General features: G+C 40.6%; 1 protein-coding gene across 2 annotated transcripts; it reads left to right on the top strand.

The window, feature by feature from the left end:
* Positions 1-32,270: 32,270 nt before the first annotated feature.
* ZMYM2 (zinc finger MYM-type containing 2) lies at positions 32,271-107,894 on the top strand. Of its 2 annotated transcripts, XM_075728080.1 has the most exons (23): positions 32,271-32,344; positions 33,614-34,473; positions 43,158-43,443; positions 47,361-47,526; positions 48,432-48,644; positions 61,280-61,430; positions 62,206-62,321; positions 67,384-67,500; positions 68,123-68,273; positions 82,218-82,390; positions 88,240-88,405; positions 89,354-89,388; positions 91,177-91,306; positions 91,474-91,589; positions 92,433-92,604; positions 94,313-94,420; positions 96,373-96,467; positions 97,603-97,771; positions 98,683-98,834; positions 103,468-103,582; positions 104,669-104,920; positions 105,304-105,424; positions 107,702-107,894. In XM_075728080.1, exons 2-23 carry the CDS (start codon positions 33,624-33,626, stop codon positions 107,892-107,894), a joined length of 4,047 nt encoding a protein of 1,348 aa, XP_075584195.1. In that variant the 5' UTR covers positions 32,271-32,344; positions 33,614-33,623. The 2 variants fall into 2 exon arrangements, with proteins under 2 accessions (XP_075584195.1, XP_075584196.1); XM_075728081.1 differs by lacking the exons at positions 61,280-61,430; positions 62,206-62,321; positions 67,384-67,500; ... (13 more) ...; positions 105,304-105,424; positions 107,702-107,894 and adding an exon at positions 49,863-50,735 and having other exon boundaries at positions 33,614-34,115; positions 34,380-34,473.
* Positions 107,895-144,179: the final 36,285 nt, after the last annotated feature.

Below are 144,179 nucleotides of genomic sequence, written 5' to 3'. Positions count from 1 at the left end.
AAGTTAAAGCAAGAGTTCCTCTAAATTATGCCATCATAAGTTGTGCTGCTATTATCAGTGACCCATCAGGTATAGTGTAAGAAAACTCTGATACTCATTTCTTTCCCCTTCCCAAATTGCATGAATTACATGATTACAGGAATTCCCACTCTCTGATTTCCTAGTCGTCTGCTGATGGAGAGCTCTTCATAATGGGGATTTTCCACTAATTATCTCTAGCCATCTTAAATTGTGTGTGTTGAAAAGTGATTTTGTAGAGCAAAGTTTGCAGCCTAGGGTCTTTCCTCACAGGTGTCTTCATAGCTTTACTTCTATTCCATCATTTTACTTCTGTCAAAGACACTATTTTTTCAATCAGTAAAATGTATCTGTTGACACTTTCCCATTAAATTAAAGGTCTATAAACTGCAGAGGGTTAAAATTTATAGCATTTGGCTTTGTTGTAAAGGGATTTATAATAAAGTATTTTTTAATTTCAGATTAAGCTTTCTCCTGTAGGTTATCTGGTTGTAAGCTTCCTCTCTCATGTATTACATCAAAGTTCTATCTCTTCCTTGTCTAGCAATTAATGGGTTTCTCACTTCTATCTGAGTCGAGAAACAAGCCACCTACCTCAATGGGTCATCTGTTTTCTAGCAGAACAATGACTGTGGGCTGGTTGGGGTTGTTTTGATAATATGGTCAATGTTAAGTATCTTGAAATCCTGAATCTTTAAAATGTGACACATGGGTAACTACACTGTCCAAAAGCCATGGGGCAGAGCCCATAGAAATCCATAAATATCTCCTGTTTGTTCCAAAAGAAAACTTGAAACCTTGAAACCTCGAAACCTCGAAACCTCTGTATTTAACAACTATGATCCATGGTAATATATGCAACCTGTTGTTTCCCGCATCTCTCCTTCCTGATTTCTATCCACTAACCTACATTTGCAAAAGTTGTAAGCTGGAGGCTGAAAGAATATTTGGGGAGGTATCACTCTATTGCTGTCTTCTGCTGTTCTCTACACGTCCACCATTGGCCACTGCAAGAGATGGAATACTGGGCTAAACATACCTTTGGCTTGACTGCTTTTATGTTTCTACGCTCCTGTAAGCCTGAAAATTCTCTGTTGGCACAAGTTAGCTTGTGATTGATAAATTCTTAGGTTCCATCCATATTGATATGCTCCAGTCTGAGGTGCAAACTCTGTAATTGTTCCTGAACAGCTTGCTATAATACCAAGAACTGAGACCAGGGAAGCAGTGCTGGAATACGGAAATGTGAGAAGATACACTTGAGGGGGTGGAATGATTACTGAGATAAGGAAAGGATGGGAGCTGGAACAAGGTTTCAAAGAGATATGGGACTAGGATGTAAGCCTCAGATGTGCCAGGATGTGCATCTTCAGACTGGAAGTTAGGACATATGTAAGAAAATGGAAGACTGAGACATAGGCCGCAGGGCAGGTAGTGATGGAGAAGAAAAGGGTATGCATGGTCCTTTTGAATGCAGATTAGGATCCAGGATTCCTCAGTTAGCTGGTAAAGAGACAACATAAAATATTAATTTTTCTCTCCCTAATGATCGAGCTGCACAGAATTCACAGATGATAGTTTTCTCCTGCTTTTATTTGCTATTAGCTCATGTCACCAGAATTTGTTCTATAAACTCCTGAGTTTTGAACTTTTTGGATGAGCCCCAGGGATGTAAATTTGCTTCAACAAGATAGAATTTCTGATAGTTGTTCTTCTAGATTGCCTTTTAGGAAGTTACCTTCTAAAAGTATTTTGGAGAGTGTTAAGATTACAGAGACTAAAACATTCAAAAAGTAGAGAGCACTCAATCTCAAGCTGCTTGTGAAAACTTAATTCAAACTCCTGGAATATATGTACTATGATACGGTCTTTTATTTATGAGATCACATACTATTTTTACCACAGGCCATTCCTTCCTTCAGTATACAGGATACCTAGTGTTCGGAGTATGAAGTCATGAAGTAGCCTGTTGTTTGCATGACCCTTTCCTCATCTAGTACCAAAGCTGCACAGTGCAGTGACTGAGGCAGAAGATTTCAAGAAGAAAAAGTTGGTCGTGTGTTTTGGACAGAAGAGTACCTCCTGAACAACTGGATTCTCTCCTCGTCTCATTTCAATGAATCATGTGTGAGTCTGAAACTCATGTAATTCAGGTTTGGGATAGGCAATGAGAGAGATGTTTTTTTCACTTCCTAGGTACCCAGCCTCATGCTCTGGAGACTTCTCAACTGCAAGCAAAATTGATGTCAGATGTGATTGCCAAATCAAGTGTAAAAATAAATGCTATATCCTTGACAAATGTAGCCATCCAAAACCGGCAGACAAAACAACATGTGTTTTTGTCACTAATGTAATTATACCTTAGTTCTCTGTGTATAAAATGGGGATAAATGCACTGATGTTTGTGAAGCTGTCATCTGCCGGTGACAGGTGTCAAAAGAACCATAGAATATCCTGAGTTGGAAGGGACCGACGAGGATCATCAAGCCCAACTCCAGACTCCACACAGGGCAACCTAAAAGTTAAACCATATATCTAAGAGAGTTATCCAAATGCTTCTTGAACACCAACAGGCTTGGGGCCATGAGCACTTCCCTGGGGAGCTTGTTCCAGTGCTTGACCACCCTCTCAGTGAAGAACTTTTTCCTAATATCCAGTCTGAACCTACCCCGATGCAGCTTTAAGCCATTCCTTTAAGTCCTGTCACCAGACACCAGAGAGATCATCACCTTGCTCTCCACTCCCCCTCATGAGGAAGTTTTAGACAGCAGTGAGGTCACTCCTCAGTCTCCTCTTCTCTAAGCTGAACAAACCTAGTACCCTCAGCTGTTCCTCATAAGTCACGCCCTCTAGTCCCTTCACCATCTTTGTTGCCCTCCTTTGGACACATTCTAATATTTTTATATCCTTCTTACGTTGTGGAGCCCCAAACTGCACACAGTACTCAGGGTGAGGCCCCACCAATGCTGAGTATAGTGGGACAATCACTTCTTTTGACTAGTTAGCTATACTGTACCTAATGTACCCCAGGATACGGCTGGCCCTTTTGGCTGCCAGGGCACATTACTGACTCACCTTGAGCTTACCATCAACCAAAACCCCCAGATCCCTTTCTGCAGGGCTGTTTTTGCCCTCTTGTCCCCTAGTATATACATACATCCAGGATTACACCATCCCAAGGAAAATTATTTAGAACACAGAATGGTGTTTCTTAAAAAAAGCACAAACTAAACACCCTAACACGGGGATAAAACAAAATGTTGAAGGGTATTCATTAATGTCATTCACCTTATATGCTGAATGAGACAGAGGTGATATGAAAAAGGAGCATTAGTGCAGTTTGGGAATATGACATAATGCATACACTCAACGTGCATTGCCAATCAATAACTAGTTCAAGGGGTGGAAAGTATAGGAGCAGGTTTGAAGGTGAGATCAGAGGGTGGGGATTTTTGAGTCTGACTCAGCATAAGCTGAGGAGTGGGAGGAGGAGCTGCCTGTTGAGCTGAACCTAGACAATGAGACTCAAGGATAGGAGACAGCAGCTCCAGGGAGAGTATGGGAGGCATTTCTCAAAAGCCGTGTCATGAATTGGCTGTGATTTTCACAGCTGGCTTTTTAGAACTGAACTGAAGTTGCATGGGCATTTGACTTTGCAAACTTACCATTGTTTCAATTACTTTTTTGTGTATAACATGCTTATTTATAACAGAGAGCATAAGAATGGGTTAGAACGAAATGAAGAAATGTTTGTGAAAGAATATAGTTTTAGAGTAAGAGCAAGAGATTGAAGGGAAGGTACCTTAAGAGACACCAGAAAGTTAAAAAGGAAGGACGGACCTTTGGAGGACCACAGAAGTAAAGAGAAGACCACAACAGATTCAGCATTGGGGGTGGGGGTGCACCAGTGGGGAGACTGAACTTGAGGATCGAGCACTGGGTAATGCAACAAAGAAGGAAGAAAAATTTGTGGTATGTGGAAAAGAGGCTGCAATATGATGACAGGTGTTTAAAGAACAAGAATTTTAGTTTTCTGGACACAAATGAAACTCTCATTTTGCAGTCATTCTAAAGGAAGAAATGGTAAGGTCAGTAAGGAATCTTATGAGAGTCTCATCACACAACCTTGTCTTTGTGGAAAGTAGGGTTGGATCCTTCCCACTTGCAAGGCTCTGTGCGGCACATATTTTGAGTCTCATGGCAAGGGAGGGACTGTGCTGTTTAGCATACTCTCCCATCCACCTTATAGTTCAGTGAAGCCCTAGTGGAAAGACCCTGTAGTAAATTTCCTGACTGTGTCCTGTCCTAACTCATTTTTCCAAATGGCTTGTTAGCATATAAAACAGCAATGCATTAATCCAATCTGAAGGTACTGATGATCATGACACAGTCCTCATCCAACAGGAAAGGACAAGTTGCCTAAAAAAGCAACTTTGTTCATTGCTAGAACAGGCTCAGACACTTTGAATGAAACTGAAGAAAAATGGTTTTGCTTTGAAAAGGTTTGCAAAAAATAACAATTTTTTCAAGTTTTTTTCTATGAAGTATGTGTCAAAATATTGTCAAAACTATCATCACAGTGATTTGCAGTAAGACAATCTTACTATGATTTTTAACAATTTTATTTTAAAATTAAATTTCCTATAAGAAATTTCGTAAAGAATGTTTTAAAAACTGACCAATTTTAAGCCTTATGAAATAGAATTCACTTCACAATTTCGTATTTTGCAGGCTTTTTTTCTCTCAGCCAGCTCTAAAGAATGCTAATAACCAATTAAAAACTACATTGCGGATCTTACTGAGATAAAGCAGAAGCCAGATCACCAGTCAAAAACTACTCATTCCTTTTCATACATGTAGCATCGCGTTGATTTATGCAGGCGAGCCGTGCAGTTTCACAAATGGCATATACATTGTTCCCCTGTGCTTCCCACTGCACCCCCTTATCTGGCACTATCACTCATCTGATTGCACATGCAGTGAGATCAACATGTTGATCCAACTGAAAACTGGACAGTTTTTAGCCACATGTCAGCATAGAAAGGTGACAAAAATTTATAGCCAGTCATTGAGAAGAGGACAGGACCACTACTTTTGGCAGCAGCTTTATCATGCAGCAACTTGCCTGTGGTGAAACCACTCACTAAACCTCATGGAGCCTGATCTTATTCAAGCTCCTCAGTATGAGAAATACCAGGAAAATAAAGGAATACCGTATGCTAGATTTAATGGAAACCGAGTTGAAGGTTCCTGTATACTGAAGCCCTTTCTTTCAACACTGTTCTTACAGACGCCACAGGAGGAGATCTTCAACCTGTACATAGAAAGATCTTGTTTAGGAGGAGACTAGAAAAGGTTTGATTTACCAAATCCAGTACTTGATTAATATTTGTGATCAAATAGTTTTTGTGATCCACTAATGGAAACCTAGAAAGAAATGGGATTTTGAAAGAACAAAGAATTTTCTTGACATATATGAATACATACACAGATGCCACTCCAAAGATAGGTTATGGTAAGATGAGAAGCTAGGTTCATGCAACAACTCCCTCCTGCTGAAATGGAGTCATTCCGTCCTCCTTCAGGCTGCATGCTCTTCTGTGCTGCCTTTGTGGGGGCTTCAGTACCTGTCTGACATATAAGTCACTTCAACTCACTAAGGTGGCAAAAAGGTATTTGCTTTTTTTTTCCCTTAATTGGTTTAGTAGGTTGGAGAACAAATGTTATTAATGGTGGCAGGGCCCCAAATATAGCTGAATGTCATAGCTGACAGCTTTTCTCGGCAAAATGTCACTAAACCAACATGAAATGATGCTATTTTAGACTTGGACTTACAGTTTGAGGACAGTGTAGAAAAGCTAGTTGTAGAAAATGATCCTGAAGTTGATTTGGTGTAAATTGCATGGAAAGAAAACAAAAGCAGGTTTGTATCTAAGCCTCTTGATGTCATAAGGCAAATTTTGGCAAACTAAGGGACCTAGTTAACCAAGTCAACTGAACTGAAGAGGTCAGGAGTTTGAAATGGAAATGATTTGCTGTTTCTTCAAGGGGCAGGTGCTAACACAGTGCATAAAAAGGATAATTGAGAATAAGTAGAGAGCTTTCAGGGAAAGAGGGACTGACTAGCAAAAAAGCTTTGCTACACATCAAGAAGCACAGATGTAAGATGATATTTTCCAGAGCAGAATGTTGGAAATGGCAGCAGGTAATACCGGAGTGTCAAATTGGAGAGTGTCTGCTAGTAGATTTCTTTGGGAGTTATTCTTGGGATTGATCTTATTGCTTGGCAAAGAAGAGAAAATAAGCTTATTGCATTGGCTGGTTTCATAAAGTTAGGCAGCATCATCAACACAGCTGCAGTGGGATGTCATATGGAAAAACAATGAATGACCTTGATGATTTAACTAATGGAAATAAAACAAACTGCCATAATACAAAATGCAAGGTCATATACTTGGAGGCTAATAAAAAATGTGCTGTTAACGGTGAACTGTCCCAGTAAATGAGTGGTGTAGAAAGGAACATAGGTACTTCAATAGATGGTGGTTATCTGGTGTAGTTGTGCAAAAAGGCAACTTCACACCCAAGGCTGCAATAGTTCATGGAGATATGGAAATATTAATGTACTGTACAATGTAGAAATCCAATTTAAAATGGAATATTATGGGAATTTCAACCCCCATTCAAGACAGATGAGTTCAGACTGGGACAAGTGGCAGTAAAGGCTAGTAGAATGACCAGTGGAATGAAGATCTGTTGAGCAAGAAGAGACTAGAAGATTTTTGTTTAGTCTAGCAAAGGAAGGCTGAGAGGGAATATGATGACTGTCTATAAATATATCAGGGGTAAACACCAGGGAGGGAGAAGAGCTATTTAAGCCAGTGGACGAATACTGGCACAAAAGCAAATGGATAATGGATTCTTGAGTAAATTTAGTCTGGAAATTAGAAGAAGGTTTCTAACCACCAGAACAATGAAGCTCTGGAACAGATTTGCAACAGGAGTAGGGGGTAAACATATCAAACTACCATTAAGATGGAGCTTGAAAAGTTTCTGGAAGGGATTATATAACACAGTTTCCTGTAATAGCAAGAAACTGGACTCACTGACCTAGGGAGTCTCTTCCAGTCTTAAGGTCCTATATTCTGTTTTGCACTTTGCACTGTCATTTCTCCTCCATGAAGACAAGAGATTTATCCAACTAAACATCTCAAATGTTTAAAAACTAACAAAAATTATTTTGCAAGTAAAAATTATGTTGATTATTGTAAACTCACTGCAAGTGATTTCAGAATAACGCTTTATTGGGTATTACATTCTTAGTCTTTAATGTATTGCCATGTCTTCTGCAGGGAAGTTGCCGAGTTTGGAACGTAAGTTATTCTTTACTTTTTCAAAACTGAAATATGGGATGTGGCATAAAGGTCATTTGAAGACATATTATATCATGCAATGAATAATAATCTTATACGATAGTGTATATTGTCTCATTATTTGACCTTTTGAAAGATCACTTTTGGTTAAATAAGCTGCAAATTAAACAGCTGAATGCAATTTATTTATAGATACATATTGATTTGTTTATAAATATTATGAAAAGTATATGCAGTTCAACAACCATAATGAAAACCACAGGTAATGTTTTGTGGAAGGAAATTTTTTTCAATTTTTTTATAGTATGGGTTGTTATATACAGTACAAACATATACACACATATGGTATCTTTTCATTAAGAGCTTTAGTCCATAAAGAATAGCAATGCCTAATGAAACTCAAAAATCAGAACACCAACAGAGGGAATATTACATAATAAAACCAAAATTATCAAGGTGTTACTGATCATAGGTGTTTTAAGATTCTACTTTTTTGTTTGGTTTTCTTTTTTAATCTTCTTCCTTTCACTACTATTTCTTGAAGTTGTGTTGGGCAACCAACTAGTAGACCAGAATTCCATTATGCCATGACCATGAAAACACGACATGTTCTATCAACCAATACAGTTTGTCCCCATCTTTCTTCTTTGTGATGGCCAAGGGGGATTGAGGCTAAACAGACAAAGAAGTGAGATTAAGAACAGAAAAGAAAGAGAAATATTGGCAGAAATGGTAGGGGAAGAAAGCAGAGAAAATAATTAAAGATAAAGAGGACAAATAAAACTGTGTAAGGCAGAGATTACAAGGTTTGTAATCGGGGCAGTATAGAAGCCAACAATGACATGAAAGAAATATTGAGGTCACATACTTTACAAAGGATTACACTCCATTTTCACTTCCACAGGTGGTGGAAACACACAGACATTTCTATAAACATAAGTTTTATCTGCATTCCAAACAGTTTTTTTCCAAGCCAATCTTCAAATCAGTTGTAATAAACTGTGTTCTAAAGGGTTTAATGAACTTCTACTTTCCAAAGGGTTACATATATGGAGCAGTGAAAGACATCTTGTTCAAGTATTTCCTCTTAATTCCTCAGAACTCTGTTCTAGACACCTGGACAATTAGATTGATGTTTAGTTAAAACAGTGTTCAGGCTGAAGAAGTCCTTCAGTCAAAGGAATATGTTTCCTTCTAAATCTGGAACAAATGCCACTATTCTTTATCATAGATAAATATTGCTGATAGCAGGAGGTAGCTTTAAACTGTGTTCATTCTGTTCCTACAATATACTATGCATCACTCGAAGGTTGGCTTGGTAGTGTTCTTAAGATTCCTGCTCAAACACAAACTCTTCAAAATGTATCAGATGACTCCTTCTCAGTTCAAACACAGTTGACTGCTTTTTGAGACAATTTTACTCCATGACAGATAGAAGGATGTCACTCTTCTTGCAAGTCATTGAGCATCCTGTTGGTTCAGCTTTGTTGAATTTATCTACTACCAGTCAATACCTTTGACATTTTTTCGTGAAGTTGCTGACATCAGGCCTGTCCATGAAAGCAGTGTTATGGAGCCTATAAATACATCCATTTCAGATCTCTGGTGCTCATGAAGAAATTTTACTGCTTAGTGTTTGAGCTAATGCTAACTCTTTCAAACCATAAAAAAGAATTACTCAATCTGGATTATTCTTAAAAATAATCTGAATTATACATGGTTTTACAGATGAAAAGGAATTTACATCTTAGCATTTTCCTCCTTTCTCCTGATGTCACTTGAAAAAATAATGGAAAAATCATGGTGTATCTCATTATTTTTGTCTACATTTGAACATACAAATTAAAAAATAGGGTTACATGCCTACAGGGGGACAAGGGTTCTCTGGAGTTACAGACTTTTATATATAAATACATTTCAGTACAGTTCCAAAATTGCAAGTAAACCCATTAAAATTTCTGTTTGAACTGTATAACCTAAAACATTAATGAAAATGGTCTATTGCTATGTTGCTACATAGAAGTCCTAGATAACACTGTTAGGTAATGTCTATTGCTAGAGCAGTGGTAAGAAGAAGGTGCTCGCTAGTTACTTTATTAATGACTAATAAGAGTGATAGAACACTTAACGTGTTCTGAATTAGAAAACCACTTGTTTTCTGCCATCCATTTCCAGATGCATCAAAGCTCTCAAAAACGTGTGCTTAAGTCCTTTCGAATTTCTTTCTGAACTTCATCAGAACTTAAATGTTTATGGATAACCACTGTTGTAGAACAAAAGACGTTTTCCTGAGATGTGCAACTGGAAAGGTTGGAAAATATGCAACGTGGAGGATGACTTAACGTGGTTTTGACTTTTACCAACCTAGAAGATATCCAAGGCTAATAATGGAAATGGTCAGGAGCCAGCTGACCTGATGGAGCATATGAAATTCAATGTTGAAATTTCAACAGCTGTCTGGTTACTATCAACATAATTAGCTGGATGGCGTGATGCTGTAGAACAAAGTATATGAATTCACAGGGCAATTTTGAGGAGACCTTCAAAATGGGTGGTGATTCATCTCCATGGCACTTCCCTTTTTGGCAGTGGTTGTGTTAAAGCTGCTTTGCCATCAGCTCACCTCTTTCTTTCAGGCATGAGCGATGGCAGTGCAAGCTGCCACCAGCCCTGAGGTAACTCTATCCCCCCCCCACCAAGTAGCCCTTACAAGCTTCATGTGATGGCTAGGATGGCGTGGAAAAAAACCCATTAATTCCCATCGACAACATAGATTAAGTGTTGGAGAAGCTTTTGGCTTGAGTTGTTGACTGAAGCCTGCGTCTCTGGGTGGGACTGTTAGGAAGAAATTAGATGTATTGTTGTGACAATAGAAGATAGAAAATTTCTGGTCTCTCCCACACATGAAAATTATTAACCAAACACATCAAGGGGTGGTGGAGGAAGGAGCCAGCCCTTCAGTGACTTCTGCACTGCCCGAGAGCAAGGCTGCTCCGCGGGCTCCCCAGGCTGATCCCGCGGGAGGCTCCCACCTCCGGGCTGGAAATGGCGCTAGCGGCTTGAACCCGGCTCCTTGCGCATGCAAGAGGCTCTCTCCAGGGGACACTGCTCCGCGTGGTTGACACGAATTGATACCGGCTAGAGGAGGCAGGGCGGGTATTTGCTCGCTCTCCCTCCCTCTTCTGGGCAGAGGAGGTTGAGTAAATGGGGCAGAGCGGGACCAGTGCGCTAGACGGGAGGCTGAGACGCCCAAGTCCTCGAAAGAGCGGGCGTGAGTGCCATGGCCAGCGCGGGGGGAAGGAGCCGCGCAAGGGAAGTGCGCATCCTCCATTTTGGCGGAGGGCGGGCGGAGAGCTTGGCTCCCGGCGCCTGGCCGCCGTCGCCGCCCGGAGCACTCCTCCCCACCCCGCGGCACTGCCGGGGGCACTCGCCGCCTCTTCCTGCGGGGAGCCGGGCAGAGGCGCCTCAAATGGACGCCCCGCTGCGCCTCACGTTGGTTCGAATTGGTCCCAAGCTCCTCGCAGCAGCTTCCGACAAAATGGAGGACGCCACCACTGCTACCACCACCACCACCACCACCACCAGCAGCTCCTCCAGGAGCCATGTCGGCGGCTGACATGGCGCCCTCCCCCGCAAGCGGGCGGGGGCAGGAGGGCGTCCTCGGGCGAGGGCGGCGAGCAGGCGCTGCTCGGCGGGGCAGGCTGCGGGGGCGCGGGGGAGGCGCCCTCCCTGGGATACGTGCGCTCTCTCCCTTTCCCCTGTGGGAGCGCGTCCATTATCCACGGGGCTGTCCCTCATGGAAATGGCCCCAGGTTCAAAGCCCTGCTGGGGGGAAGGCGCAGGGCGAGACCTCTCGGAGGAGTCCTGCCAGCCCTGTCGCTCGGCAGCGGGGGGGGAAGGGGGCACAGACGGGGAGAGGCGAGCCCGCTCCCCACGGTCGGGGCTGTGGCGTCCACAGGGACCGAGCGCAAGGCTGGGATGGGCAGCGCAACCTCCCCGCCGGCGGAGCGCGGCCGGCCCGGCGGCAGCGCAAACTTCAGCAAGTTGCTGCTGCCAAGGAACTGCGCGGGGAGCGGGAGCGCAGCCCTCGGACGCGGCTAACGAGCCGGTGGGCAACGATCCGGGCTCCTCAAACCTGATGGATCGAAGTGGGAAGAACCCCAGGCATGGCCAGGAGGAAGATTGGCAGTTTATAGGGTCAACCGGCTGCGGGCGGCTCTGATGGATGGGCGGCCCACCCACTCCGCTAGCCCAGCGTGAGAGCCCGCCCTCTGGGGGAGCCAATGGCGGGGCAGGGAGGCGGATCTCCCCGAGCTCGCTTGGCCCGGTTCCTCCTCCCCTTCGCTAGCAGCTGCGCTTCGCCCGGGACTGGACCGAGTTAGAGTTGAGACGCCGGAGGAGTAGCGCAGAGTGCGTGCGTCCCCCGCGGGGGGGAGGGGGTGGGGGGGTGTCCGTGCCTGCGAGCGGTGGGGAGCCGGGTAAGGTGGGGGTGCGGGGTGCTGCGCCTCAGGGGCGGGCTGGCGGGCGGTTGGCGGCGCGGAACTGCCCCCAGGGCGGGGATGGGGAGAGCAGCCGCCGTGCCTCCGAGCTACCCGGGCTAACTACCCCACGGTGTCGCCGCCGCCGTGCCGCCACCTCCCGCGGCGGCGGAGGGGGCGCGGGCGGCACCGGGGGCAGCCCCGCGGATCCCCATCGTGGCCTGGAGGTGGGCGGCGGGGGTAAATGGGGGGCGCCCGGGGGCAGCCCCGAGGGGGGGGGCAGGGGCATTTGGGGGAAGGGCCGGGTCTGTTTTAGCGCCTCCTATTTTAACTCCCTCCCTGCCTTCCCCGCCGGGCCCTCGGCTGTTGTTCTGCCCCGGTGCCTCCCCCACCCACCGCCCTCGCCGCCCCCCCGCGGGTGCCTCCCTCCCCTCCCCTGCCCTGCCCGGCGCGGCGCTCCGCGGATCCTGCCGCCGTCGCTGCTCCCCTCCCGTATTGTTTGGCTGGGTCTCTCTAATGGCGGACAGGAGGCGGCAGTGCTGCTGGCCGACTGCAGGGGGGCAAACCCGAGACCGGGGGCAACTGCCGCGGGAGCGTGCGGGGGGCCGAGGCGCTCGCCCGGCGCTGAGGCGGCGCCGCTGAGGCCCTGCGACCCCCCGGGGCGCCGGTTCAGGGCTGCTTAGGCAAGTTAGCAGGTAATATTTGCTCCCCGCCGTGGGCGCCGCCGCTGCCTGTCCCCCCCCCTCCCCCCCCCCCGCGCTGGGGCGGAGAAGCCCCCGGTGCAGCGGCGCCCGGGGCGGCTCCTTGTCCCCCCCCCCGCCTTCAGCGGGGGCAGGCGGCGTGGGTGTGCTTGAGGAGTCCCCCACTGCCCCCGGGGAGGGCAATATTTATTTATTTGTTTGTTTGTTTGTTTAAATGGTTGGGATTAAAGGGAAGTGGTGGGTGATGCAGGCGGTACCTGCCCTGGCCAGGCAGAGGAAGCGCTGCTTGGGGGCGCTGCCTGCGCCTCGCTGCCCCGTGTTAACCCCATGTCTTTCCCTTAGGCTCCAGCCCAGTTTGGTGCAGCCTTGGCAGAGACCAACAAGGAGAGGGAGCTCCATTGTGAGTGTTATTTATATATCTATTTCTGCCTCTGCTAGACCTGCTTAGGGGAGGGCTTGACCCACCCCCACCCCCCCCACCCCCTATATTCTCCGGGGCCTGGGGTAGAAGGAGGGGCCTCCGGGCTTGGGTGGGGAAATTCCTGGGTCCAGCAGCTGCTGCCCTGGGGCGAAGCCCCAGTAATGGCTGTGAGGCGGCTCCTCCTCGGGGTGGGCGCTGCTGCTGCAGACATCGCTCCTGCAATACCAACTCCGGCAAGCAGACGACGGGCTGCTGCCGCTGCTCACGTTACCCGGCTCAGGAGGGAGGGGGAGGGCATATTTCGGGTGCCCTCTAGAGTTCTAGAGCGTGTACTAAAAGCCGTGACGAGACACCTTTGGCCATCTTTAATTTTTTTCCCCTCTTTCTCCAATCCCGTGTCCTGCGTATCTTGAGGCTAAGAAGAGGAATGAGAGGTTTAAAATAACCCAGCAATTTGCGGAGCGTACTCCAGCGTCTCTCCTTTGTGCATTCAGACTCATTCTTCACACCTGCAGATTTGCTTGGGTGATTTTGTTGGGTGCCTTTGGCAGTTTGCAGGCCTTGGTGGGGCTTCTGAGCCATCCGCTTTGCCCCTTCTCCAGAAAGCTGGAGGTCACTGGGGAAACCTGCAGCTTCTTAACAGGGAGCATTTTCGGGGTTTCATCTGTGTGGGATTTTCAAAGCAGATTGTGATCTCTGTTGGGTGTTAGGTCGGCTAAGGAGAGGCTGATTACCAATCCCTGTCCGCAGGATTGGGGTGTAATTTGACTCTGGCTTGCGCCCATTTTTATAACGGGATTCCCCCCTCCCTCCCCGCCCCCCGCACGGGGAATTCTGAAATCGCCAAGTAGTGCAGCGAAGGAGAAAGTAAGGCGGTGTGCGCATGGGGAGAGGTTTTGGGAGCCGAGTTTGGATGCGGCCGCCGTCCGCGGGCTGTCGCCGCTAGAGGCCGCCGCGAAAAGCGCAGCCGGCCCCGGCAGGTCTGGTGGGTAACGTGCAGCCAGAGAACAAAACAAAAAGGCAGCGCCTGTCTTGCGCTCTGGGTTCTTCACTTGGGTACAGGGGGAATTCAGGTGTTGTCGTCTTCCCCACCGCTTGTATCTTGCGATTTTTTTTTTTTCCCCTCCCTTGCCATTCTACATAGTAGATTTCCCGGATTTGCATAGCTTGCAACTTTCTTTGTCACTTTTTGGTGGCTTACACATACAAAGAATAAGTGGTTCTCTGCAAAACCTCACTGCTTAGGAGGAAGGCGTCAGATTTTGATTTATTCTGAGCTTCTAAAATTACCAATCTCATGAAAGATGCTGGCAGTTTGCATGGCCTGTTATCATTAATAAGTGGTCTGTTCTAAACGTTGACTTACTACTGCAATTTTTAAATTTTAATTGTAATTTTTAAACTCTTACTGTGTCTTGGATGTAAGGCTACCATCTAATTTTACTTCTGATTCATTATACATTCCGGTCTAACAGCTGTTCTGCTTTTTCTTGTGCTTCTTCATGTTAAAAAAGTTACTTCTAAGGGTGATCAAGGCAAATAATGCTTTGGAAGAAGGGTGGCTGTTGTGTTGGAAGGGAGTGAAAAAGGATGTTGTGTACTGGAGCTGGTTTGAAAAAAAATTATTGCAGCTTTGTGTGGCTGCCTATGAAAAGATGAGACTACTGCCAAGAACAGCTGTATAGCTAAGATTCAGTAAACCTCAATAAGCAGTTGCCAGCTGGTTTGTGAATTACACTGAAGTCTTGCACAAAAGCATCCTAGTAGATGGCACATTGTCCTCCAACTGCGGTGGTGGTACAGCCTTTTGTCTAGCACATGACTGGAGGTAAAAAGTGTATATCCTGTGGCACGTGATAGGTCGTGCTGTTGCATAAGGGAATGTATTCAGTGCTTACTGCTGCAAGGTCAGCTCTAGGAACCAAACTCCTCAGCCTTAATTTGTGAAATGAAGGTGATGATGGGAGATTATTAGGTAGTCAAACTAAATAACTTCTTTTATTAAAAGACTGTCTTAATTAGAGTATCTAATAAATTTGCTTTATATTATTGTTATTAGTTCTCTTTGACCCCCAAATATATGGTTGCATTCTACTGTTGCTTACCCTTGAAAAATATGCTAGTAGGGATTTGCATCGGCAAGAATGTACAAATGCCAGTGAAAAAGTGAAAGCAAGTTTGTCTTCTGCAGAGCTTGTTCAGGTACACTGAGGGATGTGGGACCAAAACTGGTACAACCTCTTTAAGATTTTTGCTGTCTTTCTTTCCTTTTTTTTTTTTTTTTTTTTTTGTCCAGCAGCATCATGAACAGTCTTGCATTGTTACAGTAGCTTTCATTTTGGTTTTGAGGACTAAATACAGAATTACTGAAGTTCTGTCGTCTTGGGTCAGAGTTTGCAATCAATTGATAGACTCTGCAACAAAAGCAGAATGAGTGGTTCTGTGAAGAATTTTGAAAGCACTTTTTTTGCAACTTCTATTTAACTTTAACTTAGTTTCAGTGACTTAATCTTACTAGGTGAATGCTCCAGGAGGGTAACTGGGTTTCTGAGAGATTAGAGTTCAGAGGAAACTTAGCTTTTCTTCCATGCTTGTAGCCCACTCTACATGCTGCTGGCAAATATGGCTGGCAGTAGATGCTGACTTGGTATATGAATGATCTGCTCAATTTAGATGCTAATATGAAAATTCTTCATAGTGTTTTGTACTTCTAAGAGAAATTTTAGGTAGAAGGGAGCAGTGTGAGATTTCTAGAATGCAGTTGCGTGGTTATGTCCTCTTCAGTTAACGCTTTGAATATATTGATTTTATATCATAGTTTCCTAGCTGCACAATGGCTTCCAACTCCTCCTCTTTGTTGCCCATGCTGCGTGCATTTGTGTAGATGCACTTGAATTGGGCTATCGATCCTTTTGCCTTTTTTGGGGGAGAAGCCCTGATTCCTGTGTGACTGTTCCAAGGTGCTTCTGTGGTTTCTAACACATCAACAAGCCTTGCATCTTTGCCGCTGTGTGGATCTGCATCCCTTACCCCCACTGGGATGGCCAAGGAGCATTCATTGCTGCTCTGGGTGGCTTGGCTGACTAGGAGCTGGCAGCATGCCCAGGTGGCCAAGAAGGCCAGCAGCATCCTGGCTTGTATCAGGAATAGTGTGGCTAGTAGGACTAGGGAAGTGATCGTCCACCTGTACTCAGCACTGGTGAGGCTGCACGTCAAGTACTGTGTTCAGTTTTGGGCCCCTCACTGAAGGACACTGAGGTGCTGGAGCGTGTCCAGAGAAGGGCAACGAAGCTCGTGAAGGGTCTGGAGCACAAGTGTTATGAGGAGCGGCTGAGGGAACTGGGGTTGTTTAGCCTGGAGAAAAGGAGGCTCAAGGGACACCTTATTGCTCTCTACAACTACCTGAAAGGAGGCTGTAGCGAGGTGGATGTCTGTCTCTTCTTCCAAGTAACAAGTGATGGGACAAGAGGAAACACCCTCGAGTTGCACCAGGGGAGGTTTAGATTGGATGTTAGGAAAAATTTCATCATGGAAAGGGTCGTCAAGCATTGGAACAGGCTGTCCAGGGAAGTGGTTGAGTCCCCATCCCTGGAGGTACTTAAAAGATGTGTAGATGTGGCGCTTAGAGGCATGGTTTAGTGGTGGACTTGGTAGTGTTAGGTTAACGGTTGGACTGGGTGATGTTAAGGGTCTTTTCCAACTTAAATGATACTGTGATTTCAAATCCACTTATGTTTAAATTCTTTGGCAATTTAAGGCTTTTGTTTTCTGTGAGCTTCCAGAAATTACCAATTTTAAGACAAAAAACATATTTATTCTGTGAAACTCTGTGCCACTAGAGTTCAGTAGGATTCACACACGCACAGAATTTGATTATATGTATGTGTGGGTGAGAACATCAACCATTGCATTCGATGAGATCAACGACTATAGACAGGTCAGATCATAATTGTCCACTGAGGGATTCTCATGCCTTCATCTGAAGTATCTCGTGGATTGGACATGTCAATGATGAAAGTTGTTTTCTTACTCCAGTTTGGTATCAGAACAATCAATGGTTATACTTCAGATGACAAATTGAGATTTTACTAGTCCAACATAATTAAAATTAACAGAGATTATTCAGTTTTGTGGTCAACTGAGAGTCTCCAGTGATATGATTGCTACCATTTCAAACTGCTCTGGGTTTGGAGGGTATTTACACTTCAAAGTTTGTTGTAATGCTTAAGCACTGCATCTTTCTCTGTGTTTCCCAAGCTTGTTAGAGCTGCCTTCACCATAACTTCCTTCTCTGCCCCTTCTACCATCAGCCACTGGAGAATAATCTGTTGGGGGTGGCAGGGATTCATCGCTGAGGCAGGGGTGCAGAAGCGAGCGTTTAGTGCTCTGAACAGAGTAGCAGCAGTAATGGTTTGAAATGTAGTCGGGCATTACCAGTGCTCTCCCCAACCATACTGAGTGTCAGTAGCGCAAGAGGATTGTGGTGTTTTTTTGTTTGCTTTGTTTAAGTTTGAAATGAGACTACTTAATCATGCATTGCTGTTGTGCAGAAATGATAGTTTTAGATCTCTAAAGTAATTAATGTTACTGCTTTACGTAAAACAAATGAATTAGGCACTCTCTACTTAACTGAACATTAAGGTTCATAAACTTTTTTGCTTGACTCTTACAAGACTATTGGAATCCTTCAGTTTCTGTCACTGTAACTTCCAAAAGCCATAATACCTAAATTTGCATACCTAGTCTATCAAGGCATAGTCCCTACTCATTAGTTTTAATACTTACTGACACACGCTAAGCAGGATGTCATCTTAATTCCACCTTTTCCCCTGATTAATAGATTGTGCAAAGTAGCGATGTACACTTGGTCACACACTCTGTTAACTGATAGGACAGCAACTGCTTAGATACTTGCACCATAGCTCACAAATCTAACTCTTGGGAGGCTGGCAAAGAGGGAGGGGACAGTGGCATTATGGAAGAGTTTGTATTGCTTTCTATGTGCAGTTTCCTCAATTCTTTTGTTGTGAAAGGTGGCATTGGAAGAAGATGGTAAAATTGGGCATAACCCATAGAATAACTATGCACATGATTTTCTAATTTGGGCCTGTTATGGCTCATAGTCACTCTTAGAAACATGGCTCATGGATCTGTTTGTTTTCCTCCTGCAGATATTTCTTGGAAGCATATTGGTACCTTGTGCTCCTTAGGCTCTTCTGTGTAATATAACTGTACTGAACTTTAAACAAAAGCCCACACATGATGCAACTGTTCTTCCCCCCCCCGGCCCTTTCTTTCTTTCTTCCCCCCTCCTTGAAAGTTTAACCTTGGTGAAAACCTGTCTTCTTTCTGGAGTTCCTTTTCTTTAGATCCCTGTAAGACCTCTCCAGTTTGGCATTTACCCCTAGTACTACATGAAATTTCTCTAAAAGTTATTTTGTTAATCTCATTCATAAACTCGGCTATCATCTCTGTATGGATGACCTTCACATCTCTCTCCATTCCAGACTTGCTGCTTTCTGTATCAGCTAAATCTCAGTGTGTGCTTCTGACTTCTCTTTGTGGATGTCTGACCTTTAGCTCGGGCTACTATCGCAAAGGCAATCCTTCCTCCTCAAAAGAAAAAACTCTCCGTGCTGTCTGTTACTTGTGGACAGCGTAGTCATGAGATCTTTGGGTTTAAGCCTATAATCTAGCCCTTGTTTTAGACACAGCACACACTACTCTTCTAACAGACTGTGGATTTCTTCCACACAGTAAGCTGTCTCTTAATTGTTAATAAACAATTAAATGTTTGTTATGTAGTTGTGTTAATAAATCACATCAGTAAATCTCATACCTTGCCTTGGTTGCTGTATCTTGTAACAGTTTTTTCTTAGAGTTGTGGTAAAAATGATCCTGTTCTGTTGATATGGATTTGGAATCCTGAACGAGTGCTTTCCTTGTCTTCTGCTTTGACTGGCTGGTCTTTTTGCATCTTACATTTTATGGTTGTAAAAGTAATGGGTTACTTGCCTTTAATTTAAAGTTGGGGTTTAGCTGTGAAGGGTATTATCTATCTTTTTGTTGTTGTTGTTAATGAGATTTTAAGTGCTGTTTAGAAAGTGACATCATGAGCAGTTAAACACTATTATCGTTCATTCTCCTGTGAGTTCCTCATGCTTGGAGAAGTTCCCTGTGTGCACCCTTTAAAGCCATTGCAACCTGGTAATGCAAGAGAAGCTAACTTTAGGAAGCAAAGCCTACTAAAAACAAAACTAAACCACCACCTTTCCTGTCACTCTGGGACTCAAACACACCATCCTTAGAACAAGAACTGATTCTAACCGTTGTTTATGATGGTGCTGTTTCCTTGTATTCTTTTTGTTTCTCTCCATCTGTTGCCCCCTTATGTTTAGCTTGTTTGCTCTTTGAGTGGTCTTATTCTGTGTTTGTACAGTGGCTAGCATGATGTGGTCTGTAACTTTGGCTCCTAGGAAAGAATTGCAATATATGGGTGTGGTATCAGTGTCTTTTTCTTGTCTTTTCTCTCTTTTTTTTTTTTTTTAAATGTGTGTGGGAGGGGGAGACGACCTAGTGTTCTTTTACCTGAAATCATAATCATTTCATCATTTTGTTTGAGCAAGAATTGGTTAATATACCAACCTATATAGGTTTAAGAACTCTTAACTAAGCTGGAAGAATTTGGCAGACATCTTTTGATTTAATAGCTAGTACTTCTGTGTGTATGGATTGAGGAGGGGTGTTTATTTTGTTTTGCTAGCAGTGGTTGTGTTATTTTTGAAAAATGTTCATTTAGAAGGTGAGGTTTTGTTGTGGTAGGTGGTGCCTCATTAAAGAAGCCAAGCAGTATCTAGAAAGGCCAGGTAAGAAGTTCTCTGTAACCCTTATAACAAAAAAATAATTGTAAGTTAGAACTGACAGAAAATCGAGAGTGCAACAGAGGTTGGTTGGTTGTTTTTTACTGGACACAAATGTTGGATCTATCTTGGAATTGTTGCCATTGTCACTGTGTTTGGCCATCATTATGTATACTTCTGTCCAAAGAATTAACAAATAGAAATACTGAGATGGTCTGACTAATATTGTGTATAGTACAGCAATTATGATCTGAACTAAGTCCAGCATTTTTTAATAATTAAAAAGAACTTGAGAGTTTGGAGAAGACCTACAAGAATGACTTAAGAAGGAGTGGAAAACATGCTTTCTATTAACAGACTTTAGAAATGCAGTCTATTCCTCAATTAAAAGAGGCTAGATTAGGGTGTGACTTAATCCTGGTCTGGGAGAGACTATGTGCCCAGTAACATATTAGATAATAGGGTGCTCGCACCCCCCCGCCCCGCAATGTTAAAGGCTTAATTTCTGAGTGCTGATTATTGCCTAAGCAGTGCAAATTCCGACAGGGAACAGTGTGTAGCCTTTCAGCAGGTAGGCTAACTAAAAATTGGAGTAACTTACTGAGGCATCACTTTCTTCTTTTTAGGCAAAAGTTTAAAAAGGATTTGAAAAGCTCCCTACTAGCAAAGTGGGGTTTTTTTGGGGGGTGGGGGTGGGGGGGTGGATGTGTTTTTTTTTTTAAAGGCTTGGAATACCCTTTATGTTCTGCAGGTCTTTATTCCAGTTGCAGATTTCGGCTCAAAAGACAAAATACTGGCTTAGAACAAATGCTATATAGTGTGTTTTTCATGGGGTTGAATTCAAGTGCGCTTATATGCTTGGTTGCATGACCTTTTAAACCAGACTAACTTAGCGTTGTCATTGTCCTCTCTTCTTGTACCAATGCTGGCCTTTTTTCTGTTTCTTTTTTTGGGAGTCAGTTTAGCTCCATGAATCATCACAATGAAATTTTTTTTCAGGGGAACTGTGTAGGTGTTGGTTGTTTGCTCTGTTTTTTGTATTTCAGCTTTCTACCATGTTAGCTCCCATAGCAGACTGGCTGTTGGGGCCTATGAACAGCTAGTGAGAGAGGGAGAAAGAATTGTGCTGGAGAAAGTGGGAGAGAGGAGTGGGAATTCAAAACCGCAGCAGTCTTATCCTAGGCTAGATGTGGTTTATTGTTGTGGAACTGCAGCCTTAGCAAATACAATATGCATCTAGTTGTTTAAAATTAAAGCTACCTTTTATGTTTTAAAACTAGTTCGATAAACTGGAGTCTTGATTGCACAGTGTAACTTACAGCCAGCCAGCGATTGCAGCTGTGAAAACCTATCATACTTGCCTTGCTGACCATATCCATTCTTGCTTTGGATCCCACTTCCCATCAACCTTACCTCAGCATAGAACTTGGAAATATTTTGTGGTTGTTTTTTCTTTTCTTCCCCTTCCTTTTTTATCTCATTTTGTTTATGATGTTAAGATTTTCTTTCCTTTGTTGTACTGTAGCTTCATTAGCTCTTTACTTGGTCATGGTCTATGTGGGTTTCTCTCCTCTATGTAGCATAGTATTCACGTACTCTCTTAAACTTGTTTTTTGTCATTCTGAATTACTAGATGCATTGAATGCTAATCACTGCAGGTAATTTGTGTTGAAGAAGCTTGTCCATACTGGGCCAAAAATACTAGGTTGTTAGCAGATATTTAGGTATTTCTCAGGGATGAAAAAACTAGTTGAGGCTACTCGCTGATGTTACCGTTAAAGACAAGGAAGAAGGTCTATCTACAAACTTCTTGTTCATTTTTGACCTCTGGCATGACAGTTTTTTCTCTTAAGAAGCACATGCAAAAGTAAAAAGAAAGGATTTTAAAAGCATTAGTAAAAAAGATTTGTGCAATCAGGCACTGAGGAAATGGGTGTGCCATTAGGCATGGCAGTTACCCACGCAGAGTTACTTGTTTCATGGGCTGTATGTATATGAACGTAGACTGCATGCTAGTTTAAAATAAAAATTTAAAAAATCCAACCAAACAAGAGGAAGGACTAATGAAGAATAGCGTTAAAAGTCCTTATTGACAATTAGTAAAGTGTCTTTGTTTCCAAAATTTATGGGAATAGTACAGGCTGGGCACTGATAGGCTAGGAGGCAGCTTTGGGTAGCCCTGGTGTACAGCAAGTTGAACGTGAATAGTGCGCCCTTGCAGGGATGAACGCAGACAGCATACTGGGCTGAACTGAGCAAGACTGTAGCCAGCAGTTTGAGGGAAGCAATTGTTCCCCCCTGTTTGATATTTGGGAGACCGCATCTACAGTGTTTAGTCTGGTTTTAGGTAGACCCTGTTATAATAAAGATACTGATATACTGGAGTGAGCCCAGTGGAGGGCCACCAGCTTAGAAGGCTGGAGCACATAACAAAGAAGGAAAAGCTGAGATGGGTGTGTTCAGCCTAAAGAGAAGGCTGGAGGGGCATGTTACTGCTGTCTTCAACTGATTAATGGGAAAGTGTAGAGAAGACGAAGCCAGGCACTTCTCAGAGATGCATATTGATAGGATGGCAGGTAATGGGCACAAGTTGCAACAAGGGAAATTCTGAATAGCCAAGATAATCAAATGCTGGAAGAGGGTGTCCAGAGAGACTGGGAAATCTGTATCCTTGCAGGTATTCAAAACTCTGTTGGATATGACCCTAACAACCTGACTTAACTCCAGAATGGATCTCATTTCTAATTTGTCACTGCTCTGAGCTGGGATGGGTTTGATGAGGTGATATCCAGAGGTCTCTTCCAACATCAGCTGTTCTATTAAACTTGCAGTGCTTAAGCTAAGTGTGGTACCATTTAGTGACCAAGAAGATGGTCTCCATTGATATGCAATGCTTTGCTGTAAGTTAATTTGAACACCCCCTCCTCCCCCCAATAAGAATTTCTGCTGTTTGGGTAAAATTATTAATAAAATGTAAGTGCATGAAATACTGTTTAAAAATGACTGCTTAAAATAACCTTCTCTGTAAAATACAATTGTTTTTGAAGTCAGTACATTTAAGGTAAACTTAATGGAATCAGCATTACTGTAGTTAATAAATTGGTTTATTTCTGAACATGTAGTTATCCTCTCACACTTGAGATTTCTCTTCCTCTTTCCTGTCTCTGGTTGTTATTTCAGATTTGATTGATTTATACGTGATTTGCTGTACCTCCAATTTCTTGTAACTTCACAAATTTGAAAGACTGCATGCTATTTGTGTATATTAGGTGCTTACAGATTAGTATAGTCACTGTAATGATACAATTGTGTCAAAAGTATAGCCAATGCAACTATACCTCTCTTGAAAGATGGAGAAATAGAGTATTTGCTTAGTTACAGAGCCTTTTCTCATTAGTATCTATACTAAATTTGTAGTATTTGCTGTAATACATCTGTTAATGGAGTACTTCCAACCCTGCTTGCTAGAACCTGTAATAATGAAATTGAGATAGTAATACACAAAATGTATAATCCCTTTAAAACAGCATTTAATTTCTTGAATGCTAGCAAAAGCTAGGGACTTCATAGATTGAATTCTCAATTAATCTTCATTGGTCCCTGTGGAACAAGAGTAGGGCATGTTTTTAAAATGTGTGCTGTCACCCACTGACATTTATCAGTGGCCTGTATTCCATCACCCAGTCCAGACATCTAAATACTTTTACTATTCTCAGGTCTGTTTCTGATCTAGCCATTCAGTATGTTTGGGCTTTTTTTTTTTCCTACTAAGTGTTACATTTTTAAAAATTAAGATATTTCAAATGACAATTTGGCCTCTTTGCATGCTGTATTAAGGCCACTTTCTACTATTTATTTTTAAGCATTTTACTTGCCCTTTTCCTATTTTCATGTCTTTAGCACAGTGTTTCTTTACTGTTACTCTACTGCTCCCTTTCCACTTAGGTCATCTTTCAAGTCTGTTGCTGTGGTCTGGTGTTAACCTTCTTCCCTGCAAATAGGTATGCATTTGGATGTAAGTAATAGTAAAGCATTTAGATACAACTTCTTCTGTGGGTCCTTTGGTTCTTTGTCTTGTTTCACCTTTCTATTGCATTAATAATAAAGGATATCTTTAAGCAGCATGTCGCTGCTTGAGTAGTAGAGAGGGGAAATTTACTGTCTATGGCATTACACATAACGGCTTTTAAGGCTAGAAGTGGTGCTGGGTTCTTGCTGATCAGCACCTTTTCATCATTAAACAGCCGTGAAATACATTGAAAGTATGTGTATAAGGGTGTGATACATGTTAGTATGGCTGCCCTAAAACTTATACGTAGTTAGTCAACATTATGATTTTGATTTGCCATGAGCTGCTATGCCAAGTGCTGCTTATTCCCCTGAGTAGTCTTGAAAATGATAGGTGCTTGGTGTGGATACGCTCTCATTCAAGATTGACCCTGAATAGAATCAAGTTTGAGATTGACACTGAGTTTTGATTCTGTTCACGGATACAGGGGAGCAGTTCTGAGCACTGGTTGAGCAGGAAGACCCAAGGAAGAGGCTGTGTTAAATAAAGGTATCCAGATGTTCCTGGAAACATCAGTTGGAAAACAGATGTCAGCATTCACATGTAACACTGCTGGCTGCAGTGCAGTTAAGATGCTCAGGAGATACTGAAGTTTGCATGTTTTCAGTAAGCTTTAGTTTGTGTGTAAATAGTTTCTCTTTTGAATAAAACCAAAACTTACTGACTCAACTGCTTCAAAATATTTCTTTCACTATGTAGATCTTGCCTTTTTACTGTTCTTAGTTGCCATCTTTGCTGGATTACAGGTCTGAGTGTGTGTGTGCTTTTCTCTTAAATTTCCTGAAATCTGTGTGAAACACATTTTGGGTGTTACATAATGACTTTTAGTAAGCTAATTTCTTCAATCCATAAAACTGCTTTAAAAATATGGGGAAAGAATGAAATTTGAAGCAGCTCCAAACCTACTGGAAAGTAAATTTTGGAGTAGTGTCTCTAGGCTGAAGTAATCAGATCTCAGGCTTTTGTAATAACGGTACTTAGACAATGGATAGATTAGATTTGTGGACCTAAACTTAGTGTCCTGTTCCTGAAAGCTCTGACCTGTGTTCTGAAAAACAGCAATATAAATACATTGATGGTTTAGCATTTAAATGTTATTCAGACTCTTGGTTAATATTTATAATTAACTTGTATAATATTTTAAGACAGACCCTTGTTTTACTTCAGTGCTGTGAATACTTGCACTTGAGTTTAGCCCAAAGTGTGCAAGTATTTGTTGAACTCGGTAGCGTGATTTGTGTGTGAAGCTGGCTGACTGCTTAAACAGTTGTGTCATTGTGGCCTTCATGTAGTATGTTAGGTTTGCTTAAAGTCTTAGTAGTTTCAGATTCCCTACTGATTGTGACCAGTGGATACACATGTGTTATAATGTTCAGTCTCTTGCTGCTTGCTTTGTTGTCAGTTAGCATGTGCATTTTGGAGTGTTTTACACAGTGTTTGCTGTCAGGGTAGTGCAGTTCAGTCTGTGGCTATCGGCTTGTCACTCCTACCCTGTCTGCTAAAACAATCTCTACACTGAAGTTCAGAGCTGTGGCACCAACCTTGTTATGTTCAGGCACAGCTGTTAAGTGTTGCAGACATTCTTGTTTTGGGGAACTGATTTGGCTGGAAAGGACTCCAGCAGGAAAGTCTCTGTCAGCTGGATCTGGTCTGCCTGGTTATGAGTGTGGTTGCAGAAACAGCTGTGCCATGTGATAGCATAACAAAGTAAGTCTGTGGACCTGATAACTAGGTGGACCTTCAGAAGCATTAAAATTTTTGTTGAAGTCAGAGCTGTAAAAGTTGACAGTAAATCAGAGCCACCACATATCTGAGGCATATCTGAGCATAAAATGCTGGGGTTGATGACTAGCTATCCCTCAGGAAGGATATAAGGAGGGGAAAAAAAAACCCAAAACAAACCCCCATCAAACCAAAAATGCTGAATGTTTATAGTAAGAATGTTTAACAAAAATGGTTTTATTGTGTGGTTGCCTGTGGTAAGAGTTTTATATCTGACGACCCAGAAGGGCCCTGCAACCCCTTCACCCCCCCCCCCCCCTTTTTTTTTTTTCTAACATTGAGTTCTACTCATAGGTAGGTGTCTGTCCATACACAGTATATAATACTCACTACCCAAATTGAGACTGGACTGCACTAGCAGTATTCAGATTTAGCTTAAAGCAGGCTGAAATTGCACCCCTTTAAAAATGTTGTATTACTTCTGCTTTTCTAGCATTTTTCAGTCCTTACCAGTGAGTATAGTTGGGCTATTTGACTGCCTCAGTTGCAGTGTAAAACAGCTACTTACAGAGGATTTTAATTGGAGCTGTTTAGTTTGCTTTTGAGGTGAACTGTGGCATACGTTTGGTCTGCTACTGGGGTTCAGTTGATGGTTCGTACCCCAGGAAAGCCATGGTATGTAGGTCACATCTGGTTGCGTAGGGAATAAACATTCCTGAAACTGTGGCAAGACGTTACAGCATACTGTTAAGCTAAGCTTGAGGAAGAGCTGCTTGATAGGTGTGTACAGTCTTTACAATAGACTGAGTTTGTGATCATCAGACATGAAGAGTCAAAAGATAAAAAGTGACTTTCTGTAATAAGGCAGGATAAGAACTCTTGGAAGTAGCTGAATTAAGGAATTAAATGTCAGGGTCAGGAACTGATCATTAGAACAGTATAGCTTCACAGAATGTTGAGATGCATTCAGATTAGTCTCTTACCTGATTATTTTGCCTAAATGTTGATACCCATCCCCCAACTGTAGTCAGTCTGACAACCATAGGCCAAAACTCAGATTTGGGGAAGTGGATAAAGCTTCCATGAGGCTAGTGACATTTCTTCTGCATGCAAGAATATTATTATCCCTCTACTAGGTTAAATTAAGTGCTGTACCAGTTTAGTAGACCGTTCAATAGCCTGTTTGCAACAGTGATGTCTAGGAATAGAAACTTGGCAGTTACAGCATGATTTTTCTGTAGGTGTATTTTGGTTTTCAGCAGCTGGCTGGCTAAGGACTTTTGTAGAGTTGCCTTTGGACCACCATGTTTAACAGTCGTCAGTACATTTATTTTCATGTTTGCCCAACCCCTATTTGCAGTGGTTGCATTTCTGGTCTCTGTAGCTTCTATGGCAGTGACTCTCACAATTAGGAAGCAAATGTTTTCCTGCACAACAGATCATTAAAGTTATTTAATAATTTCACTGGGTGCCTTTTTGTTTGTGTGTTGTAAGACACTGGGCATAGCTCTCCGTTTATCTTTTTTTTTTTTTCTTCTTTGTGTCTCTTGCAGATTAATCACCTTCCTTGAGTTGTCTTTTACTTCCAACGAGAAGACTTCTCCTTTAATATAAATTGTTCATGCAACTCATCTGTTTTTCCCTTTCTCTGTAAAGGGGATGATCTGAATATCTCTTGATAGAAAACATAGTTCACCAGCATCTTGCTTATGTAGTGACAAATGTGTTCTGTGTTGTTCTTGATTCTTCTTCTATATTATTTTACCTCTTTGGTCATTGATGATTGAGTAGATTTGATTTGAGAGAGTGAAAGAGTCGCAACTTGGATCTTGGACTTCTGCTTTAGAGGAATTGCTTTATATGTAGTTAGCCTTTTCTCCCTGTTCACTACCTTGCATTTGTAACTAGTGATTTTGCCTATCGTACTGGCTGAGCATTGAGCATTGTGATACCCATCTGTCTTTCTTTACAACCAGTTTCTGGTTTAAGTTGCTGTGAATAATTTTGTATGATTAGGAAACTGTCACTTTGGTAGTCACCGTCTCTTGTCATTGATTTATATATGTTGACCTATATCGTTTTATTTTGGAACCCCTCTGGTAACTTCTCTTTATTGTGGTAACAGCAAACAGCACATGGTATTTTTCTCTTTAATTACAAATCCCCCAGAAAACCCTTTCCCAGATCTGTTCTATAGATGATTTCCACTGCAGTCTTTAGTGGGGAATGTGTTTGAATGCCTTTTGGAAGTCTTAAGTGCCGTATACCAGTTTAATCAGGGTTGGTCAACAAGTATGTGAACCCTTCAAAATATCTCTGCAGTAGTCCTGTGAGGTGTTACTTTTTCTTTGCAAAATCCATGCTAATTCTTTCCCCATATATTATTTCTTCTTTTGTATACTTATTCAACTGTAGTGCTTATCAGTCTGTTAGTGATGGAGATAGGACTGTAGTCTGTAATTATTATCAGCTTCTGCTGAAGTAATTGGTTACAGATACTGACATACAAAATTGCTGACTGTCTGTAGAAATCTTAAGTGGATACCATGTGGCCCTAGTGATTTGTGCTAAAATACTCCTCTATTAGCACTTTGATACAGCATTTTTTCCTCTGACTTGACCCCTAGGAGGAGAGCTCAGATGTGGTCTTCCCTGATCTTTTCCTTACTGAACATCAATGCAAAGAGTCTATTCCATGTTTTCTGTTGTGGTTCAGGCTTCTTGGGTACTTTTTTTCTTTAGGAAGGTTTTGCTGTTTGTAAAATTGGCAAGAAACGACATTTTCGATAAACCTTTGCTCTGACAGAGCTCAGTAGCCTGTCTTGAACTATGCCTAGCAAAAGGTAAAGAATAGGGCAAATGTATATGAAACTTCCCCCAAGTACAGTTCCAGCCTCTTTTTAGCTTAGAGGCTTCTTGATAGTAGTCTTTATGTTTTTTTGGGGTGTTTGTAGATTGGTTGTATACTTAATATGATGAATTTTTAAATGGCCTTCATGCTCCCAAGCTTTTTGTTCTTTTAGCTGCTCCGTTTTGTTTCCTTTTAACTGGGTTTCTCACACTCACGTTGTTCTCTTTTTTTGAAGTCAAATGTTGAATTAATGAATTCTCTTTTTTTTAAAAAAAAAAAAATTCCCCTGGGAGTTTAAATATGCTCTTCTGGAGTGCTATCTGGATAATTACATCTTGAACTGTGTTGCATGGCTCAGAGTCTGATAAGGAGTTGTTTTTCCTTCTGTTAGTCTTCTAGCTGTTTCCAGTTGGCTGTGTTGTAAGAATTTGTTTCCATCATTCAGTGGTGGGGTTGTTTTTTGGGGTGTGGTGGGTTGGGTTTTTTTTGGGTGGGTGGGGTTTTTTTTGTTTTGGGTTTTTTGGGGGGTTTTTTTGTTTGTTTGTTTTGGTTTGGGTTTTTTTTTTTTTTTTTTTGGTCTGTCCTCTTCCTCTAGTCTGTGCAACAGTAGTTGAAGTCTTCAGTTATTACTTTGCAGTCTCTGTTGTTCCCCTTATCTCACATGCTGTCACTGTTGAGTGAAAGTGATTGATAATATACCATTAATATGCTGTTTCTTCTAGCTTGCATATGGAATTTAAATGTAGCACAGTACCTGTTGAGGTAAATAATTTAGTTAGGATACTGTGCTTTCCTAGCAGAAAGTAGTATTCCTTCACTGGGGCCAATCAATCACTCTTATTGTTCCTATGCTTGTACCTTAGAATAATAGTGGCTCCTGATTTTTGCTCATCCATTCACTTTTGGAGATGTCTCAGTTATGTATTCTCTCAAAAGCAGTCTTTCAGGTTTTCCTTTGTTATTTTCAGGCTTCTAGCCTTTATGTGGAAGCACTTGCACATGCTGGTTCTACTTTGGATGTCTGTTTCAAGTGCCCTGTGTTGGTGGAACTGTGGTTTTGGCTGGATTTCAGTGACTCCTTTTGATTTTTGTGAGTTTGCTCCAAGTGTACATAACCATGATGATGCTCTTCTGTCACCTTCACCCCAGGTGTTATTAATGGCATTTAATAAAGGCTTTCAAATTCCAGTTTCTGTTTTTGTTAAAGTGGAACTGATACTTTTTTTTTTTAAGGTAGACATGCACCCCATCCCAATTTCTGCAATTCATGATACATTTAAAACTATTTTATCATTCAGCTATGGAGTTAAGACTCAGCCTATGAAGCATTACCTAGCTGGCTGTCTTAAAAGCTGTAGTATCTGCCATCCTTCCAGAGAAGTGCCTGCATTTTGCCTTTTATTTCTTCCAGCAATTAAGCCTTGAATGTAGCTATGGGATTGTAATTTATTTCATCATGAAGGCTTTCATAGGTGAGTGATATAGCCTGATTTAAAAGGAGGACACACAAAGCCTGGTTCAGGAAGGACTCTTGTATATTGGTAGTGCCTCTGTTTCCATCCAGCTGCAATTTTGGTACCTGTGTGCTACCACAAAGCCTTGAGCTCTTTCTGCAGCAATATTGAACATGCATTTTCTGCAGACTAGGTAGGTCTCACCAGTTTGTGTTATGTTGCGTATTTTCAAGGTATCAACATTTCATCCAGTGATCAGTCTAATCAATCTTAAGGTGTCTAGTAATTGTATTTCTATTGTTAAGCATCTTTTGCTGTTACCAGTTGTGATTTGTGAGGTTTTTTTCCTAGTTTTGCATTCTAAACCTATTCTTTTCAGTCTCTAGATCATCACTCTGTAGATCATTCCTTTTTTGGTAGTTGTTCATCTAGAGATACCGAGTGTGACATTGCCTATGTAGTTTTTGTGTTTCTCCTTGGTACTGGCATTTTTAGAAAACCAGCTACTTCATTTTGCGAATTTTTGAAACAAAAAATTCTGATTTTGGGGAGTAACTTTGTTGCTGAGTCTTGCAGAGGTAGGAGCTGATATTTCTGAGGAAATACATGCAGTTTTTACTTATGACTATGCACTAACAGTTAAGCACATACACTTATTTTATGTCATACCTAAAAAGGTTTTAATGACCTGTATTATTAAGAGCCTTTGGAAAAAATAAAAAACATTTAGGCAAAAAGATACATGTTTTGGGTCTTACCTTTGCTACATATTATGTGCATGTACTATAATATAGCCCAAGTCTGTCTTTCTACTGAGGATCTGTAAAAATAGGAATAGCAAAGGTTTGAGTCTGGTCTGAGGTATAGTCTTGGCATAGTCTCATTTCTTCTTTGCTCCCATCTGTTCAGGTATATTTAAAACTTTATTAAAAGCTTTATGTGCTTGTGATGCTTTTGTCCTTGTAGAGGAAGACAGTATATGGAATGAACCTGGGAAACTTTAAGAATCAGTTAACTGAATTAATTCTTTTCAGCAAAAGCTGAGATGTAAGGAAATCTAACTTTGAATTATTCAGCCCCAGAGGAAAGAAAAAATAAGATAGGTAAAAGAGAATATTGGATGAAATTAATCTTCAGTGTAATTGACTGATTTCCAGGGAGGTACAAGCCAACTGCATTGATAATACTTTTTTTTTTTTGTAAGAAAACCTCTTTCATTCCTATGGAATGTTACCTTTATTGCCATTCAAGTGCTATTACATAATGGCATTAAGCTGCAAGGCTAACATATGACGGAATTAAAAGGTGGTTGCCTCTCTTCTAGGATTAATCTGTTTCACAGCTTTGCTGTTTGGTCCCCCCCACCCCCACCTCGCTTCCGCTCAGTTGATGGACAAGAGGGCTTGAATAATGTTGTAAATGCATAGAAGAATATTTGAGCTTTATTCCTCTGGGCCTCTTCACTGTCTGAAGATTTTAAGGGCTGTCTTCAAACAGTAGACAACTACACAAGTTGATACTTTCTATTTTAAAAAATGCTGCCAAGTCTGGGAAACCTGACTGTTATAAAACCTGAAGAATAAACACAGACTTGAACTTTGAACATTTTCAGTCTCTTGTGAATGATCACATGTGTTAATACAAGTTATGGATGCCTGAACCTGTGCTAACTATTACTGCAGTGCATATATACAATTTGAAAATTATTAGCGATGTGAGGTTTATATTGCATTGTAAGCCTGATTTAAAATGTATGTTTGGTAATTTTCCTTTTATTATATCTTAATTTTAGCATAGTATATTCTGCTACAAGCATCAAGGAGGTTGATGCGATAAAAAGCAAAGAAATGTAACTGCTAAGGTTTCTCTAGCTCCATTTACTTGAAGTGTTTATTTCCTTAATATTGTATTACAGCTATACTTCTTAATTCTAGTGTTTGATTACTTAATTGCAGTTATGTCTGTCTGTCTCTTACCAAACATTGTATTTTTTCCATCTATCTATAAAGCATCAAGTAAAGGATTCTGGAAGTGTGATGTGACAGAGTGGAAAATCTAGAATAAACAGTACTGTTGCTGCTTTACTTATGACAGTGATTGTATGGACTGATGTTCTCTCTCTAATGTTGTAGGGTGATAGCGCTAAAAGTCAGGTTTGAACTTAACCTGTAAGTTTAGAAGGAAGTCAGTTTAATGAACATAGTTGGTAGAAGAGGTTTGAGATGAAGAAACTGTGTTTCAGCTATCTAATGTTTGTTTTAACCCTGTTTCAGAACACACTGCTTTTGCAGAGGGCAGCAAGTTGATACAAGAAGAGCAGGTTCCCCACAGGAAAGAAAATAAAAGCTCTTGGAGCAACTTATTAAGGTAAACAGATTGCAGTGGATTTCTGGATGGGTAAGTATTGATGAGCAGGATATTTCTGCTTCCTTTATTTACCTTCCTCTGTAAAGGTTTTATAAAAAAGCACAGAAAGCTACTTCTAGCCTTTCACAAAAGCTCACACATTAGTGTATGCTTCAAGACATAGCCAAATTATCATGTAATTATGTCTGTATTTTCCTGTGTATATCAAGATCAATTTAATTTACTGATTTTTGGTAAAGGTGTTAGAGAGATCTTAGGTCTTTTAGCACCAATTATATACTGGTTTGGACGGAATTACAGGCACAGAAATCGTATATCCAGGTTGCCTTCTATGATTTTTTAATTCATGGTAGAATTGACAATTGTAAACAGCAGATTCCCCAAACTGAAGAATTACTAAAAGCAAACAGAAACCCCCAGACAAAGTAGCTTTCAGGAAGGAGCTTGAAGAAGCACTGGTTGCTGTTGAAAAGAAAAGAGATAAAGTTGTTGAAAGCTGCAGTGGAACATGAGGTAGTAAGTCAGGACCTCAAATGAACTGCCTTTGGTAGTAGCTAGAAATGAGAGGTTGCTGTGCACTTTCTGCTGCTCAATAATGTATCTGTTGCAGTCATGTGCAGCAGTTCCATCTCTCTTTTGCTTACTTCTGTGTTCCAGTTATATTGGGGCCACCTAAGGACCTTTGGCAGCGTGGGGTTGGGGGAAAATCAGTCGAATGTCAAAGTTGTTAATATGCAAAATAAAGTTGCCCTTTTTCTTTTTTCTTTTGCTAGGCAGTTGGATATGTCCTTCAGTCTTTTATTGTATAAATTTATTGATACTGAAACTCTTGTAACATTTCTAATAGGAATGAAATTTAATAGGAATTCAAATTTTCTTTCTGCGTGTCTAACTTTTGATCTTGCTTTGCAATCTAGCAAAAGCAGTGTTACAGGATCATTGTGTGTATATGTGGGTGGGAAAGGGACAGAGAAATCAGGATTGTGTAATAAATACCATCAAAAATTATATTTCCTGTGTATGTATGTATGCTAAACATAATGATGTGTAGCTGTTGTGTGGGAAATGTTGGTAATGGCAGTATTCTTTTGCTAGCGTAGGATTAGAAAGTAAAGGAATGTTAAGACATTCAAAGACAAGCATAGAGAAACTTTGTTTTTTCTGTACATGATCTCAGGAAGAAAAAGCAAAAGCTGGAACTATTAATTCTGTAGTTATTTTTAAGAACTGTTTTTGGAAAGTTATATCTTACTCTAAAGTGGGTGTGGTTTTTCTTGCTTTATGTTTTTCTTTAAACAGCAGACCTGGAATGGACACGAGTCCTCTGGGAGGATTAGAACTGTCTGAACATACTCCTGGTCTACTAGGAAATACCACCATGGCAGCAGGTCTTGCAAATGTAGGAAATACATTCGGAGGTCCACCAAGTTCTTTAGTTTCTAGACCTAATAAATTCCAAAACTCACCTATAGAAGATGATGATGATGTAGTTTTTATTGAACCTGTACAACCTCCACAAAATTCTACGTCACTGATAGCAGATCAAAGGAACACTGCATTTACATCATCAAGAAATGAAGAACTTCAAGGGAATGATTGCAAAATGCTTCCTGCTCCAAAAGACTTAAATTCTCAAAAGGGGAGTGTAAGTGAAACTATTATTATTGATGATGAAGAAGACATTGAAACAAATCAAGGACAAGAGAAGAATGCTTCCAGTTTTAATGAACGAAAACTTCCAGAGTGTAAAAATAGAACCAACGATATGGAATTCTCAGCTTCCAGTTTTTCAAGAAGTAAGGTAAATTCAGGAATAGGTAATAGTGGTATAACCACAGAACCAGACTCTGAAATTCAGATTGCTAATGTTACTACATTAGAAACAGGTGCTGTGAGCTCTGTGAGTGATGGTCATTTAGAAAATGCTGAAGGGCGTGACATGAACTTAATGATTACACATGTTACATCACTGCAGAATGCCAACTTGGGAGATGTATCTAACGGACTGCAGTCAAGTAATTTTGGTGTTAATATGCAAACATACACCCCATCTTTGACTTCACAGACCAAGACTGGTGTAGGACCTTTCAATCCTGGTAGAATGAACGTGGCTGGAGATGTATTTCAAAATGGAGAATCTGTGACTCATCATAATCCTGGTAAGTTGCAATTCTGAACATTTCCTTAAAAGCTGAAAATAAATTCTAGAATGTTTAATAAAATATTTTTGACAGTGGCGCTGCTTAGTTTTTTTAGCTTAATTAATATGGAAGATCTTGGTTCCCTTCATCCCCATCACAACCTTATCTGTGACTCTGGAATTGAAATATGCTCAGTGACATAATGTGTTAAGTAGATAAAGTGTCCCAGTTTAGCAGTTAGTGATACCTTCAGATGCTTTGAGATGCAAGTATTTGTATCTAAAGCAAAGCTTTCTTTATGACTTAAGTGTACCCCTTTAATTGACATGAATAAAGATTAGTGTATCTATGTAACTTCTGTACCTTTTTGTGCAGTTCCATGACTACTATATTGCATCAGAGTTACTTAAGTATTATTTTACTGATCCATTGTCTTGCCATCTGAATATAATTTGACATGCAAAAAACCTGAATTTGAAAGTCTGATCTTAAGTTGTAAGTAGCTCGCTGTCATAATTCATTGCATACTGAGCAATTCTCATATTTACAATGCTTAACAAAACGGGGTCCAAGTTACTTGTGGACTCGCATACTCCTGCACTAAGTTAGATACGCTTTATAATTGCTATTTAGTCGCCTGTGATAATATATATTTATATCATACAATACTAATTAGTTTGAATTGGCTGGTTTTGTTCTATATCTCTGTGTAAATAGCAGTATATTGTCTCCTGATTTAGCAAGTAAACAGGTACTGCTAAAAGCCAAATGGAGCAGCCGTGAATAGTCTTCTGGAATTGCTAGTCTACGGAATTTAAGCTATCACATAAACAATTTAAAACCTTCCAAGTTCCAACATATACTGGTATTCTGCTGTCCTGGTGGTCTAGAAGTGGGGGAAAAAGCCAAGTTACCACTTCTGCTACAGGTTTAACTTCAGACTAGTTAGGGTCATTTTAAAAGGAAAATAGAATAGAATGTAGGTGCAGTAGACCCTTGTGAATGCACGATTTCTTAACTTGCTCATATGCTGATGAAAACACGTTTTCTTTTTACTTGTTTTTCAATGAATATTTAAATAGCACAGTTTTTCAATTTGTTCATATGTTACCAAATGTACTTTGCAAAAGTCTTAATACCTTTCATATTGTATTATGGAAACGGCAGTATGAAGCTAAGCTTTAAGTAGGATGTTAGGTTGTGAGTTTTTGTGTTAATCTTGAAACTGATTTCAAAATTTGACTTCTGAAGTTGAAAGCTGGGAAGTTTTTATAGTCTGGATGTCTCACTGAATAGTTTAGAAATTCAATTCCTAATCTTTTAAAACCAACATTCCCCCTATTGCTAGTTGATCCCTCAGACATGGGGTATGATTATTGTGTTACCACAAATGGTCAAATAGTTGTGGATGAGAACTTAAAGCATTTGTTACCTTAAAGTAGTGCCTTTGCTTTCCTTGGGGACAGCGCATCTTAAGAAAATGAGCATGTGCTTTCCCTAAAACTACTGAATTTTTATTTTTGGTGCAATTAACAGAGACACACCAGAATTTTGCCTGTATGAAGTTTGATAGGCTGGGACCATAGCAGTACTGAAATATATTGAGTTCAGAGAGACAGGAGTAGTGGCTTGGAGTCCTTTTAGGGCCTTGATGAAAAAGACTTACTCAGAAGGGAGGGAAAAATAGGTTTACAAGTGGATGTGAGAGATTTATTTCAAGGTGTACGCATACAGGATTTTTTTAATGGCTGTGGTCTTTGTATATGAAAAATAAAGAGCAGTAGCTTCAGAAGGAAGCAGGAAGGGCTGCTGCAGGTAAAAGGGAAGGAGAAAAGTACCAGATGAGAGGAATTAGAAAAATGACAAAGAACATGAGAAGAAGAAACAAGAGAAGGAAAGAGGGAAGACAGCTATAGTGGAAATGGCTTTTACACAAGAAAAAGCCTGAAACACGGTAGGTGCAGATCATTTACAGGTTTTTGTATTTATAAAGATGTAAAGGAAAGGTTTTCAAGATACAAATTTCAATTTTGTTCTTTTTCACTGGAAGTTGCCTCCTTTTCTTCTAGAAGATCTTGTCAGTAGAATTTAACCCTGCCTGTTAGAAACTTTGATAATAATGACAGGAAGCATTTGATCTTAAATATGTTTAATGTATTCTACACAATTCCAGTCTAAGGTTGCTAAGGATAGATTCATCTTTTCTGGATCAGTGGTGTTCCATCTGTTCCGATTTCCAGATTTCCAGAATATTTCCAACAGACGTGGAGACTCCTGCTCAGTTAATTTAAGCCTACAGATGATAAAAATGCTTTGATGTATATAATTTGAAGATCATGGATTGAAAAACACTGCTTATAGTTCAGAAATAGGATGCAAGAAGTCACATAGCAAGCTTATTTTCAGATACCATAACTTTCTTTAGGGATTTGCTAGTTAGCATTTGTTGAATGTCAAAACTTTGTGTAATGGCTTAATACATCAATTTACAGAGCAGTTTTGCAAATCTCTAGAACTAGTCTGTTACCTAAAGATGTTCTAGTTTGCACCTTGGACAAAACCTGTTATTCATGTTTGCTTTGGAGCCTTGAAGATGCAAATATGTATTGTTTCTTGATACTTCCTTTTTTCCCCGTGACAAAGGAATTACGACATGTGACATCTACATGTTGTGAGAAAAATAATAGATCAGAATTGTTGATAGTGAAGCTCTGGCAAATATATGTGTTTAAGTCAGAAATAGTGTGGCTAGCAGAACTAGGGAAGTGATCATCCCCTTGTACTCAGCACTGGTGAGGCTGCACGTCAAGTACTGTGTTCAGTTTTGGGCCCCTCACTGAAGGATACTGAGGTGCTGGAGCGTGTCCAGAGAAGGGCAACGAAGCTCGTGAAGGGTCTGGAGCACAAGTGTTATGAGGAGCGGCTGAGGGAACTGGGGTTGTTTAGCCTGGAGAAAAGGAGGCTCAAGGGACACCTTATTGCTCTCTACAACTACCTGAAAGGAGGTTGTAGCGAGGTGGATGTCTGTCTCTTCTTCCAAGTAACAAGTGATGGGACAAGAGGAAACACCCTCGAGTTGCACCAGGGGAGGTTTAGATTGGATGTTAGGAAAAATTTCATCATGGAAAGGGTCGTCAAGCATTGGAACAGGCTGTCCAGGGAAGTGGTTGAGTCCCCATCCCTGGAGGTATTTAAAAGATGTGTAGATGTGGTGCCTAGGGACATGGTTTAGCGGTGGACTTAGTATTGGACTAGGTGATGTTAAGCGTCTTTTCCAACCTGGATGATTCTATGATTCTGTATGTGGTTTGGAAGATTTCTTCTGTATCAGTGTTAGTCTGTTCCCCTCAGCTAAGTGCCTCTACTATATGGGAAACAGTAGGTGCATAGCAGAGAAACTTCTGTCGAACACACTAATTCAGAACCTAACGTCCCTAGAATCATAGAATAGAATCATAGAATGCTTTGGGTTGGAAGGGACCTTTAGAGGTCATCTAGCCCAACCCCCCTGCAGTGAGTAGGGACAGCTTTTAACTAGATCGGGTTGCTCAGAGCCCCATCCAGCCTGACCTTGAATGTTGCCAGGGATGGGGCCTCTACCACCTCTCTGGGCAACCTGTTCCAGTGCTTGACCACCCTCATTGTAAAAAATTTCTTTCTTATGTCTAGTCTAAATTTATTCTTCTTTAGTTTAAATCCATTATTCCTTGTCCTGTCACAACAGGCCTTGCTAAAAAGATTCTCCCCATCTTTCCTGTAGGCCCCCTTTAAGTACTGAAAGGTCGCAATAAGGTCTCCTTGCAGCCTTCTGTAGGCTGAACAACCCCCCACTCTCTCAGCCTGTCCTCATAGGAGAGGTGCTCCAGCCCTCGGATCATTTTGGTGGCCCTCCTCTGGACCCGCTCCAGCAGGTCCATGTGCTTCTTGTGCTGAGGGCCCCAGAGCTGGACGCAGTACTCCAAATGAGGTCTTAGCAGAGCAGAGAGGCAGAATCACCTCCCTCGACCTGCTGGCCACGCTTCTTTTGATGCATCCCAGGATACGGTTGGCTTTCTGGGCTGCAAGTGCACATTGTTGGCTCATGTCCAGCTTTTCATCTACCAGTACCCCCAAGCCCTTCTCTGCAGGGCTGCTCTCAATCCCTTCATTCCCCAGCCTGTATTGATATTGGGAGTTGCCCCGTCCCAGGTGCAGGACCTTGCACTTGGCCTTGTTGAACCTCATGAGATTCACACAGGCCCACCTCTGGCTTGTCCAGGTCCCTTTGGATGACATCTCATCCTTCGGGCATGTCAACTGCACCACTCAGCTTGGTGTCGTCTGCAAACTTGCTGAGGGTGTAAGCATTGGAGTACATTTGATAGAATGGTTTGGAAGGGACTTTTAAAGATCATCTAGCCCAACTGCCCTGCCATGGTCAGGGACATCTTTCACTAGATCAGGTTGCTCAGAGCCCCATCCAGCCTCACCTTGAACACTTCAGTGATGGGGCATCCACAACTTTTCTGGGCAACCTGTTCCAGTGTCTTGTCACTTTCATCGTAAAATAATTTATTCCTCATGTCTAATCTAAATCTACCTTCTTTCAATTAAAAAAAAAAAATAAAAAAAATTGCCCCTTGACCTGTCACTACAGGTCTTGGTAAAAAGTATCTCTCCACCTTTCTTATAAGCCCCCTTGAAGTACTGAAAGGCCACAATAAGGTCTTCCCACAGCCTTCTCTTCTCCAGGCTGAACAACCCCAACTCCCTGAGCCTGTCGTCGTAGGAGAGGTGTTCAAGCCTTCTTCCAGTCTTTTGTGGCCCTCCTCTGGATGTGCTCTAACAGGCCCATGTCTGTCTTGTACTGGGGACTCCAGAGCTCGACGCAGTACTCCAGGTGGGGTCTCACTGGAGCGGAGAGGCAGAATCACCTCCCTCGACCTGCTGGCCACGCTTCTTTTGATGCAGCCCAGGATATGGTTGGCTTTCTGGGCTGCAAGCACACATTGCCAGCTCATGTCCAGTTTTTCATCTACTGGTATCCCCAAGTCCTCCTCAGCAGGGCTGCTCTCAATCCATTCATCCCTCAGTTTGTATTGATATTGAGGGTTGCCCTGACCCAGGTGCACTTGGCCTTGTTGAGCTTCATGAGGTTCAAGTGGGCCCATTCTGCAAGCCTGTCAAGGTCCCTCTGGATGGCATCCCTTCCTGCCAAATTATCAACTGCACCGCTTGGCTTGTTATTGCCTGCAAACTTGCTGAGGGTGCACTTAATCCCACTATGCTGTTGATGAAGATACTAAATAGTATCAGTCCTAGTATGGGCCCTTGAGGGACACAGCTCATTACTGGTTTCCACTTGGACATTGAGTCATTAACTGTAACTCTTTGGACACAACCACCCAGCCGATTCCTTATCCATCAAATCTGTATGTCTCCAATTTAGCAGCAGGAATGTTGTGGGGGACCATATCAAAGGTCTTGGAGAAGTCCAGGTAGGTGAACAGAAGTTGATGTAGATGAGTTTCAAGTGCTTTTGGACTCAAACTTAGGTTTTGTTTCTCTGAATGGATTCTCGGTTTTTGTGCATCAAAACTGCTCCAAAACCAACACCTAGTAAATTGAGGATGCAGTTCAGAATTGTCCTGATCTGAACCAGGTAATTAATGCTCATTAGTGCAGATGTAGCTGAATATGTTTCAAGAGCTGCATACCTCTGTAAAACTTTGTTACTGTCTTCCTCCCCACCTCTGCCCAAAGTTGTGCTGATACAGTTTTTTCAGCTTTTTTAAAAGACATAATTTCATTGAGCCATTTTTGCAAGATGACTCCACAAATAAATGTATTGGTGTAAATGAGAGTAAGGAATAATTTTATAGCCGTTTAGAGCAGGACTGAGTGCAAAAGAATGGGAACACCCTGAACAGCCATTATAGTAAGAATAAATTGAACATGAAACTGTACAGTCTCATAAACTTGGCCATTAAAGAATTGCAGCTAGGAACCTGAAGGATGAAGATGTAAGGACAGTGAGGCATGGAAACTCATCGGGAATCAACTAAGGAAGCGTGATATACCTTCTCAGTTCAAGGGCATGAAAAACAGATTTTGCAGATTCTTTGTAGAGAATATAAAGTGGAGGAAGTAACATGGTTAAAAAGTGAGATGAGAAGAAAAGTCACAATATAAAAATTAATGTCTATGAAGTTGTGATGTGGAAGAAGTGAAAGCAAAAAAAATGAAAGCAAGAAGATTACATGTTCTCATGGTGTGTTTGTGGAAGGAGAAATGCAACAAAATGTCAATTAAGGGAGGCTGTCTGAAGCCTTAAGATACTATGGAAATATTGAAATAATGAGGTACTAGGAAGTCATGGTAAAAGTTTCAAACCGAAATGAGCCTAGCAAACTTTAGTTTCCGTGAGCAGCAGTTGAGCACTACTGGAATTACAAGCACATGTAGCTTTACTGCACATGCTGTGTATTCGTGAAAAGAGATACAATGTGCTCCCACTTGAAACCTATGAGAAAAGGGGAGAATCTCAAAATATGTTGAGGTGTTAAGGTGCTACCAGGATATAAATATATGTGAGGTAGTAGATCTAATAGTATAGAAAAGTTTGAACAGGACACTCAAGTGAATTTTAACTTTAAGCACTGTGATAATGTATCTTAGTTTGTCAGTATGGATACTCATGCCTTCAAAGGTAAACTTCTCTAATGGTTTAAAGAGGAGTGTGTTTTGTTCTGTTTCCTTTCCCTCTTCCCCTCACCTCTTTGTTCCAGCTCTTCTGTTTACCTTCAAGCATTACAATGGGTAGATTTCCAACTTGTCTTACATGTCTGAGAAATAGGGCATCCTTGACAGCTACAAAGTCACACTGGGAAATGATCTTCTACTTGCTAAGGGATGTATGTTGTTTGTTGCTGTAACAAGGGTTCTTGGAACGTTGTCCCTAAAATTAATTTTAAAACTATGCAGCAGAATATGTTGTTAATAAACCCTCTCGGGGAAAGAGAGGACTTTAGAAAACAGCATGAGGAAAGGGTGCCTTCTATTTAATTAAAGATTATGGGCCAAGATAATGTCCTTTAAGAATAAGGTATGGGCAGTTGCTGAAGTCTATAGATTAAGGTTTTTGTTATCTAAAGTTATAGAACTTAAAATCATCTTTCTTACATTTGGTTGCTAATACTAGTTGTAATAATGCTCCGGGAATACACTGAGTTGCTCCGGGAATACACTGAGTTACTGTAGTAAGACAGTCAAGGCTTAGTATTTTTATATAGTTACATTAAATGCTGTGTTTACTTAAAAGTAGTAGCACAAGTGCTACCCAATACAGTAGTATTTATGCAGGTGTTTACTGTTCAGCAAGTAACATTGAAGTACTGTTCTAGATGCTGGGAATAAAAAGCTTGAAAGGTAAGTCCCAAGTGCTGTGATACTATTAGGGATAGGTGGCACATACTATTGAAAAATGTGTGTGTGAATGTTTTTTATAATGCAAAGAAGTTTCTATTCAGGTTTTAATTCATGCTTAAGTAATATACCATTCTTGGTATTCTTCAGAAGGTCAACATTCCTAAATTCTGGTAGTCACTCAAAATGAAAGCTCAAATTCCAGAGGAAAAGCCTAGAAGTTACATTTTATTCGGGGATCCTTCCCCCGCCCCCCGAACTGTATATTCTGCTCCAAACTAAGATACCGAGCATGTAATTTAACAGAAGCATGTGATCTTTCTAGATGTATTTCTGTTGGATAAAAAGTTTTACTTAAGTTCTTTTTATGCAAGTTATTCTGTAGCATGTTATGCTACAAAAGATTAGGCAAGAATGACTTTGTTCCATAGTAGTCTGTTGTCCAAAAATACAGATGGAAGACTAGTGGAGTCTGGAACACAGGGACATGGATTTGTATACTGCCAGAACTTAATAAAATATTATTTTCTAGGTTCATTGATTTCTACTGAGGAAGACTTGGAACTCTCATGACTTTGCCAATTTGCATGTTAAGTGGTATTCATTGCATTGAAAAGGTTATTGAGAAAAACAGGAGCTCTCTACAGAAATCAGTGACATAGAGCAAAGCATGGTGGCTCCACATCTGGGATCTGCATCTAACTGCAGTATAGTTCTCTGGCTGCAGGCTGGACTAGGAAACTAGTATGGGGAGCCCTAGCTTTGGGGTTTATCATTGAGGCTGGACACATGAACTTTTACAGATGCTTGTTAAAGCTTTACAACAGAATAACTAATGAAAATCTAAGATTGCATGTTCTTAAAATTTGCAGAGTTTATATCTGAAACCTTAGTTTAGAAATTCCATGATATCTGTTGGTCTCCTTTTTTTTTTTTGTTGGGTGGTTTGGTTTTTTTTTTTCCATTGCAGTTGGTAATTGCAGTTTTGTTTGAAGATAAAACTGCCAGTTCGCAAACCCAGCGCGAGTGAATTGAGGTCTGCAGAACTTGTCACTAGATGTAGGATGGGACCATCCTGAAATCTGTTCATGTTCTGAAGCTTTGTAACAATGGAGAATGATACCATCAAACAGCATTTTTACTTCAAACCTGAATTTCTGAAATATCATCTTTCTTCTGTTAATTGTCAGTTCCAACAGAAAAATGATTTTATGATCACATATCTGTGAATATTATTCTATAGATAGGTACATGTCTGTTCACTTACTTTTATGTTTGTTTGTTTTCTTGTCTTGAAGATTCTTGGATATCCCAGTCAGCCTCCTTCCCTAGGAATCAGAAGCAACCAGGTGTGGATTCCTTGTCACCTGTAGCATCACTTCCTAAACAGATTTTCCAGCCTTCTGCCCAGCAGCAGCCTACTAAACAGGTTAAAGTCACATGTGCAAACTGCAAAAAGCCTTTACAAAAGGGACAGACTGCATATCAGCGAAAAGGATCAGCTCACCTTTTTTGTTCTACTACCTGCCTCTCATCATTCTCTCACAAACCCACTCCAAAGAAACTTTGTGTTATGTGCAGAAAGTAAGGGATTTTCATTTTTTTTTTCGTATTAGCAGCTAAATCCAGTAATATTTGATTTTCTGATGCGTGTATGAGAATTGCTCTGTTAATGATATGAAATCTGACTATATAGTGTCACTTTAATGTTGTTTGGAAATGTTGAATTCACTGTGTCTGCTATCACAAAATAAAAAGTCGACCAGCTTTTGAATTTGGAGTATGGCAGATTGTTTCTATGAAAGCCAATACACTAAAAATTACTGATTTTTTTTTTTTTAAAGACAAGGTGTCCAAGTTATAATATATCCTGTGACAAGATACATTGTTTCCATCTGAAGTCCTTTATGAAGAAAGTAGACCTTATGTTGTATAGAAAGCATTCATTTTGATAGATGAAGATAGAAAATCAAGAGGCTTTAAAAAGGAGGAGAAACTGATGTTTGCAAGAAGCTGGAAGGAATTTGGGACCTCTTGCACTGTTGGTGGTGTGGGGAGAGGAGAAGCTTTAGACTTCCCCATAGTTAGGGTCGCTTGTGGCAACTTCTGAAGCTGAAGATTCCTTAAGTGGGCAGTACAGAGGGAGTGACAAGCATACCTAGAAATGGCTTGTTCTAAATTACTGGTTGGGTTTGACTTGTAATTTTTCATTATTTCCCAAACTTAAAATCACCAAAGAGAAGTCTTCTGTAATTGTACTTGTTGTAGTGTTAGTACAGCTATTTTGCACACCTATCTTTTTCTTTCAGTGTCCTGATTACTGAGATACTTGCACTTTTTCATATTTTTTCAGTAAAGTCTCAATCCAGTACAACCTGCAGTGACACTGGTTAAATGATGAATTCTTGCTGAAATAAAGAAGGATTGTAGTAAAGACTTCCTTCACTGATTTATGTTTTGGAGAGGGTGGTCTTTGGTCAGTTGCAGATTTAAACTAGTGAAAAAGTTTTACTTCAGTATGCAGTGTGGTGGATTAATGGCTTGTATTCAGATGTAAGCTAGTGATCTGAGTAGCTCTTTTTTTTCCTTGAGGCTCAGTAAAAATAAACTATAGAAGGTATTGTTATCCTGTGTATTCATACCTTGGTACACTGAAAACCTAGAAGATTTAACATTTTAGCTTTTTTTTAAATACATGTAAAAGCTCAAATTCTCTCAACCCTTGCCTCTACAGAGGTAGTTAAAAGCACTGTGTACCCTTTCTGTTGGCTTGTACGTGTTTATACACTTCTCTTGTTAGAAGTAATCTGGTGACTACTGTACTCAGCTAGCTGTATTGTACATAAAGATGAAAATTAGACTAATCTTTTTATTTCTGACTGAAATCTTGAAAATTCATGGCTAAATCTGTGCTCTCTTGCAACTTTGGAGATACCTGTGTATCGTAAGAGGCCATATATAAAACTGCCCTAAATGAAAAGGCTTTATTTTTGAACGATGAGGAAAATAGCATATTTCTAGCTTTTGGGGTTACTTAAAATAGTTTGTTTAGTGTATTTGATTTCTAGAGAACCTCTGTGAAGTCACCTTTTGACAATTTTTGAGGTGATGTTTGTCTTTGGTCTTCCACTAGTATGCAGTTGCTTGCTCAATCACAGTTAAATAGAAGGCAGTATATGCATGAAATTGTTCCTCTACAACATGACTTTGTTGTGAAGCCCAATCCTATCTAGCCTTTTTTTGCTTTATTGCCAAATTTTTGCTACCTGGTGGTAGCAAACCAGGTACTCTGTGCTCTGTACTTGCTTCTGTGTGCTTTTCCTGCTAGAGCAGGCATCCTATTGTCAGATTGTAGTTCAGTGAAAGGATAAGGGAACTCCAGCAAAATCCAGGAGACCTTGAATGTAGGTTGGATAGATGATAATAGTTGATATGTCATAGGTCAGATTTCAGAGGTAATGGTCAGATTTATCTTTAAGTATGTAGAGTACTTTAAGTGGAAAAAGTGAGGCCTACAATAATTTTTTTTAAAAAATGTGTAACCGCATCTGAAAAGTCAGAACTACGTATTTTATAGTAAACCACTTTTCTAGCACTCTTCTGAACCTTTGTAACTACATAAATAGCATAGGAATTATTATAGGAAGGAAAGTATAGGAAATATCTGTCATTCTCCTTGGTGTTTATAATTTTTATTGACTTGCGTTATTCTTTTTGACTTTGCACTTGCATCCTGTGATAGAAGTTAATAGCCTTTGTAAGTCCTGGTGGAATCCAGCCAGAAACTGCAAGCTCCTCAAGGCAGGAGGAGCTCTGGCTTTGTTTTGCAGAATGGAAGTGCTAACAGTCTCCAACAGAAATCCTTACTAGCTTCCCAAAGGGCAAGCCAAAGTCTGTTGACTCCTTTGATGGAAGAAGGCAGGCTTGCAAGTGTTAACATCCAGGAGCAGTACAAGTTTATTTTCAAGGGAGTCTGTCTAGGGAAGCATACGGCATTTTTCCAGTGTTTTCCACTCATCCTAGTTTTAGGGCTCCTGGGTGCAAGTGCCTGGGGCATGTCTTTTCCAACTGGTGATCCATCGTGATGTCAGTAGAGATCCAGATGTGCCCGGTCTTTTTTTTGTTTGTTTGTTTTAAATTTTCTGCTCAATAGCATTTCCCGTGTTTCAGTAATAGTTTCTTTAACTTAGAGGACAAAGGAGGAGGTTTTTATTTCTTCTCACTTACTGCTTCTAATTTATGGTATGTGATAGTTTGGGATTAAGAGTGGAACTACCTTAGAAATTACCTTAGAAGTTTGGGAGACCTGATTACAAAGGTGCACTGACAAGCATGGCGTTAGCAACTTTGCAGCATGTGCAGTACACAATTGAAGATCAAGGAATTCTAGAATTAACTTCAGTGAAAAACAGTGTAAGTCAGTTTGGTTAGAAGGAGGTTTGTTCTATTTCAAATTAATTTTATTGATGGTTGCTTGTCTGGTTTGATGCTTTAAATTAGTGCAATTTCATGGGCAACTGCATGAACTGTTCAGGCGCTTTGGAACTTTAAAGTAATGATGGAATTAACTTTTTTAGAATTTTAAATGATAAAACTTCTAGGCAAGTTTGTGGTAGAGTTTTAAGCTTTTTGGTTACATTAGATTGGATATTAGGAAAAATTTCTTCAGAAAGAGTAGTCAAGCATTGGAACAGGTTGCCCAGAGAGGTGGTGGAGTCACCATCCCTGGAGGTGGTCAAAAAACGGGTAGACGTGGCACTTGGGGACATGGTTTAGTGGGCATGGTGGTGTTGGGTTGATGGTTGGACTTATGATCTTAGAGATCCTTTCCCACCTTAATGATTCCTAGTTTTTTTACTTTCGTTAAAAAATAATCCAGCTACCAAGCCAGGAAACACAAAATTATTACTCTACCCTTAATTGGCTTAGTGGTAGACTTGGTAGTGTTAGGTTAATGGTTGGACTGGATGATCTTAAAGGTCTTTTCCAACCTAAACGATTCTATGATTTATGAGAAAAGAACCTTCTCTCCCCCCCATCCTATCTTGAGATTAATACTGGAAATGGTGGTGTTATATACAAATAAAAGACCATTTCTTGCCTTTTACTATAAATCTGAATTTTTTGTATGAAACTGAAGTATAGGTTTTGTGTAAAGTTGCAAAAGGGCTAGTTTAAATTTGCTGTGTTAATTTTTGTGTAAGATTGAGTTTGCCACAGCTGGTACCTAATGGTGCATTAAGGTCACGTAGTTCTAGAATAAGGTAATGGTGGAGGGGAGGGAATCGAATCCAAATAAAAATACAGGTTTTTACACTGGAAAGACATTGTACTTGCAGTAGTGTAAAAATGTTATTAAACTTAGGGTTTTACATGTGACTAACAACTGGTTTGAAAAGTAAGCATTAAAAGAATGAATCTTGTAAGATATAATGTGTTCTTGTTTAAATACGTATGTGTATTTATACACAAGCACACTAGAGGTTTGTTTTGTCTTTCAGAGATATAACAACAATGAAAGGTACCATTGTTGCTCAAGTTGATTCAAGCGAGTCTTTCCAGGAGTTTTGCAGTACATCATGTTTATCCTTCTATGAAGATAAACAGAATCCCTCGAAAGGAGTTTTGAATAAATCAAGATGCACTATCTGTGGTAAACTAACTGAGGTCTGGTTGACTGGTTTTTTTTGTTTGTTTGTGTGTGTCCCCGTGTCGTGTGTGTCTCCCCCCCCCATCTTTCTCAGTTGTGACAATATTAGTAACTTACATTCTGAAATAAGAGAACTGAAAATAAGGAAATTTAAAATACAATTCACTATTTTCATATGCAGTGATATATTAAGATATGCAGGCTTAATATTCATGAAGAGCAGTTGAAGGAAGAAAATTCAAGGAGGCTAATATTTGATTTTTGTTTCAAAAACTTGAAGTGCCTTTTGCTGATATCTTGCAGCTACTGTCAACAATTTTATTAGGCGTGGAATCTTGTAATTATAATCCAGATATCCCATGCAGAAGAATTGCTGTTGAAAAAAGCCAATATTTACTGTATTATTTACTTTATTTTTACTGTCTATTGTGAAAGATTATGCAAATGTTTTTAGAGATATGTAGAATATACGTAATTTAAAATTCTCATTAATGTATTAATTTACTCTTGATGCCGTTACTGGGCCCAACATAGTTCAGGCTACTACTTTACATGGCGTATGTGTCTGGCCAGTCTTTATATGCCAATGTTGTTAGCCTGCAAATTGAGTATTTTATAAAATTGCATAGATTGACCTTCTGCTGTAATATAGAACTATTACATCCTTCCCTGTGATCTTTGCTTCTAGGCTACAAGAAAAATGGGTCCAAGGTTTTTTTTCTAGAACTTTGGAGGCAACAGAAACACCAATTTCTCTTTCTATATTTCATGGTCATTTCAAGTGTCTCTTGTTAAAACAGTGAGCTAGTAGAATCTGGTTTTAGTTATTGTACTTGAATGTTAGACTTTGGATTGTCTAGTAGTTTAAGGCAACTTTATGCTTGTGTGGTGATAGAATACGCTTTTTATTTTTATTTTTTAGATTCGTCATGAAGTTAGCTTTAAAAATATGACTCATAAGCTGTGCAGTGACCATTGCTTCAATAGATACAGGATGGCAAATGGTTTAATAATGAATTGCTGTGAGCATTGTGGGGAGTATTTGCCCAGTAAAGGAGCAGGAAACAATATTCTTACTATTGATGGTCAGCAGAAAAGATTCTGTTGTCAGAACTGCGTTGGTGAATACAAGCAGGTAATTACTTCTTTACCTATAAATTAAAATTAAATAAACATTAATATTCCTTAAATTTATCCTGTTATTCATAACATGGTTTTACTTCTTGTTAGTCTCAAGTAACAAAGACTTCTAAAAGTGAAATTAATTCCTGTGAGGGCATACTAGCTGCAATGGACCTTTTGCTACTGGCTTTTTTTGATGTTTCTGTAATAGCAATACCTATTTGTTATTAATGAAAATACCATTAAAATTAAACTTTCTGTTAATAACTTCTATTTCTAATGGTTGTATCACTTACAAGTATATTAATAGCAAGCCTGACACACAAGCTTACTGGTCCTTAAGTGATATTCTTTTTTTGGATATAAAAGCTCTCTTGTATGCAATTGAAACGTTGAAAAATGTGCAGAGTGTACAGATTGGACATTGCTGTGAGAATGCTCTAACAGGTTACACACTGGCTGTGTACCTGTACTATGTCTAGTCTCCTTCACTGTACAGCATAGGATTTCAAAATTTATTGTTACTTTCATCCTTCCACATGTTAAATTTTGTGCTTTTATTTTCTTTACTTGGTTTGGTTTTTATCTATTCTTAAGACTGTTAAGATAGTAATAATTGTTGTGGTTAAAAATAATTCCAAATCAAGAAACCTGATGCTGATGTCTTTTACATATTGCAGAGCCAGCTTAGCTGTCAACCATTGCTAATCCTGGCTGGAAGGTTTAAATATTAATCATAGTATTTATGATATATTTATGGTATAATAGGATAGCTCTGAAATACTAAATATTTTGGGGGAGGATATGGAATTTGGGTTTTTTTTTCCTTTGGGTTCTTTCTGCTTGGTACATTCTGCTCTGAGTTTGTAGGGATAGCGTTATGAAATACAAAAATCCTATTTTACTAGCAAGAAACTTCTTCATCTGATTTTGAAGTTCACACTTGAATATGTGGCCCCAGTGCTGCACATTGCTTTGGGTTCTTTCTTCATCTCTTTCCATTTTTAAGAAACCAATGATCCAAGAGAAAAGGGAATGCAGTGCTGAATGTTTTTAAGTATTTTAATGTTGCATCATGTATGTTTGTATTTTCTCTTTGGACATTCAGTTTTGATACTTTTGGGGATGGCTGTTCTTGTGTATATGCAATGTGCAAACAGCAAATCTGGAAACATGCATATGTAAACAGCGTAACTGAAAACATAACATAAGCATTATTCTTTTGTCACAGCTATACCAAAAGGGACAGGATAGGTTTCCAAGATACTAAAACATAGTCATGCCCAGAAGCCATGGAAAGACTTGAAGAAACGTTGAATACTGTCTCTCGAAGAAACAAAAAGGCATGAGATTAACTTTGAACTTGAGACATTCCCACACAACCAGTATAACATGCAGTGCACATGGAATTATGAAATGAACGTGGAATTTTGAGAGGTCGAATGATAAATCTGTACTTAACTCTCATTACAGACTGTACTCTACTTGTTCAGATATTTTTGTATTTTGTGTTTAGATATGTATTTGAGAATGAGAAGGATATGGGTAGCAAGTTGTATGTTCTGGTTTGATTTGCGGCGGAGGATCAGTTTGCAGTACCAGGAATCTTCACAAGTAGTGTCGGGTATTGTGCATTATTGTGAGGATCCTTAAGAGAACCTTTAAAATTGAGGCACATTGTTTTAGTGCATTCAGTTCTGACAGCAGACTTTATTCAAGCAAGTTCTTAAATCTTTTGTGGAAATATTTGGTACTGGGGAACTGTAATAGGCTGTGAGAAGCTTAATTCTAGTGCTCATGTGCATCTGGTTTGGAGTGGTGATTAAGTGTAATTCTTAACTGGTAGGTTTCAAATGTTCCTGGAGTGTGGGGGTTTTGGGGTATTTTTGATATTAAGAGAAACTCAAACTATAAAATTAGGAGGGTTTTTTTTAGTGTATGTTGTGGTAGGTGCCAAAGTTGCTCAGGACATGATTACTTGAGAATATTTAGTTGTCTAGCAGGATTTATTTAGGCTTGAACTTCCATTTGCATTAAGGTTTTTTGAACTGAATGTATTTAAGGAATTCTGTTTTTATAAAAGGAATTTAGACTTTGGAAGATGTCACTGACAACTCATTGGGCCACAATTGGTAAATTGTAGGTTGCTTTATTCAGTCGTAACAATGTTTTCTTGGAAATTTTTTATTGGATCTTGCTTTTAAAGGAGAACTGGTGAAGGAGAGAATATGAGAGTCACTATTACATACTGAAATAAACTCAATGGAATCAATACTATAGGAAAAGTTGATGTATCATTTGATTACAGCATTGTGTTGTACAACTGATTATCGTGTGTCACGTAACAGTTTTAGCAAATGTTTTCTTACAAACAGTTGTAAAATACAGAGGTCTTACTGGTATGAGCTTTGTACTAAGCAGTTTATATTGTAAATGTCATACACCTATCAATATGCTATACATTTGTAGTAGTAATAAATGAAAACTGATTCTTACTACTTGTACCTATCTATATACTTCATCCCTATTTTTTTGAATAAATATTACACTGATTTGAACAATTAATTTTCAATAACTTATCATGGACATTTTTTCTTCTTGGAATGAAAAAATTAAAATTGTGGGTAATAAAAATTACTGTGGCTCTTGCAATGGCCACTCAGTGCAAATAATCCATCGCCTACAAAGGGTTTCTTTCCTCTGCTTTAGACTGTTGGTGGGAGTAAGAAACAGTGTTATTCCTGGGATGGGGAGTAGGTTTTTCCTGAAGTGCCTAAGTCAACTTCCAGGGTGAAGGATGCACGTAACTTTCTATGTGCCAGTTTCAGAACCTGCTTTAAAACAGACACACAAATATTCTTGAATATTGCATCCTGTGTTTTGCTTTTCCAAGAGGTGATGGCTGTTCTTTCTTACCTAAACCTGAAGTAATTGCAGAGCTTAGGTTTCTTTCATATTAAAAAAGCTATGAAAAATAAATAGATCAACTGTGTAAGAATGTTTTTTAAAAAAATGTAAGTAGACATAGCCTAACTAATGCTTGCTGTGGTTATATGCAAGAGCATGTTAATTTCCTGATGGCACAACAGCCATTCATGAAGACAGCTAAGTGCAAGTCAAGCTTTTTTAAAAAAGAGAAAACAACGATAAAATACTTCCTCCAAAAATGAAATCACTATGACAATTTAGATCAAATGTCAAACCAAAACACTTATTGGAAGTGGTTATTTTTTTTAAACCTGAAGATGACTACTACTTCTAGATCATGAACTCTTTACCTGTGGCACTGAGGTTCAAACTCTTCACATGTAGAGGGGCAAGAGGAACTTAAAGAATGATGCTAAACAAAACAAATAACTATGCTAGAAGAGAATGATATCACATCTGACAAGGAGGTGGCTAAATTGTCTGTGTAATTGGTGAAATATTTTCTTTCTTCAAGTAGGCATGTCTTATAATTAAAATGAGAACTTAACCATTTTAAAAACCTCAGTGATTCATCTAAAAATAAGTATCTGTGCAACAAATTGGAACAGACCCCAGATATGCCTGTGGTGAAGCCATATTAACCAAAAGAACATACATATGCTGTTTCAATATTTCTGTTTCTGATACTATTGCATATTTTCTGTCTCTACAAAATTAGTCGACTTCCTTTTCAAGGCAGTTGCAATGTTGTTTGTGTCCTGGTTTGCTGCATTTGGGTACAAGCTTGACAACCTTCTTCTAAGGAACAAGTGAATTCTGTGGCTTGGCTTGTGCAACCAACCATACCTTTTAATTTTCAGCTGTTCAACTAAGATAAAAGTAGACACAGACTCAGCTTTAAAAATACAGTCTTCAACTGCTTTGCTTACTGGCCTGAACAGTCCATGGTGCTCTTGATTCTGCCATGAAAGCATGTAGTGTTTTACTAGCTTAAAATGTTCCTTTACTTTTTTTTGCTTTGTTTCCTTAACTACAATTTTGGTTGTTAGACTATGACTTGGTATTTGCTTGCTTTAAGTGCTTCTTAAAGGTTATGTCTTCATGTCCTGTCAAAAAATGGGGGAAGGAGCTCTAGCTATTTCTTCATAGGCTTCTTAATAGCTCTGGAATGAAGTCAATAACAGGTGAATGCAAGCCAAATGACTATTTTTCTAGTTGGAGAGGATGCTTGCAGTATCTCTTCATCTAGTGAAAATTTTCCTTCAGTACTGAATGAAAGTGCATTTGATTGACTTCCTTGGTTAAATGGAGACTTATCACTGAACGTGCTTCAAGACTAACCAGGCCATGCCATCCCTTTAAGCTATTCACTCACAAGCAATAGAAAAAGCCCAACCTAGGCGCTTGTGCTTCCTTGTTTCAAATTCTGCTCCTTGCCAAAAAACTGCTTTTGTGAAACTCTTAAAACTCATTTCATCTGCTTTTTCTGTTATGTATGCATATATATGTATGCATATCTGCTATGCCAGAATGTCTTGTCACATGCTGCTTCAGTGGAAGCATCTAGGGTTTTCAACTTTGTCTTGTCCCATGCAGTGTCTGTTCTTTTTCTGTGTTTCTTTGCTATTAAGACAGATCTGTCCTTTTAATTTTGATAGTACAATTAACTACAAAATCTGCTGCTTCCTGCCTTTGTTACTGCTTTTTAAACTCTTGTTTCCAAGCATCTGTTCCAAGAGTAACTACTGTTGAGAAAACCAGTAATTGTGAGAGTCGAACAGCTCCTTTACATTGAAATATTAGAAATACTGACTTTTCAATTTTTTCTTTTTTTTTTTTTTTTTTTAAATTTCTGGTCACTTTAAAAGAGAAGTTCTGTGGTTTCAGCCAGTTCAAACTGTGGTTTAATAGTGGAATCTCTTCCTCGTGGTAAACCACTTCTGTCTCACTTCAGGTACTACTTAGTTTGGTATTGTTATCTCTGATAACACTGAAGTCTGATACTATGTACGCTTCTACAAACGGAGATAGCTAGATGCTTTTTACTCCCTCTACCATGGTTAAATGACAGAAATCTTTATCAGCCAAGAAATACTCAATTCTCCTTCTTTCCTGCTTAGTGGTGTGTGTGGGGGGATTGAGGCCTCTTGGTATTTATCCCTCCAGTGTTGTGTCTCTGATGCAAATCAAGTCCTTCTAGATACTATGCTGTTCTTCTACCTTTTATTTAATCTTGTTTCTGGAAACATTAATTTTGTCATTTCTGCTTCAAATGTGTCTGTCTTCAGCTGTAGAATTTGCTGCTCTTCAATAAAACTATATAATCAGCTTCATTAGGCACCTGAATATCATTCATAGTAAGTGTTCAGGATGTTATTTTGTCGATATTTTAGAAGATAAAGTGAGATAGGTACATCAGAGATGTTAAAACAGCTTTGCAGTTCTGAGGAAAAGTATTTACGGCAGTCAAAATTGTGAGGTGTGATCTGTGTGGGAAGCACATGAAATTCTTAGGAAGAGGAAGCAAGGAGGTGATATGACTAGGTATTGATGGTTAGGATGGATATAACCACATCCATGCACTGCTGTGCCTGGAATAATTGGACAGGATTGAGGGGAAGGGGGAGAAAAGGCAAAACAAACAGCTGAAACATTCAGTTAATGTAGAAGTAACTTGCTTTTTGAGGCAGGGGAAGAAGGGATTTTCGCTCTGCTTTCCTTGAAGGCATGAAGGCAAGTGTTTTGAGAGCGGGAACAAAACCGGCAAAAAGAGGGAGAACTGGCAGAAAGAGGGAGTACTGGCAGTTGGAGATGCCAAAGAAAAGTTACTGATTTGGCTGTTTGCAGAGTTCAGCTGATGGAACGTAAACACAAATCACTTGGTGTTCAAGGGCCACAAAAGTAATTACTTTAGCTTTTGCTCTTAAGACTGGGGCAAATGCTTTTGAGGTGTTACTAATCTTAATCTCCTGTTGGAACAGGGAAGAGTTTACAGTTGTTATTCTTGTGGGAGAGATGATTTGGGTGTGGTATTTCAAAAGACTGCATAAATAAAACAGTTTCTTCCTTTGCTGTTACAGATTCTGCTGACATCTGGTTGTTTTCTTAGACGTGTGTTGCTTCTGGATCAATCTGGACTATCCTTCTTTCAAATAAATCTGAAGTAGTTTAGCTGCTATTTTCTTAATTGCTTTACTAATGGTTCTCTGTTATCATAGAATTCCATGTAGTGAATATCTCTGCTTTTCTACTTACAGAAAATCTTCTTTCTCATTTATCTTTCTATTTGGACCCAGGTTAACTGTGTTTCTGTCCCAGAATATTCTTTTCTAGAAGCTTTCCCAGTATTTATCTTATTTCTAACCCAAAACTGTTACTCTCTAAAGCTAGCAGAGAAGTTTGCCTGGGTTGAGAAGTATGTACCACTCTGGTTTACCATGGACCATATGAGTTTAACTGCAAAGCATTTTCTTCGACTGGAAACAAGTCTTTGGGCTGCTACATGGTGTTGTAGCAATGAGCTGGTATTCTGGTGTTCTCAACTGACTGACCCTTGCATGGGAGAGGCTGTAGTGAGAATGCTCTCTTACAGCGCAGGCACGTTCTTCATGCTGCTCTCTAGCCTTCTGAAGGCATGTGAAGCAGATCATACTACTTTTTTGAGTCAAGAATAAAAGTCTGTAGTGCAGATACCTAGATGGCAAGGCACTAATAGCTTTATTGAAATAACTCTTGCAGCCAGAAAGTTCAAGAACAGAGACTTTTATTAGTTTCAGTTGCAAACAGAAGTGAGGCTTACTTATAAAATACCATGAAATTACGGTATTGGTCTGATACTTATTTTGGGGCTTGATCTTTTTTCTTAGTAGGATGCATGCAAGAAGAGCTCTAGACTTCAGCTTTCATGATCCTTTCAGTAAGATGCAAAGGAAGATCAAGATTCCATCTAAAATGGTTGTTGCTGAGAATGGCAAGAATAAAAATTCCTCAGAAACCCTCCAAGTGAATTTTCTCTTATTTCTAGGAATTCTGTTTTCTGCAACAATACTTGTATTTCTGGAATATATCCCATTCATCCGTTTTGTCTTGCATCTTGATAGCCACTTTTGTAGTTGCCAATTTGAGTTCGGCACTGTCCTAGTGGACAGAATGAAGATTTGAAATGTATGTAGAACTAGTAACTCACAAGAATTTTTGAATCGTATGAAGTGTTTTCTAATATGTCTTTTCTCAGTTACCTATCATGGGATACCTATCACGAAGTAGACCTGATTTCTAGGATTAAGTCTCTAATAGGGTATACAAACAAGTCATGAAAGAATGAGTGAGTTTAGAATCAAATATAATAAGAACAGAAGAATATTCAGGCTTCTGCATTTACCTTAGACTTATGCTTTGGAAGAGGTCAAATATGCAATGGGATCTAGCTAAAATGAGGTCATCTCAATGCAGAATCTAGGTGTAGTAGTGAGGGAGAGGTGTAGTCAGATAGGCTTCTCCTCAGAGGGCACTGGGCTGTTACTCTCTAGAAATTTTGCCTCTGGATTAACTTCATTTTTTTGTACTTAGTAATCTAATTGATAAAATCTTATTTACTAATTTGATAGCGGTGTTTTTAATTAAAACTTTCCTTAAAATAGCAGCCCTTAAACTTGCATAAATGTTATAGGACACCATAGATTTGAGTTTGCCAGAAGTGGTGCATGGAAGCAAAATGCTTGATACTTCCTTTTGTGGATTGGTTCTGAGTTAATTCCATCTTTGAAGGGAACTTGAAACTGAGACTAGTTTGAATGTGCAGGTTTTTGTCTATGATCACTTTTTGCTACCATTGAAATATCATGGGGAGCACAAGATGAAGGCAGTACTTCATCTAGAATGGAAGATAACTGCCAAGAAAGCAGCTTTGGAGAAAAAGATTTGGGTGTCCTGGTGGACAAGAAGTTGAACAGGAGTTAGCAGTGTGCTTTTGCAGCAAAGGTGGCCAGCTGCATCCTGGACTGTATCACAGAATGCTTGAGGTTGGAAGGGACCTCTGAAGGTCATCTTGTCCACACCCCTGCTCAAGCTCAAGCAGGGTCACCTGGAGGAGGTTGTCCAGGACCATGTCTGTTTGAGTTTTGAGTATCTCCAATGATGGGGACTCCACAGACTCTCTGGGCAACCTGTTGCTACATTAACATGAGTGTAGCCAGCAGGTCAAGGGAAGTGATTTCTGTGCCCTGCCCCCCCTCCTATGCTTCTGAGACCACATCTGGAGCACTGTGTCCGGTTTGGGATTCCACAGGATGAAAGGTGTTGACATACTGATGCAAGTTCAGTGGAGAGCTACCAAGATGTTTAGGGGGCTGGAGCACATGACATAGGAGGACAGGCTTGGGAGACCTTAGTTTGTTCAACCTTGAGAATGCTAAAGGGGGATTACGTAACTATCAGGAGGGTATAGAGAGGACAAAGTTGGACTCTTCTAAGAAGTGCGCAGTGGAAGGACAAGAGGCAACAGACACAACTTGAAAACAAGGGGAAACTTGATTGAGACAGAAGGAAAAGCTTTTTTTCTGTGAGGGTGGTGAAATCCTCCAGAGAGGTTTTGGAATGCTCATCCTTGGAGATGCTCAGATTTGACTGGACAAGATCCTGCGCAAGCAGGTCTGGACCTGTGTTGAGCAGGAGGTTGCAGTTGATCTCTGGAGGTTCCCTCCAGTCTACATGATTCTGTGATTTTGTACTTCTGAAACAAAGAAGGAAGCAGTGGTGTTTCAAATAGAGTCATGAAGTTTTGTATTTCTTTGTTCCCTCTTTAGTTAGTAATGAAGATTCTGGTATTCTTTATTCTGTTTTTCTCTCTACCAGTGAAGTTCGTTCTTTTCTCTCCTGACCATGAAATGCCAACAACATTGACACAGCTTTACATTTTTCTTGATTTATTTTCTGAACACCCACTTTTCCTTGAGGATGGTTAAAATATTAAATTAAAAAGAAAAGTCTTCTGTAGTAAGAAGATGAGAACAGCTGTTCTGGTTCAGATCAGGGGTAGAGACTCCTGCAGTGTATGTAAGTGGGTATGCAAGGAAGAGTCAGAACAGAGCAGGTACTTCCGATATTTTCCCCTGAGCATTCTCTTAGTTTCTGACTCTCTAGAGGTCAGGGGATCTCTTGAACTTTTTGCAATGTTCCTGTATGCTATTCTTAGTGACTCTCTTGAGTAAGTGCTTGTCCAGTCTCCTTGTGAACACATATAAGCAGTTTTTCCATCCATTACATTCTTTGGTAAGAAGTTCTGCTAACCTGCGGTTTCTTATGTGAAGAGCTGCCTTCTGTTGTTTGTTTTGAAATTTCTTCTGTTGATATTCATATGATTTCACATAGTTAATATTAGAAGAGACAATGAACAGTTGATCCACAGTGCCCAACTTTATACCATTTTTGTCATTATCCCCTTAAGTTATCTTGTTTCCAGGCCAAAAATCCTTACCTCATAAGAATGCTCTTCAACCCTGTAGTTCTCCTTAGTTTTAGTGAATCTTCTGTTTATTTATTCCAGCTAGAAGGGTAGTTCTAGGGAAAGGATTCTCAAATCTTGCTTTTTCTACAGAATTAAACTAATACTGCAGATTCTTAGAGATGAAAGACAACATGTTGTGATGAATGTGAGAGTAGAAATGTAAACTACCTGAGAACCTTGGGAAGAGAGAATCTCATCTGGAAATTTGACACTTAAGATGTCCCTGCTTACTGCAGGGAGGGTTGGACTAGATGACCTTTAAAGACGCCTTCCAACCCAAACTATTCTGTGATTTCTAAGAACATATTCTTGGTTTGCATTATGGCTATCTGAAAACATACGGGATATATCGCACAGTATGAGGTTCTCTGATGTTGTCAATGGAGGAAGCCTTTGAGTTAGACTATTAAAATAAATGTTTGAGACACCTGTATAATGCTAATTGATGAATACTTTCAGGTATACTTTAATTTTTTTTATAATAATGTTGTACTCCTTGGTTTTTGAATGGTTTTAATATGCAAACTTAAAAGTTTAAGGAGTGCTGACAAAAGTAATAAAAATGCAGGAAAAAGTTGAGCTTGAAGGAGATGATTACGAGGTTTTGGGAGCAATAAATCTGAAGAGGTTTCAGGCCTTTGAATTTTTTTTCTTCACCGGTGTCCTGTCTCCTTTAAACTTCTAATAATGCAGGAATGCTCAAACACTCTTCTTAGTTGCTGTGACAAGAATAAAGTGAGAGCTTTCCTATTACGCTTTTGTTTCTATCCACAGAATCATCTGCATCCTTGCCATGTATTTTGGAAATTCATGTTCTTTGTAGTGTTGATAATTTAGGTCTAGGTTTGCTAGGTTATTACTAGATATTGGTAAAGGTGGTTCTTGTTGCTTTTAGGTCTGAAAGATCTAGGGTGAAATCAGTAAACCACTCCAGTATTGCAAGCATATTTGAAATTCAGGAGTGATGGACATGCTGCTGCACTGTACTTTGTGTGCATGATCCTTTCTTGACATCAGTTAAATGATGAGATACTTGAGATGCTGGTTAGCAAAAGCTATTTCTATTTTCAAGGGATTTTTGTTGAAACATGTATAGTCTGTTGACACAATGAATCTTTTCTGATTATGCTCTGATCAGTTTACTATAAGTTCATTTATTATAATCTGTATTTTCATTTTCCTGTCTCTTGAAGTCATCATGGCCTCAGTTTGATTTCCCCCACCCCCCCCACCCCCTTTTTCTTTCTGACCTAGAACTTGTGAAAGTTTCGCTTACCTGTGCATTGTTTTCTGATCATATTCGTGAACGTTCTTTGTTAAGCTGTTTGTCAGCATATTTGCATCAGTGCTTCCAGATTAACATTTTGGTTTATTCTAGAGGTACAAAGGCTATTTGTGCATGCAGGTTTTTTTGATGGTTGTTGTCCATTAAGCTTGTTCCAAGAAGCCAAGTCCTTTGTGTTCTGACTGGCGATATAACTTGAAGTATTCTTGATGTCCTGCTTTTGTCTATTAGCCTGTCAGAGGAGATAAATGTATATTGGAAGAATAGCTCCAACTCACAGAACAGTGTAATTACTGCATTTTGGTCTTGGTACTCAGTGTGAATTTTGTCAATATTGTGGCTGATTAGGAGATTATTAGGTGCTGGGTAACATTTTAGGCAAACAGAAAAAAAATGAAATAAGATGGGAAGGAATCCTGGAGTGTCTAAAATACCCTCCTTTAGGTAGGAGATTGGTATCTTGACACATACTCCTTTTTGGAGAAATCCACAGCAAAGGTTTCATCAAAGCAACATGCGGAAATTGTGAAGTTGTATGGTATTTTGAAATGTTGCTGGTCTCTGCAAGATGCTACACCCAATTTGTGGTAGACGCATGTGTATTTACGTTTTTATGTACGTGTTTTTAATCTAGGGAAAATGATACATGTTATAAAACTAAGTTTCTTCTCTGGCTGCTTTTAAGACTGGATTTGGCTAGTTTTCAAATGTAAGTAGTTAAAGATAGGAAGAGCAAAGATGCACTGAGGCTTCTGTTACTCTGAATGAGGTGAAACGCGTATGAAATGTGCTTTGCCTTTTCTTCCCCCTTCAGTCCTTGAGAAGAGGGAAAGAGGGAGAGGTAGTGCCAAAATTATCGCTCAACAGAAGGGAAGAAATCTTAAGTGCCTAAGTGTCAGTAGGGTATTTTCTAATACTTAATGAGAGAGTGTGTCTGACAGGAGACTCGTTGCTGTTCAGGTGAGGAATTCTTTGTGATCACTGTCAAAACCATGATACTATTTCTATGGGCAAGGAAGGTGTCTAGACTTTTTTTTCTGAAACTTGCTTTACAGCGCTTAAGATATTTGCCTAACTGAAGTGTGTAATACATGTAAGCAGATCAGAAGTATTGATTTTGTGTGTTGACTGTGTCATTGGTATTTCTGCTTGGTGCGACTTTTCTGTGCTTTTTATAGAACATTTGTTCCCTTCTGTGGAAAACTGTTGATTGACTGACTGCTGCATTTAGAGATGTCAAAATTGAGACTGTTACCAGTTTCACGGAGTCACAGTTCCTCATTGGATCCAATGAGGAGCATAGGAACTCTGCAGTGTGTTTCTTCTGCCTGGAGGACTGGAACTAGGAGAGTTGAGATGTTAGAGGTTCTCCCAACAGTGCTGTTACCAAGAAACTGCTACTCCTAACTCATACTTGATAATATTAAGGATGTTATCATTTGGAGAGTACAGATTTTTTTTGAAGTTTAGCACCATTATTTATCCTTCATCTTTGCCATGCCAGACTCATGTTCCTTTTCTTGCAACCATTGTCCCATCAACAAGGAGAGAGAGACAGTGTTGTTTCAAACTCTCCAACTCAGCAGGACTTGCTGTATACTCTTACTACAGTTCACAGTTTGCAGATGGTGGGGTTTGGGGTTTTTTGTTTGTTTGGGTTTTTTTGAGGGGTGTGTGTTTGGTTTTTGTCTTTACACAGAAGTTTAGTTTTAGCTAGCTTCCCCCCAGAGGTAAGAGACCCAACCATAGCGCTGAATGCTCTTGAGAGGGTGATCATGAGAGTTAGTTAATATAGGAAGGTTCTGATGGGGGAGCAAATTGCAGAAGTAAATAAATAAGTTTTCCTCTGTGTTTGTTACACCATAATTTAAAACCAAAAGCCAAACATAGTCTTAACTAATGCATTGTTTTGCTTTGTTTTATGTTTTAGAAATATGGCAAATTAACATCTTGTACTGGCTGCAGAGCTCAGTGCAGGTTTTTTGACATGACTCAGTGCATAGGACCTAATGGATATATGGAGCCATACTGCTCAACTGCATGCATGAACACACACAAATCAAAATATGCAAAATCACAAAGTAAGTGAAAAGGATGATGGATTTTCATCACTGATAAGAGTAGACTTTTTTTTTAAAGTTTGAACACTGGGGGTGGGTTGTTTTGTTTTATTTTAGGATTAATCTATGCAGATATGACTCTATAGGTTTTTAAACTTATTTAAAAAAATAAAGAAAAATATCATCTTACATTCAACATTACTAAATGGACCCATGAGGGGTCATTTTTCCCCACTGGCCTTTTTGCTTGATGTTGGAAACAGTTTTTAACCGTCTTAATGCTCCTGGGGAAAAAATGTTGAGACATAATGTGCTCTGATGTGTCACAGAATGATAGTGCAATTTTCATGCATGTGAATTAATAATTCTTTTGTCTGTGATCCAACCCCACCCGATTTTATCTCAAGCAACAACTGGAGAAGGATAGAGGTGGCTGTAATGGATATTCTCTAGGTAAAAATCTGGGTGAAAGGAACTGGTAAATAGCTCAAAATGTGTTCTTCAGTATACAGAGCAAGCACAGATCTCAATTCAGCAAACTCAAAGTTCAAAATGCTCTAGTGAATTTTATAGAAGGTGGTGCTATTTCATATTTAATGCTGATCTTTAGTGGAAGAATTCAGCAAAACCTCTGCAATTTCTTTTATGTGACTTGTAGAAGCTGACTGGAAAACAGCCAGATTAGCTTAGCTTTTTACATTGAAATGGTGGGAAGAGCTGACCTGTAATCCAGTATTTTTTTTTTGCGCTACTATTTTGTGTTTATTTTGTTTGTAAACTACGTTTTTCCTTTTAGGTATGGGAATTATTTGCCACTTTTGTAAACGAAACTCTTTACCTCAGTATCAAGCCACAATGCCTGATGGAAAACTGTACAACTTTTGCAGTTCCAGTTGTGTAGCTAAATTTCAGGTTAGCTGTTGTGTTAAATCTTTTCCTCCCTAACTATTTGTGTACCTGTGTTTGTGTTAAGTATTTGCATATTAAGCTAACTTGCTTGTATATACATGTTTATGAGTTATAATTAACATAGCAGGTGCTTCTGGCTCAATAATTTCTTTGAACAAAGTACTCTTTCATAATGATAACATTAGCTGCTGTCTTAAACTTAGAAAATCAGGTAATAACAACCCATTTCTCCTTGGTACTGTAAGGAAAACACAAAGCAATATCACTGCTTATCTTATTTTTACCACCCCAGCCTCTTTATGGAGATAAGCCTTGCTGTTTTGCATTGAGGGTCAACAAATTTAATCTCTCTTATACTAAATACAGTAACAAAACCCTGATGTTGAATATTGTCCTAACGAAGGTGTGTCATAGGGAATAGTGACTGTCTCTGAAATGAAAGGTTAGAGGCTAAGCCATTAGAACATTTATGGATGAAACTAGCTGTTTAAATTATGTCCAGAAACCGGAGTGTTGCAAGCCTAATGATAGGCACACTGGAAGAGGGTGCTACGCTTTTTGAAAATGTCATATTTTTAATATGACTTAAGGTTAAAGCATATGTAAAATCTGTTGTAGTGATTAATCTCTAGATGATCAAAGAACATTTTTAAAGAAAATGTTTCAGTTTTTGCATGTAAAAACAGTTTTCCTAGATGTGCGCTGTGTAATTGACAATTGTCTTCTCATGTGTTGTTGAACAGTTACACCCATACAGGGTTTTCCCATTTGTCATTAAACTTTGCTGTTTTGTGTCAACTGGAAAGGAAATCAATCTCTTAATTGCTTCCTTAATATACCATCTCTTAATTGCTTCCTTAATATACCCTGGATGGGACCTCCATCATGTAGCCCTGTTCTGTGCTTCCATCCTAACCAATGTAGTAGATGTCTGTCAGTGGAACTGGTTAACAGAACAGGTGCAGATTGTTAGTATGTAATGACGAATCTGTAGTACTTCTTGCAAATTCATTCGGCATCTATTTTATTCTACGTGGTCTTATAATTGATTGCAGCCCCAAGAGCTCTCAGAACAAAACCTTTCTGCTATTTGAGTGAGGAAAAATAAAGCTAGTGAATGACAAATACAGCCTGGGCCTTCTTGGATTTGCAGATAAGTCAACATTAAGCAACATTATTAAATATAACTGCTGGATCAGTTGATGCTGGTTGTGAGTTTCTGATCTTACTGAGACCTTACTGATGCTTCTGTTGCAGTTTCAGTGTTACATGTAGATCTGTCTCTTTAATGTTATAGTGGAGTTTGATTAGAGCAGCCATACAGTCCTGAGTTCTCAGTGAAGACCAAGAATGGGTAGGTGGTCACTTGCTTACAGTTAGTGTGCTCAAACATCTCTGTCAGATTCTGAATCTTGATAGTTTTCATATATTCACTGTCTAGAATAAAAAAGTGTATTCACCATTTGATAAGAGTTGATTGTATGATAACAGCTTCTTTGTTCCGTTCATTTGGTAGTGAGATGGAAAGGATGGTATACCACAGTGTGAGCAAGTGTTCCCTTGAGGCTTTTTTTATATCTAAGTGACACATAAGGGATCGAACCTAAATTGAGAAAATGGTTTAATCCATTCAGTCAACTGCAATGTTTTCTGCAATGATCTTTTGAAAAAATGGCTGATTTACTATGGTGCTCCATATTTTTCATTGTTTACTAATGCAGATAACGTGTTTTAATTTTCTGGCATTATATTAATCTCTTTTTCTTACTGTGCCCGTTCTTCCTATATGTTTTTCTTTGTGAGGGTTTACCCTTCTCAGAACAGAATAACTGCTGTTTCAGATCTGTCTCTCTCTCCTGCAAAAAATTTAGTCCTTTTGGTTTACAAATGGGTTGGAATATTTAAATTCCCAATTTGTTTACAGTACTTTAGGGTTGATTGTCATTTTATGTTATGAATAACCTTTTGTTTCTAGCTAACTGTTGCTTTAATGTATTAAAATATTCAAAAGATTCTGGTGAGCTGCTGCTTGTACAACTTATGTCCGTATCTATATTCTTCTTTGTGCACACAGCTTGCAAGAGCATTCATCCTTGTAAGAAAGAGGGTAAAAGAGGGAGAATAGCCTGCTTACTAGGATTTTTGTTTGGGAGTTGGTGGTAGAATAGTGTGACTGTATCTTGTCTTCTTTCATGCTCTGTCTTGGAGGATGTTATTGCAGAGTTAAGGACAGAACTGTTCCAAAGTTGTATTGTTATAAGCCAGTTTTGCTAGAAGTACCTTTACTGGGTCAGTTGAAGTTCTTGCTCTGAACTTGTCTCTTAAGGAAAAATAAACTGCTAATTTATTTATTGTGAATGTGGAGGCTGTAGTACAGGTGTCTTCCTAAAGTTAGCAAATGTGTAAGTGTCTTAAAGTACAAGCTATCTTGCAAAACAGGAGTCTATGCAAAATTTTTCAGAAAATTTATGCTAAAGCTTTGATTGCGTGTGCCCCCCCCCCCCCCCCCCCCAGTTTATGGATGTATGTGGAAAGTTGTAGGACCAGTATGTGTAAGAATGATAAGTACAATGGTTTTTTTAGCAGGTTACTCACTCTGGTTATTCACTAATGCTGTGTTCTCTTTCAGCATCATTATGGTGTCTGTAAGTGTTCTTCGTTATATACCTTGCATCTCTCTCGCACACATACATAGAGATATTTTTAAAAAAGGAGTATGTTGCAGCAGGAACTGTGGAGGAAGCTTGGCATGCTTGTCACAGAAATACTTTTCCAAATTTCATCATAATAAAAATAATGGAGGCTTCCACGCAGAGGCTGGAAGGTCTGTGTGTGCATGAGCATAAGGGGAGTGTTTGGTTCCTTCCCTGTTTAAGTTAGTGCCCCTGATTCTGCTTGTGGAACAGTCCTAGTGGATATCTGTATGTGAAAGATTCCTTCTACATATTTGTTTCTCTCTTTCATGTTAAGAACAACTTGATTCTTTCAACTAGAAAAAAGCCGCAGTCTGGCTGCCTACTAGCCCTTCCACATATAAATTTATGTACAGAAATGTTTCCGCAATTTGATTTTGTGTTGCTGTGAGCAAGGATAACCCCTCTATCGCTTATGCTGTGGTGGCAGGGGCAGGCCAAAAGCTGTGCTACTACACTGGTCTTCTCGGAAGAGTCCTAGGCTGTATCTACCTCAAACTGCTCTGAGCTGCCAAACTACTAATGAACAGTAGGCATGTTTTACTTTCAACTTGTAGCCCTCACAATAGGGTGTTTTAGTCCCATATTTAAAGGTAATTACAGGCATCAAAAAGTACGGTTGCTTTTCATTTGGTGAGCACTTCATGTATTTCATCTTCATTCTTCCCTCTGTCTTCAGGTTTTCTGTACAAATTGTGACATCTGCTAGTTCTTTAACATTTCCTTCATTCTTGAACTGGAGGTGGTGGGTATACTCGCTTCTTGATCTCTTTCTGTTTTCAACCAGAACTTGTAGGACTTTCATTGTGCTTACATAACCCATATGGCAGCACATGTTGAGCATGGTGGTTGTTCTGTGAAGAAACTTGCAAATGCAGAAGTGCACAGATCAGACCTTGAACTTAAAATGCCTTTGTGGCTCCCATGTTAGTACAAGTCTTCAGCTACCTATTTAGAGCAGCCAAAGTCTAGCAAACCTCTCAACCACAGGGACGTTTGCTGGATATAGTGGGGAAAAAAATATGACAGGACTGTATGTGGGCATCAGATTGTGTTAATGGGACAATGGGCCATTGGGATAAAGATGGCATCTTTTCTGCTCTGTATGGCATTTTGTTCTTGGGTCCTGTCCATGATTGGGAAATGTGCATGACTACTTAATGTCTGCAAACTCCTGATACAGAACTAGTGCATCTGCATAAATTGATACTGTTTGCACTGCTAGCTAGCACTCAGCAGTACTGGTCCACTTATGTGAGGGTTTATATCCGTAATCAGTCTCATCACAATTTTTTTTTTTAAGCATAAGTGAATGCTTAGTAACATAAGAATCTGAAGAAAAGTATCCTATACCAGAAATATTTTACATTTTCACTGTACAAGGTGCAGAGGCAGTAACAAATCTGTCTGAAGAGAACTTGTGGTCTTTAAATATATTTGTCATCTTGCAAATGGTGTGGGAAAGTTTGTTGAGAAGACAGATGTAAGAAATTTGTCCTCTGGATTCGTCAAGTGACTGTAATCACTAATGATTCGAATTTTGTCTTGAACATTGCATGTGTAATACACCAATAGTTGTTGCTTGATCTAGGAAATGTGCAAAAGACTATGTTCTGTAGGCATACAAGACTGGAAGACTACAGATACTGTAAAATTGAGTTCTCTACTAATTGTCTGAGAAATGAATTAAGTGAATTACTCAGTTACAGAATTAAATTCTTATACCTAAACATGCAATCTATAGTATTTTTCTCAATCTGAAAACCCTTAATTGTTTAGGAGCTGGCTCTTTGAATGTTTGCATCTTCCTGCCATGGTGATTGAGGCCAGCTAGGACTATTAGCTAGTTTTCCCTTAATCTGAGTAGATGCAGGGTTTCTCACTGAAGGCCTTTTACTTTAGTATTTATATTTTCAAGTGGCATGCTTAGGAAAGGTGTTGATAATCTGCCTTGGTGAGGTTTGGATTTGAAAATACTTGTTTGTAGGTCTTTAAACTTCTGTGACCAAAATAAGGCAAGCTGTGAAATGTATTTATCTGAAAATACATGTTTTGTGATTAACAGGTGTTCAGTTTTGGGAGATTATTTTTTGGCATTTATAATTGTCCTTAAGTAGGAAAGGTAAGGTAAAAGAAATATGACCTAAAGTAATTACGGTGGAAGCAAGGGTAAGGATTAGAGATTGGAAAACCTGAGATGACAAGGGAAAAGGATTAAGGAAGAAGACCAACCTGCTGTGCTTTTGCCAGAAATGCTCCTGAGTTTATTTATAAACTCCCAAATTCTCAAATGCTATAGGCTTAATTGAAAAAATACATTTTAAAAGTAACTTTTTTTTTTAGTGATGTATATATGTATTTTTGTTTTTCAGACTCTCAGTGTGCAGTCTTCAACAAATGGTCAGTTTGTGTCTCCCAGTGATATTCAGTTGAAATGTAATTATTGCAAAAGTTCTTTTTGTTCGAAGCCAGAAGTACTGGAATGGGAGGTAAGGGTGTTTTTGGTGTTAGTTTTAGAATGATGAAGTGTTTAAAAGTTTAAACCTGTAACTCCAAATACAGTTTTTCTAGATAGGTATTTTATAAGGTATTGAAGCTTAAAAAATTAAGTTAATAAAATTTACCTGGTTCTGTAGAATATAATATAATTTAACTTTGATATGGATAAAAGCAGTTGTCTTTGTTCATAAATAACAAATAAAAAAGCATCTGGAATTTAAAGAAAAATGTAATTTCTCAGATCAGCTGTAAGTTTGAAATCTGCTTTTGTCTTCAGTTATTTTATGACTGTAGATATGACAGAGTGTTGTTACACTTCTCTATGATCTGAGAGAAGTATCTGAAGAGGATATGCTAAGATTGATTGGCATATTTTCTGTTTAGCATTTTCATATGAAATGATGAGTATTTGTAGCACTCACTGTCAGCTTGAGTGAGAGTTGTTAATTTTCAGCATTAGAAGTCATATACCAATTGTGTGTTTGCACTTCTGTTTACTTTGCATGTTAATGTTGTGTCTTGATGGCAAACTATTATTTAAAGTTGCACTATCCAGACCTTAAGATTTTATCCATTAACCCTATTTGTGATGCTTTGCAACTTTGCATTTAGAACAAAGTGTATCAGTTCTGCAGCAGAGCATGTTCTGATGATTATAAGAAACTGCACTGCATAGTTACATACTGTGAATACTGTCAAGAAGAGAAAACGCTGCATGAGACGGTGAATTTCTCTGGCATCAAAAGACCCTTTTGTAGTGAAGGTATGTATGTATCTGATTTTTTTCCTAAAGTATTGGTCGTTGTAGTTTTACTGCAGTTGACTTACTATGTTAATATTTAATGCTAAAATTTAAGGTAACGACTCATTCTGTTGTACTTGAGGCTAAACCAGCAGTTTCTTCATTAATAATAATGAAGCGCATGTACCTGCTAATTTATATGAGCTGCTTTTACGGTCTTTTGTTGAGTTTTTCACCACTTAGTCCAGGTTAAGGAAGAGTGGGCAACACTCTTAAGTGTGTGTGTATATATATATATACATACACATGCATATATACATATGTACAAAAAATCATACATAAATTCGTTTTTTGAAATTTATGCAGCAGAGCCTATACCAACACTAACTGCATTGAGGAATACCAAGCTTTCTCTTTGATTAGTATTTTCAAAAGTTAATACAACAGTGGAAATTCTGTGTTGGCTTAGAGTGGTTATTCAATCAATAACTCGAATGATGCCTGTTGATGTATGTTGATTACTGTCATAATTTTCCTGGCTAATGATTTGGATTTTCAAGAAGAAAACAAACTAAAAAGGAGGTATATGGGCATAGGATTCTTTTAAGTTGCATTAAAATATTGTTTTAATACAAACAGCAAAATACAGTCTTAACAAAAACCTATCCTTTCCACTTCTGGTGAGCTGTCCTTCAATACTGGTATTTAATCCTGATCTTAGAAGTTTAACTACAAGTTTGGATGACCTATCTCTATAGAGGATATAGTGAATATTTCTTTTTCTTTAGTTATAATAATAATGCTTTCACTATCATTTGATAAACATTGCTGAAGATCTCTGCTTTCAAGCAGATTAAACAGCAAATGTGCCAATTTACTTGTAGCAGGATCCTGTTAAACTGGAGAGGGCTGGAGTGTGGGGCTGGAGGCAGCCTTCCCTCCATGCCATTCCCTTATAGCTCTGGACTCTGCAGTCTTTTGTTTCTGATGAAAGGAGCATGGTGTCTTAGGTTTCTTTGCTATCATTACTTTATTCTTGTGTTCTGGACTGCAGAGCGATAGCTGGAGAGGAAAAAAGGTCAAAGCAAGGCCCAATTTTACAGTGTATCATTGCAGTGCTCAGCAGCATCTAGCTAGAAATTGTTTCTGTGCATAAAACAATTCCACAGAATATATTCAAAGACAAGAGCATTTTTTTTTTTTTCCTGGAGATCATAGTATATGCTGGTATTACTGTGAATACTTAAAACTTCCTCAGTTTAAAGCCTGGTGGCTGTCATAATGAAATCAGTAAGATTCATAATGCGAGCTATGCCATATTACTTCTTCCATAGATATATTTCTGTATGAGGACACTTGAAATAAGTGAGGAATTGCATTTTCTATTAGAGAGTTTGAGGAAGGAAAGAGATAAGTAAGCATTATCTTGCTTATCGCGGTCAAGCATTGGAACAGGCTGCCTAGAGGGGTGGTGGAGTCACCATCCCTGGAGGTGTTCAAAAAATGTGTAGACGTGGCACTCTGGGACATGGTTTAGTAGGCATGGTGGTGTTGGGTTGACGGTTGGACAAGATGATCTTAGAGGTCCTTTCCAAGCTTAACGATTCTATTCTGTTCTATAAAAACACTCTCTCCTGCATGAAAACAGTTACTAAATGGGGGGGGAATCCATTGCCGCACGTCTTAGTGTGGGTCCGGAGTTTGCATGTGTTGGGACTGCCATCTTGAGAGTAAAGATGATCTTTATGAGCATGAATATGCCAAATGTTACCACTAAAACAAAGTTTATTGGCTTACTGTGATGATCTCAGCCACTGAGTAATAGAGAGAATGTAGTCAAAAGCGCCATTAAGTAGAATGTAACTTGAATAAATATGGCATATATCTGCTAGCTGTAGCTTAGGTCTACTTTGATGCATATGATGCATATGAAAAAAGCTGTTTGTGTTACCCAATGAAAAATAAACTGCTGATCGTGACAGAAGCTCTGTAGAAACAACCTAGGCCCTGTATCTTAAAGGAAAACCGACAGTTGTTATTGATTGCCACAGAAATAGTGGAATCCAAGAGTTAACAGTGTTTAGATCTGATGTGGGGAGGAGTGGGCCAGGTCTTTAGATGGACTGAGTGGAGGTCAACAAATAGAAGTTTCATCATCAGAGGTGATAGATTTCTCTTCCCCTTTTTCCAGGCACTCGAACACCACCAGTTTTTCCCTGATGTCATAGCCTTTTTCCAGAAATATGTCCAACTCTTTGTAAAGTAGAAAAACTAGTAGATGTACCACATAAACTGGTGGATATGGAGGCCATGCTGGTTTTGATATTGCAAAGTGTTCAAGAAACTTCAATACAGATTATTTTTTTGAGTATGCAATTATTCTTCACCAGAAGACAATGTATTATGATTTGAGAAGAAATAACCTAAGGTGCTGAGTCACAAAAGTTATTGGCATTTTTGGAAGAAATTGAACTCTCAAGGGAAAATACTGGAAAATTTCAGGTGTGTGTTTATAAAAGAAGGCTCCTAGATAAAATCAACAGAATTTAAACAGGTGTTGAAATTTCTGCAAGAGTGCTTATTTGTTCGTCTTCAAGCAAACTGATGGGAAAACATATATAAGATCAACTGCGAATACCCCTTGACTGCTTATGCCTGCCTAGCTGGAGTACTGAAGATGTCATCATTCATCTGCTCATGTTCTTCTTCATACCTGAGTTTTTTTTACACATGCACATAACGTATATATTTACACGCAAACCCTGGCACCCACATTAAAGTCTCTGGGAACAGTATTTCTGTGCAGCTTCATTCCAACTCTGTTTCTTTATACGTTTCTCTTGAGAGATTTAAAAAATATGTGCAGTGACCAGCTGAAACTTCCATTGCAGTAAGCTGTAATTAGAACTGACCTGTCATTTGTGCTAAAGATGGTTATTAATTCTTTCATGGAGTGCAGTATGCTTTTTCTGTTTCTGTCCAAAACTCGGATGCTATGTGGAGGATGAACAACCTGAACGGACTAGTTGAAAGAGTTTAATCTGTTCCCCCAGTACTCAGGTTTCAGAAACTAAACTGTCCTGCTGTTTGCCACTAGAATGCTCATTCCAAAATACCAGTATCTGAATTAAATGTGTATTGTATATGCTAAAGAAAGAAGATCAGAGTTGCTTGTGGATTTTTATGTATGCGTAGTTGCATGAGTGACAGTTGAGGATAGGCTGTGCAAGCTTTTAATCCTGAGGAAATCTTCAAGTTTCTGAGTTTTGAGGTTTTTTAATATATATCCCTTCTGAGGGTCTAGGAGAACAAATCAGTCTTTGGCAATCCAGCAATGGAACTATTTTATGATGAGTATCACCATAACTTTTTTTACTTGTAGACTTATTTTGCATTTAATTCATCTTTTCAATAGAACTAAGTGTTACAATTTAAATAACACAGGCTTTGTAATAATTTCATAACGTGAATTTTAATAACACTGATTCATATCCAGTAGTCTCCTCCTTGGAAGGATAAGGTCAGTAAGCTGTGGAGTAACTCAGTTATCTGATGCTTGGGAGTTCTTTTCAAATGGATAATACAGATAAAAGACAGCTATGAAACTAGCAACTGTAGTACTGTCTTGATAGTATGCTAATAAGTTTCTGGGAATTATGGATTCTGCAAATTAAACTCAATGTAGATAATTCTGATGTTTCATCTAAGTAGAGATAACCCCTTTTGAAATACTGTAGAGCTGACAAGTGGAAAAAAGAAATTTAGGAAATTAAGTGATTTCAGAACTGAGTATGTCTAGGAAAGATGTATATTTAGTTAAAACATTGTAGATTTTAGAGTGGCATTTTTCCAACCACTGCTGTGCAGTGGATTGTTCAGTAAAGTATACTATTAAATGTTTAGATGATTAATTTTTAGATTTATATCATAACATTACAGCCATTGGGAATAGCCTAAGTGTGTTAAATTTTATACAGGTGCTTACATATGAAAGTTTCACAACCAATTAAGATATTACTTGGAATTTGTAGCAATTGCTGTTGTTACTAGAAACACTAGCAAACTGGTTTCAAAACTGATGTGTGATATGAAGTGTTGCTAAGACTTACTTAGAGTTGCTGGGCTTCTCCGGTAGGTGGAGAAATGCGCTGGGGAAAGTTGGGATGGGGGCCCCACTGCGCTGGGCTGCTGTGTCCCCCCTAGGCGAAGGGGGTTGCCATCAAGCCTGCTTGAACCTCTTCATTCCTGATTATTGGTTTCGTTACTGTTAAACGTGAGAGCTACTGCAACTGTTTAAACACAGCTTTTTTTTATTGCTTGCATTATCAACTATATTTTTAGAGACACTGATACACCTTTTAGAAATAAAATGTACAGAATTTGGGCTGGCATAAAGAAATTTTTGAAGACAGTAGTGAAGCTCCCATTTTAATGAAAAATTTTATGGCATAATTACAACTTCCTAACTTCATGCTACTTTGCAGTAGGACCTCATAAAGCTATCAAGGATTGGTAAGTAGTATAGAATGTAGTTAGAGGAAGGAAAAAAGGTGATATTTAATATATGTAAAATTTCATATCACAGATAAGTGTTTTGCATAATAAAAATCTTCTGTTACAAGCTCTCAGGTTCGTGCTTCACAGAGCTGTTATCTCCCTCTCTGCAGCTCTGACAGTGGCCTACCATGTTAAAATAACTTCTGCTTGCTATGGTGCCTTTTCACCTTTAGCTTACCATGTTAGACAATTTGATTTTGCTTCTGACCACTTCTTTTGGCAGTGTCCCTCTGAGATAAATTCTAACCTGAAATATCAGCTTCCTTGTGGCTTTCCTTTGAAGGTTTAGTTGGTGCTGAGTTGGAATATCCTGGCAAAAAGGGACAAATGAAAAGCAAAACATGTTTTAAATACTGTAAAATGTATGACCCATAAAAGTGCCCTTTCACAATTGCAAGAGTCCATGTTGTTATTGAGGGAAGGTATTCCTTTTCCACAAATCAGCTTAGTAGAAAAGTGGACGTCTACTTTGGAGGGCTTTTGAAGTGCCTGAGTTATTCTGAGAGAATACGATCTCCTTTGACAGCTATGGACAAAAGTGACAATGGGACACTCCTGACACCCATTTGAGCCATGGCAGAACTCTCATTGTCACAGTGCAGTTGTTAGGCCATGTCTTATTTAGTAGTCTGGTATTAAATCTTTGAACTGCAGATGGCTATTACAAACAAATATTGTTACTGTAAAAGTTCGGAGATACTTTTCTGCTGATAAAAATGTGTTAAGGTAAAAAAGATAGCATATTCAAACTGGAAAAGTCCCTTAAGAAATAAGTCTTAAGAGGCTCCCTTGCTGCAGAGCACCAAGTGAAGGCTCTTGGCTATGCTGAAGGAAAGCAGGTCTATGCTTTCCAGACAAACACACGTGGAGGAACTGGAGAGTTGGTTCTTGTGGTATTCCACTTGTAGAGGAGTCTGATCATGCGGATGTAGTTTCCAATTAGTGCTTGTTGGATGTATATCTTCTGGTATGAATTGAAAATTTTAACTTGTTAACCTGGATTTTGATACTTCTGGCAGCGTGCTTGTAGTTGAAAAAGTCAAAAGATGGAACTATGCTGAGGAAGAGATTATATGTTTATCTTCCCTCTGTCTGTAGAGGGAGAACATTGATATTGTTAAAGTAACATCATTTATATTTTCAGTACAGGTTATGCTGAATCTTGAGGTTTTTTGTTCATGGAGAGCTAATTTCTAATGTGGTAAAGAATATCAAGTGAAATCCTGTGCATTGTTTGGCTACAGTGGTCTTTGTTAGATTGGCGTTCTTCAGTGTCAATTCCACTGTTGTGTCTTTGAAGAGGCTTGAGACAGTTCTTTAAGCGAAGACGGCATTCGCTGTTGCAGATAAGGGGTGAAGACAATTTAAGGTGCTCAGGTTATGAGCACAAGAAGAAGAAAGCTTATAAAGAAGCTTCTTACTAACCTGAAAGAATAATCAACTTGAAAAGACTTAAGAAAAAGCAAAAACTGAGTAACTGGGTGGGAGTAGGACGGAGGAGAAAGGAAGGAGCTAGTATCTAATACCAGAAAATATTAGGATAAACTGAGGATGTATAAAAGTTGAATTGAGTAATAAAATAGTAAAGGGTTCTTAAGCAGAAGACAAGGAAGGAAGTGGGATACACAGCCTTTCTGTTACACAAAGAGGATGGGGTCTATTTTAATGGTAATCCAAGCAGGACCCAAAATTGCATATATTGCATCTGTTTTCCTAAGGGTAGTGATGTTTATGGTGAAGCCACATAGAGCGGATGATAGGAATGTGGGTATGGAAGAGGTGGCTATTGCATTCAAATGGATACAGAGAGAGGCAGCAAAAAGATGTGGATGGAGTATAGCTCCAGAAATCTTGAAGACCTGGCTTGTGAAGCCACAGGCTTGTGATACGACAGGCCTATTGTTATCCTCTAGATGAAGTTGTTAAAGGATAAAAGTTGAAGTTATTACAAGATGAGAGAACAGCAAGTCTTGTATGTAGCTTGAAGGAGGAGAAAGGTAGTCTGGTAAAGTACAGCCTTTCAGAGGTAAAAAACGTAATTACTTTTAGGATGGAACAATTACTTTCTATAAAAGATGTTATTCTCTGTGGTAAAAAGAGACTGGTGTTGAGGACTTAGGAAGTGTTTTTAGTTCAGCAATCCTTTTTCACAGCTGCATGATGTGCGAATGTACTGAACTTCCCGTAATTCAGCTGGGTGCTGCTGGTGGAATAGGATCAGGTTCTTAGTAGCTTGCTTGCAGTGTGTCTGTAGACAGTCAAGTGAAGCATGTTTCCTACTGTGGGTAGCTCTGCAGGGCTAGACCTGGCAGTTCTTGGGTCTGCCAAGAGAAAGGAAGCTCTCTTGACCTGGAACATCCCTTAAGTAAAGGTTTGCAGGAACTGCTTGTATGTTGTCTTGTCAGTAAGCCTCTGTTGCATGTGTTCAGATCCTTATCCTCTCTCTACAGTTTATGAGGGGAACCAAAGTTCAGGGCTGTTGAAAGGGATAGGTTTTGTGTTGGGTTTTGTTTGGAAGCCAGAATTCTCATAGCATAATTAAAGATACGCTACGTTGATACAGAGCAGATACTCAGCTACTTCTTTTTTGCCTGGTTCAGATTTTGAGTTTGAGTTGCTTCAACTGAAAATGTTCCTTAATGGTGTCTCTGAGACAGTTGACATGTGAGGTGGTCTTCTGTTAGAACTTGGCTAAAGAACATAATTGATTACCTGTGTAGCTTGAACCAAATGACCTGCACTTACATTTTCCTTTGAAATTAAGAGCTGTTTTCTCTTAGAGTCATTTTAAAGCACAAGAGATTTCCTTCTGGTCACACTGTAACTTGTGCGTCTGGTGTTATAGCAGAAATCCTGAGGAACTTAGGATTTTAGTCACATCTTTTGTTCAAAATATTGGGGCTGTCAGCTGTTTGTGTTAGGTAGTGCTTATACTCATGAAACCCAAGTCCCCAGAGGAGTTAGGCTGGCCAAACCCTCAGGATTTTAGTGTTGATACTGGAAAGATCAGACAACCAATGCTTTTTGTATTACACATCCACAATGTACGGTCAGTCAAATCCCACTTCTTGGTCACATCTACAAAGCCAGCATAGATGCTACTGCTCTGTTGATTCATGATTTACATTATGCACCGTGAAGACCAAGTTGTTTGAGCTCAGAATCTGTTTTGCCAAAGGCAAATACCTTTTTCCGTACTTCAAAGTAAGTCTTACTATTCCGATCAAAACCATAGTATTATAATAAGAAGTTATATCCTAGGTATGCACAGACTACCAAGGACCTAATTAAAATACATGCTATAAAAAGAAAGGCATTTTGTTTTCCCTTTGTCTGAAGTGACAAGGTCTTGAAGCAACCAAATATTCCCTGGTCAGGTGGATTAAGTTACCTGTTACAAACACATCAAAAAGTATCAGACAAATCTGAAGCATTTTGCTCATGATACTGCACAAAGAAAAGCCTGTACTTCTGTTTTAGAAGTCTTCAAGTTGTAACAATCTTCTATCAACATCTGAAGTTTTATCATGATGGATTTTCTGTCTTCTGTAGAGGCCTCCTTCAGCAAGAAGCTCTTCAGTCAGTGATCTGTAAAAAAAAAAACCCTGTGTTTTTCAGGTGTTTAGTCTTAAGGGCTAGAATTTTGGACTTTTGTTTCCCCATAATCATAGAATCATAGAATGCTTTGGGTTGGAAGGAACCTTTAGAGGTCATCTAGCCCAACCCCCCTGCAGTGAGCAGGGACAGCTTTAACCAGATCAGGTTGCTCAGAGCCCCATCCAGCCTGACCTTGAATGTTGCCAGGGATGGGGCCTCTACCACCTCTCTGGGCAACCTGTTCCAGTGCTTGACCACCCTCGTTGTAAAAAATTTCTTTCTTATGTCTAGTCTAAATCTATTCTTCTTTAGTTTAAATCCATTATTCCTTGTCCTGTCACAACAGGCCTTGCTAAAAAGATTGCCCTCATCGTTCCTATAGGCCCCCTTTAAGTACTGAAAGGCCACAATAAGGTCTCCTTGCAGCCTTCTCTTCTCCAGGCTGAACAACCCCAACTCTTTCAGCCTGTCCTCATAGGAGAGGTGCTCCAGCCCTCGGATCATTTTGTGGCCCTCCTCTGGACCCGCTCCAAGAGGTCCATGTCCTTCTTGTGCTGAGGGCTCCAGAGCTGGATGCAGTACTCCAGATGAGGTCTCACCAGAGCAGAGCAGAGGGGCAGAATCACCTCCCTCGACCTGCTGGCCACGCTTCTTTTGATGCATCCCAGGATACGGTTGGCTTTCTGGGCTGCAAGTGCACATTGCTGGCTCATGTCCAGCTTTTCATCTACCAGTACCCCCAAGCCCTTCTCCACAGGGCTGCTCTCAATCCCTTCATCCCCCAGCCTGTATTGATATCGGGGGTTGCCCCGTCCCAGGTGCAGGACCTTGCACTTGGCCTTGTTGAACCTCATGAGATTCACACAGGCCCACCTCTCTGGCTTGTCCAGGTCCCTTTGGATGACATCTCATCCTTCTGGCTTGTCATCTGCACCACTCAGCTTGGTGTCACCTGCAAACTTGCTGAGGGTGCACTCAATCCCACTGTCTATGTCATTGATGAATATATTAAACAGCACTGGTCCCCGTGTGGACCCCTGAGGGACTCCACTCGTCACCAGTCTCCATGTGGACATCAAGCCATTGACCACGACCCTCTGGATGTGACCATCCAGCCAATTCCTTATTCACCGAACAGTTCACCCATCAAATCCATATCTCCCCAATTTAGAAGGATGTTGTGGGGGACTGTTGAAGGCTTTACAGAAGTCCAAATAGATGACATCCATTGCTTTTCCCTTGTCCACTGATGCAGTCACTCCTTCATAGAAAGCCACTAGGTTAGGCAGGACTTGCCCTTGGTGAATCCGTGCTGGCTGTCTCGAATCACCTCCCTGTCTTCCATGTGCTTGAGCATAGCTTCTAGGAGGATCTGCTCCATGATCTTCCCAGGCACAGAGGTGAGGCTGACAGGTCAGTAGTTCCCAGGGTCCTCCTTTCTTCCCTTTTTAAAAATGGGCACAACATTCCCCTTTTTCCAGTCAGCAGGGACTTCACCTGACTGCCATGACTTTTCAAGTATCATGGAGAGTGGCTTGGCAACTACATCAGCCAACTCCCTCAGGGCTCTGGGATGCATCTCATCAGGTCCCACAGACTTGTGTACACTGAGGTTCTTCAGGTGGTCTCGAACCTGATCTTCCCTTACAGTGGGAGGGGCTTTACCCCCCTGGTCCCTATCTTGTGGTCCATCAACTCAGGAGGGATGAGGAGAGAGGTTGCCAGTGAAGACTGAGGCAAAGAAGTTGATGAGTACCTCAGCCTTCTCCTCATCTGTTGATACTAGGTCGCCTTTCTTGTTCATCGGGGGGGTATGCTTTCTTTAACTTTCCTTTTCTGGTTGATATACCTGTAGAAGTCCTTCTTGTTATTCTTTACATCCCTTGCCAAATTCAGCTCCAGCTGTGCCTTGGCCTTCCTGATGCCCTCCCTACACAACCGGGCAGTTTCCCTGTACTCTTCCCAGGACACCTGTCGCTGCTTCCACTGCCTGTGCAGTTCCCTCTTGCTCTTTAGTTTGACCAGCAGGTCTCAACTCAGCCATGCTGGTCTCTTCCCTTCCTTGCCTGATTTCTTACACTTGGGGACTGAGAGCCCTTGTGCTCAATGGAAGGTGCCCTTAAAGATCTGCAGGTTCTGTTCTGTTCCCCTGTCCCTGAGAACAGTTTCCCAGGGGGTCCTTCTGACTAACTCCTTGAAGAGCTGGAAGTTGGCTTTTCTAAAGTTTAGGGTCCTGACTGTACTCCTCGCTTTTCCCATGTCCCTCAGGAGTGTGAACTCCACCAGTGCATGATCACTGCAGCACAGGCTGCCTCCAGTCTTGACATCACCAATGAGCTCACTTGCATTGGTGACCATCAGGTCCAGTACTGCATCCCCTCAGGTAGGGGTGTCTGTTACCTGGCTTAGGAAGTTGTCATCTATGCATTCTAGGAATCTCCTGTATTGCCTACAGCTTGCCGTGTTGTTGCTTCTCCAGCAAATGTTGGGGTGGTTGAACACGCCCAGTAGGATGAGAGTCTGCAAGCACGAAGCCTCCTGGAGCTGGAGGAAGAAGGCTTTGTCAGTAGGCTCCCCTTGATAAGGCGGCCTGTAGTAGACACCAACCACAACGTTCCCTTTGTTGCCTGCCTCTGATTCTTACCCATAAGCTTTCAACCTGCTCGTGGCTATTCTTCAGGGACAGCTCTTCACACTGTATCAATTTCTTTACGTAGAGGGCAGTGCCTCCGCCCCTCCTTGCTCATCTGTCTCTTCTGAGCAGCCTGTAGCCATCAATAGCCACATTCCAGTCCTGGGATTCATCCCACCAAGTTTCAGTTGTGGCAATCAGGTCATAGCTTTCTAGTAGCACAGTAGCTTCCAACTACTCCTGTTTGTTCCACATGCTGTGTGTGCTCATGTAGAGGCATTTCATCTGGGCTGTTGGCCATGTCGTCTTAGTGGAACATCCCTTGTTTCCCTTGAGGTGTTTCACCGAGGTTTCCTTGTTAGCTCCTACTACCTCAGGAGCCCCCAGCTCATCTCCACAAGACTTCGAGAGTGCTGCAGCATCCCCAGCATGCCTCTTGGCAACAGGTTGAGGGCTCATAGTAGCACCTTGTCCCTCTAACCATTGTGTACCATCGCATAGCTTGTCACAGGCAAGCCTGGTATGTTCCCCCTCCCCCTTCACATCTAGTTTAAAGCCCTGTCAATGAGCCCCACAAGCTCCTGAGCAAAGACCCTCTTTCCCCTTTGAGAAAGGTGGCTCCCATTTGACACCAGCAAGCCTCGTGCCGTGTAGGCCATCGCTTTGTCAAAAAACCCAAAGTTGTGACAGTGGCACCAGCCACGGAGCCATGTATTAATAGATTGTGTCCGCCTGTTCCTTCCAATGTCACACCTCTCACAACTGGAGGGAGGGAGGAAGAAATAACCTGTGCCCCAGATTCCCTCACTAACCATCCCAAGGCCCTAAAGTCTCTTTTAATCACCCTTGGGCTACATGCCGCAACTTCGTCACCACCCATGTGGAAGAGCAGTAATGGGTAGTAGTCCAAGGGCCGTACTAGGCTGGGAAGTCTCCTAGTGGTATCTCTAACCCAGGCTCCTGGGAGGCAGCAGGCTTCCCTATGAGGAGGGTCCACCCGGCATATTGGACCCTCTGTTCCCCTCAGAAGGGAGTCTCCTACACCTGTGACCTGTAATGTTCACTGCTCATTATTTTCCATGAGTCAGAGATGTGGGAGATGTTTGACTGTAGAATGGAAAAGTTCTTACCTGATAACTTTTTTTTAATGTAACAGCAGTATCTTAAATTTTACTCCCTGTAGTTTAGCAGACAGGAAGAATGTCAACTTTGTACATTCCTTTTTGTAGACTATTTATCCAGGTGCACATAGTTTATCTGATTGGTAGTAGAGGAGTACTACTATCTGTAGTCTTTAAAGGTTGATGCAGCATTGAACGGCTCTTTTAAGGCACAGCTGAAGAGGAGGGTACATTGTGGTGCTGAGCTATCTCTGGAATTGTAAAGAAGCGGCAAGAATCTGATGCCCCATAAAATAATGAGAGATACAGCCAGCAGGGAAAAATACTGGCAAAAAATTTTCAGTGCTTTAATGGGTACTTTTAACTAATAGCTTGCACACAGTGGTATCTTCAGGATTATTATTTCCTTCAGAGCAATGTATTTAACATACGAATTAGTTGCACTGTAAGGATGATTGCTTGATTCGGTGCTTTCCATCTGCACTGCCTGTTTTGTGTGTTAGTAATTTTCTTTTTTCTGTTGTTAAAGAATCAGATACATAACTAAAAAAACCCAGTTTAAAACACAGTTATTACCTCCAGTGTCTTATTTGTATGACATTCTATAACTGTCTTGTTTTGACATTGCTAGCAAATTTAATTTGTTAGCAGAACTTACAGTATTGCAAGTTAAAATTCCTCAATAACCTTTTGTTTTTGAAAGATGCTGTCTGCTGCAGTCCGCTTATATTCTTGTGCTTTTAGTGATTTTAAAGTAGTATCTCAGTTTCACACATATTGAATTCTACCCTAATAGGCAGCAGCACAAGTCACTTAATTGAAATTACTGAAAACACTATAATTATAGTGTTTTTATATTCTGTATGCCAGAGGAAGTGCAGCATGTATGTTACCTATTGAGTTTCATAACTTAGCGGAAGTACAGACGTCTGCATGTGTTAGACTATATGCCCTAGCAGAGCGGGCACTTGGAAGACTTGAGTTTTGGTCTTGGTGGTACTGTGGTATTTGGGAGATCATAAAAACAGGTGCAGTACCTTAGATTAAAGGTGTGTGTAGATGCTCTCTCTTTTTAATCTAGACAGTTACTTCATCTTCTCATACTGTTCTCTCCTTTAAAATTAGCACAATTAGAGAGATATATGGTGTATGATTTAGACATCAGCTGAATAGAAACTAGATTTGAGGTAGTTTAAATACATTATATTCTCAAAATAGCCTATGTAATAGCTACAGTATTCCTCTTTTAATGCATTTAATACATTAGAATGTCTTTTCTAATTTGCTTGAGGGAGGATCAGGTTCTTAAAGAATATAGCTCTCATGGCAACCTTGAAATTATGACTGCATAGCAAAAAATGCAAAAAAAAAACCCAACCCATCTGATGTGAAAAGAAAAAACAAAAGATTCATTGCATACAAAACCTACACAAATTTCATATGTAAACTCCTATCACTGCATAATTGGTCTCTGTACTGATCATTGCTTACTTTATGGGTTTTTTTTAAAAAAAAAAACTCAGTTCTTAGGTCATCTTATACCTATTAGTGCTCTTAAAAATTAATGAGTTGTCTTAAGTGGTTTGTTGTATTAATATGAATGAAAGTAGTAATAGAAATAAGTTGATCCTTGAAGATAGGTATTGTTTTAGTGGATAGTGTTGTCTAGCTTAAAATTTCTGCTCGTTATTGTCTGGATATCTAGCGTTCTGAGGATGTGTAACTGAGCAATGTAATTCCAAGTCAATGCTTTTGCATGGGTCTATATGAAAAGAAAATGATGTATTTTTTCTGACTGTTTATTCAGGGATTTGATAAGCACAGATTCAAGCGTAGTGTTTTGAAAAAGATGCAGACATCACATGAAACCATAGAGTTGTGCAGGAAAGGTATTCAGGTAAAAATGTCTTGAAATGTAGTCTATTATGCAACCTGAATTTGTCTGAAGCCCCATTGTTGGCTGTTGTTGTATTCATTTAATTTTCAATATTTAACTCTTAACTGTGATATCTCTCTGTAAAAATTACTTTGTTCCTAATGTTTAAAATCTGTTTCCAGGCTGCAAGCTGCTATATAAACAAGACTTTGCAAGACGGTTAGGACTGAGATGTGTTACTTGTAATTACTGCTCACAGCTGTGCAAAAAGGGAGCAACTAAGGAACTTGATGGTGTAGTGAGAGATTTCTGCAGTGAAGAGTGCTGTAAAAAATTTCAGGACTGGTACTACAAGGCAAGTAACTCAGAATTTTTGACGAGAGCTCCACAGTTAAAAAAACCAAAAATGCACATGTGAGGATATCTCAAGGACTGTGCAGCAAATATGGCTTACTTCAGCAAAGCATTTTGCTACACAATAAGCAAATTAATAAATTTCATCATTTGAGTTTTCTTAGATCTTAGGAGCAGCATTTCTACCATCTGATTTTATTAATTCATTTGGCAAGGAAGTCTTGAGTTACAGAAAAACAAGAAACTACTATGTATATTTGTTACTTTGACAATTCCAATTTTTTCTCCTCAATTGATACCATATTTTTCTTGTCAAAACTTCTTAAATGTGTATTCAGAATGTTGAAAACACTGTTAACAGCAGCTGGATGATACCTTGAGTTCACTGACGATAAACTAGGTTAGCAGATTTTTTCTTGTTCCTGTTTTTGCCTCCTTTTTTGCCTTTTCCCTTCTCCCACAGTTTGAACTGCAGAGGCTTTGATTGTTCAGTATTTCCCAGTGGAAAGGATGCCAAAGGGAAAAGCAAGACCAAATGGATTTCTAATAAAAGTTTAAATCAAACAGATGGCATCTAGTTCTAAATCTCTGGAAGCTTAACTACCTTGTGAAGCACAACCAGCAAAGAGTTCACGTTAAGAGGTTTTTTGTTTCCATTTTTTGAAAGAAAGAAAGAAAGAAAGGTGAAATTGGACTGGGTTTAACCTGCGATTAGTACCATGGATAAAATATTTGATCTCTGGTGTGAACATCCTGGAAAGCTACACTGATAATATCAAAACAAGAACTACACTTGTGGATGCAATTGCAAAAAAGACAGTACAAAATTCATCACCTTACCAAAACTCTGTACACAGCCTGGAAGGCAATAAAAAGCTTGAAATGTTAGAGGGCTAGATACAAGTCCTGTAATTCAAGATGATCTACCTACCATAAAAGAACTGAATCTGAAGACATATCTGATATTTTGGAATGGCTGGTTCCAGAAATGTTACAGCCAAACATTGTAAAGTCTTTATTTTGAATAATGTATGTAGGGTCCTGTTAGACATTCCTGAAAGAAAACTGCTGAAGACCAGAATGTGTTTCTTCTGTCTCATGTGAAAATAGGGTGACAAAGCTTGGCTGCAAAGTTCTTAAACTTACTAAAATGTTAACTTCATACAACAATATTTAATCTATATGCCTTAAAAACTTGGGGTATGGGGTGAAACTTATCCCTGCATAAAAAGTGCCTTCTGATGGAGAACTTAATAAAGCTTTGGTGTGCTTTAGAAATCTCTTGGTGATTCAGCAAAGAATATAGTCTGGGGGTGTGCATACCAAACTAGCTTCATGTACATAAACTTCCATAGAAGCTTGTACTGAGTCAGGTTTGAGAACCACTTGAAAACTCTGACTTCAGGTTGTCCTTCTGATCCATGGGATAAGGCAATAACTTGATTGGCCCATTAAGTCTGCTTAAGAAATGCTGTTGGTACTGTGGTACAGGAAAGTTATACATGATGCCGTGAAAAGGCAATTTAATCTAAACAGACTTGCTGGTAACTAGTGACTTTTGATACTTTTGATGATACTGAAGTGTTAGGTATTTTTACTTCTTGAATCTTACACTTGCTAGTGGAACTAGTGTTACATGATTCTGAATTGTTGATTGTCCTTTTTTTCAAATATTTCTTAAAGCCTTTACCTAATTCAGTTCTGATTATAAAAGTTTGGAATTTATTAAGTGGGGAAGACATGTAATAGGTTTGGGAAATTGTGTGTTTTGCTAAAATTGTCCTTTTTTTTCCTTACATCCTTGCTGGTAACTACTCTCTCTTTTATAGAAGTCACTCCAGATAACTTAGATTTGGTAGTGCATTGTTAGCTAATGTTCTTACCTAGCCATCAATAGATAATGATCAAAATAATAGGAAGATAGAATAGATGCAGACCCCTCCCCAAATTTGTACTTCATTTGCTGTTTTGTCTGTTAGCTTCTTAAAAGCATAGTTACATATGTATGAGCTTTGTCTCATTTATGCAATGTCCAGTGTTATTTTGGAGTTTCAATGAATGTATACATGAAGAGAAATAAGTAGTAACAACCTAGTAATGTTTTAACACCAGCATTGTGTTCATTAAACAAGTGTTTGTCTCCATCTTCTTTGTCTACTTTTTTTTATGGACATATTTTTCTCATGTAGCGTTATTTGGAAAACATCTTAACTTTTAAAAATAATTCAGTATTATGGGAGAGCTTCCCTAAATGCCAAAATTCTCTTCTCAAAAAGCCAGAAGGTAGTGGTGGTAGAAGCACAACAGGCTGTTATCTAGAAGTACTAGATACAGACTTATGTAGAAGTGTTCTTCAAACCTGATATGAGGGATTGAAATGTAAAAGAATAGTTCAGTCCTAATCATCTGTTGGGTGACAGCTACAGTTACCAGTTGGTGCCAAGTTCTGAGGAAATTTCTACTGTGTGGTGTCCATGCACCTCTAAGACGAGAGGTAAAGTTTTTGGTGTCTTGAGGTTAGCTCCCTAAGTTGTTAGAGCTCCTCCTGTAAACTTCAATTGCATGCCATGGTTTGGATGTTAATCTGAAAAATGCCTGGGAAATTTCAATATAAATATTTTAGTAGCCTGATGTTTGATGACAGTTTCAATCATTTGATGTTACTTATACTAGAGCATTGAAAGCACCTTGAAAAAGAGTATACAGTTCTGAGAAAAGCACAGAAATCTGTTTCTTTAAATATACATTATGAAACATTGCTGAAAATACTACAGCTGAAGTGCGCTTACAGGTCATTCAAGGCTACAGTGGAGTATTGATTGGACTGAGCATGTGCGGTGGTGACTAGGTATTCAGTAGAGGTCAGGTGTCTTCAGCAAAGACTAAGTAGGAGGTGGGGAGCTATGGTCTGAGGCATAGAAAAATTATTGTGGGTGGTGAGCTCGGATAGCAATGATTGTCAACAGTGGTAAAATTTGAAACAATGCAGCCAGCATTGATCTAAATGGTAAAGGCAGCAAGACAACCTTGTGGAATTTCTCTTGTCCGAATTTAGCCATTGTATAGTTAGGCATCTCAATTTCAAGTAGGTACTGTTTCAGAACAGTTGATCTCCTTTCTCTTACAATCACTCACTCTCTGGAAACATCTCTTGCTTCCTATTTATTGCACATTTAACTCAGAATAGACAGCTAAGATTAGGTCAAATTAATACCAGTCCAGACCATTGAAGATCATTTAGGAACAGGTCATTGGAGGATTAAAAATGTAAATAAAAGCCCCACATGTGAAAACTTCATTTTTAAACCAAGTTTGGGGCAAACATTAGTGATTTATACTAATCACCATGCCAATTTGAACATGTTGAAGTTGGACCTGGGAAAAGACTTGGACCAAAAAGTGGTCGGGAGTGGCAAAGGGGTTATGTGCAACTGGAGCACAGAGAGCATAGATGGACTTCTTGGAAATGCAGAGAGAGAGCAGACTTGAAGGCAGGTGTTTTGGAGATTCAATTAAGATATACTGCCAGTATCCCAAATGAAAACAAATGGAAGGGGGAGGGAAGGAAAAAGCAGAAAATCACGAATTCACACTTTCACTCTCAGTTACATGGTCAGGGAGGTGGGGAGAGCAAGCAGGTAGTAGGAAACTTCAGTGTGTGGAAGGGTGTATAGTATTGACTGCAAGCATGATCATGGAAATGGTAGAATTACAGTGTAGCAAGTGTAGGGATGAGAAGTGAAGCATCCTTATAAAGGAATCTTGGGCTTGCTAAGGAATAGTAATTTCCATGTGGAAGCAAACCAAAATTTTTTCACCTAAATACCTTAGTAGCAGCCCAGGAGAGACAATAATACGCTTACTCAAAGGCCTAAATGGAAGAGCAGAAGCAGGAGCGGGAGAAAACAGTTGCAGGAAGGCTGTAGTTGCTGCATTTGACAAGATGTGTCACCTTTTTCTTTCTTTGAAGGAGAGAGAAAATTGAGCAGAAAGTGGTGCTTTGATAGTCAAGCAGTGTGCAGCAGGTCAGAATAGGTGGGCTTTTCTGTACGTGGGTCAGCTGTCATTCCTAATCAGTGTTACATGGGCTTGACTTTTAAAATTAGACTGAATTATATATAATTTTTTTTCCTACTGGTATTTCAGCCTTGTGGTGGCTTTGGAAGATGCATTTGCAATAAAGGTGGGAGTTCACAGTTTCCCTGAACTGATAAATCTAGGTTATTTTGGCAACACTCCACACTTCATCTCCTTCCCCACTCCCTTCCAAGAATACAACTTATTTGCTCTTTAGTCCCACTGAGAACATCTCTGCTGCAAAATGAACTATGGATCAGCATCAGCAGAAAGTCAAAGTGACAAATGTAACAAAAATTGAGGGAGTATGGGGGTAATGCAGTGCTGTAAGGTCCCTGACCTTGTGTCCCCCGCAGGTGCATAAGCACTACTGCTGACACCTGCATATAAGGAGGGGAAAAGAAGTGCCTGCCCTTCCAGGAGCACCTGGCACTTAAGAGTGAGGTGATCCTGAAGCCACAGCTTTAATTGCTCCCAATTTAAAGCTGGTTATACTGTTAGAATTGAGTCTCTCGATATACCATCTTAAATATTTGAAAATTACAACTGGGAGCTGAATTTCCTACATTGCCAGAGGATGGTGCCGGACTGTTTAAGTACAGAGGAGGAACTCAACGTTTAATTAATTCTAAAATTTTAACTAATTGGCCTGTTCATACTTTTTTGGAGTTGCGAGAACTACCGTTGGACTTTTTGTTTTTTTGTTTTTTTTTTTTAAAGCCATCAGAGCTTTGTGCATAACTGCAATGTTGTGTATGGTTTTATGTATTGATGTTTTATGTCACATATTATTCTAACTTCCCTCTTCCTCTCCTGGCTATATTATTAGGTTGACTTATTATGGATTCCTGAGCACCCATAAAGCTTTTTTTTTTTTTTTTTTTTTTTTTTTAAGGACTGCTTTAGGATGGAGGTTGCAAGCAATATCGGGGGTAACAGTAGTGCAAACAATTCTTTGCTTACTTGAAGATCTGAAACTGGGGCTACCACTGTTCAGATAATAATTTATAGCATGACTGATTAAACACAGTGGAATCTATTTTGAAGAAAAACAATGTTTTTCTTAGCCATGCCTCATGAAATTATCATATAGGCTGGTGAAAGATTACTTAAATGTTCAGCTAGGGATACAGAAGAACAAAGTTTTGAGTTTCAAGTTACATGCTAACTAGATTTTTGTGGAAGCCTCTTTAGCTTGAGAGCTAATGTTTATAAATCATAGAGAAACTTTGAACTAAATAATTGGAATCTAAAACTACTAAAATAATGAAAATACAAAAGTTAGTTACACTAAAGGGCTCTGATTTGATACCTAGAGGAGTGATTCTGTTTGTGACTTAAAACAAAAAAACCACCAAACTTTGGGGGGAAAAACCAGCTCTACTTGTCCTCAGTTCAAGAGAGCCTTTAAAGAGTCTTAGTCACTTTCTGCTCTTGTTCTGCAGAATGCTTCAGTGGAATTAATTAAAATTGATGCATAAAATTTATTTTTTGATGACCGTCTAGAAGTGAGCAATTTTTAAAGACTTAGTGAAACAAAGCAGATTCATTCTGGGTCTTAACACCCAGCAAACAATTGAAAATAAAGTGACAGATGTGCCTGTATACACAGGTTAGAAGGTAGTGTAACTATCATAGAGCCTACATGAGCGAGACTTAACTGTGTAGCAGTGATGATTCGTCAGTACTCTTAAAAATGTAACCTTTGAAAAATGTAGAAATAATTTTTTCCAAGGCTTGTTTAAAAACGTCAAAATCTTCCTTTGCATTAAGGCTGCACGATGTGACTGTTGTAAGTCTCAAGGAACTCTCAAAGAGAAAGTGCAGTGGCGTGGCGAAATGAAACACTTTTGTGACCAGCACTGTTTGCTCCGTTTCTACTGTCAACAAAACGAACCAAATCTGGCAACCCAAAAAGGACCTGAGAACTTACACTATGGTATGTACTGCTTTATGGCTGCTAAGTGCCAAACAAGATGCTTCCTTTAAATGAAAATTTCAAGCTGCATGAATTATTTATTTGTTGCAATAAACTGTGTTAGAGATTACCCTTTTTTATTTTATCATCAGAGGTATCATTGAGCTGCTTGCTATTTTTTATCTTAGCTCTTTATTTTATTGCTTTTTCAAGACCTGAAATATTGTCAGGTAATCAAACAGTTTTGTAATCACCTTTTAAAAAACAAATCTTAGGTTAAGCATAATTTTAGTGGTGTGTCATCATGGGGACAGAAAATGTTTTCCTCTTTCGTTGTGCTCCGGTTTGTCATTACTTGCTCTGTGGAAACACATATTTTCAAAATGTGTTTTGGTCACAGAGAGCAGATAAATGCACTAGGAATGAAGAAATAAATAAATTAAATGGAATTAAAGGGAAATAAATGAAATGGAAACTAAATTAGAATGGAATGAAAGTACCTAGATGAGAGGAATACATCGGGGTGTTTTGTTTTTTTCTGTTTTCCATAGGTACCATGTAAATTTGCTGATGGGGGCTGAGTGCATGTTTATATGGCTTAAATGGCAAGTCAAGCAAAGTTCAAATAAACCAGCTTTTTAATTATTGTAATTATAGCAGCACAACTTCTTTGTAGGGCCATTTTCATATTTGAACATTTTGGTATTTACTTTTTTGAAACAGGCTATATTCACATTTGGATGGAGCGTTGATTTAGCATTTGCCTTTGTGTAAGGTTCAATGCTGGAGTAGTGAGATGCCTATGGATGAGAAGTCTTGCATGCAGTTCTTGCCTGCAATACAGTACTAATCACTGCTGTTAATTTAATGTTATCCTGACGATAGATGTTGTCTGAGTTGCTTACTGAAATTTGCTTTGATTCTGAAAAAGGGAAAAAAATTTCTAAAAATGTTTTCTTACATTTTTAGATCAGGGCTGTCAAACCCCCCGAACAAAAATAACAGTAAGTACATATATTTAACATATATGTAACAAAATTAGATGTATTTAAAATGTGAGACCCTGGTGGCTTAAAGGGATGCTATTAAGAACCAGAAAATTAGTATCTTTGAATGATACTAAGCTAAATTTAAGGGTTTTTTTTTAGTCTTTTTCACATCAGTAGTTGATGAAATGAAATTTTTAAATGTTCGTATTTTGTCTTTTCAATGTCTTCTGGGAAACCAAATCATCAACTGTGTATTTTACATCTGTAGTGCATGAAAGAGTTGCTTAAAAGTTAATCCACAAACTGTGTGTATCTTACATCTAATCAGTCTAAACGTGTGTATCTATTGAGTGTAGAAAGGGAAAAGAATTTCACTGGTCGATTAGAATATTGAGATTGTATCTCAGCTTTGAAAGGCTGAAAATAAAGCTTCAGATCTTAAATTATAATTCCCACGAGTAGAATAATTGATGCTCAAGGTCTGATTGACTTTGCTGCAGGTGACAGAGTAGGGAAGCGTAACCTTTTGCAGGATCACTGTCTGGGAGGGTGGGGATCATCAGTGGAGCAGCAGCCTTCATTTTGAGTTTCAGTTTTTTCCAGCTTGTCAAAAGTATTATTGTTAATATTTTTTTTCAGTTAGCTTAGTGTATTTTGTTTGAAACTTAGTTTTGTTTTGATTTGTTTGTCACATGGAAGATCTCAGATTTTTTTTTTCGTATTTTTTCATGAAAAAAATTGACTCACCTTTTAAATCCGAATAGGCTTCTGTAAGTTCAGTCTTAGATTTAAGTGAAAGTATTTCGATGGCATTATAAAATATATTAATGAAAACCACAGAAAATAAGATTGCTTAGGTAACGAGACATCAGGCAAGCTAAACTGTAATGTTAAAAACATATAGTATTTAATGTTTAATTTTATGTTAATTCAGTCCATAAATTTTTAAAGATCACATAAAAGCTATGTGTGATACTTTCGGGGTTTTTTTTTAGTATTTTAGAAAGTGTCCATCTTAAATAAAGTCTACTGCTGGTCTTATGACTTGACTTTCCATATTTAAAAGGATATGTGGAGCTAGTCTTACTACACATGGCCAAAAGAAAGTGACAGTCTGTTTCTTAAATCAGGTTCTAAAACAGGTGCTAGGGGACAAAAAACATGTCTGGAACAAAAGGGTTTTTACCTGTTGACTGTAAGGATGCGGTTCGAGCATTATGTGATGTTCCCAAGTATTTGTTGTCACTATTGTAGAGCCAGCAGGGGGAGCACAAAGTTCATGCTTTGGGTATTAAAAAATTGTTTAGAGGTATTTTATTTAGAAATACATTTTTTTTTAAATGTGATCTTTGGATTATAGCATAGTTCAAGAAGGTTAAACCTTGAGCCAAAAGTTTGTTATGCTGCTTACAGTGAATTCTTTTTACAGCTAAAATTATTTTTAAGTTATAGTTTAAATTGCCCTTTCATTTAAACAAGAATGTAAAAAAGAATATCTTAAGAGATATTAAATTAAAAAACAAGAAAAGAAAAGGAAAATGAGCCAGAAGTTGTTAATCAAAGTGCTAGCCCTGACTGAGCAAAATACAACTATGTTACATTCCTGGCAGTGCCAGCTCATTACTAGAAATGTAGAATAGCTTGCAATTAAAGAATAATAGTTGGTGCTGCTGTGTTGTGCTGTTGTGAGCTTCCTCTTCAGTATCATATATGAAAAGTATCAACTGCTACGTTAAATCAAGAACTTTGTGTTGAAATCGAAGTGGTGTAACAGCATGTTCTCTTTTATTTGCTTGTCTCTAGGGCTCAGCACCACCACCTTCTCCAACACCTAACAGAGAAATGAAGAACAAGGCAGTTCTTTGCAAGCCTTTGACAATGACGAAAGCCACATACTGTAAACCTCATATGCAGACGAAATCTTGTCAGACAGGTAACTGTTGAACTGTACTGGAACTATTCAGTTCTTCATTGCAGTTGTTTTAACTGTTACTGTCTTGGAATATATTGCAAATATTCTGATTTTTTTCCCTAAACTGCAGGTGTAAAATATATTTAAGTACCTGGCACTGTTTGCCTTTTTCTTTTTTCTTTTAATAGAAGATGATTGGAAAAAAGAGTATGTCCCAGTGCCTATTCCTGTACCTGTCTATGTTCCGGTGCCTATGAACATGTATAGTCAAAATGTTCCTGTTCCTACAACGGTTCCTGTTCCTGTAAGTGAGACTTCAGTTTCATTTTTAAATTGGCATCCATTCACATGCATGTGTGGGACACTGCATTGTTGACTGTTCTCATTCTGGTCCATCTAAAGGATTGCAGGGTGCTGTGGCACCATGTATGGAAAAAGCATTAGAAATCTGACAGTGGCAGTTAGGTCCTAAACAACAATCAGGAAGTTATCTGCCTGCTTTCAGTGTGAAAATCTTGTGCTGCTGACCTTTTTAGGAACAATTGAGTGATACTTTTGAGTTTGCTGAATAAGCATAAAACAGCAAGATTTGTTCTGGTGATGGGGAAACTGAAAAATTGTGTTGGGGAGGGATGGCAGAGTGGGATAAACAGAAGGAAGAAAAGCCAAAAAAAACCCCAAACCTTGTGCCAGCAAAAGAAAACTCGTAAGTTAAATTTGTTGTCACTTATGTACCATATCTCATCCAAATGGTGGAAAAAACCCGGAATTCCTAAAACTCTGTGTTTCACAAGCAAGCCGCTAAAACAGGATGCTGATTTGTCCAAACTGTTAGTCTGAAGTTATAGTCAGACAGGTTTGAAGCTGCAGAGTCCCTTCTGTTCTCACTTTGACCCACTATATTTTGTCATATTTAATTTTTTTCTGTATCCTTTCCTGCTTTCCCTTCTGTTCTCAATCATTTATATTGAATTTTTTAACATGTCAAGATTTTTTTTTAGCCCACACTGAAGTGATATGTTTCTAATCTGTATTAACTCTGCCTTTTAGAAGATGGATGTAGAGTTTGTTTCTGTGTTGACTGCTGTTGATGCTTTGTTGCAGCATTTTTTCTTTTCTAATTATCTCTTCCTCCCTGTCTGTATAGGTGCCGGTTCCAGTTTTCTTGCCCACTACTCTGGATAGCAGTGAGAAAATCCTTGCAGCAATAGAAGAACTGAGGGGAAAAGTGCCCTCAAATCCTCTGGAAACTGAGCTACTGAACTTGTCAGGGATGGTACCTGAACATGATGGAAAAGTTGAAGTTTCTGATGTGACCGGTGAGTCTCCTGCCAAGTTTTTGCCTCTTTGGGGTGTTGGGGTGTATGTGTGGGTGTGTGTGATTCAAGAGAAGGGTGGTTTGGGGTTTTTTTAATTTTAGGGAAAGATTCTTTGAGTACAGCAGTGCTATTATTGAGTTCTCATATTAAGTTGAAATCTTAATTACTTAAATATTTTAAAAGATCATTTTAGCACATTTGAAATACAGAAAACTTTCTGAAGTCTGCTGTGTGATTTCAGTGTGCTGTACCAGACCTTTGTCTTTAAAAACACCGGCATTCCCTTTGCTTGCACTAGCTCCCTGGCTGATGGCAAGCAGTCATCCAGGATGGCACGCACATGTTTTCTTCTCAGCATAACTCAAAACAAGCCAAAACCAATCCATTCTTCCTCCCAGAAAAACTCACATCAAAAGTTTAGGGAAAGTGATCTCCGTAGCTGTGTCTTACAGGTGTGAACACAGCTTTCTCTGAAGAAGGTGGGATATGACAGGGGTCTGATCTCTTTGTAGTGACATGTTACTAGGCACGTTTTACGTTGGGTGTGGGAAGCTAAAAGTAAGAGAAACATATGTTTTCACAAGTGGAACTGTGATCAGCAAAACCAGGTGACCTAATGATGCTTTTGCTCTTGATTGATCCTGACCTGCAAGTATCATCTCTTTGAAGATAGTAATGCATCAGCTGATAGATCATTGGGGTTGTGTTGCTGAAATGGCTTGTCATCCCACCAGCTCACCTAAAAGGAAAGAACTGTCTGGGACAACTTGACAACTGAAGATCAAAAAATCCCACATATCCTGTAATGATATTTTTGCAGTGTACATACCTCTTTGCCCCTCTTTCCTGGCTCTGCCTGCCAAAATCCTCAAGTCTTTTCTGTATCTTCCCAGGAGAATTTGTCTTCTCTTCCAAAAACTAGGTTTTAAGGCTTTTCCATGACGCGGGTGAAATTTTGGGGTTTTTTTCAAGCTCTTTCAACAAATGTCTCAAAGGATGTTGATAAATGACATGAACTTATGCTTTGGGCCTGGTAATATAGGAGGCCAATGGCACTGCAGTCCCAGGAGGCTTGTTGTTTTCCAAACTGTTGCCATTCCCCCACATTTTTGGTAGTGCTGCAAGGCTGTCATTTGCAGTTCCTTGCTCTCTTTTGCTAAGTACAGCTAGCTGAATGAATAGATGTATGGGATCAGAGCTTGCTCATTTGCAGAGAACTGAATTTGGAGAAATCTGTCTTTGCCAGAAGTTGGAAAGAGGTCAAGCCTTTGTTTCTCTCTGCCTGCCTGCCTTGTTTGCTTTTGTAGGATCTCTTTCACAGACCTGAAAGTCTGTTCTGTTGCAGGCAGAATCATGTAGAAAAATAGATAGGTCTGTCAAGCTTGTTTGAGTTCTGTGATTGGTTGATATGATCCAGATTCACCTGTATTTGATTTTCTATATGCATGCTTTGCTGACTCATCTTAATGAAGACGGACAGATGGGCTAGTAAGTATCTTTTTTGTTTGAAGGAAATCACATTGGAGAAGTAAATCTGAGATCCCCAGAACAACAAAACCTAGGATGGTGATGAGCGGAACAAGCAGGTTTCTAAAAACCACTCAGCTTCCAGTTTCTAAATCTGTCCTCTTTTGACTAATCCATGTGTTGGTTAAAATAATTAGAGTTTTGTTGTTGTTGTTTGTTTGTTTTTTTTTTTAAAAAACAGGTGTGATAGTTGAGTCAAATCTACTAAACTCAGAAACAGAGGCACGGACAAGCTTGCCTGATGTTCCATATGAACCAGACCTTGATATTGAAATAGACTTTCCAAGAGGTATTTTTTTCTGTCATTTTAATAAATACTGTGAAATAGACATTGTGGGCAACCATTGTACTCTGTTTCATCATCCTTTCAGAGGAGCTTTATTTGATTGCAAGATTCACTTGACTTACTGTTAGGTAAAACTTTGCCATGTCTTTACAAGACTGGGAACTTCTAAATTAGTTTCTCCATCTTTCTAAATACAGTATTTGAAACAGAATGCAAAGAAAAGGGGGAATTAACCTTTCACAAATTAACTTGGCTGCATGACTTGGTTTGGACATGGATTTAGGAAAGCTATTTTGAAGGCTCAGACTCAGATGGCATGTGTGGTGGAAAAAAAATAATGAATGCATTCTTCAGTCACCAGGCATTTCCATGGGAAATGGTGGTTTAGAGCAGAAATGACAAAAGGGCAAATTACCCACTCAAGTTTGTTAAAAAACTGCAAGCTGGTATGCTGCATATCACTTGTGTTACCTTTTAGTATCTTGCTAATGTCCATACATGTATTTGAAAAAGGTAGCATTATTTGAATTAGCAGGGAAATCACTACTTTGAGACCTTTCTTGAAAGAAGGTCTTTGTTTTATGTATTAAAATTTCTACCACTCTACAGAATGCAGGCAGCAGGATCTGTTTCCTTACACCATGTCCTAATCAATCCAAGATCCAAGAAAGCTCCTGGCTGTAACTAGTGTCTTCCTTGACATAGCTTCTCTTGGACATACAGCTCTCATACCTCCCCTGGATAGCTTCTGTATCTGATGCTGAAAGCCTGCTTTTGCCATAGATATCCGCACTAGATGCGCAGACTGGGTTTCTCAGTTCGTTGTACATCTAATGTAAAGATAAAGTTTAGGGGTTAGTCTGACCTTAGTCTTAGGAATTTTATTAGGCAGATGCATACTAGAGCTTTAACCCTCTTTATAAGTGAGGCTTGGTACATGAGAAAGAAAAACCATGGAAGAAAAAATAAAGTGGAATAGTAAATAATAGCGGTTTGTAATAGATATTGACTACACTGAAGTGCTTCTGAGATAGGATTGTTTGTGGTAGCAGGAGAAAGACTGGTGTTTAATCTGGTGCAGAGTTCTTAAATCTTTGGATGTGAGTGCTGTTTCATCTGGACCAATTTGAATGGTGTCTTGAGTAGTAAGGTGATGAAATCAGACTAACTATCAGAAGAGCATTCAGTTCTGAATGAAGGCATTGTTTGGTGGCTAAACGAGGGATGAACCATCTTCAGTAAAGTAAATAAAGGTGGAACTTGCAACATTAAATCCATTCATATGTTGTCTCATTCTGCTGTGTTGCCTGAAATGGTCTCCTTCGTGCTATCCCTGAAATGTTAAGTAAACAGTATTTTGACATATTACCGTATATCTGTTTACCAAAATTACTGTAATATCCATCATGAGCTAGACCTACACCACTTGTATAAATATAGACTAAACCTAGTTTCTCTGAAAGAGTTTACATTCTGATTCTTAATGTTTTTAACCAAGTATAATGTGCTATATAAAATACAAAATATGAATAGAAATCATGGAAATAAATGAACAAAAGTGCATGTAGAAAGTTAATTTGTATTTTTCCACTCATAGCTGCTCATTCTCACCATGACTTCAACTTCTTAATACCAAAGACTGCCTAGGCAGAAAAAATTGTATAAGGGTCCATAGTAAGAAATGCTGCCTTAGTGACTTGAGATAGTGCTTGAAAATGTTGAGCATTGTGTCCTTTACAGTTCATTTAGAAATAAACATTTTGATAGCTTTGCCTTACTTTCAAAATAAGAATAGGTTTATTTCCTCTTACCGAAATCCAGTCTTTGGTAATGTTTATATGTGCACTTTTGTGGACAACTTATGGTAATGCACACTGATACAGTTCATCCTTTTTTTTCAAACTAATATTATTCAAGAGTTGTTTAGAAATAAGTTTCTGTTAATGTATTTTCAGCAACTGAGGAACTTGATACAGAAAATGAGTTTTTGTTACCTCCTGTTTTTGGGGAGGAATACGAGGAACAGCCGAGGCCTCGGTCCAAAAAGAAGGTAATTTGTCATGCTATTAAAAAAATAAAACAATCAAAAAAGCACAAAATATAAGTGGGCAAAAATATGCCAGGTTTGGGGTGCTTTTTTTCAGTTCTCATACTTCTCTAAAACATGTTACTGCCTATTCATACCTAATAGCCTGTATTTATGATGTAAATGGATATATTTCAAATAATAGAATTATTTCAGTCCAATGTCACAGTTAACTGTGGGATTTAATAGAGTGATTTCTAAATTCTGATCCCAGTTTTGCTTCACATTGGTAGAACTGTTGAGGTAATGTGCTAGTTTGTATATACTTACTATACTCTTAGTAATGCTTTTCTGCTGTCTCCTTTGAATAAAGCTGTCTTGGTTTAATTTGGTAGTAAGATGGAAGAATGTTGGCATTACCATGGCTTGTAATGGGAGCTATAGCATCTCCTATATAAAATAGTTAAAAGAGACATTTTTATTTGCTTGTAATTTTCCCAGATTTTATTTTCAGTCAAAAATCTTAGTTTAGACATTGCAAGTAAATTAGCCGTATTCTTTTATTTAGAAGGAAGCTAACAGGATGTAGAGTTTCTGGTGCCTGGCACAAAGCTGAAATGGTTTTGTTGCAATAACTGCAGTAGATATTACAGCTTTAAAAAAACCCAGCCAGGTTCTAATAAAGCTTTCTAAGAATGAATGTCATTTTCTGGTTTTAAATTTGTAGTCTTAACTGTTGGTATTATCTGCTGGACATGCTCTAATTTGGGAGCAATGCTGGCTTTTCCATTGATGGGTTTGATTGAGCCTAGAAGTTGACCTTCTGACATAAATTTGTAGCATCTTTAACTTCCTGCTCATTAACACAGTGAAATACTATAAATACACTGAATTATTTGGTGCAACTCCATTATAAAAAAATTATTCTCTGTGTTAGGAAGCAGTTTGGAAGGCTAATTAGAAACGTCTGCCAGCTTAAGTAAATACTGTCCTTAGAAGTATGTTCAACACAGAAACTACCTACTGAATGAAGCACGTGCTTCTTTACACTGAACATTCAGTTTGTAATTTGGCCTGCAGCTTACTTATTCTGCCCAGCTGCTGTGTTAATTGCTGTCTGCGGCTCTTGTCGGTGTTAACCGCTGTGTTTCAATGGCAGGGGGTGAAGAGGAAAGCGGTGTCAGGATACCAGTCTCACGATGACAGCTCTGAAAACTCAGAGTGTAGTTTTCCGTTCAGATATGCGTATGGTGTAAATGCATGGAAGCACTGGGTAAAGTCTCGGCATTTACATGAAGAGCTTCCAGAATTAGAGGAGCTGAAATCAAGTAAGTATTTCCAAAAATCTGGCATCTAGATTCTTATTTGGTAGGGAGAATTGCTGTACTTGTCTGATTTTCAGCTGGTACTTTTAACAGAAGTTTTCACATGTCCCTAATGTTCCCACAGTAGCTGGGATTATTTTACCACAGAGTTGCCAAACTCTTTTTTCCTAGTTTTCCCTACTTGGTTCAAAATGCTGGGTCTCAAACTTCTCGCACAAGCCAGGACACCACCTTCCTGACTCTTCTGACTTTCTGTGATCATTTTGATTTTTTTTGTTTGCATCTTGGTTTTCCTCATATTCTAACTTGCCTTGGAGTTCATACCTTTTCTGGACTTCTAAATTGCAAGGGAGGGGCATCCTACTCTTTGTCCTGGAAAGAGATCTTCATCTGAGGCTGGCATGACCTGGCTGTGGAGCTCTGACACAAGGTGGCCTTTGCTCCCAGGGAGCCTTGCTGCCATTTCTGCAGCGCTCCTCTGTGTGTTCAATTGTACTGTGAGAGAGAAGGGGGATTGCTGCTATTCCTGCTGTTCTTCAGCTCCCGTGTGCATCTTAGCACCCTTGCGTTATGCTGTTGGATCTTTGGAAACTGTTGTTTTCCCTGAAAGTCTCCCTCTACAGCACTGTGTTCACTTCAGCGTCTTGGGCCACTTGCGTGTCAGTCTCAGCGGTGCATGACAGTACATCCATCAGTGGGTGATACTGTGTTTGGTTAATTAGACTTTACTCTGGTAGCCTTGTTTATTTTAATATAGACCTAACATTTGAACTACTTAGTACTTTAGACTCATTCATTGGTTAGTGGAGAGGCCATCAAGCCAGTTTCCTGTCTTCAGTCCAAAAATACCCCATCCACCCCCATCATGTAATAATACTGTTGTATAATGTAGCATTTTTTTCTTTATTTTACAGCAAAGTCTGTGAAATTAAAGGAAGATCTATTATCACATACTTCAGCTGAGTTAAACTATGGGTTGACACATTTTGTCAATGAAATTCGAAGGCCAAATGGAGAGAACTATGCACCTGACAGCATCTATTATCTGTGTCTTGGGATTCAGGAGGTTAGTAGAGGCTGTAGAGACGGGAAGCAGAGCTGCTGATTTGACTCTAACCCATTTCAGTGGAAGAATGGAGATAATGCGGATTTATTGGCTAGGAGCTATTCTTAATATAATGGCTATGATCTGGAACACAGAGAGGCTGCTGTGTAAATCACATTGTAGAAAGCTATCTGTATAGAAAATGAGTTTGCAGACCCATCCTGAAAACTGAAATGTAAACTGGTATATTGTAATAATTTGAAGCTTCTTGCTGGGTGAAAGCAAGGAATTTGCAGTCTAAAATGACATAATTTTTCCAAATGCTGTGCTTCATTTTGTTTGCTAAAGATGGCTTAATGTAAAAGCAGAGTGAAACAAGGAATAATCTGTAAAGGTTTTACAAATTCAGTTACTTAGCGTATAGTGGAAGCAGGCTATTTGAAGTGTCTTTTTTGGGAGAGTCTGATTTACTGAATATTGCAGACTGTGGACAGTCAGGCTTTTTTGTAGAGTGCAGGAAACTCTGCTATATCTACTGTCTTACACGCACCCGTGCCTCCAAATTGCAATGACATTGTATTTCAAAGGAAAAGGGAGTCAGTTTAGATGTATCGTATGTGAAAGCAATAACATATCACTAGATAATTAGAAAAGCTATTCCACAGCTTATCTTTTAAGCAGAGGATGTCTTAAATTTTGGTGTATAAGGCAAATCATAGACAAAATAAGCCGTGTTCAGAGCTGAGAACACAGAAAATTTCATTCAAGTTAAAAGGCAATAAAAAAATGCATATGATGTGAAAAGCAAGCTGTTCACAGGCTTTGCAATCCTGCTTAAACTTTTTTTTATACTTAAGATGGACTTGAATCAAATAACAAAATCTTCTAATCAAAATCTTAAAATAAATAGTACTCCACTAATTTTTCTGTATTGAGAGTATGCAAAATTAAGCAGTTAGTTGATATCTTTCCCTCATGGTTGAAATTTGAGAAGCGAGCATTCATTGTTTGGCATTTTAGTCAGTATTGCTACAAAGCATGTTTCAAAGTCACTAGCTTTCTGCTTTTCTTTTCGCTTGCATGATCTACTGTCTCTCTGTATCTTTCTGTTGAATTGAAGATACTCATTAAGCTGATAAACAGTACATAGTGAGCTATGTGTTTATAAAATGGAACTCAACTAATATCTTTTCTCTTTTCATCTTTCTCATTGTGCCTTTGACATTGTCTATCTTGTCTACTGTGAAGCTAGTTGTGTGTAAAACATTATTTGGGTTTAGTTTGGGTTTTTTTTAGCTCATCAGAACCAAAGTTTGTGTGGCACAACATAATTATCATGAGGCCTAATACACATACACAATGCTAGAATGTTAGAGGAACAACTTGTGGTCATGTTACTCTAATTATTGCTTATCCTTAGTGTCCAGTATCTGATTCAGGTGATGTTAACAGCCCCATTTCATTGGCCCAATGGTGCCACGGCTATTCAGACTGGTAGGAAGATGTGCCTTGTTCTGAAGAGTTTGCATTTCACAAAGGCAGACAGCAAGCGAGGGACAGAAACATGTAAGCATGTGAGCTGTCAAGGGCTGCAGCCAATGTCTGTGTGCTAATGGCAAATTGAACGTATATGGGTATGTGTTACCATTCTGAAGGAAACGGCTTTAAACAAGTTAGTGGCACACCAAATGCAATGTAGTTGTCACAATGTGCAACAGAACTCCATTGGCCTCCAGTATTTTCTTAATCCTTTCCATCTGACAACCCTGATGTGTGTACATGAAAGAGAATAAATTGTCTGCTACTGTGTAAAAGATATTGTCTCTGTTTAACTCAGAAGGGGCTCAGAGGAGATTAAATGATGCTATTTAAGGATAAAGCTGTGCCAAAGATCAGCAATATTTTGCTAACTTAGAGTAAGTTTCTCTTCAAAGGAAGAAAATGCAGAAGCCATAGGTTAGAAAAAGAGCACTTTCGCCCTCCACTAGAATTACTGCACTCAATGTGGTGATGTATGGGCTCAGGTTGGAGCTTTTCCTCCTGGGTGTAATATGGTTTGAGCACAGGGGAAGTGCTCAGGAGTCTTCAAATCTTAAGTTGTTTTTTTGACTTTGTAAAATAACTGTTTTTCTTAAAGGAAGCACTTGGAAAATGTGTTCCAGCAAACTAGTCCCAGAGTCAAACCAGTACATTTTCTCAGTTTAGGTTCATTTGCAGCTGAAATTGTTCTGCTTCCAGCCAGAAATGGTTCGATAATGGTTTTGATAACACTGAAGTACTGGTCCTGAAAAATACCACACTTAAAAGTAAAGGTTGTTGCATGGTCAGGTGGACATCTAGTGGAAAGGGTTCACCTAGAAGAAGATGTTAGCATGCCTCACTCCCCTGCTGCATCGTGGCCTTCATTCTTTGTCCCAGTATGGATTGGGGATTTGGTTGGTTGGTTGGTTGGTTTGGTTTTTTTCACATGTAATAATGGAGTTGTTTGGGCAAAATTCAGGCTGATGGAGCTTGGCAGATGTTTGTCTGAAGGTGCTGTGGGCAATGATTCAGCTTGTCGTCCACTGTGGGACTCAGGTAATGTCGGGCTCCTTCCCGTTCTCTGCGGTTTCGGTAGAGCTCATCTCAGGTGGAAACTGCTGATGCTAATCCTGCCCTATCTAGAGTTTGTAGAGTAGCAGAGCACAGCGTTATGGTGTGGAAATAAAGGTTTGCAGAAGTACCTTGGGTATTGTGAGGCAGGGGAGACTGCAACACGGCATCATTCTTCTGCTGTAGACCCTGAGGTGCTAATGGTACGGGGTGCTTCACAGTTTTCTACTGGGGATGTCAGGGTTTAGCTAAACTCTTACTCTGAACCATGAAACAGAAATATTTTTAGTTGAGTTCTCACAGGCTTGTGTGGGAATTGCTTTTGAACCAGTTTTCAGTTCGATTTCAGTTTCGCTGATAGCATTCAGTGTGAGTGTTTAATGCAAACCAGAGAAAAAGAAAATTCATGGAGGAAAAATGTGCCAAGGAACAGAGGGACAAACCCTGTGAAGCTGTCGTGGTTTAGCCCCGGCCAGCAACTCAGCACCACGCAGCCGCTCGCTCACTCCCCCTACCCCGATGGGATGGGGGAGAGAATCGGAGGAGTAAGAGTGAGAAACACTCCTGGGTTGAGATAAGAACAGTTTAATAATTGAAATAAAATAGTAATGATGATAATAACAATATAATAATGATAATAACAACAATAATATACAAAGCAAGTGATGCACAATGCAATTGCTCACCACCCGCCGACCGATACCCAGACAGTTCCCAAGCAGCGGTCGCTGCTCCCCGGCCAACCCCCCCCAGTTTATATACTGAGCATGGTGTCATATGGTATGGAATAGCCCTTTGGTCAGCTTGGATCAACTATTCTGGCTGTGCCCCCTCCCAGTTTCTTGTGCACCTGGCAGAGCATGGGAAGCTGAAAAGTCCTTGACTAGCATAAGCAGTACTCAGCAACAACTAAAAACATCAGTGTGTTATCAACATTCTTCTCCTACTAAATCCAAAACACAGCACTATGCCTGCTACTAGGAAGAAAATTAACTCTATCCCAGCCGAAACCAGGACAGAAGCTTATAGTAAGCTGTATTGTCTGGTTTACAAGTGCTTTATAAAATCAAAACTGATATATGTAGAAACAAGCACATTTTGGGGAATATTGTGCTTCGAAGAATTAGTTAAACATATCATATAAAATAGTTATCTAAATTAAGATGTTGTGTTGGAGACTTCTAGGAAGTGTATTCATTCATTTTTCCGTATTATAAAACTAAGTGCAAAGATAAGGAAGTCAAGATATGCTGAACCACCTAGTATAAATGAGTGCTGTGTTTAATGTTATTTCAAGTATGTGTACAGAAATAGATGCTATTTCCAGAAGCGAGTACATTTTTTTGTGTCTGTCACTTTTATTGTATTCACTAACAACAGGCTTGTTCACACAAAGATAACACTGAAGTGGAAAATTTAAGAAGCCAATCCTCTGTTTCTTAGAAATGTCTCCAGAGAGGATAATGTCAAATACTAGTATAGCCCTCAGCCATTAATTCTTGGTAAAGGTTCAAAAGAGTTTCTGTCTGTAAGGTGAAGAGGGTTAAGATAATTAGATTGCAGAATAGGCAGGCGCCTTGCACCATCCTGTCATTTTTCTTGCACTGCTGCATATCATTACCACAAATATATGGGGTTTTTTTTGTTCCCGCTTCTGTGGTGAAGATGCTTTTGTCAGTGTCCAGAGTTCACATTTAAAATGGCAGGTTCTTGCTACATGGGGTTTTTTTCTTTGAAGACCTATGTGGGGGAAAAGATAAATCAGATGGTTTTTCTTTTTATCACTCCCCATTCACTAATACAATGCTGCACACAAGAAATTTTAGAGAAAAATGTTAAGAGTTGTAATTAATCTATGATTCATATCCAGTTAGAAATTTACAACACATGTTATATTGGAGGTAACTTTTAACTGCTAAATATTGGAAAAGTGACATTGCTTTATTTTTAGATACTGTTTTTTTTATAAAAGTACAAGCATTGTACTGAAAAAGAACCCTGTAGCACAGGATTTGTTCTAATCTGGAATTGTAAATATTGTCTGTCTTTCTCTTTTCTGTAGTATTTATATGGAAGTAATCGAAAAGACAACATATTTATTGATCCAACCTACCAGACGTTTGAACAGGAATTAAATAAAATCCTTAGAAGTTGGCAACCAAGCATACTTCCAGATGGTAATTTTCATTTTGGCTACGTATGGTTTTAATCTCTTAATAGTTCTTTATTCTTAAGCTTGTAGATATGTACAAACATTTTATGCATTGCGATAGTTAGTAATTGATTAAAAATCATAAAGATCTCATCTAAGAGTTAAATTAAGACTGTACCTGCTCATATGGTCTTGTTTCTTGGTAATCCATGCTGCAAGAGTTGATTTTGCCACCACCTGTTAATCTTAAATTGACTATCCTTTTTTAGGCAAGAAAGTTAGAATAAGCAGCTGCTCCTCAACCTGTACCTGAGCTGAATTTCTTTCTTTCCCCATTTTTTTCCCAGATGGCAAGGAGGCAGGCATTGGGCTATGTGTGAGTGGGGCTAATGAGCTACGTATTTTACTCTTTCTCAGCCGGATTAGGAGGACTCTCCACTATGGGCCTTCTGCTCAGGAGGGTCATCAGTTCATGGAGAAAACAGGAATTTTCCCCAGCAGATCAATGTTAGTGCTGAACTGTGGAATCCACGGTTCTTCCATATTTCTCACAATCCTCTCTTGAGTGTTTCTCCTTACCAGCCCCTTTCTTCTCTTTTCTTGATATTGGCTTTTTCTCTGTATAGCTCTGGAGAGCCTCTGTATAGAGTCCTCATACCCTGATACGGTCCAGGAGTGCTTTCCAAGTGAGGTATCCATTAGCACTAAGAAAGAAGAAGGTGTAGCTGTTTGGAGGCCTTGCCTGAGCAGAATAAAATGAACTCAAAATACGCTTTTTGTGAAGGGATTAAGATTAGCCCCTTGAACATTTGTTTTTATGTAATAACATGAGGGAGCTGCATGTAAGCAATGCTGTTGTAATTAAACAGAAGTGTGTTCTGTGTGACATTGCCTATACTGATATTTCCCATTGATTGTCTCTTCCTGAAACTGTGTCTGTGTCTTTAAGAGGTGGGTTTGGGGGTGTGGACATATAATTAAAAATGCTTATTAGAGGCATCTGTCATGAGTATTTTGTTAAATTTTACAGTAAACAGAAACTTGATTCTTCTGCACCTGGACAGTTTATGGACTAATGCATTGTATTTTCTCTAATATTCTTTTTCTGAAGGATCAATATTCTCTCGAGTTGAAGAAGATTACCTTTGGAGGATTAAACAGCTAGGATCGCATTCACCGGTTGCTCTTCTGAATACTCTGTTCTACTTCAACACTAAATATTTTGGCCTGAAAACAGTGGAGCAGCACTTAAGACTTTCTTTTGGCACTGTTTTTAGACAGTGGAAAAAAAATCCTCTAACAATGGAAAGCAAAGCTTGTCTTCGATACCAAGTGTCTTCCCTGTGCAGAGCTGATAGTGAAGGTACTATGGCAGTTCCAAAATAAGTCTTGCAGGAGCATCCACGTTGTGCTCCTCTGAGGGTTATCTGGGCACCTTGCCAGGAGCCGGAGGTCTGCCTTTGCATAAAGTTTAGCAGCTCTCGGCTCACAGATCTTTAATCAGAGTGTGCGGTCCATGGAGACTGCAGGGTCTCTGCGTTAAATGATGCCTTTGAGCCCACTGGTCTCCATGCTAAATGCTGCGACTTGGTTGTGGCTGTAGGTTGCTTTTCCAGTTTGCAGATATGCATAGCTGTGGTGACTGCATTGCAGTGCTTGGTGGGCTGCCCACTCCGGGGGTGTTTACTAAAAGATGTAAAGTAACTTCAAATTATGGCTTAGATGTTGTTGATTTTCTTCTTAAAGATAAAATCACTACTGGAAAAAGGAAACATGAAGATGATGAACCAGTATTTGAACAAATTGAAAACACGTCTGATCCAGCTCGATGCCCTGTGAAAATGTTTGAGTGCTATCTCTCTAAAAGGTACGTATGATACGGGGTAATACAGAAGTGGTCTAGAGTAGACCAGGTACAAAAGGGAAATGTTTTGATGCAATATGAAATATGCTCAAGCAAAGGGAATGGATTGAGCTTGTCTGAAAAAGAGCTAAATGAAAGCATTGAAATCTCTAGTTCTGTATCTGGACAAGACGCACAGAAAGTGTGCGAGCAGCAGAGTACTTCAGTGTTAATTGTCAAGGACTCCATCCAGGAACGACAGTATGATTCAATTTTCTTACCAGAAAACACCAGGTATCTCTGTGGAGAATTACCAGCAAGGGATCTGGTAGGTTTTGCTGCTGAGGGTTTCATTTGTGAGGTCCCTGTCTCTTCAGTAAGAATTGGATTGAGACAATGGATTTGCTTAATGTTAAGTTACCAGGAATTTGAAATGTAGATGCTTTTGAGATACCTAGTTTGAAAGCGTGTTTAAAATATTTTGTAGTAGAAAAAAATACTACTGACAGTAACCCAGCATTTAGAAATAGCTTGTTTCCTTCCAATCTGCACAGAAATTAATACATTAAAAAGAAAAGCTTAAGCAACTCTTCCCCCCGCCAAAAAAAAAAAAAAACCCAAAAACCAAAACCCCAACGAAAACAATTCAGCAGCTAAGTGTTTTGGAAGTATTTGAAAGCAGGATTTCATGGGAAATACTTTAATTAGAACAGCCATTCAAGTGACTGATTTTAATGGAGATTTTATGTAACTCTGAGTGAAATATAGGCAAGTGATACCAAAGATATAAAATCACATTGTATATACAAGACAGTAAATCAAATTAAGTATGAGACCCAACATGTGTTGTTAATTCTGATTGTTGCACGGGGGGTTCTTTGCCTTCATACTATCCACTGTCATGGTTTGGAGAGGGCATATCATTAAAAGTTGAAGCTGGATTTTTTTTAACTGAGTTACACAGCCAGTAGCGGGGAGAGAACAAATAATTTATTTTTCTTTAGAAACATCTCAACTTTGGGGAAAAGAATGCACTTAAACCCATTTGGAGCATTGTTTATGGTGTGGTTTCAAGTCCTGCTGTCTTACAGATATTGGTCACCATTGCTGACTAGAACAGCAGACTGCTTCTCCTGTTTCTACTTCTAATAACATACACCTCATGTCTTTATTTTAATAAAGTATTTAACACTTTAAAAGCTATTGCCAAATTTAAGGTAATGCCAGCTGTTTGAAATACACCTGGCAATCAGTGGACAGTTGCAGCTGAAGTTTAAGGATGCTCTCATTCACAGCTACGAGCACTATATCATTGCTTGCTCCTATAAAAATACTGGCTTGTCAAAAAAGTAGGGAGGGTGTTAAAATATTTAAATTGTTAGAGTATTTTAAACTGTCATATTTTGGCTTCTTATCTGACTCTTAATCTGATTTATGTGAGAGTAGAACAAGCCAACATTCACCCTAGCAGGTGCAGAGCAACAGCTGAAACGTCATCAGCTAGTTTGGGAAGATGAGCTGATAAAAATTATTACTTTTACCAAACAAACATGAAATGCCATTGACCTCTGAAGTCTGCAGTATTTTTGAAGGAGGGAGCATGAGTGAGCACTTGTGCATGCAGAATTGAAAATTACTTTCTGAGACTTGCCTAAATAGACAAAATGCTAGAATTTCCTTGAGGGGTCTTCTCTAGTGGCTTAGAGGATATGTCTGAGCTGGATTAAGTGTGTATATGAACTCCAAAGTATAGCAGGTCAGGAATTGAAGGATTTTAAGACTTACAGTGACCAACCCTTTAAATAAAAGAGGAGGAATTCTAGTTTGTTGTATTTCTGTGCATATCTCAGAACTACCATCCTTGACTTTCAAGGGAACCCAGACTCTATATTCAGATATAGCTGCATTCGGCTGTGGTGCAAGCAGTTACTGGTGTCAGTGTTGGGCCTTTTTGCAAATGCGTTAATCAGGGGTTCCTAAATAGATAGAAGGTACTTTCTGGTATAGCAAGTCCTGGAGCTGCAAATTTTTGAAAGCTGGAAGAGTCTGTGGTCTCCTGTATGCTTGCTCAGTCCCAGGCATCTGCTTTTGGCTGCTCTGAGGACGCGGGACTGGCCAGGCTTGGCCAGACCCGGCGCGGCTCCTTCTGTGAACAAGACAGCGTTTCCCCCATTAATCTTCTTTTTGTAACTTGCCTAAGTAGGTTAGAGTTTTGTTTACAGAGGATGCCAGAAGTGCTAAGGTTCTGTTTTGTCCTGTGAGGCTGTTTTTCTAACCCCCCCGTGTTTTCCCCCCTTGTAGCCCACAGAATCTGAACCAGAGGACGGACATGTTCTATCTGCAACCAGAGTGCTCGGTCTCCGCGGAGAGTCCCATCTGGTACACTGCCACTTCACTGGACCGCAACACCTTGGAAAATATGCTCGTACGGGTTCTTTTAGTAAAAGATATTTATGATAAAGACAATTATGAACTGGATGAAGACATAGATTAAAACAAACTTCCAAAAACCGTCAAGAAAACAAACAGCATTAGATATAGTCATGCTGCTAGACCTTTACTATGGAAAACATTTCAAGTTTACCTTTTGTTTTATGAGTTTTGTAGCAGTGTGTACCCTCACCTGGGTATTACCATGTAAATAGTCTGTGAGTGAAAGTTTCCATTATTCTGCGTAGTGGTTTTAGGATACATAACAAACACATTTCAGATTCTTTTTTTTATTATTTATTTGATTAGGTATGTTTGTAACTTTTTACATTGCAAAATATGAATGAGAATGTGCCATGTGTAATTCCCCCCCACCCCCCACCCCGCCTTGTAGTTAGAGACATCCATATTGCACAACTCTGCTGTTGGAAGTTCCCTTGAAAGGAGGCTCTCTTAATGGGTTCCTAAACCGGATGGTTGTGTATGGGTAGCACTACTAAAGTTTAGAACTTGCTGTATCTTTCAGAATTTTTAAATAAATTGTAAACTAATAGGTTTTTTACTTTTTAGTTACTGAAGCCTTATAAGGTTATGTAGAGAGATTCCATCTTATGTACCAAAAATAGACAAAAGAGAATGCTGTCAATATTGGTGTACTGTAATGTGAATCTATTCTGGTGAAAACATTTTTTTGTTGCCCTTATTAAAACCTTAGTGTCCTTTCCTTATTTGTGACTCTCTCTCAATTGCCCCTACAAATAAAATATATATATATATATATATATATAAAAAAAAAAAAGAATATAAGCTTAAAGCATGTGGTCATCAAGACATGTATTTTGTAAAAAACAAAACCAAAACCAAAAAACCCTCAAAAAAAACAAAAGGAAAAAAAGAAAAAGAGAAAAGAAATGTCTGATGACAATGCTATATAATTCTTTTCCTCTTTTACTTTTCTGACCATAAATGCCGGTACCTCATATTACTGTAAATCTGTCCTTTGTAGCCTTAGAAAAAGGGATTTTAATGCTGTATTACATAAAGTAATATGGTATGCTAAATTTTTAACTTTTGTTTGTCCTTGCGTTGCTGTATTTAAATACAGTCAATACTTGACTATGGGTGGGAAAATTATTTTAACTTAATGCCTCCATTCAAAAGCCATATGAGACGTGAAGTTGCAGGAAGTTGAAAGATAATTTTTTTGAAGAAAAGTCCTTTCATTTGTTCTATGTCCTTTCATTGTGCTTACTTTGCATAAGGAGTCTGATTTCCAGATATACGTTTAGCTGCTTAAGTTTTGTTACTTGCTCTTGTTTAACTGATGTGAGCAATATGGTGGTTCATGCAATGGTTTTGCTATTGTACTGAAAAAAATGTAGTAGAATATTCTACTATAAAGCAGTCATAAGTTTGGCTCTCCTAAATGACATTAAGCATCTGTTGAGAGGAATCATCTACTGAAGGGGAAATTTTCTGTGTATATATATTACCACCTTAGGATTTATTTCTTGCAAGGGCTGCATGGCTTTTTCAGTTTCCTTAACTTAAAAGAATGCACAAAAGGACACCTCTTTCTATATAGAGAAATAAAGCTTCAGTTGCTTTGTTTTGTTAAGCAAGTTTATTTAAATTTCTGCTATTCTTGTGTGTCCGTGAGTATGTATTAACTTTAGATTTGCCACTATTTCAAAAGTAGATGGAGATGTACATGTCTAATTTTTCATTTTTTTTCTGGTGGCTCTACCCTTCCTGTGAAATCAAGAAATACTACGCAGCACCAGTCAGTAGATAACTAACTGCTTCAATGCTCTTTTCCCTTTGTGAGTAAGTACATAAGAACTTAGTTCATTAACACTTGTTTTTTTCAAGCAACAGCCATAGAGTGTGCCCATGATACGTAAAAGTGATGAAATTGGAAACTGTAATCATGGTTTTGTCCTGGCCTCTCTGGTTGAACACCTGACTTGACCATAAATTAAATTTCACACGTGGGAATCATCATTACTAATTACGTGCCTAAAATGCATCATGTGCTTAATTTCAAATACTTCATTTAAACATACATTTTATTTTTTTGATAAATAGCAATAAGGATCACTTGTAGCCCCTTCTCTGTAGTTCAGAACTTCAGGCTTTAATCACTCCCTGTTTAGGACAGTGTTTAATTACAAACACACTTTTGTAAAACCACAGACTTTTAACGTGAAGCTTAAAGTACCCTAAATCAGGAATAAAGTATGTGTGTGTTGAGTGTTTTGTCTTAAACAGACATTAAATTCTTGTTCTCAAAATCAGATCACAGCTATTTCTTAAATAAGATCAGTGTTTAATATGGTGTGCTGTACAACAGACGTGTTTTCAGTGTCATTAGAAAATAATGACTGTTCCCTGAAGTTTATCAGAAATCACGTTATTATCCTAAATTCCTCCCATTTTCTACCCAAGATTCACTTTCCGTATCAGTAAAAATATTCAAGTCAAGTTTCGAAATAGAAATTTTTACCAATAAATCCATGTTGGAAATACAAAGGTGGTTGTCAAGAAAATAACACTTACTCCAGAAGATGGAGCTATTCCATCATGAGCAATGATGTTTTTCAGGTGTTTAGTGTGTTTAGATCAAACGTTGTAAGCTGCTGAGATATTGCAGTCAAGAATGCATCATGGCTCAATGTGTGCGTTTTATTCCTGAATTTGAATGGTGATGCAAAAGGCAATGAAAGGCCTTCGTTCTGAAAAAAATAAAGACATGTAATTTTATAGTAATTAGGAGTTCAGGGCAAATACATTTTCTTTGTAAGAACTGTCAGCAGCTGGACTAGAATCAGGTTAGTGTCACTGAGTTACCTGCAGGTTGCTGTGCAGGAAAACGTATGATGCCCCAGAGCTTCCAAATAATGACGCCTATCAGGAACCTGCCCTCGCTTCCCACCTTAAGAGGGTGTGAAGTGGCAGCCTGGCTGTTCCTGCCATCCCGGTGAGCTCTGGCACAGCTCACCTGCGAAATGCCCTGTGGGGACTGTGCTGCTCCATCCGCACAGAGCCCTGCAGATGGTGCTGGCAAGGCAGCCCAGTCTAGACAGGATTTTCCTAACTTCTGAGATCCTGCCAGCATGTGCTCTGCATCTCCTCGGTTTGAGATCTAGTTTTGCACAATTCACAGGTGAAGTAGTAGCCTCAAGATCCTAAGGAAATGAGATGGCAGCAGCAGGCAAATTACATGCAAAATACAGTTCTGTGTGAGAAATAGTGAAAAATTCGTGCAATTTTCAGAAATTTGCCTCGCTAGTCATCTTTTTTCCTATAAATAATTGCGTGCAATCATTGAGGAAAATGTAGCTTTTTGTAACTACCGAACTAAGCATAAATTATGACAGTTAATTTTTATTGAGCAAAAGGTTGTGGTGGTGGAATAATTTCAATATGTACAATATTAATTATCCTTAAAATGCTCACAGTGTGACTCTATAATGCAGCAAAATTTGTTTTCTTAGTATCTAGGACTTTGGCCTGTGAGAGGCTGTATGGATAGGTGGGAAAACGGGAGAGGTGGCCCATAAACCTTGCAGTCCCAAAAGGAAGAGGTGTGTGGGATGGAAGAGAAAAGGCATGAGTGGTGGTAGGCACTCACCTCATTTCCATTTTTGCTGACCTTTTGTATTATATAGAAGTGGGGTTTTTTTCTGTTATACTTTCCCATTTTTGTGTGTTACTGTTAGGAAGGGCAGTTAACTATTTTTAATTTTTTAAAAAAATTTTGTAAACATTCACTTTTCAGTTCATTACACTCATCTTGTGCGTTATGTGATATGCATTACACGTAAGACAGAGTATGATGCAGAGTAAGTGGAGTGGGAGCTTTTTTGATTCCTCTTGCACCGAGTGTGGGGACTCTCAATGAAACTGGAATTCCAAGTGTTTTAAGGTTAAGAAGTTATCAAGATTTAAAAGGGTGTTAGACCCTCATATGTGACTCTCCAGGTTATAATGGCAAATGCTAGCGATGCTTTGGAAGCGCTGAAGGTTGAGTTACCCTTTGTTTAGGGTTGGAGCAAAGCCATAGGGTTTGTGTCAGGGGTCTGAATGTGGCTGCAGTGCTGGACGCGCTGTCCTCAAGGGTTTGGTTAAGCGTGGCAATTTCAAGTCAGAAATAAATCTTTCCTCTAGCAGCTTTTTAATTTGAAATGTTGAAACCTGAAAGCCTCAGCGCATGAGCCACGGCATGGATGCTTGAAACCAACATGTAATGGGACGTGCTTCAAAACTTAGGCTGGTGTTAGTGTCTGTAACGCTAATTAGCTACCTCTTTGGACACCCACGAGCACAGCAGGCGTCTCACAGACGTACAAAGATGATGTGGGGATTAGTGCCTGCTTCTTGTGCTACTCCAGTCAGAGCTGGCAGCCGCTGGTGAGCAGCTCTGCCTCGGCAGGGCCCCAGCTCTCTGTGGGCGCTGGCGGGCAGCGCTTCCCCTCTCCTGCCTGCAGGCAGGGCAGGATCTGCGCCGCACTCCGGGGCATCTCTCGTGCTCTTTCCTTTGCTATCGGGTTGCTTCAGAGTTTCTTGCTCTCAGTCTCTGATGGAAAATGCATGACTGCAACATGAGCCAAGTTCACGATTGGGTGCAAAATAAGCCTTGGGCAGGGAAGGAGCTGAAATGAAAATTCCACCTCTTCTTTATCCCTTAATAAGGCATAACTGCACTTCAGCGTTACCTTTCAGTCACAACAACCCCATGCAACGCTACAGGCTTGGGGGAGAGTGGCTGGAAAGCTGCCTGGCCGAAAAGGACCTGGGGGTGTTGGTAGACAGCCAGCTGAACATGAGCCAGCAGTGTGCCCAGGTGGCCAAGAAGGCCAACAGCATCCTGGCTTGTATCAGGAATAGTGTGGCCAGCAGGAGCAGGGAGGTGATTGTCCCCCTGTACTCGGCACTGGTGAGGCTGCACCTGGAATACTGTGTCCAGTTTTGGGCCCGTCACTACAAGAAAGACACTGAGGTGCTGGAGCGTGTCCAGAGAAGGGCAACGAAGCTGGTGAAGGGTCTGGAGCACAGGCCTTATGAGGAGCGGCTGAGGGAACTGGGATTGTTTAGCCTGGAGAAGAGGAGGCTGAGGGGAGACCTTATCTCTCTCTACAACTACCTGAAAGGAGGTTGTAGTGAGGTGGGTGTTGGTCTCTTCTCCCATGTAGTTAGCGATAGGACTAGAGGAAATGGGCTCAAGCTGCACCAGGGGAGGTTTAGGTTGGAAATTAGGAAAAATTTCTTTATGGAAAGGGTGGTCAAGAATTGGAACAGGCTGCCCAGAGAGGTGGTGGAGTCCCCATCCCTGGAAGTGTTCAAAAAGCAGGTAGATGTGGCACTTTGGGACATGGTTTAGTCTAGTCTACCCTTGATTGGCTTAGAGTAGACCTGGTAGTGTAGGTTAATGGTTGGACTGGATGATCTTAAAGGTCTTTTCCAACCTAAACGCTTCTATGATTCTATGATTCTTTACAAAAGCCTCCCCTCTCCCAACCACAGTTCTCACAGGCAAAGTACCAGAAAGGATTTGAGTGAGACACTAGCATGGTAAAGAGCTTCAGAGATATATGTAGATACATATATGTGGTGGTGACCAGACAAGCTGGTATTGGTGGGCAAGGAGAGTGAGCAAACACACAGGAGAAGGGACGGAAGAGATTGACTGTATCCATTTTGAACAGTTAACGGGATTTAGGAGCACGGGTTTAATTCATGCTCTGATGATCTCTTCCGAGCTTCCGTGACCTGTTCCATCTTCCCGCATAGCCTGGCTCAGAGGATTTCACCCAGTGATTGCTGTATGCTGTCAGTGGACATGGAAATGAGGTACATATCTAAAAGTACTTAGTCTGGCTAGTTGTATTTTCAGGATATCAGTATGTTGGTGTTTCCAAATACATATATCTGGGAAATATTTGTATTTCCTCACTCAAGAAACAGTTATCTTCATGGAGTAAATCCACTAATACAGCAGTCATGGCACATTTGCCTGTGCACAATTTGAGGAGGGAAGGATGCAGTTAAATCACTGTATTGTGTCCCAGGTACCGGTGAGGCATCACAGCAGTTCAACTAATGGTTTAATCAAATGTGTTTCTACCCTCCAGTGTCCTTTTTTTTGTTTTGTTTTCTTTTCTTTTTTGTGAAATGAAAGGAGAAAATCTCTGAAGATAGCAGAGTCCTTGGAAAAATCCTTCAAGGACACCGTCGGTCATTTCCTCCGTTGCTGGCAGGAGGATGTGAGAGCTGGCTACGGGTGGGGAGCAACACAGTGACCCTCTCGTTTGTCATAGCTGGGAAAAGCAGCCCAGATTGTTGCACCCCTCATGAAGTGTGGTTTTACCTGGGCAAACCAGTGCTGGAAACACTTCTGAGCAGAACAATTTCTGCAGATGTTCACAAAAGCAAATAGAGAAAGAAAATGAGAAGATCAAGCTCAACTTTGATTTCTCATTCAAGTAATTTTTCAAACTCCAAGGACGTGAGTATGAATAGGACTTGAACATGAGCTGAGTTTTGCTTTCTCTGCGATGTGGCATTTCTCAGAGAAGTGGCATGTGGCACTTGGCGAGGGCCATTTCTGGCTGCCCTCCCACCCTGGGGCAGGGGGCAATGTCAAGGCAGCAGCAAAGCAGCTGTCTTCCTTCCTGACATGAGTACTGAAAGCTTCCTAGAATTGTTCCCCAAGTTTAAATCTTTATTGTGCTGGTTTTACTTGCATTTGCCCAAAATGGTGAGAGTTTGACAGAAGGACAGATACTGAAAATGTGCGTCCCTCTGTCGCCTGGTGCTTCCAGCTGTGCAGGAGGTGAAAGCTTTGGAAAGTAAGGCTCGCTGGTGCTGAGCAGGGGAGCCAGCAGTTTGAACATGAGAGGTGTGGAAAGAACAAAACCTAGCATTAAACCAGGTCCTTCTTCAAGCTATGGCTGCTTCCTGAGTTTGTACATGTTGGAAAAAAAAAAAAAAAAGCGCTTTCGTGGCTGGTTCTTCCCAAACACAGGTAGGCTATTTTGGTTTCTCTCAGAAGAACTCGTCAAGGATGGGTCTTCTCCCCAGTACAAGGAGAGAGTAAGGTTTATTAGCATCTTCTTTCTTTATTTAATAATGTATTTATTGATTTATTTACTTAAATAATTGTTCCTGGTTCACAGTCACAGGGGAGGGAAGTGTTCAAAGCATTAGCAGGTTGTGTCATGTACAATGTGCCTAGATATTTGTAAGTCCTCTGTTTTGTTTTTACACTAAAATTCTGGTTCATAAAACATGAAACCTCTTTGTCCTTTCTGGGAAATGAACAGGAACATTCTTGTCATCTGTGTAATTTAAGTTGCTGACATTTCATTTGTGCCAAACCACCATAAGTGCTTTGCTGGTTATTTCTTAGTATGTTTGCTGAGTAAGCAGTATGCTTCCTCCAGTCATGAAGATGATTCCTGCTTTCAGCATGCCTTATGCAAGGCAATGTAAGTGTAGTATTTGCATTTCTAGTCTTTAATGGTTTTTTTCAATACCCTACTTGAAAACGAAGATGAAGTTTTTCAGCTCAGGATAGAGCTGTGTCACTAAGGCAAAGTGGCCTACCATCATTGCAAAATGATCAGCCTCAGTACCTCCGGGAAAAAAAAATCCAAAAAGTCTCCCCTCCTCATTACATCTAAAAACATTTTCTATTTTGTGTTTTCTCTAGCCCCAGACATGACATCCACATTAGTATGTAACAACTCTGTGGTGGTAAGCAAAAGAATAAATATGGAAAGATTTACAGTCTGTTTCCATTAACTTAAGAAATAAAGCTTCCCCCCCCCACCCCGAGTTCTGGCTGTATCAGTGACCTTACTGGGATTAAAGGTGAAAGTTTTAAAAAATAATAAATAAAAAAAGACAAGGTTTGAAAGACAACAGGAGGAAGAGCAGTCTTTGATGGGCTTAATGTCAGCTGAGGGAACTGAAAAGGAAATAATTTGAGTTCTCTACCAGCATGTCCATTCAGTTCAAGTTGGTTGGAGGATAGGAGCCCAGGCATCTTTTGCAATGTACAGGCTTGTTCATATACATGTTCTTGTGTCTTGGACAGTTCCTATAGCCAATGTACTTGAAGTGATAGACTTCAAAGAAGTATCTGTAGATTGCACTATGTATTTATATATGTATGGCTGTTCATCCAGAGAGATGACCACATTACACTGAAGCAGTCATGTCTGCTGACCTTCAGGCAAAAAAGTATTTCTTATAATAAAATCCCATCACATCCCCAGAGGTGATGTCAAACGTGTATTTTCACATGTTTTTAAAAAAAAAAGTGTGCTCACCCCCAAGGGAGGACATTCTTGTCTGTGTCATTGGTGTCTCATCACGAAATAATGTGATTTCTCCTCTAGCTTCAACTGGAGAATCCCACAAAGGAAGAGAGGAGGAGGTTCAGAGCAGCAAGTAACTCCTCACATCAACTAAATCCCCAGAACGACAGGCAATAGCTTAGGTGAGTTAAGTTTCAGTACATTGCCAGAATAAGAAAGAATCCTATAAAATTCCTTGGTAGCTCTGCAGTCAGTTTAACAGGGGACCAGCCTTTGTGCTGCAATTATTGAACTTTCTAAGGATCAGAGCCTAGCAAAGATGTGAAAAGGATTTTCTGGGAGAAAGACTGAACGATTTGGACTGTTTAAGCTCAGTAGGGAGGAAGTGAGTAACAAGGGATGTTACTATGAACCGTCAAGCAGAAGAATTCAAAATTAACAAGAAAAGAGCAATGCCCCCTTCACAGTGTGTTTTCTTACTGTGCAGAAACCCAGTGGGATGTGATTTCAGGGGGGAGCAGTGTTAAGTCTTCTAGGTAAGGGTGGATGTGTGTGTTTGGGTCAGGAGAGCAATCACAGAAACAATGTATAGATTTTTTTTTTTTCTTTAAATGCAAGAAAGTGAAACCTCTCCCCTGTATTTTTAAGCAAGTATCCCAGCTCATTCTGGTCCTCCAGCAGCACCCTGGGACAGATTTCTGCAGTACAAGGAGAAACAGGCAAGCAAAAGGGCCTCACAGAAGTCAGACCAACTATGAGTTTCGTGCTCTGCCTTCCCAAAGGCACAGCCATTCCCGACACAGGGAAGGAGGTTCCTGAGTCAAGGGGGAGCTGTCTCGTGCTGCTCTCATCTTCTGAGATGATCATTGCCAGGATGAAAAAGATTTCTCAGTGCCAGTGGCATCCTCACTGCCACCACAGGCTAGAGGTGCACCCACAGGGGCTGCATTTGGTCTGGGGGGGGAGGCTGGGAGCCGTGGCACTGTGCTGCTGGTGGCGATGGGGGTGCCTGTCCCGCGAAACGCCTCTCCAGGCTGCTCCTGTCTTGTTAGTTCCATCTCACGAATGGAGTAATTGCCATGTCCTGCTGGAAGACGTCCCCACTGGCAAGGGGCGAAGCGGTGGCAGTTCCACCCTGGTGTCGCAGGGTGATCGCTGTGCCCTGCCTGCGGAGTTCCTGTGGTGGAAGCAACTACCAGGAGACTCGCCTCACCACAGATCTTGCAGGGCTTGTGGTGGGAATCACGTGAGCCTGCAGGCCTGGGAGGGTGAGTAGTGCGAGACCTTCATCCAGAATCCTTGGGGGTGCATTTGGGCACGAGTCCAGAGTCATGTCAAGGTGCCCCAGATGTTAATGGATCATTCAGGTTGGGAGCTGAAGACAGCGAGCTATAGTATAGGTGTGTTGCGCTCTTATATGTATCGATTGCAGAAGGTGATCTGCCTTAACTTTGCAGTCCTGGGGCATGTTGGCCCTTGGCAGGGTTTTGATGTTTTGTGACAGCAGAGCCTGGAGGTACATCCATCCAGAACCTGCTGTGATTTCTCACTCACATCGTGGTGCACATTTGAGTTGTATCCTAACATTAAAAGAGCAAAATAATAAAAGCAAAATGTTTTTATGAATGTTTCCTGCAGTGGGTAGCCATATGCACCAGCCATGCCAGAGAACTCCTGTTCTGATCTTTACATCTCCAACAGAAGCTCCAAACAGCTCCCCCAACCATGGTGTTCCTGGCAGACCCTAAGAGTGCATGTGAGGGACAGGGAATTTAACATGAGCTGGCTCATTTGAATGCAGCTCTGGAAGCTCTGCTACAGCTCATTTTCGTATGATTCTCAACTTACGTGGGAAATTAGCATTCAGCTTCCCAAACTGAATCTTACAGAAAATGCAGGTAGCAAGGAGAGTGCTAGGAATCCTTTTAAGGGCTTGGACTGCGTTTTCTTTAAAAAGATTTTGAAGATGAGCTTTTATAGCCCATCATCTCTAGTTCGTGACAGTTGCTTTGCTGAACTGTTGCTAGAGGAATCAATAGATTTAAGCTTCTTGTTTCAGGAAGGTAACTAACAGAGTAGCGAAGGCCTTCAAAACAGCTTTACTGGCTCTGCAAATTGAGATCATGACTATAACAGGTCATGGTCTGGACTTTTATATAAAAGGTCTGTTTCTCTGTCTGCAGTTAAGAAAGGCAATACAAACATTGCCAGGGTCAAAAGAGAGGGTCTAGCCGAGCAAGGTACCAGACTACTTGGGTCAAATTCAAGAAAAAGCAATGTTCAGCACAATATTTCAACTTCTGAGAAAAACCTTTCTTCAGTACAGGAAGGGAGATCAAGCACAGGAAACTAATCTTTTCTTGAATCATGTTCAGCCTATAAGCAATTGGGTTTGATCAGAGACCCTGAGTGAAAGCTGATTTCCTATGGCTGTACCAGGTGATAAATATCATTGTGAGGGCATGTCTCACCCAATGGCAGACACACGTGCATGCGCATTTGCTATCAGTCTTGCTAAGTTTGATTTCCTCAGAAGGAAACTTCTGTGGTCAGAGCAAGGAATATGTGACAGGAGGTCACATCAGAAACAGTTACTGCTTTTTGCATTTTTCTGGCCAGCACACGGCAGGTCTTCCAGATGGAGAACTTGGGCTGTTTTGTCTGCCTCAATGGTCAAAGCTTGTTGAACATAGTCGTGCTCGTTTGATGCTTTCTCTGTCTGGCCTAGAGACTCTTCGCCTGTTCTGTGCCAAAATATTACAGCTTTGGCAGATTTTGGGTGGAGGTCAATCTGCTGCAGAAGGTCCATACTTGCAGCAGACCCATGTGGCCCGAAAGCTAATTGACTGGCTGGTGACTGCTGCCTGAACTGAGGTTCACGTGAACATGCCCTTTAGGACTACACCAGTTGCTGACTGGTGCATCAGAGATTTTTGGCACCAATTTTACTGCATGGCATAACCCTGGCTGGCCAAAGCGGAAAGGAAGTAGGACAGAAACCCTCAGCACACTGTCCAGGCCAAGGTCGCTGCCACAGAGCAGGGAGTTGAGCATATTTTCTCAACTCCAAGACTTTGCCCTGAGCTCATGGAGAAAAGGGGTCTATGAAGCGGTTGCTAGCCAAAACTATTTTGCCAAATAGTCTTCCCTTTTGCTACTGCCTGGCAGTCTGCAGGGCTGCTCTGGTTTCTTTGCAGTGTGTTCTTCAAGGCATATGAAATTCCTCTAAACCTGCCCAAACCAGCCTGCCAAACCCACCCATCAAACTACAAGCCAGTGATTTTGGGAGTTGCCATGTTAGTCACAGCATGTTGCTACGAGCACAGGCCACCACCAAACAGCTTCTTCTGGGGGCCAAACCCTGTGTCGCCCACCTCCCACCTTCATCACTGTGGGTCTGTTAAGGGCTAATCCTCACCTTTGCTAGTGGGAATATTGCAAGATGCCACCCTCCTTTGGCCCTGACAGTAAGACCCATGAACACCAGCAATATAAAACAGGTCCCCCCCTTCTGTTGGTTACCAAATGCATGATACAAGCACTGGAAACCTGACAAAAGAAAGCATTTCACAAGGGAGAAGCAGGGAGCTTTTACTTGAACTGCAGTGCAAATTCCTCAGATTGCCTTTGCTTTCTTTGGCAAGATAGGAATTATTTCCAAGGCAGAGGAAGTAGAGGTCTGTTCCTGCCATGATACTGCTGGTTTGCTGGTTACAAGAGAACCTTGAGATGACTCTGCACGTGAACCCAATGACAGGCACAATGGGAAATTGCCATACAATTTCTCCTACTGGGATCACGTTCATTAGTGATCTCTGAGCACGTATAACACACCGGAGACAAATAAGTTTTCTTTTAACAGAAAATATTCTTTTAGTACTAAGCATTTTGCATAATAATTGTATTTTTCCCCAGTTTCAAACAATATTTCTTTAATACAAAAATGCTGTGTGTATTTTAACCTTTGTAAGAAGCTCATCTCATCACAGCTATACCACCTGCTGCTGGGAGGTCCTGATCCGGTGGTGGCTGCAGGAAAGGAAAGCAGTGACATTGGTTTTCATGAGCTTTGGACATAGCTCAATGGACATATTATGGTGATTATGTTTCTCAGTTGCAGTAAGACTTAAAGCAGTTAGATTTTTTCCTGTAAATGGGAACATTAACTCCGTGTACTATATATTGCTGTAGTCTCTGCCAGATTTTATTTCCTTATGTCTTGGGTCAGAACAAGTTCAACGGTCATCTTCACGGAAGAAACAATATGTGTCAGCAGGTGAGTACCTTATATATAATGCTGCTTCATAATTTGTACTCATTCTCAACATAATTTTCAGCTGTTCAGTCTTCTAAGTGTTGTAAAAGATATTCTGGCTAAACAAGAATGTCACTGGCAGTGCCAGGCAAAATAGCTTGTGATATACGAGGGAAGGCAGATTGCAGTGCAGCCATTACGCATTTCTCAGTGAGGCAAAAAAGCATGATCAAGAACAGATTGGGAAAATTCCAGAATTAAGTCCATGGCAACCAGTAATAAATTTATTTTGAAGTAGGAATTTAGGTGATCAAAATCAGTTCCTTAAATAATATGTGATGCTGTCAGCACGTAAATTAATAGTGTATTAGTTGCGTTAAAAGACAAATGATACATCAGAGCTATCTACTAAAATACATGCTCTTGCAACAGAAGACAATTGTTTGAAATCTTTTTCTTTCTTTTTTCACCAAATTTGGTGTTGCTGACAAGACGAGAGCCTTTTTATGCCATTGTGTGAGGTGTCTGAGACGGTCACGTGGGTGCGCACGCAGCCAGTGCCTAACAAAGCCCACAGCGCAGAACTGACACCACATACAATGAAAGCTCGATGTAACCACATTTTTGTTAACTCTGTGAGAACTCAGGAACATGAACAATGCAGGTCTCAGAGAGTTTTATATTAAAGTGAAAAGAGATGTATTAATTACATAGTACTGCTAAGAAGCAAAAGATTTCCAAAAAATCAATTTTATTTAAGAATGAGCGGGGAAACCATAATCTAATTTCAACTCCATTCTTTTCCTGAACTTCTCTGTCAGTACTACTGGTTTCCAGCCATGTAGATGTGCTACAATGAAGCAGGATGAGGCAGAGCCAATGTTAACCAGACAAATTCAAACAAAAATATACGATTAAAAAGCAGTTGGGGGGTGGTGGTGGTGGAATTTTACACTACACATTTTTCTTTCCTATTTGACAGACCAGAGAGAAATGAAGCAAAGTAGCAGAGTGCTGCAGGAGACCCGCAGCCACCCCCAGGTGTGGGGCTACCTGTCCTGGAGGAGGACTGACCCGGGCAGCGATCATTTGACAGCTGACTCCCTCAGCATGGAAGGAGAGGTGCTGGGAGACAGCACTGAGTCCTGGTGGCCTGGGAGATGCAGCTGGGTCCAAGGTGGGAAAGGTTGCAGCCTAACGGGAGTGCTCTGCCACCTCTTGTGGAAGTCACTGCAATTTTCCTGACACTTGCTTCATGAGCGGCCACACAGGGCCCGAGCTCTCCTCATGTGCAGAGAGACAGGAGCAGCACGCTGAGGATCATGTGCCACGTATACAGGAGCGCCACGCTGAGGACCATGCGCCACGTATGCAGGAGCGCCACGCTGAGGACCATGTACCATGTGCCACGTATACAGGAGCACCACGCTGAGGACCATGTGCCACGTATACAGGAGCACCACGCCGGGGACCATGTGCCACGTATACAGGAGCGCCACGCTGGGGACAATGTGCCATGTATACAGGAGCACCACGCTGGGGACCATGTGCCATGTATACAGGAGCACCACGCTGAGGACCATGTGCCATGTATACAGGAGCACCACGCTGAGGACTATGTACCATGTGCCACATACACAGGAGCATCACGCTGAGGACCATGTGCCACGTATACAGGAGCAGCACGCTGAGGACCATGCGCCACGTATGCAGGAGCGCCACGCTGAGGACCATGTACCATGTGCCACATATACAGGAGCACCATGCTGAGGACCATGTACCATGTGCCACGTATACAGGAGCACCACGCTGAGGACCATGTGCCACGTATACAGGAGCACCACGCCGGGGACCATGTGCCACGTATACAGGAGCGCCACGCTGGGGACAATGTGCCATGTATACAGGAGCACCACGCTGGGGACCATGTGCCACGTATACAGGAGCGCCACGCTGAGGACTATGTACCATGTGCCACATATACAGGAGCATCACGCTGAGGACCATGTGCCACGTATACAGGAGCGCCACACTGAGGACCATGTACCATGTGCCACGTATACAGGAGCATCACACTGAGGACCATGCATCATGTATACAGGAGCGCCATGCTGGGGACCATGTGCCACGTATACAGGAGCACCATGCTGAGGACCACGCATCATGTATACGGAAGCACCATGCAGAGGACCATGCACCATGTATATGGGAGCACCACGCTATGGACCGGTTTGGACGGTGATTGCAGTTGGGTTTTTGTGGCAGTTTTGGGAAATGGTCAGAGGTGAGTTGGGATGACCTGTACCCAGCATCACTACATTATTCCTCACACGCAAAGCGATTGTACTCTTGCAAACGGAAATCGATGACTTAAACTGGCCGTGCCAGTGCTCTGGGGTCTCAGAACAGGTAATGCCTGCAGGCTAGAGGAAGCCTTAGCCATGTTTACCTCTTTATGGAGAGCATGTCTTGGCTGGGAATGCTTTTCATCTGGAAAGAGGAGCTTTATCGCAATAAGAAGAAGGTGCATGCTGCTGGGATCGCTCTTGGAGCTGTGTGGTGTTTGTGGTCTTCAATTGTCTCTGCTCAAGCCCCACCGACACCCAACACAACTGAGGAATACGGTCTTTCAGGCAAAAGGGTTTGGGAAGAGGTTATGATGGAGCTGTAACTCCCAACTGAAGACAAGCGCTGGGCGACCCATGGCAGTGGCAGCAAGGAATGGTGTGGTCTGGGGCCACTCAAGCCACTGACCAGGGAAAAAGGATGCAGGGGAGGCTGGGGAGGGAGTGGGGTCTCTGGCTGGAGGCAGGACTAGGGGTGTCTACCCAGCACTCGTGGCACTGGCAACCGTAGCATCAAAAGCTGAAGAAACAAATCTAGAGAAAATCATTCCAAAGGAATGAAAGGAAGAAATTACTCTAAAAGCTGGTGCTCTGCTGCCTGCTAGCAGCCACCCTGTGGGTCCAGCCTCACCTGCTCCAGGCTTCTTGTGAGCTCAGATGGTGGATACTTGGATAACAGATACCTCTTGTGACTTGAAGATAGACAGAAAAATAATTGTGGATTTTTATACCAGAACACAACAGTGGTGACTCTTGGACTGGGAGAAGTTGAGCATCACTCAGTGTTTTAGGTTACCAGCACATCAGCAGCCACCTCTGTTAACACAGCAGCAGTTAAGAGCTGCAAGTGGGGAAGTCCCCTCCATGATTCCAGGATCTCCATCACAGCTGACCCCCTCAGCTCCCTCCAAATTGAGTAAGAAAACAGGCAGTTTTGGGGCACAGCTCTCTGTGTTGCAAGTCCCAGTGCAGATATCTGAAGCAAATCAGATTAATCACACTGCAAAAGTGCCTGTCTCTCACCATGGACTCTAAAGGAAACCAGATTTACTCCCATCTAAACTTAAACAAGTTGAATCCCATCCCAAATGTGCTTAAATGACCCAAATAACTCTCAGGGTCTCCATTGCTTTTATCTCATCTACTTATTTTGCTAGATGTAATAGATGTAAACATGCAATATCCTGACCTGTCAAAATTAAGAAGCTATCATGGAGGGGCATTAGAAGAATATTTCTGTGTTAATAGACATATCACACCTCAGTATTTTCATAGCCCATATGAACTTGGGTGTCCTGGGGTGGCTGCACCACAGCTTTTTTGTGTAGCTGTGGGCAAATCCACAGCTGGAAAACAAAAGTAATGAAATTTCCCTTCCTTGCCTGGGTGCAACAGGGTATGAGGAGGTTGGATGAGGTTGGATGCTACAGTTACTACCACAACATAAGTACTTAGATACGGCTTGAAATTATTATTTAAATATTTAACTCTTACTTTTGCTGAGTAAATTCTGATTCAATGGCAAAATAACACCAGCAGGCGATGGATTCTGGAAGAAATGGAAGATCTCTGTGGTAGCCAGCAAAAGAGTCTGCTTTTGGTGGGCAGGAGATGAGAAAGGGCTCCTTTCCCGTGGGGAGGGAGCCTCTGACAGCTGCGGGAATGGTCACACCAATTCCAACACCAGACCCTATTTACGTATCAGAGGTCCATGGGGTAAGTGCAAGCCAAAGGGGATGGCAGCTGGCTGATGCCCATGGGTCTGCACCCAGGTAGGAGAAGAGCCAAGACAGAACCGTGAAAGCTATGGAAAGGGCAGGATATCATCAGCCACACTGGGAGAATGAAAGAGATCCCCTGTAAGGCGGCCCTGAAACCTGGACTTTAGAAGATATACTGAAAAATGTGTTAAACTGCGAAAAAAGGCCCAGCCAGGATAACCAGCCTCTGCAAAATGAGCAGGGATGATTTTGTTTAATTTTGAAAATCTGAGCGAAGTACCCCAGTGGAGATGTGAAATACTTTGGACTGTGGGATGTCTCCTGTGTTTTTTCTGTGCACAGGAATTTGTACACATCATTTTTTGAGGGCTATGAGAGATTTGGGGAAAGCCTGAGTCTAGCTTGATTTTGCCAAGCAAAAAAGAGACCACTGGAACGGACTGGTTCTTCATCCCAGAAGAAAATGTGAGCAACTGAGAGAGGAACCATAAGCACTGTGGAGTAGGGTTTTAAAATGGAGAAACTGAGGTGGTGTGATTCAGATGGATTGGGATTTTTTTTCCTCAGGAAGGGGAACTGCCCTTGGGTGGACACTGACCATCATTGTGCGCCTGGATTTCAGCAAAGCTGGAGAGGATTCGGTTCAGAAGATGAGTTAAATTGACTCGGCCAGAGGTGTAGCTCGGAAACACGCAGGTGGCCGCGCTTGGGGCCCAGGAGCAGGGTTACAAGGACAGAGGGACATTTTCTGCCTCACCCCAACCATGCACCATGCACCCACCCAACAGCTTTCATTCAGACCTGCTACTCTCTAAGGCTATCCTAGAACTGCTAAATAAAAGAAAGTCCAGACCAAATTCCCAGTCCTGAGGCACCAGGAAGACAGTGCCCACAGTGCTCCAAGCCAGCCCTGCCTCGAGCAGGTTTACTGTGGAGAGGGGGTGGCAGAACCTGTAACGGGACAGTGTGGACATCAGGCGCCCGGTGCTCGTACTCACAGTCTGCTCCTTCAATTTTGTCAGCAGGTGACCCCAAAAGACAGGCCACAAGGGGAAAAACAAGCAAAAAATATGGCAATGTAAAACGGGCAATGCAGGCTTCTAGATAGGCTTTTTCTTTAGTGAGTAAAAGAGGGCAACAGTAAAGAAAAGTGATGGGTGCAAACATTAAGACTGGTTAGGAGTTAAATGACTAATGATGAATAATGATAACTAAGTGTAAGTAGCAGAGAAACACAAATGCCCAGGGTAAACCTCAAGCTGGGCTTTCTTTTGAGCTTGGGTTTCCTCACTATATTTCCACCTGGAAGCTCTTGGGGCAACACACAAGAGCAACAGGCTGTGGCACCAGCTTGCGGAGTGCCGGAGCCATGCGGGCTGGATGCGAAGCCCTCCTTCACTCGCCCGCAGCAGGGCTGTCTGCCCTCCTCCCATCCCCCAAAACCCCAACACCAGCAGCAGCCTCCCTGCCCCTCCACCCGCCCCAAGAACCCGTGGCACAAACCTGCCAGCAGCTCAGCTCTAGCAAAACTTGTTTTGCTGAGCTTCAGACAGTACCTTGCTACCTTTTATTTTCACATTGTTTTGATATGCAGCTCTCTTAAAAGAAAGAGGGGAAAAAGAAAGAGCTAAAAGAAGAAAGATCTGTTTTGGCTGTTTGCATCACTCCATAGAGATATGAAAGCTATTTTGATGATGTTATCAGCAAACCGTGTGTAACAAAGTCAAAGCATGAAGGTGAGCTTTTGCTCTATTATAGCTTGATTTCTTTCCTAAGCAGTACATCAACACTGCATTACCTATTACAAGCCTAGACAGAAGATCTAATCAGTAGCCTTCAACCTTTTGATATTGATCCTCATCATATATTACCAGCGTGCCAAGAAAGAAAATAAACACCACTAAACAGTGATAGTCCATAAAGTATGAAGCTGATACTGTATTAAATCAGGTTGTCTTAAGTGGTGTCCTATATTTCTGTGAAAGAAGGTTCTTGCTCACTGGTTTAGTTGTTCAGTTTATTTTAAACACATCAGGACATTTTTTTTGGAAGATGGAGATTTCTATCAAGCAGTGTTGGCCAGACTCCAGATTTCTTCTATTCATGTAGAGCTATAACAGCCCTGAACACATAGCTGTGAGTGTGAAAGCAATGTTCACCCCTGCATTTTTGTTTCTGTTCAGTCCTCTTGTCCTTTTAGACAGCATAATAGAAGTGCTGCAGTAAGCAGGGTCAAGTAGGATATGCCAGTGAGAAATGTTAAAATGAGACTATAGGCTGCGATTATGGGCTCTAGTGTGTGATGAATCCTTTTTAATCACATGATATGAACTAATGTCACCATTTATTATAAAACAACAAAGTGTTCAACTACAGGAGGAATAGAACGGATGACAACTGCATTTTTAAATGTTTTGTTTAAGCAAGTACAGTGTGATCTTTTTAGATAACTAGGAAAAACTGAAGTTAAAATAAGTGCAAGTATTTTGAGCTGGTTTCAGTTAGAACAAGTGTCTTTTCAGGGCATGAGGATTCATCCCCTGAAAAGGGGATGTGCAATCAGTATCCATCTCCACCTCTGAGCTCAAGTGAAAACTAAACTTGGTTACTATGCTAAAAAAAATTGCAAAACTTTAAATAGTGAATTCAAGATGTGTTATTATAAATGTAAATACAAAATGTTCAACTCCAGTTCTGTTCTAAAATTATTTCTAGTGGAAAATGATAATTTTCTTAAGCTATAGACTTCTTTTATGCCAAAATGTAGGAGGAAAAGTCTGAAAATACTACTATAAATTTTGAGACGTCTTCAACTCTGTCCAATCTTCTAGTTACATATATCGTAAAATATTTCTAGTGTTCAAGACAGTCAAAAAGTATTGTACCTGAAGGGAAAGTATGTGGTGAGACATTCCAGTGCCATATCATCACTCAGAAATCGCGATTACAACACCGTCACCAATGTGGGGGCCAGTCTGCCCAGCCATCCCTGTTGCTCCAGATCACCCCTGTTGCTGACTTGTTGAATATGTTCTGCCTTATATGACTAATTTAGTTCATTATCTAGTTTAATTCACAGGATTAGGAAAGGGCAGTAACTCCTGGCAGGGGGTAGTGAGAATATCAGTGGGAAGCACTCACTTAACTCAAGTTGCCAGCAGCCAGGTAAACTTGTTTGATAATAAAATTGGGGACACAGTCTCTCTGGGTGGCCTTCTAAATGACTTGGAAGTCCTGGTTGGAAGCACAAAGGAATTGCCATGAATTCCACTGCCTTCTGCCACCCCAAACCAGACTGTCATGCCTCCCCTCAGCACTGCACAACAGTCCTGATTCCTCAGATATCTGGAGCAGGAAGCTGCATGAATATCGCATCACCCTGCTCCCTAATAATCAAATTTTAACTGAACATTACTATAAAGCTGTATGTCACTGATGCCCTGGAGACCGGCTAGCTCCCCATGGCCCTGTGTATGATTGGAACCTCAGCAACAGGACACTATTGGTTTCACAGGTTTGAAATGCACTGATTAGGCAAAAAGTGGTAAAAAATCTTCATGACTTGGGTTGTAAAATAGTTTTGCAGGAAATGTTTTAGAAAGTATATGAACTGGGAAGTGTAAATTTGGAAGAGGCATACCATGGCAGAATATCTTACAGGGAACAACACTGTAGTGACAGAGTGTAAGAGTTTCTTCCTTTTCCAGAACCGCAGGCTCATGAATAAGAGCATGTCACCATTCCTGCACAGGCCCTTTCTTAGCATGTGACAACATTTTTAGTTTTTGAAGGAAAGCTCTGTCTAAAATTGTCTGGCTTTGTTGTTACAGGACCTTTGCTGATAGGTGATATAAACATTGCCAGAGTTTGCTCTGTCTCATAGTCTTTCACAGAGTCACAGAAGGGTTGAGGTTGGAAGGGACCTCCTGAGTTCACCCAGTTCAATCCCCTCCCCATGCAGGGCCACCTAGAGCTAGTTGCCCAAAACCATGCCCAGATGACTTTTGAATATCTCCAGTGGTGGAGACCTCATAAACTCTCTGAGCAACCTGTGCCAGTGCTTGGTCACCCCCACAGTAAAAAAGTGGTTCCTGATGTTCAGAGGGAACCTCCTGCATTTCACTTTGTGCCTGTTACCTCTTATCCTGTCCCTGGGCACCACTGGGAAGACTCTGGCTCCATCCCCTTTGCACCTTCCCTTCAGGTATTTATATATGTTAATAAAATCCCCCTGAGCCTTCTCTTCTCCAGGATGAACAGTCCCAGCTCTCTCAGCCTTTCCTCATAGAAGAGATGCTCCAGTCCCTTCATCATCTTTGTGGCCCTTTGTTGGACTCTCTCTAGTAGCTCCATGTCTCTCTTGTACTGAGGAGCTCAGCACTGGACCCAGCACTCCAGGTGTGGCCTCACCAGTGGTGAGTAGATGGGAAGGATCACCTCCCTTGACCTGCTGGCAGTGCTCTGCCTAACGCAGCCTAAGATACCATTTGCCTTCTTTGCCACAAGGACACGTTGTTGGCTCATGTTCAACTTGGTGTCCACCAGGACCCCCCAGGTCCTTTCCTGCCAAGCTGCTCTCCAGCTGGCTGGCCCCCAGCATGTCCTCGTGCCTGGGGTTGTTCCTCCCCAGGTGCAGGACTTTGCACTTCTCTTTGTTGAACTTCATGAGGTTCCTGTTGGCCCATTCCTCCAGCCTGCCGAGGTCCCTCTGGATGGCAGCATAATTGTCTGGTGAATCAGCCGCTCCTCCCAGTTTCATGTCATCTGCAAACTTGTAGAGTGTATATTCTGCCCCATCATCCAGATCATTAATGATGTTAAACAGGATAGGCGCCACTATTGACCCCAGGTTACACCACTAGTTACTGGCCTCAAACTAGATTTCGTCCCACTGATCACCACCCTCTGCGCCTGGCCCTTCAGCCAGTTTTCAATCCACCTCTCTGTCTGCTCATCCAGCCTGTACTTATGGGAGACAGTGCTGAAAACCTCACTGAAGACTAGGTAGGCAATATCTACTGTTCCGCGCCCCCTTCTAGCAAGCCACTCATTTCGTCATAGAAGTTTGTCAAGTTGGTCAAGCATGACTTCCCCTTGAAGCTAAGATCTTCTTCTTGCAGCAGAAAAGATGGGCTGACATCCTCAGAAAAAGATCTCTTTTTTTCTTACTTACATGCTGCTGCTGATTCCTGCTATTCCAGGCCTGTTGAACAGCTATAAATAAACCAAATTAAACCAGTGTATAGCTGGGCATTCTGCAGCACTGACTTACTTGTCAAGTGAAGCATAAGAGTGACAAAGTAATTATGAGTAATACAGCTGAACTTCAGTGTCCAGTCATGTTCAAGCTTTGCAAATGCACAATAAGAGAATTATAAAGTCGAGGTTTTTCTAATCTGAGAAATCAGGACAAAACTGGAGGGTGAGAAAGAAAGAAAAAAGCATTAATTCTGCACATTTCCAAACAACAAGCAGTGAAAGAGAGTGAATGACTCAGCTGAGGTCAGATGAGAAGTCTGCAGCAAAGCTGGAGCCTAAACCTGTGTCTTAGTCTTTCTCTAGTTCCTCAACCGTAAAATCATTCTTATGCCCTTTATGTATACAAAATCTCCCCTGAGTTCTTGATGCAGCATGTCTCTTATGGTGATTACAACCAGATTATCTCCGAAGTGTATATTTGCAAAGTTTGCATCTCATTAGCATTCACATGTGTGCCAAAATTCACAGAGGAAATCATTACATTAGGTTAGCATATGAAATCTCTGAAACCCAAGGCAAATACTGTCTTCCCTGGAGACAGGGAAGTGCTGACGTCCATGGTGAAACAGGAGTTACTGGAGAAGATGGACACAGACCTGGCTGGATGTCAGAAAATAATTTTCTGTAGCCCTGAGAGTCAGGCGACTGCAGCCAGGAAATATGATTCACTTGTCAGCTATGCATCACTTGCCTTTTTCCTACAGGCTTTTTCTTGATGTGGATCCCTTTCTACCATTATTTCAGTCTCTGAATACCTGGCAAGAGCACAATGCAACGTTGCGCACTTGAAGGATGATTCTATGACAAGACAAAGCACTGCAAAAAGCATAGGTGAAATGAAGGCAGCTGCTGATTGTTGTGTCCACAGTTGTGTCCACGTTTATCCTCTTGCTTGGTTTCTGTGTCCCTTATAGTGACGACAGCACCAGGAGTTCAAAATGTGGCCTTTGGATCAGAAACATTTTCACACAGCTCTGCTAGAAGGAAAGGGAAATTAAGGTCAATAAGAAAGGAATACCACTGTGTGTTATCAGAAATTGTGTCCATGGTTTCCCATATCCTGGAGCCACATGATTTACTGCGGAACTAAAGACAATACTGCTAGAACATTGCAATACAGTGCTCCATCTAAGTGATCAACATGGAATTTTTTTGTTTTAAAAGTATGAAGTTGAAAAGGACTCAAGGAGCTAAAGGGAAGATCGGTCAAGAAAAAGCATGCTGGAAAAACTTTAGGCGGGACCTGCAGCACAGCATTAGAAGGACAAATCATCAGCGATAGAAAAAAATCCCTAAGCCACTCAAAGTTCATTCAGAGTACAACAGTTTGTTCTGCATTGGGTAATCAGCGTAGGACATTGTCTTCCTTCAAAGCTCTCAGCAGAATTGATGTTCAAGGCAAGGTGTTGCCCTCTGAAGCTGGAGGAAGACAAATGTCAGAGGACACCTGGCTATTTATCCTCATTACCTCCTCAAGAACAAGGATTATGTTTTTCATGTGAGTAGAATTTTACAAACCCAGATACTCCCTGGGAAAATAGAAAGGCCTGGCTTGATATTCAATGATGGCACCTTCTTGCATTGGAACACACTCTTCTCAGAGAAAAAAACTTTAATTTCTCTGTAGGTAACTTCATAAGTATGTCCATACAGTGACCACAGCCTCCACGTCCAGCCAGTTCTCTCTTGGCAGCCCTATTCTGCTGATGTTGGGTGTGGACATTATGTGATATCACTGTCTTCTTGACCTCTGACCTTCATAAAACAGCAATTAACAAAAGCAGTTTGAACAGCTTAAATGGCAGGAAGAACGTCTGTAAAGCCCATGACTAAAGCAAAGCACTAAAACCATGGTTGCTGTATGAGAAGCAAACAAGCATGTCAGAAGAGTGAATTATTTATTAGACAAATGTTGCCTTAGGGAAGGATTGCTCAGAGAAGTCTTTTATTTCTCCTAATGGACACTGAGGTCCCATACCCTTGTGCTGGGTGACAGGTGGGTTTCCTGGCCATCGCTCACCAGCCCCAGGGCCTCACTGACACTTCTGCCCTGGTTTGGGAAAGCACTTGCCAGAGGAAAACATGGGAGAAATAAAGAGTTTGTCGTGCACTGCGGAATCAGAGGACTGAGGGGTAAATTGCTGTCAGGAAATACCATTGTCTCCCCATTGCCTACTGGATGAACGTGCTTGAATGGCTGTGCAGCAGTTGGGCAACTTGGATGAGCCGTGTTCTGCCCTTCACATGGGAAAATGGGGTGTGGGAAAAAGAGAAGTGACCTCAGGGCTAGCCTTTTGTATGTTTCTGCTCTAAGATAGGTTTGTCTTTTGTAGCTGGGCCTTCAGAAAACACATTGCCATTCCCCAGTCCAGGCATCCCCTGCGTTTGATGAGCTGCTCTGGGCATTGCCATCAGCTGCCCTTGGACTTCTGAGGGAGCTCTTCAGCAGTCATAGCAGGGTTTTTCAGCTCTGTAGGGTGGGAAGAGCAGAGCACACAAAACTTACAGGAAAGTGGCTGTTGGTGTTCCTTGCCATTTTCGGAGAAAAGCAGGAGCCTAGGCAGCCCGTGTGGGAATATAGGCGTACAGAAACTTAAATATCAGTCAGATTTATGACTACATTTCTGAGGTGTGAAAATACGAACAACACAGACTTCTGGTTTGTGCACACAGAAAATCCAGGTGGGATCAAAACTAGACAGAATTGACTATTTTTCCCACCAGAGGAAAGCTTGTTCAGGTCTCCAGCAGGTAGGCCCTTCTGAAATTCAGAATAATTCTTTATTTTATTGGCAATATGAATAAATACAAAGCATCAGAACAGAAATAATAGAAACAAAAATCAGAGTGTGGAAATACATTTTGGCTGTATTTTAAAAGCAGTTTCATTCTTTTAGGATGTAATTTTTCAGTCTGATCCCAACCTTGTGGAAATGTGAGGAAGCCTTCAAGACTTCTGGATCAAACCCATAAACTGGAAAGTTATTTTCCATTTTAGATATAATTCACCAATGTCTGCCAACCCAGCTGTTCAATATGCACCACTGGGACAGTGTTTGCCATTATATGTCCTCCTTGTGGTTATATCCCATTTTGAAACTTCCCATAAGGGAGCATCCTATTTGGGGGTATCATTTTAGAAACACCTTGCACACACTTTTGGGAAGTGTTAAGGCCTGGATTTTCAAACACATGGTTCTTATACAGACAACTTATGAAAGGAGAATCAAGAGCAGGAACTTTGCATCCCACAGGTTTTTGCATCCCACAGATTTTTGCCATCTTGAATCATTGTGAAATGGTGTCTGAAATTATCTGGCTCTGTTGGTTCTGTAAAATATTGGGGATTTTATAAAAATTAAAGTTCTGGCAAAATTAATACAGACCCAAATACTAGCAAATGAACTTTTTCTCTAGTTTTTCTATTCCTGACAAAACTTATTCAGTGGTATCAACAATATAATCTCTGAGAGGATGAATTGGTAAGACTGCAAAAGCTATGGAGATGCTTAAATTGAAAAAATGTTGAGCATGGCAGGGCTGGAGGTGTAGCTGCCTCCTTATAGTATCTTGACTCTCCTTTCTGACCACAGGAGTCATAATTTTCTGAGTGGAGGTTGTTGAAGTGACTCTGACGTGCTTTCACCCAGGCTGGTGCAGGATAGAGACACAGAAACTCTACAATAGCTGTGTATGGCCTCATATGCTTCTTCAAGCAAAAAGAAATCTAGGGGTTTGTTTGGAGGTTGTCATTATAGAGTGTATAAATTTAAAAAAAGCAACACAAAAATAGAAAAATACCAAAAGCTTAGAAAAAGGGGGCCAGGTTTATTTTCTCAAAAACCATTAGGGATTGTGGTTTTCTTTTGTTTGTCATTTATTGTGTAGGCAGCAATAACTTGTCCAGCTTAGAGTACCTTCCTGGAAGCAAATATGCTGTGTAAGATCTATTCACAAAAAAAAAAAAAAAAAAAAAGGTGGCATTGATATTTAAGTAAATCAGTTCAAAGTGCCAGGGCAGCCTGAGCTAATTGCTCTAATGGCACTGTCTGCTTTGCCTCTACTAGATGTAGACATTTATTTTACAACTGCATGAGGGCAATGTCAGTGAATGCAATACTCATAGAATCATTTAGGTTGGAAGAGACCTTTAAGATCATCAAGTCCAACCATTAACCTAACACTGCCAAGTCCACCACTAAACCATGTCCCTAAGCACCACATCTACACATCTTTTAAATACCTCCAGGGGTGAGGACTCCACCACTTCCCTGAGCAGCCTGTTCCAATGCTTGACAACCCTTTCCACGAAGAAATTTTTCCTAATATCCAATCTAAACCTCTCTGGCACAACTTGAGGCCATTTCCTCTTGTTCTATCACTTATTACTTGGGAGAAGAGACCGACATCCACCTTGCTACAACCTCCTTTCAGGTAGTTGTAGAGAGCGATAAGGTCTCCCCTCAGCCTCCTCTTCTCCAGGCTAAACAACCCCAGTTTCCTCAGCCGCTCCTCATAAGGCCTGTGCTCCAGACCCTTCACCAGCTTCGTTGCCCTTCTCTGGACACGCTCCAGCACCTCAATGTCTTTCTTGTAGTGACGGGCCCAAAACTGAACACAGTATTCCAGGTGCAGCCTCACCAGTACCGAGTACAGGGGGACGATCACTTCCCTACTCCTGCTGGCCACACTATTCCTGATACAAGCCAGGATGCTGTTGGCCTTCTTGGCCACCTGGGCACACTGCTGGCTCATGTTCAGCTGGTTGTTGACCAACATCACCCCAAGTCCTTTTCCACCAGGTGGCTTTCTAGCCACTCCAAGCCTGTAGTGTTGCATGGGGTTGTTGTGACTGAACTGCAGGACCTGGCACTTGGCCTTGTTGAATCTCATACAATTGACCTCATCCCATCAATCCAGCCTGTCCATCCCTCTGTAGAGCCTTTCTACCCTCCAGCAGATCAACACTCCCACCCAGCTTGGTGTCATGTGCAAACTTACTGAGGGTGCACTCGATCCCCTCATCCAGATCATTGATAAAGATACTAAACAGTACTGTCCCCAATACTGAGCCCTGGGGAACACCACTTGTGACTGGCCACCAGCTGGATTTAACTCCATTCACCACAACTCTTTGGGCCTGGCCATCCAGCCAGTTTTTTGCCTGGCAAAGAGTACGCCCGTCCAAGCCATGAGCAGCCAGTTTCTCCAGGAGAATGCTGTGGGAAACGGTGTCAAAGGCTTTACTAAAGTCTAGGTAGACAACATCCACAGCCTTTCCCTCATCCACTAAGCAGATCACCTTGTCAGAGAAGGAGATCAGGTTAGTCGAGCAGGACCTGCCTTTCATAAACCCATGCTGATTGGGCCTGATTGCCTGGTTGTCCTGTATGTGCTGTGTGATGGCACTCAGGGTGATCTGCTCCATAACCTTTCCTGGCACCAAGGTCAGACTGACAGGCCTATAGTTCCCTGGATCCTCCTTCTGGCCCTTCTTGTAGATGGCCATCACATTTGCTAACCTCCAGTCAACTGGGACGTCCCCGGTTAGCCAGCTGTGGTGGGTTGACCCTGGCTGGATGCCAAGTGCCCACCAAAGCCACTCTATCACTCCCCTTCTCAACTGGACAGTGGAGAAAAAATATAACTAAAAGCTCATGGGTCAAGATAAGGACAGGGAGATCACTCAACAATTACTGTCATGGGCAAAACAGACTTGACTTGGGGAAAATCAGTTTAATTTATTACCAGTCAAATCAGAGTAGGAAAAATGAGAAATATGTTGCTAGTGTATTTATAGAAACACTTTTTTATTGTCTTTTACAGCAGTAGCCAGATTAAGTTCTAGTTGGGCTTTGGCCCTCCTAATTTTCTCTTAAATTTCTCTCCTCATGACATCATTGTAGTCTTCCTGAGTTGCCTGCCCCTTCTCCCAAAGGTCATAAACTCTCCTCTTTTTCCTGAATTCCAGCCAAAGCTCTCTGTCCAGCCACATCGGTCGTCTTCCCTGCTGGTTCATCTTTTGGCACATGGGGAAGGTCTGCTCCTGCACCTTTAAGATTTCCTTCTTGAAGCATGTCCAGCCTTCCTGGACTCCTTTGCCCTTCAGGACTGCCTCCCAAGGGACTCTGTCAACCAGGCTCCTAAAGCAGGCCAAAGTCTGCCCTCCAGAAGTCCGAGGTGGCAGTTCTGCTGACCCCCCTCCTTGCTTCTCCAAGAATCAAAACCTCATAATTTTGTAATCGCTATGCCCAAGATGGCCTCCAGCCCTCACATCACCCACAAGTCCTTCTCTGTTCACAAACAACAGGTCCAGTGGGGCACCTGCCCTAGTTGGCTCACTCACCAGCTGTGTCAGGAAGTTATCTTCCACACACTCCAGGAACCTCCTAGGCTGTTTCCTCTCTGCTGTATTGTATTTCCAGCAGACATCTGGTAAGTTGAAGTCCCCCACAAAAACAAGAGCTAGCAATTGTGAGACTTCTCCCAGCTGCTTATGTAATATTTCATCTGCCTCTTCATCCTGGTTGGGTGGTCTACAGGACTCCCACCATGGTATCTGCCTTGTTGGCCTTCCCCCTGATTCTTACCCATAAACACTCAACCCCATCGTCACCATCATTAAGCTCTAGACAGTCAAAACTCTCCCTAACATACAGGGCTCCCTACTGCTTCTCCTTCCTTGCCTATCCCTTCTGAAAAGGTCATAGCCATCCATTGCAGCACTCCAGTTGTGTGAGTCATCCCACCATGTTTCCCTGATGGCAACTATATCACAGTTTTCCTGTTGCAGAATGGCTTCCAGCCCTTCCTGCTTGTTGCCCATGCTGCGTGCATTGGTGTAGATGCACTTCAGTTGGGCTATTTATCCCACCACCTTTCTGGGGGGACAAGGCCTAATTACTACATGACCATTCTTAGGTGCTTCCATGGTTTCTAACACATCAAAAACCCTTGCATCTTTGCTACTGCATGGATCTCCATCCCCTACCTCCGCTGAGATGGCAGACCAAAGGACCTCGCTAGCACACCGTCCCTCAAACACTGGCATGCCACCCCACAGCTTATCTCTAGGGAGCCCAGTTTTATCCCTTTCCCCCTTCAAATCTATTTTAAAGCTCTTTCAATGAGCCCTGCTAACTCCTGTGCAAAGATCCTTTGCCCCCTTTGAGACAGGTGTACCCCGTCTGTTGCCAGCAGGTCTGGTGTCATGTAAACAAACCCATGATCAAAAAAAACCAAAATTCTGCTAGTGACACCAGGCTCGGAGCCAGGTACTGATCTGCTGGCTCTTCCTGTTTCTTCCCTCATCATTCCCTGCAACTGGAAGGACAGAGAACACTATTTGTGCTGCTGATCCCTTACCCAGTTGTCCCAAGGCTCTGAAGTCTCTCTTGATTGCCCTTGGACTTCTAGTGGCAACTTCATTGCTGCCTACCTGAAAAATCAATAATGGATAATAGTCTGGGGACTGTACCAAGGTAGGAAGCTTTCTCTTCAGATCTTTAACCCGGGCCCCAGGGAGGCAGCAGACTTCCCTAAGAAGTGGGTCCAGTCTGCATACTGGGCCTTCTGTTCCCTTCAGAAGCGAGTCTCCTATGACAATGACCTGTCTTTTTTCTCTTTATAGAAGCAGTTTTGACGGAGGGTGTAGGCCAACAACCTCAGCCACACCTCCAAGCTAGATGAACCCTTGTCCTCGTTATTGTTTGGTTCCATTTACAGAGCCTCATACCTTTTATGCAAGGGCACCTGGGAAGGTGGGGCAGTCACAGGGGAGTCTGTCTGTCTCTTGCATTCCCTGATACTCCTCAGCCTAGTCACCCCCTCATGTTAACGTTAAATGAGATTCAGGTATGTAAATGAAAAAATGCTACAGCATCCTACTTTTTATCTCACTGGGATCATTTCTTCCCTTTCTCTCAAAATAAAACTGAAAGCAACATCTTCTTTTCTGGGCAGTAGCCACAACATAACCTCCAAACATCATGTGCTGACATCCAACTTGTCATTGGTTCTGTCTTTGCTTGTCTAATTATTGCATCTCTCAGTATCTTTGCATCTCTCAGACTTTGCATCATCAGTCCTTGCATCTGCCAGTATCTCTTTATATTCTAGTATCTTACCTTTAACATTGACCTGTAGCTGCAGCACATCAATGTCCTATCTGTGCAGCATCTACAGCAAGTTTATTCTGGAAGAAATCATCTCCAATCCCCTCTGTGTGGCACAGCATTAAGAGAAATGTGATATTGTGCCATCTGAATCCAACAGCAAATTAATTTCCTATCAAGATGCTGAAAGCATTTCAGCTCTCTCTGTGTTAACCATTTTCCCTCAAGTTTTCTGTAAAAGCTGACAGTTACTGTCTATGGGGAACAGCACTCTGATGATGCTAAAGTCCTCTTCAACAGATCGGAAGCACGCTCTTCCCTCCACACTAGTCAAGAGTACTTCCAGCTGGGATCTCAAGTGCTGGCATAACAGAGGAGAAAGAATGAAGGACTGAGTGCCGGTGCATTTTCAGTGCTTAACCTCATCACTAGCACTGTCAGCAAGTTGTCTCTTGTGATGGTGGCTTTCAGTGTGTCAACATCTGCACATGAGTGGGGAGATGAACAGATGGGCACAATTTCCATCGCTGCAGGCTGGATGGAGTCACGTCCACAGCCCAGAGACTCTTTCCAGTCCTGCCAGTCCCTGTGCCATCCTGTCCATCTAGTTCATGTCCAAGCATACTCCAACACACTTGCTCTCCACTTCCTGAGATCTTCCAAAACCAGACTGTCATCTATAATTGTCTTCTGAAACCAACCATAGGTAGATATTTTCCACTGGATTCTGGGGCAGAGTTAGTAGGATCTAAAAGACAACCTATGAATGCAGAATCAATAAAACGGCATTATAAAAATTGTTGTCTTGATCCCGCAATACACTTTAAGCAGTCACCTCCTGAGACACCACCATAAGCTCCTTTTGCCTCTGTTAGCAGTCCCAGTTTCATGAAGACATTGCACTTGGTTTTAAACACAGACATAGAGCTTCCTGAAAAATAAAATCTCACTGCTTGGAGGGTCCCACAAAGTGCAATGTTTCAAAGTGTGGGAAGTTTCTTATTGTTTTCCAGTGCATGAAGAACCAGTTAACACAGATAATCAGTAACACTCTGCAGTTGCCTTCTCATAATGGACAAACAAGCCTGGAGATGTACAGAGTTTGCCTCTCAGCTCATTTCCCCATGTGACACTGTTTACATCCCCATCAGTCATGTTTTGGTGCTTTCCATGTTACGCTGAACCCCCATTGCTCATGGCAGGTCTTCAATTCTTCCTCAGTTTGGGACTTCCCTCTAAAATTACTCTGGCTTATGTTTTAGGGACTTGGTAGAACATAATTCGGATGAAAGAAGACTATGATAATTGTCATGGAACTATATGGGATGGTTTGAAATGTCCTTAGCTAGTTAGTGAAGCTATAGAAACATCGCACAGATTTTTAGAGCTGTAGCAAGGAATGAAGTGATAACAGAGAATCAGCAGTGTTACTATGAGGAATAAATAATTTTGTCATAGGTGTATTCTGCAAGACTTGTGTTTTACCCATCATATACAATTTGCTAGATCATGCTTGCTGAATTTTAGCTATTATTGTGTATGTGTGTATAAGCAAAAACTTAACAAATTACCATAGTCAGCTCTTAAAAATTTGCCTCCTCTCCAGTGTCTGAAAGTATCTCTGTACAACATAAAACTTCTCATCTGCAGATGTGAAAGCACTTCTTAAAGCAGATGAAAGTCATGGGCCCCTTTTCCAGATGGGGAAAGGGAGTTATTGGGTGGTGACAGGACTTTCTCAAGGTTAAATGCAAAGGCATTGCTAAGAGAAGTGAGGTTTCCTAGCTGTTGGATTAACACTGAGCATAAAGAGAATGCACTAAAATACTGGGGGAGGGGGGGTGTCATTCTGGAGAAGTATAAAAGTAAGCTACCACATTTAGTTCATAAGAAGGGCAGTGAGTGCCAAAGGTTGCCTGCTGTGTGAATCCAGTCTTGGCAGGAGGTCATTTTTAGAAAAGGTTCCTCTGGCCAGCTAGCCCTCCTCAGAAATGCCAGGCTGAAATATGCAGACAGTTTGCAATTCCTCGCCTTTCTGACATGAACTAAGAGATACAAAAAAACGTTCAGTCAAGTCAACAGATCAGTTGGATTTTTGATACCGAGAATGTGCTTTTCTGGTTTGGTGTCCTGTACTTTGCAGTTATTCCTCTAAACAGACCAGCCGAGCTTGCAGGAGTAGGGAACATGAAGCTGATTACGCTTCCCGGGCCCACTTCACTGTGTCATTCACGCCTATCTCTGAGTGGCACAATGATAACACAGCATTGTATACATAAGGGAAAATAGTTGCTTGGTGACTACTCTACATTTTAAATTTAACCCTTTAGCTCTCCAGAATTATCCATGTTTGATGCCCATGTAAGGACAGCCAAAAACTTGCAGCTTTGACACCAACAGACAGAATTTTATCTTAGTTTTTTACAGGTAAAATTTAGGCATCATAGCCTGAAAAGCAGAGCTTGAAAAATTCAGTTGACCACTGCTTGTCAAAAGACCAGCCAGCTAGCCAAGCGCTGGTGATGATGCACAATAAAGGGCTCTGTCTGCAACGTCGAAGAGGAACATTCCTGGTAAGGAGGTAAGGAGCCCAGCTGGGACTCTCTGCAGCCAAAAGTTATCATTCTTGGCCAGTAACTGGAAGCAGTTAAACATAAGCAAGTTCCCTTTGCATATCACAAATATTCATTTGTTATTTTTCTTGTACAAAATATTTATAAGTCAAGCACAGATGTATTCTGTGAGCATGCCCTTTTTGGTCCAGGGAGACAGTAAGATATCAACTGAGCGGCTCCATGATCAGCTGCTCTGGGGGGGGAAATGCAGAAAGATCCATCATACAGTTAGCAGAAAATGTGGCCAGAGACACTGTTGCACAGGGTCTCAGTGTGGCTGGGCTCCTGCCAGAGGCAGATAAGCATCCTGAAGTGAGCAGATTCCAGTGTGTGGGGATGTGTCAACACTGTTGACTACAGCAGAGTGCAGAGATGCCTGAGAGCATTAAATGAAGTAACCTGGGGACCTGAACCAGATCAAGGACTCAGTGCTTGATGGAACATTTCATTCAAGGGAAAAAAGATATTTCTGAGCCATGAAGAAGGCAAAATAAACTTTCAGCCTGCCATGTCTGTGTGATACTAGGCAACCTATCAGGAAAAAATATTTTATTTTTACAGGCAGAGCTCTCTGTTTGTCCTTGGAGGCTGTTCCAGAATCAAGCAGGTTTCTACATCTGGATCTCTTCATGATGTGTATTTTTCTGTGAGATATTTAATATGCATGGGCCTGCTTCATTTTTCATGACTGACCTTACAAGATTGCAAACCAAGCACCTTTCAAATTTGCATCTTTGAAGACTCTTATCTTTTAAGCTGTATTTTAAGTGTGTCTTAAGAAATCACGTATGAAACTACTTAAAATTAGGCTAAGGGAAGGTTCACAGTAGCATTAAGCTAAATCAAGGCACATTTACATGAGGGCTAGTTTTAGAAAAAAGCTGAGTAGCACCTGGTCCTAGGTGAAACTAGTCTCTCAATTTTGTAAGTAACTCATATTTAGGTGTTGGTGAGCAGATTTAAAAGCAGAGATTTCGAGAAGCTGGAGATGATCCAGAAGCAGAAATCAACACTGACTTTCACCAGAACCTGGAAATCATTATCCTGAAAACTCCTGGGCCTTCACAGGGTCTAACTTTTGGCAACTCAGTGAGCAGAAGAAGTTGCTTAACCTTTGTTACAGGGCTGATGATGCCAACCCACCCTGCTGAGTGAGGCCCAGGAACCTGGCACAGTACTCCTGCATGCCAGGTAGCTATAATTATGATAATGTAGAGGCACCAGCATCTGGCATAGGTAGTGATACCTCCAGAGTCCTTTCTGAATCATAGGTATGTCCTACTGATAGCCCCCAAGGTCTTGAGAAGACCACCTCTGGTGAGATACTCCTGTGATTTGGTCTCTTCCCCAGGTGGTTAATCTGCTCCACACGCTGTCTGACAGTGCCTGGGGAGGTGCCCAGGACTGCAGAGGACATGGACTGGCTGATACCAGGACATGACATGGCTCAACAATGTCAGCTGCAGGAAGCCAAGCTCAAGCAGACTCTGAGCATAGGGCTAGCACCAGTAACAATATCTTACAAGATGGCACAGAAAGCTTAGAGGATCAGCACTAACACAATACCACTCCACACAGATCATATATTAGAAATATTATCCAAAAATACTCTTAACAGTCCTTGTATCACTCACAGTGTAGGCAGGGCCCAGCTGTAAGAATGTATAGAGACATTTCCATAGAAATTTACACATGGATAATGCCCATAAGTGACCAAGCGGATGGTAGCATCTAGTAATTTAAAATGTTTGGAAGTGAAGGTCATAGACTGTCTTTTGGCTATGCTGAGCTGGGACTGATGATCATCTTCAAAATTATGTATCTGACAGGCTGGGTTTTAGCTTGGAAATTCCTCTGGGAACACGTGATAGCCTCAAGGAGGTGATAGTTAAGTTTATAAGAAGTTCCCCCAAAACCCACAGTCTGTAAAGAGAAGAGTGGGACACTAAGGAAAGGGTCCCATGAAACTTCTACAGAGAGTTGGAAGTGAAATGAGATGACTGCTTGAAAGGATATGTGAAAGACTGATTAGCAAGGTAAGCAGAGGATAAGACGACGACAAAAGCACTTCAGAAAGAAAGGAGGACAAAATGTGAAGACAAGCATGGCTCCTGAGGGGCTGAGGAGTGTAAGTGTGGAGCACCAACTCTGAGCTTGGCCGGGCAGAAGGCATTAAAGGCAGTTTGGTGTGTGTTAGCAGTAGGGAAGGAAGACAAGAGTAGAGAGAGGCATGAGTGGAATAGAAAAAAAAGAATTACAGACACAAATACTGAACTATGGTGATTGAACTTTCTGAAGTTCAGGAAGGTGGGTGACAGACATCCAAGTGGACACACAAAGGGTTTCCTGGTTTTTTATGGGCTGGAATGTGCTAAAGCCTGTTGAGTGCAGGGAAAGAGCTTGAGGATAGGCAAACGGAGTAAGAAAGAAGAACGGGCTGAGATGGTGTGGGTGTGAGGAAGAATAAGAAATTGGGCAAGAGAGGATAGGGGGCTATTTGGGCAAATGGAGTTACTGGAAGGAGAGAGCAGAAGATAAACTACATCTCTGACAGCCATTGAGTAGGGGAAGAAGAAATGTGAGCTGGGGAATGGGGGAAGTTAGGCTATATTCTGCAGGGACTAGTAAGATCCTTTGGGGGAAAAAAAGAAGTCTGGTGAAAGGATAGTTTGAGAAATGAGCCAAAAGATTCATAGAAAGCTGAGATGTTTATCTGGAAGAATGAGGAGTTACAAAGAGCAGCACAGGGGAATGTTGCAGCTGGCAGTGACATTTTTAGAGATTAAACTGGTGTCCCAGAGACAGCAGAAGAAGGCAGGGAAGAGATGGACACATCAAAAAATAGTGAGGATGAGTGTCAGGTGGAAAGGACAGAAACAGGGGAATGACTATGGTGGTTGCAACCATAAATAGAGAAGGATGGGGATGTGGGACTAGCTCTGTGCTGCTGTTAAGGTGAAGGTAGAAAAGCAGGAGATGAGGGAGGAATTGTAAATAGATGGGACTGCAGAGCATATGTGGACAGGAAAGGGAGGAGAAAGAAGCAGAGTTACAGCAAGAGTCAAAGAAAATAGCCTAGATAAGGTTTCTAAAGAAATCTGTCAGTGTGACATTTTCAGCTGTTCTCAGGAGGCCAGAAGGCAGTGACCTCTGCCTCTGGAGGGACTGAGTGGGCTGGGAACATCCGCAGATATGATCCTCTAAGGGCTCCTCAGTAGCCTCACCCAGAACCTCAGTCCGGCCCCAGTACTGGTTGCTTTTCTTAAATGAGCCTTTTTTTTAACCTAACACATGACACAATGCCAAGTTTTAGGAAAAAAAAGCCAGTAAGACCCTCCCTGCACTGCAGCAAGCAATACTGCCATTTAAAAAGTTCTTGTGCAAATATAAAAATGAGGATCAGCTGTACGGCGTGTTGTCTGGTTACATTTAGAATTGACAAGTTTAGAGGCCAAGACTGAGAAATAAGCTCCCTTTTTATGAACATTACATTTAATAATGAATTCTTAATCACTTATGTAGATCCCACAGCTATATCAACATGGCTCCCACTGTCAGTGCTCCAGGGACTGCCTACAAATTCCCTGATTAGGGATGAAGTGCTTTGTATCAACACGCTGGACTACAGTCCTTCTGGAAGTTAGTTCCAGCCAAGCTTTGATATCCTCCCTCTCTTCCTTAGGAGGGTTTTCCTCCCTAATACTCAGCATGGCGGT

This window comes from Pelecanus crispus, chromosome 1 (assembly GCF_030463565.1).
Source record: "Pelecanus crispus isolate bPelCri1 chromosome 1, bPelCri1.pri, whole genome shotgun sequence".
Lineage (NCBI taxonomy): Eukaryota > Metazoa > Chordata > Aves > Pelecaniformes > Pelecanidae > Pelecanus > Pelecanus crispus.
The sequence above is the reverse complement of the archived record's forward strand: the minus strand, read 5'-3'. Positions and strand labels throughout refer to the sequence as shown.

Excerpts from the sequence above, each read along its gene's own strand:
- ZMYM2 (XM_075728080.1), top strand. The coding sequence starts at position 33,624 with ATGGACACGAGTCCTCTGGGAGGATTAGAACTGTCTGAACATACTCCT. Across the intron at positions 47,527-48,431 it reads TCTGTGGTAAACTAACTGAG|ATTCGTCATGAAGTTAGCTT; the intron begins GTCTGGTTGACT and ends TTTATTTTTTAG. Across the intron at positions 62,322-67,383 it reads GTTGTGTAGCTAAATTTCAG|ACTCTCAGTGTGCAGTCTTC; the intron begins GTTAGCTGTTGT and ends TTTGTTTTTCAG.